Here is a 144179-nt window from a genome sequence, read left to right as displayed (position 1 = left end):
TTTCCTGCTCCTCAGATGTTGCCTGACCTGCTGTGCTTTTCCAGCACCACTCTAATCTAGATTCTTGTTTCCAGCATCTGCAGTCCTTGTTCTTACCTTTCTATTCCCTCGTCATCCTCCTGCAGAAGCACCACGCCAACACCACATCACTGACATCGATAGCCATCTTGAAAGGCTTTGTGTAATCGGGTGTGGCTAATACTGGGGCCGTGCTAACACAGCTTTTAGGCTATCAAATGCATTTTGACAGTCGACTCTTCACTGAAACTTCTTGCCCTTCTTTAACAATTTGGTGCGTGGAGCAACGACACTGCTAAAATTATGCACAAACGTTCAATAAAATCCACTCAATCCCAGGAACTGCTCGAACTTAAACAAATAAACACAAAAAGCACAAATTCCCAGAGACCTCACCCCCTTGCACATAGGGGGCGTTCACGCCCAAAATCATAACCATTCTAGCACCTTTCAGTTAAGGCCACACCCCAACCCAAGCAAGGAAAAATAACATATTATTTACACTCCTACAAGTTAACAATGGATGCCCACCCCTCCCCCTTCTCCTCTCAACACCATACATCTTTACATCAAAGGAGTAACCACCCCTTTCCCAGCAAAACAGAATAATAAACTAGCCTCCAAACAGGTATAATATAAAACATACTGGATTTTACCCCAAAGTAATACCAAGTCTATAAAGGCCAAGACCCCAAAGGAAGAAGAACAGTGTGGGAAATTCCTCAATTACTTTTGTTTTTTGTATCCTGTGGGACCATTTGTCTGTGTCCAATAACATATACCAGGAAGATGACTTGGGCTTTGGCAAATTCACTTTTAGCTAGGTTTGCCACCAAGCCTGGGCAAAAGTGAGGACTGCAGTTGCTGGAGATTAGAGTCAAGAGTAGAGTGGTGCTGGAAAAGCACAGCAGGTCAGGCAGCATCTGAGGAGCAGGTGAGGCAGCATCCTGCCTGAAACATCAATTTTCCTGCTGCTCGAATGCTGCCTGACCTGCTGTGCTTTTCCAGCACCACTCTAATCTTGCCACCAAGCCTGCCTTCCAAAGTCGATTGAACAAGTCCAATAAATGTTGTAAATGTTCCTTCCATGAGTGACGAAAAATAACAGGTCATCAATGTAAACAACACATTGGGGTAATCCAGCAATAACCTTATTAGTCAGTCTCCGAAATGTGGCTAGAGCGTTTTTCATACCGAATGGCATGACTTTGAACTTATATAATCCATTTGCTATTATAAAAGCCAAAATTGCCTTTGCTGTCTCTGACAGAGGGACTTGCCAGTAGTCTCTGAGCAAGTCCAACTTAGAAATGTAAGTTGCTCGTCTCACCTATGGATGCAGTCCTTCATCCATGGAATTGGATATGCATCAGTCTCTGTAATGGTGTTGACTTTGCGATTGTCCACACAAAACTGTTGGGTACCATCTGTCTTTGGCACCATGACTACGGGTGAACTCCAGTCACTGTAACTCATTTCAATTATGCCACCTTAGAACATGCATTCTATCTACTTATGAACCTGTGCCAACTTTAGAGGGTTATGCCTGTAAGGTTGTTGTTTAATCAGAACAGCACCTCCAATAGTAGGGGAGGCTGCAGAAAGTTTAGGACAGTGGTCCAGGAAATGGCTGATGAAATACAATGTGAGCAAATGTGAGGTCTTGTACTTTGGAAAAAAGAATACAGCATGGACTATTTTCATTGTGGTGAGGAAATTCAAAAGCTAAGTACAAAGGATCTGGGAGTGCGTGTCCAGGATTCTCCAAAGGTTAACTGCAGGTTGAGTCTGTGATTAAGAAAGCAAATGTGATGTTATCATTTATGTCAGAAGGGTTGGAAGATAAAAGCAGCGATTTGCTTCTGAGACTTTATAAAGCTCTAGTTAGGCCTATTTAGAATACTGTGTCCACTTTTGGGCCCCACGCCTCAGGAAGGACATTTTGGCACTGGAGCATGTCTAGCAGAGATTCACATGGATGATCCCTGAAATGTTAGACCTAACATACGATGAACGGCTAAGGATCCAGGGATTATATTCACTAGAGTTTAGAAGGTTGAGGGGCGATCCAGTAGACACTTTAAAAAAATAATGCTTGTCTTAGAAAAAGTGGATGCTGGGAAGTTGCTTCCGGTCGGCAGGGAAACTAGGACCCGTGGGCACAGTCTTAGAATTAGAGGGGTCAATTTAGAACGGAAGTGAGAAGACATTTCTTCAGCCAGAGAGTGGTGAGCCTGTGGAATTCATTGCCATGGAGCACAGTTGAGGCCAGGACATTAAATGTCTTTAAGGCAGAGCTTGATCATTACTTGCGAGATCAAGAATGTAAGGGCTATGGGGAGAGTGCGGGTAAGTGGAGTGGAAATGCCCATCATCCATGATTAAATGGTGGAGTGGACTCGATGGGCCGAATGGAATTACTTCTACTCCTCTGTGTTATGATCTTATCTACATCATGCACAATTAGGTTATTACTTCCCAGTTTATTTCTGCATATCTCCTCATGTGATGGGAGCAACTCTTTCAGGTCATTTTGATTTTCTTGTGGAAGGTAACCCAATAATTTATCTCAATTTTTGACAACTTCCTCATTGTCCAATTTGATGTGAGGAATGTCTAATTCAGAATCCTCTGAATTTGGTTCTTCCTTCTGTGGTGTAATCATTAACACCTCCTTTCGCTTTCCTTCACGATCAAAATACCTTTTGAGCATATTCACATGAAAACTCTGTGAGATCTCTTCCTGTCTGGAGTCCCTATCAAGTAGTTCACCTCACTCAATTTCTTCTTGATTTTATAATGTCACAAAGCTGGTTTCTTTTTTTCTAAAAACTGTTCCTTTTCCCAAGGATGCTAAGTCCTTGGTTTTTTTTAAAAAAACTGCTCTAGGTGCTGCTTAGACTGATTTGGTACAGAGCTTAAAAGTTATTGAGAAGCCTTTTTGTTTATATGTAAACAAATGAGACTTCAGACCAAAGTGCTCTTGTTTTAGAAGTGACTTGTTCATGAAAGGGATGTGATCAGCTCTCTAGCTGAGCAGTTCAGTCTGAACTAGTTGGGTATTCAACGTGAGCTGTGTGGAAACAAGCTCTCTCTCTCCTTCTGACCTTCTAACTTCAACCTGTAAGCATCTATTCCATTTATACTGATTTTTAAGAGGGGGGGTGTTACTTATTGGTACTGTTGTGTATATTCGGAACAGGATAATAAAGTTTAGATCAGATAGACTGAGTTCTGCAGGGGATTTTTTAATTCTGTTCTTTGTGTTTCATTGTGTAATCTTGTGAATAAATTTTTGTCTCTTTTAAAACCTGGTAGTCAACCTTGCTAATTTATTCCAGGTAATTTTCACTGTACACTTACCAAAACAAATTGCAAAGTTATGGTCTGGGCTGCCCACTTAAGACTGTCCTGAGTGGAAGCCTGAAGATGGCAGAAGTCTGAACATTCTGCTGTGTTTGACTCTGTACCATGCCCCAGGCAGGGTGGTTTCTAACTACCCCATCCCCATTAGTCACCCCTAAGGAAAGTTGCATCATAGAGCCCCTTTAAATTAGTATTTGGAAGATCTAGAGTTGATATGAAGACATCTAGGGGAAAGGAAGCTAGGGGAGTGCAACAGGCAGGGCACTCCCCTACTATGTCAGGTATACCCTCAGCCGTTACCTCGACTCCAATGACGGCACCTTTGAGTTCAGTGGAGCAACAGAATTTACTAAAGAAGTTTTCAATATGAGGGAGCACTGGATCCAATTACTGCCATGCTGACAAGGCAAGAACAGGAGATACGGGCCTTGGATCAGTGCATAGAGGCGGTGTAGCAGAGGGTCGTACCCTTGGAGGTCACGATGGAGAGCTCCGAGAGACGGGTCCAAACCTTGGAAGGCCGGTTTCGGGCCCTGCAGGAATAAGTAGACGCCTTGATTTTTGAGGTCGGTGAAAAAATCTGCAGATCATGGGTTTACCTAAGTGTGAAGAAGGTAAAAACTTCACTAATTTCCTCGAGAGATGGCTTCTAGGAGTTGTTGGGCCTGGAGATTGAGTCGGACCAGGTGAGCAGAGTGGGCCTACCAGATCGTAATGCGCAGGTTCGTGCCAGCCCAGCATCCATGCCCGATCCTAGTACAATTCCAAGGAAAAGCATTTAATAAAAGAAATAGCCACACAGGCTTCGTGCTATAACAGTTCAAAATAATGTTTTTCGTGACTTTTGGGGGCCATTTAAGAAATGTTTGACGATGTAAAGAAAAGAATTAGATTTAAACATGCAATACTCTCTGAGGTGCACCCGGCAGTGCTACATTTCAGTTATGAGGGTACTGTCCACAACTTTGGCTCAGCGGAAAAAGTAAAAGAATTTTTGAACTCGCTGAAATGATAGACTTTGGCTGAGGAGGAAGGAGGAAAAGATGCATATGGACAATAGCATAATATAACGTTTTTGTGTCTTCTCTCTCTTTGTTCTTCTCCCTTTTGGCATCTCGGGCTTTATTGGCTTGGTATTGCTTTGGGGTAAAATCTGGTATGTTTAATATTATATCTTTTTGGAGGCTATTAGTTGTTTTATTATTCTGTTTTGCTGGGTGAGGGGTAGTTATTCCTTTGATGTAAAGATGTGTGGTGTTGAGAGGAGGAGGGGGAGGGGAGTGGTGGGCGTCCATTGTTAACTTGTAGGAGTGTAAATAATATGTTCTTTTTCCTTGCTTGGGTTGGGGCTTTGTCTTAACTGAAAGTTGTTCGAACGGTTACGATTTTGGGAGTGAATGTCCCCTATGTGCAAGGGGACGAGGTCTCTGGGAATTTGAGCTTTTTGTATTTACTTGTTTAAGTTAGGAGTATAGGTTAGTTTTTAAAATGTAAGTCATTTTGGTAGTGTTAGAACATAGCACGTTACAGTGCAGTACAGGCCCTTCGACCTTCGATGCTATGCCGACCTATGAAACCAATCTGAAGCGCATCTGACCTACACTATCCCATTCTCGTCCGTATGTCTATACAATACCATTTAAATGCCCTTAAAGTTGATGAGTCTGCTACGTGTTGCAGGTAGTGCTTTTCACGCTTCTACTATCCTCTGAATAAAGAAAATACCTCTGACATCTATCCTATATCTATCACCCCTCAATTTAAAGCTATGCCCCTTGTGCTAGCCATCACCATCCAAGGAAAAAGGCTCTCTCTGTCCACCCGATCTAACCCTCTGATTATCCTCTATGTCTCAATTAAGTCACCTCGATTTGATACAGTCTGTTTTTTTCTCTGCCTGTCACACACTGAATGGGCTTCTTCTTGGGGGACTGTAGGTTGCAGTGTGCAGTCATGGCTAGCGATTTGTTCAGGTGGTGCACCTGGAATATAAAAGGAAGTCATTCCCCATTAAAAGTAAAAAGGTGCTCTCAAATCTTAGAAAGGAAAGGGTTGACATCGCACCGTTGCAAGAGAACATTTGACTGATAGGGAACATCTGAAGTTACAGCAGGGGGATACGATAAGATATTCTTTTCCTCCTTTAACTCCAAAAGCAGAGGAGTGGCCATACTAGTACAAAAGAACCTCCCATTTCAGGTGATAAATAGATCAAATCAAGGATGAGTATGGACAGTTCATCATTCTCAGGGTGCTGATACAGGGAGAAGACTATGGCATCCTGAACATTTACTGTTCCCCTCTCAAATTTTTAGTTGATGCAGACTTGAAAGTAATGGCTCTTGGTGTGCACCGTACGATTATAGGAGGAGCCTTTAATTGTCTCGTGGACCGTGGGGTGGACAGGATGCCAAGGGGACTGTCGTGTACACCTCGGCAGTCTAGGCAGTTTGTGAACTTGAGTGGGGAGTTGGGGCTGATTGATTGATGGATGTATGGAGGTGCCTCCACCTGAACGGGAGGGACTTTACCTTTTACTCCAACCTGCAGAAGTGCCACATAAGAATTGATATGTTCTTTGTTCCATCAGTTTGTTTGGACCACGAGAGTTTTTCACCACTCTCTGTAACCATCTTAGATCTTGAATGGCACTGTTGCCATAACAGGTAGTGGTACACCTAGACAGAATGCTCTCGATGGTGCATCTATAATAGTTGGCAAGGGTATTCACCATCATGCCAAATTTCCTCGGCTGCCTGAGGAAGAAGAGACGTCGTTGGGCCTTTGGAACCGTTGCGTCCACATGAAGAGTCCAAGAAAACTTGTTGTGGATGACCACTCCTAGGAGCTCGACACTCTCTACTCGCTCCACCTCTGTGCTGTTGATGTGTAGGAGGGGGCATGAGAAACATCCTGCCGAAAGTCAATAATGAGTTCCTTGGTTTTGCTGACATTGAGAGCTAGGTTGTTCTCAGTGCACCATTTTTCCAGATCTTCTGCCTCCCTCTGTAGTCTGTTTTGTCACCATCTGAGATTCGACCAATTATGGTGCTATCATCAGCAAACTTGTAAATGGCATTAGTCTGGTATTTGGCGACGCAGTCATATGTATATAGTGAGTACAATAGAGGGCTGAGTACAGCCAATGAGGGCTCCAATGTTGAATGTTAGTGATGATGAAATATTGTCCCCAGTCTTCACTCATTGTGGCCTATGGGTCAGGAAACTGAGGATCCAGTTGCAGAGAGTGGAGCTTAGTCCTAAATCACGAAGTTTAGTAATCAGTCTCGAGGAGATAATAGGGTTAAAGGCTGAACTGTAGTCAGCCTATAGGTCAAACTGTAGGTTTCTTACGTAGCTGTTCTTGATGTCAAGATGTTCTAGGAAGGAGTGAAGAGCAAGTGATATTGCATCTGACGTGGATCTGTTGGTCCGACAGGCAAATTGGAGTGGGTCAAGTTTAGTGGGGAGGCTGGAGTTCTGATGAAGGACTTTTGCCCGAAACGTCGATTTTGCTACACTTTGGATGCTGCCTGAACTGCTGTGCTCTTCCAACACATCTGGTTTCCAGCATCTGCAGTCATTGTTTTTACCCTGGAGTTGATTAATGCCATGACCAGCCTTTCAAAGCACTTCAAGACCACCAAAATTAGGGCCATTGGGCGGTAGTCATTGAGACATGCTGCATAAGCTTTCTTAGGCACAGGGATGATGTTGGCCATCTTGAAACAGGCAGACAGTGACCTGCTGCACGGAGAGCTTGAAGATATCCGAGACAACCTCTGTCAGTTGATCTGCACATGCTCTGAGTGCACGGCCTGATACTCCGTCTGGTCCCATAGCTTTCCTTGGATTCACATGAAGGAAAAACTGATCTGACCTTTGATGCAGTGATTGTTGGGATAGATTTGTCAGAACTTGGCAGAATACGTGTTACCTCTCCGCCGAAATTCTGTTCTAAATGAGCATAGGATGATCTGGGAGGGATGTGTCATCATCTGCTATCTTGCACTGTCTCTTTTTAGCACCTGATGTCATTCAGTTCTTGCCATAGTCGCCTGGTGTCTGTCTGAGTCTCTAGTTTGGATCAGTATTGGTCCTTGCCTGTCTTAATGGTTCTGTGAAGGTCATAGTTGGATTCCTTATATTTGACTGTGTCTCCTGATCTGAAGGCCTCACGCCTGGTTTTTAACAGGCTCTGTATGTCCTGATTCATTTCCTGTTGGGGAATACCTGGAGGAGTTGATCCTTTGCCTCCTCCAATCAGCAGTGGACCCATATCCGTGAAGGAGTCTTTTGCTTGAGCTTTTGTCTGTAAGCCGGTAGAAGAAGCACGGCATTGTAGTCAGAATTCCCGAAATGAAGGCGGGGTTGGAGCGGTCAGCATCTTTCAGAGTGATGTGCAGTGGTCTAAAAAGTTCAGGCCTCTGCTGGGGCAGGTAATGTTCTGGTGGTACTTGGGCAACACCTTCCTTAGATTGGCTTGATTGAAGTCACCAGTTACAATAAACAGTGCCTCAGGGTATTCCGTCTCCAGGGTGTTAGTACATGAGCTGAAAATGTGTTGCTGGTCAAAGCACAGCAGGCCAGGCAGCATCTCAGGAATAGAGAATTCGACGTTTCGAGCATAAGCCCTTCATCAGGAATGAGAGAGAGTAGCCAAGCAGGCTAAGATAAAAGGTAGGGAGGAGGGACTTGGGGGAGGGGCGATGGAGGTGGGATAGGTGGAAGGAGGTCAAGGTGAGGGTGATAGGCCGGAGTGGGGTGGGGGCGGAGAGGTCAGGAAGAAGATTGCAGGTTAGGAGGGCGGTGCTGAGTTGAGGGAACCGACTGAGACAAGGTGGGGGGAGGGGAAATGAGGAAACTGGAGAAATCTGAATTCATACCTTGTGGTTGGAGGGTTCCCAGGCGGAAGATGAGGCGCTCCTCCTCCAGCCGTCGTGTTGTTATGTTCTGCCGGTGGAGGAGTCCAAGGACCTGCATGTCTTCGGTGGAGTGGGAGGGAGAGTTAAAGTGTTGAGCCACGGGGTGGTTGGGTTGGTTGGTCCGGGCGTCCCTGAGGTGTTCTCTGAAGCGTTCCGCAACCTGTCTCACCAATATAGAGGAGGCCACATTGGGTGCAGCGGATGCAATAGATGATGTGTGTGGAGGTACAGGTGAACTTGTGGCGGATATGGAAGGATCCCTTGGGGCCTTGGAGGGAAGTGAGTGTGGAGGTGTGGGCGCAAGTTTTACATTTCCTGTGGTTGCAGGGGAAGGTGCCGGGGGTGGAGGTTGGGTTGGTGGGGGGTGTGGATCTGACGAGGGAGTCACGAAGGGAGTGGTCCTTGCGGAACGCTGATAGGGGAGGGGAGGGAAATATATACTGTTAGTACATGAGGGAGACTAATATCTCCCTTATCTTAAAGAAAGGGAAATATACCTAGGATTGCGCATTATAAAAGAGGACCAGACGAGTTTTATCAAGAGCCGCAGCTCCTCCAATTATATCATGGGGGTGTTGAATATAGTGCAAATACATCAGCAGAGAACTATTCTGGGTTTGGTGGTCCCCTTGGATGCAGAAAAGTCTTTTGATCATGTGGAATGGTCGTATCTCTCTGCTGTTCTAGATTGTTTTTGTCTTGGAGGGCCCTTCACTAAGTGAGTGGCAGTGTTATATAAAGACCCCAAACAGCGGTCATTATGAATGGGGTTAAATCGAGCAATTTTGCTGTGGAGATAGGCAGCCAACAGGGATGTCCCCTGTCGCTGTTACTGTTTACCTTGGTACCCTGGCTACCCGAAAAGACCAAGAAATAATGGCACCAAAGGTGTGAGTTGGGGAACACAAAATCACACTCTATGCGAACAATGTCCTTTAGGTTTTGGCTAACCCCGAAAAGTCCATACTCCGGCTAATACTGAAAATTAAATTATTCAATAGCACATGCACCCTTTCACAGATTTAGACCCCTTTACACTCTGCACATACACATATACGTTTATGGGGTGAATTTGTACTTGCAGAGTTGCATTGTACTTTGCTCAAAAATTGCATGAATCCATGTAAGACTCTGTTAACTCATTTTTTCAGATTAGAATTATGGCATTGTGGCACAGACAACAGTACACATGGGGCTAACATCTTCACATGTTATCTGGGCTGACACCAATTGTTACAGTTAATCTGAGAATGTAACTTTTAAAAAAGGTTTTGTGATTTATGTATGAAAGAAGCAAAACTATCATGGTCATCCTAACAGATGAGACACTTTACAAACAATCAAGGTATTTTTACAATGTATAATTTCAGTTACATCACACTGTAAACGTTTGCTCTAAATTCTGTGTCTTACAATTATGTACTCCACAATCACCTGATGAAGGAGCAGCGGTCCGAAAGCTGGTGCTTCCAATTAATCCTTTTGGACTATAACCTGGTGTTGTGTGATTTTTAACTTTGTACACCCCAATCAACACTGGCATCTTCAAATCATTGCTCTATTCCTGAGATGCTGCCTGACCTGCTGTGCTTTGACCAGCAACACATTTGCAGCTTTTAAAGATTCACCTATTACGGAAGTAACACCAATACCTTATCTCCAATGGCAGAATTGTGAATTTGTGATTTCTTATCCGCTTCCTGTTTCATTGTATGCTGTGATACTTTTAAATGTTGTCTAGCCAACTCTCCAGCTCTATTTAATCATTCTTTAGAATTATACACATCGTCCAAATGGATGGTCTCTAAATTCTGAATTGTTAATTTTTCCTTAATCAATTTTACTGGTCCTTACTTCATGCTCAAAACTTAGTTGAAATGGATTAAATTTAGTTGATTCATTTGGTGCATCTCTGATCACAAAAAGCACAAACGGAAATCCTTTATCCCAATCATTTGGATATTTCTGACCATAAGCCCTCAACATGATCTTTAGTGTTTGATACCATCTCTCTAGTGTTTCCTGTGATTCTGGATGGTGCGCAGTAGATTTGAATTGCTTTATTCCAATATTCCTTGAATAGCTTGGATGTAATGGTTGAGCCTTGATCTGACTGGATCTCTATTGGTAGTCTGTACCTAGTAAAAATTTTATTCATTCTTCAACAATCCTTTTAGCTGTCATATTGCAGAATGCGATTGCCTCTGGAAATGTAGCCAATACATCCATTATTGTTCATAAATACTTATTCCCATTTTTTGTTTGAGGTAGGGGACCTATGCAATCTATCAAGACTCTTGTGAAAGGTTCCTCAATTGCTGGAATAGGTATTAAACATGCAGGTTTTATTACTGCCTATGGTTTTACGATTAGCTCACATGTATGACTTCTCTGGCAAAGTTCAACTATATGCTTGTGTAGTCCAGCCCAGTAAAAATGTCTTTGTATTTTAGCCTGTGTTTTCCTCACTCCTAAATGACCTCCAAGTGGTAGTTCATGCGCCAGTCGTAGCATCTTCTTTCTATACCTTACTGACAAAGCAATCTGATGAACTTCTGCCAATTTCTCATTTGTTTGAATGTGTGATGGTCTCCATTTCCTCATTAAGACATCATTGTTAAGTAATAACACACAGGGTTGCATTCACTCTCCTCTGTATATGCCTTTTGCTACAACAGTTTTAAGTACTCATCTTTATGCTGCAACTCAATGAGGTGAGCAGAGTTAAAGAGCATGTTTACCGATTTGCTCCTGTTCTGTCCCACTTATCTGATCAAAAAAGTCTCTGTTAAAGTTATTTCAGCTTAATTATCTGCCTTTTGAGCTTTCCTGCTTCAGTTTGTTGCTGTGTGACCTCGTTAAGATACAATCTGGGAAAACTTGCAAAAAAGACTCCTGCAATGCTTCAGTTGCCTGAGTCTCCCTGGACTTTTCAACTGGGGTAGGCAGCACACCTATCAGTGAATCAGCTATATCATTTGCAAGGAAAAAACTGTATTCCTGAAGCTGAGAGTTTGTCAAGTACTCCTACCACAAATTCACCACTCTTTTTCTGGACACTCTAGCCTCACTTTACATAATTGAGTGCTTTTTGTCTCACTATGGATTCCTATTATTTGTATCTTTTCTTCAGGAGTACATATCTCCTCATCCTTCAGCATCACAAGCTGAGAGGATCTTGTGTCCCTTAATATTGTAACCTCTTTACCTGCTACTCCTGACCTATGTCAACAAACTTTACCTTTGCAGATTTTTTTTAAAGCAGATCTGGCACTTCCTTCTTCGTTGTGGTTCTGCTCGCCGAGCTGGAAGTTTTTGCTGCAAACGTTTCGTTCCCTGGCTAGGGAACATCATCAGTGCTGTTGGAGCCTCGTGTAAAGCGCTGCTTTGATGTTTCTTCCGGTATTTATATTGGATTTATATTCCAATATAAATACCGGAAGAAACATCAAAGCAGCGCTTCACACGAGGCTCCAACAGCACTGATGATGTTCCCTAGCCAGGGAACGAAACGTTTGCAGCAAAAACTTCCAGCTCGGCGAGCAGAACCACAACAACGGACACCCGAGCTAAAAACCTTCAATCAGATTTTAAACTTCCTTCTTCATCAACCCCTGATTCAGCTTTATAGCTTACATTGGGCTTTCTGTTATGCCAACAAAATTTCCAGGATTGTCCTATTTTCCTACATCTAGCTTTCTCCTAGCCCACCAACACTGTGATTTTGTGTGGCTGACCTTATTGCAATGAAAACACCAGAGCTTTTTACCTTCTTTGTCTCCTTCAAGCGTTTCCTTTTTACTCTGTGGTGAGTTATCCTTATGAACTTCACCTTTCCCTTCTACGTGAGGTTTTCTCTTTGCCCCAATTTCTATCACCCATGGACTGAAATTGATTCTGGAAGGAGAAAGTGAGGACTGCAGATGCTGGAGATCAGAGCTGAAAAATGTGTTGCTGGAAAAGCGCAGCAGGTCAGGCGGCATCTTAAGAGAAGGAGAATCGACATTTCGGGCATAAGGCCTTCTTCAAGAATGAGGAAGGTGTGCCAAGCAGGCTAAGATAAAATGTAGGGAGGAGAGACTTGGGGGAGGAGTGTTGGGAATGCAATAGGTGGAAGGAGGTTAAGATGAGGGTGATAGGCCAGAGAGGGGGTGGGGGCAGAGAGGTCGGGAAGAAGATTGCAGGTCAAGAAGTCGGTGCTGAGTCTGAGGGTTGGGACTGAGATAAGGTGGGGGGGGGAGGGGAAATGAGGAAGCTACACTGTAACAACAGATCGCAGCTACACTGGCACCACACCCCACCTTTTCCTCCGCTACATCGATGACTGTATCGGCGCTACCTCGTGCTCCCATAAGGAGGTTGAACAGTTCATCCACTTTACTAACACCTTACACCCCGACCTCAAATTTATCTGGACCGTCTCAGACTCCTCCCTCCCCTTCCTAGACCTCTCCATTTCTATCTCGGGCGACCGACTCAACACGGACATTTACTATAAATCGACCGACTCCCACAGCTATCTCGATTACACCTCCTCCCACCCTGTGCGCTGCAAAAACGCCATCTCATATTCCTAATTCCTTCGCTTCCGGTGCATCTGCTCCCAGGAGGACCAATTCTAATACTGAACAACGCAGATGGCCTCCTTCTTCAAAGACCGCAATTTCCACTCAGATGTGGTTGACGATGCTCTCCACCACATCTCCTCTACTTCCCGCTCCTTTGCCCTTGAACCCCGCCCCTCCAATCGCCACCAGATAGAACCCCACTGGTCCTCATCTACCACCCACCAACCTCCAGATACACCGTATCATCCTTCGTCATTTCCCCCACTTCCAAACAGACCCCACCATCAACGATATATTTCCCTCCCCTCCCCTATCAGAATTCCGGAAAGACCACTCTCTCCGCGACTCCCTTGTCCGGTCTACACCCCCCACCAACCCAACCTCCACTCCCAGCAACTTTCCCTGCAACCGCAAGAAATGCAAAACTTGCACCCACACCTCCCCCCTCACTTCCCTCCAAGGCCCCAAGGGATCCTTCCATATCTGTCACAAATTCATCTGCACCTCCACATACATCATTTACTGCATCTGCTGCACCCAATGTGGCCTCCTCTACATTGGGGAGACAGGCTGTCTACTTGCGGAACGTTTCAGAGAACACCTCTGGGACACCTACACCAACCAACCTAACCGCCCCTTGGCTGAACACTTTAACTCCTCCTCCCACTCCGCCAAGGACATGCAGGTCCTTGGCCTCCTCCATCGTCAGACCATGGCAATACGATGCATGGAGGAAGAGTGCCTCATCTTCTGCCTGCGAACCCTCCAACCACAAGGGATGAATGCAGATTTCTCCAGCTTTCTCAGGGTCAGGGTGGAATGTGTTGGTGAAGATGATGAATTGCTCAACATCCTCGCGGGAGCACGAGGTGGCGCCAATGCAAACATCAATGTAGCGGAGGAAGAGATGGGGAGTGGTGCCAGTGTAATTACGGAAGATCGACTGTTCTAAGTAGCCAACAAAGAGACAGGCGTAGCTGGGGCCCATACGTGTGCCCATGGCTACTTACGGAAGCTCGACTGTTCTACGACCTTAAATTTACCTAGACCATCTCTGACACCTCCCTCCCTTCCTGGATCTCTCCATCTCCATTAATGACGACAGACTTGACACTGACATTTTTTACAAACCCACCAACTCCCACAGCTACCTGGATTACACCTCTTCCCACACTATCTCTTGCAAAAATGCCATCCCGTATTCCCAATTCCTCCGCCTCCGCCGTATCTGCTCCCAGGAGGACCAGTTCCACCATAGAACACACCAGATGGCCTCCTTCTTTAGAGACCGCAATTTCCCTTCCCACTTGGTTAAAGATGCCCTCCGACGCATCTCGTCCACATCCCGCACCTCCGCCCTCAGACCCCACCTCTCCAACCATGACAAGGACAGAACGTTCTTGGTGCTCACCTTCTACCCTACAAACCTTTGCATAAACTAAATCATCTGCCGACATTTCCGCCACCTCCAAAAAGACCCCACCACCAGGGATATATTTCCCTCCCCACCCCTTTCTGCCTTCCGCAAAGACTGTTCCCTCCATGACTACCTGGTCAGGTCCACGCCCCCCTACAACCCACTCTCCCATCCAGGCACTTTCCCCTGCCGCTGCAGGAACTGTAAAACCTGTGCCCACACCTCCTCCCTCACCTCTATCCAAGGTCCTAAAGGAGCCTTCCACATCCATCAAAGTTTTACCCGCACAACCACTAATAGCATTTATTGTATCCGTTGCTCCCGATGCGGTCTCCTCTACATTGGGGAGACTGGGTGCCTCCTAGCAGAGCGCTTTAGGGAACATCTCTGAGACATCCGCACCAATCAACCACACCGCTCCATGGCCCAACATTTCAAGCCCCCCTCCCACTCTGCCGAGGACATGGAGGTCCTGGGCCTCCTTCACCGCCGCTCCCTCACCACCAGACGCCTGGAGGAAGAACGCCTCATCTTCTGCCTCGGCGGCACGGTGGCACAGTGGTTAGCACTGCTGCCTCACAGCGCCTGAGACCCGGGTTCAGTTCCCGACTCAGGCGACTGACTGTGTGGAGTTTGCACGTTCTCCCCGTGTCAGCGTGGGTTTCCTCCGGGTGCTCCGATTTCCTCCCACAGTCCAAAGATGTGCGGGTCAGGTGAATTGGCCATGCTAAATTGCCCGTAGTGTTAGGTAAGGGGTAAATGTAGGGGTATGGGTGGGTTTCGCTTCGGCGGGTCGTTGTGGACTTGTTGGGCCGAAGGGCCTGTTTCCACACTGTAAGTCTCATCTAATCTAATCTAAACACTTCAACCCCAGGGCATCAATGTGGACTTCAACAGCTTCCTCATTTCCCCTTCCCCCACCTCACCCGAGTTCCAAACTTCCAGCTCAGCACTGTCCTCATGACTTGTCCGGACTTGTCCTACCTGACTAACTCCTTTTCCACCTATCCACTCCACCCTCTCCTCCCTGACCTATCACCTTCATCCCCTCCCCCACTCAACCATTGTACTCTATGCTACTCTGTCCCCACCCCCACCCTCCACTAGCTTATCTCTCCACGCTTCAGGCTCACTGCCTTTATTCCTGATGAAGGGCTTTTGCCCGAAATGTCGATTTCACTGCTCCTTGGATGCTGCCTGAACTGCTGTGCTCTTCCAGCACCTCTAATCCAAAATCTGGTTTCCAGCATCTGCAGTCATTGTTTTTACCTGGTCGTTTTTCAGACTGGAGACCTGTGACCAGTGGAGTGCTACAAGGATCCGTGCTGGGCCCTCTTCTTTTTGTCATTTACATAAATGATTTAGATGCAAGCATAAGAGGTACAGTTAGTAAGTTTGCAGATGACACCAAAATTGGAGGTGGAGTGGACAGCGAAGAGGGTTACCTCAGATTACAACAGGATCTTGACCAGATGGGCAAATGGGCTGAGAAGTGGCAGATGGAGTTTAATTCAGATAAATGCGAGGTGCTGGATTTTGCAAAAGCTAATCTTAGCAGGACTTATACAATTAATGGTGGTGTCTTACGGAGTGTTGCTTAACAAAGAGACCTTGGAGTGCAGGTTCATAGCTCCTTGAAAGTGGAGTCGTAGGTCGATAGGATAGTGAAGAAGGCATTTGGTATGCTTTCCTTTATTGGTCAGAGTATTGAGTACAGGAGTTGGGAGGTCATGTTGTGGCTGTTGCTGGACTTTAGGCTCAATCTACCAACTTACTTTCTTCAATGTGTGAGCCCAGTCCTGCGTGCTCTTTAAATAAAGCAATAGGAGAAGATATTCAATTCTTACACTTTTAGTTTTATTCTATCACTAAGTGGTAAAGTATACAGAGCTCTGGGTCTAAACCTTTCTGTCCCTGACAAACTACTAAGTAAGTCAGTTCACAAAGAACAAAGACGTATTCCTGCCCCTGACCCAGTCTTTTATACCATGCAAAACATCATACCATCACTCAAGTGAGATTGTCTTCTAATTGGCTGTTGATCTGACTCCATTCCCCGCCTCCTTGCATTCCCGGATGTCCGATCCCACGTGACCCTCCTTTGTCTTTGAAAAGGAGCACCACGTGGCCTCCTTTTGGGCGCGAAACGGCAAACTCGCACACTTCCAGGGCGCGAAACGGTCGATCACGTGACCTCCCGGCACTCTTCCTGAGCGCGAAACAGGGAGACCACGTGACCACGCCCGTGCCTTGGAGCATCACGTGATCATCCTCTGCGCACGCATCAGAGGACTACATGACCTCCGAACGCCGAGGACACGCCCACTCGCAGTCTAGGATCCATTCTACTGGTAAGCCACATATGTATTTACACTGTACAAGTCATTGGTTCGGCCACTGTTGGAATATTGCGTGCAATTCTGGTCTCCTTCCTATCGGAAGGATGTTGTGAAACTTGAAACGGTTCAGAAAAGATTTACTAGGATATTGCCAGGGTTGGAGGATCTAAGCTATAGGGAGAGGCTGAACAGGCTGGGGCTGTTTTCCTTGGAGCGTCGGAGGCTGAGGGGTGATCTTATAGAGGTTTACAGAATTATGAGGGCCACGGATAGGATAAATAGACAAAGTCTTTTCCCTGGGGTCGGGCAGTCCAGAACTAGAGGGCATAGGTTTAGGTCGAGAGGGGAAAGATATAGAAGAGACCTAAGGGGCAACTTTTTCATGCAGAGGGTGGAATGTGTATGGAATGAGCTGCCAGAGGAAGTGGTGGAGGCTGGTACAATTCCAACATTTAAGAGACATTTGGTTGGGTATATGAATAAGAAAGGTTTGGAGGGATATGGACCAGGTGTTGGCAGGTGGGACTAGATTGGGTTGGGATAGCTGGTCAGCAGGGTTGGACCGAAGTGTCTGTTTCCATTCTGTACATCTCTATGACTCTATAATTTCCTCTGTAAGGGCAGCATAGGTTTGCTTGATTTTTAAAGCTCGTATCCATCTATTGAAATTACTGTGTTTGGTCCTTTCAGATTTAATATAGCTTTCACCAAGGTCCCTCCTTAGATTCCTGAAATGTTGCCTATCGGCTGCTGGTACAAGTTCACATGAACTTAAGATGGCTTTTTCACCTCCTCATACACTCCAGATACCTCCTCTGACAGTAATGCGAAGACCTCACAACCCTACCTACATGTTTTGTTTGCATCAACAAAACCCCCATGGTTATTGGCCACTGCATTTGTTTAGTCACTTTTTCAAATGAATTGGAAAAAGCTTCCAGATCCTTTTCATTAAATTTCGGCAATGCTTGAACATACTTAAACAGTTTCTCACTAGACTTTTGACTACCAGGGGCTTGCTCATCCTCATTCTCCTCCTCACTAAGCCTACCTTGAGCCGTTATCTCCAACCTTTTAAGCTGACTTCCCTTTTTAAGTGTCAATTTTTGAAGTTCAAACAAGCTCTCTTTTTCTATCTCTTCTGCTTCTCGTTTTCCCTCTCTTCTGCTTTTAATCATAACTCAAGCTGTTTCATTTCTGCTGCTCTTTCCTTATGTCTTGCCTCTAACTCAAGCTGCTTCATTTGCAATTGACTTCTCACCATCTCGAGAGATTCTGATGGATTTTCCAGCAAGTTTAAATGCTGAGCTACTGCTGTAATTATCTCTCCTTTCCTCACAGATGGAGGCAGCTCCAATCCCAGATTATGCTGCTAATTCCAGCAGCCTGGTCTTATTCACATTTTGTAAGACCTCCAAAGTCACCACATCCACTTCCTGAAAACTCTTGGCTACTGAAAGAGCCATTGCTATCCCAAGCTATGACTACCCTAACAAACCAATACCCAAAATAAAGACACTAGCACACATTCCTGATGAAGGGCTTTTGCCCGAAACGTCGATTTCGCTGCATTTTGGATGCTGCCTGAACTGCTATGCTCTTCCAGCACCACTAATCCAGAACCTATCACTGGCTGTTTAAACCTTGGGCGAGCCCCCAATCTGTTATGGACGAGGCCAGACCACTCAAAACATTCTTAAGTAGGCAGCTCAGACCATAACTTTACAATTTGTTTTGTAAGTGTACAGTATAAATTACCCGGAGTAAGTTAGCTAGGTTGATTACCAGGTTTTGAAACAGACAAAAATTTATCCACAAAATTACGAAATTATACTATTGTGGATATACACAACAGTCCCAATAAACAAACTCCTTAAACAAGAGGAAGAAATGAAACAAAGGTTTACAGGTCAAAGTTGGGGAAGGGGTTGGTGGGGGGGGGCAGAAGGAGGGAGAGTCAAGTCACCTGGTTCCACACAGCACCATTGCTGAAAACTCCCAACACAAACAAAACTCCAGTTTCTAGGACTGACCACTCCCCTTTCATTATACAAACCACTAAAGTCTCATCTGTTTACGTATAAACAAAAACATCTTTCATCTCTGTACCAAACCAGTCGATTCTGAGTGGTTACGACCTCTCTGAAAAAAAGACAAGAACACGGTATCCTTGAGAAAAGGAATAGCTTTTAGAAAAAAGGACCAGCTTTCTGACAAAACACCCTTCCTACAATGCAGTGACCAGAACTATTCACAATACTCCGAGTGTGGCCGCAACAGAGTTTTGATACAGCAGCAACATGACCTTGTGGCTCCAAAACTCAATCCCTCTCCCAGTAAGACTTAACACACCATATGCCTTTTTAACAATCCTATCAATCTGGGTGGCAACTTTCAGGGATCCATGTACATGGACACTGAGCTCTCTCTGCCAAGAATCCTACCATGAGCCCAGTACTCAACATTCCTGTTGTTCCTTCCAAATGAATCACCTCACACTTCTTCACATTAAACTCCATTTTCCACATCTAGGCCCAGCGCTGCAGCTTATCTAAGTCCTTCTGTAACCTGCAATACCCTTTGGCACTGTCCATAACTCCACTGACCTTAGTGTCAGCCGCAAATTTATGAACTCATCCTGATGTACCCTCATCCAGGTCACTTATAAAAATATCAAACAGCAGTGGCCCCAGAACAGATCCTTGTGGTATTCCACTAATAACTGAACTCCAGGACAAACATTTCCCATCAACCACCACCTTCTGTCTTCTTTCAGCTAGCCAATTTCTGATCCAAACCGCTAAAACACCCTCAATCCCATGCCTCTGTATTTTGTGCAATAGATTTCCATGGGGAACCTTACCAAATGCCTTACTGAAATCCATTTCCAGGAGAAAGTGAGGACTGCAGCTGTTGGAGATCAGAGTTGAGAGTGTGATGCTGGAAAAGCACAGCAGGTTAGGCAGCACCCTTCATCAGGAAGGGCTTATGTCCAAAATGTCAATTCTCCTGCCCCTCGTATCCTTCCTGACCTGCTGTGCTTTTCAAGCACCACACTCTCAACTGAAATCCATATATGCCACATCAACCGCTTAACAATCATCCACTTGTTTGGTCACCTTCTCAAAGAACTCAATAAGGTTAAGGGTCTTTGCGGTTTTGGGTTGGGCCCATCAATTATTACCTCTCCGTGGATATACCCAAAGACATGTTTATGCTGTGCGAATACCCCTTTGTGTTTTGCAGTCACCTCTCTCATAGCCAGATCCTTGGTCATTGTCAGAGGATTGAACCAGAACTCTCCTATTTTGGATGCTGCCTGAACTGCTGTGCTCTTCCAGCACCACTGATCCAGAATCTGGTTTCCAACATCTGCAGTCATTGTTTTTACCTAGAACTCTCCTATTGTTCTAACTCAATTAATATAATGGCCCATTGAGATGATGGGTAGTGTGTTAAATACTACAGATAATTGCCAAATGCAGTCAATCACTAGGTGAAAACTAAAATTACACTTCGTCAGATAATAGATGCCAAGTAGGTAAAAACAATGACTGCAGATGCTGGAAACCAGATTCTGGATTAGTGGTGCTGGAAGAGCACAGCAGATCAGGCAGCATCCGAGGAGCAGTAAAATCGATGTTTCGGGCAAAAGCCCTTCATCAGGAATAGATGCCAAGTATGTGGTTTGAACCTGGGGGAAGTTGATTAATTTTTTTTATTTCAAAAATATACTTTATTCGTAAAATATTCATAAAATAATTTGATACACTGTACATTACGTAATGCCATACATATGTCAACATTTACATACACAGCTCAGAATTATCATTATTTCATACAGGTCTGTGCATTCTTCACTCATATGCCCATATATTGAGCTGAGGCATCAGCAGAGCCCAAATGACTGCATGGGCCCTCTGATCTTTAGGCAGGCAGATGTTAAACGGTGGTCTTTCCCCACCGCACCTTGGCGGCAGCTGCCCCAAGCGTCAGCGCGTCCCTCAATACGTAGTCCTGAACCTTGGAATGTGCCAGTCTGCAACATTCAGTCGGGGTATCAGGGCACTGGCATGTAATACCACTGAATTTAAACTCTATCAGTTCTGTAACGTACCCTTCCTGTACATTGCCATTAAACCCACTTAAAGTAATAGTACCTGTATTTTGCCATGGGACATTATTAAATCTAAAGGTGTTCAGGGCTGTGCAGGAACCTCTGGTCTCGCAAAGGAATTTGACAGGGCAGCCTCCTACCTTGCCATTGACTCGTGGTCTACCTACACTATCCCACTTAGTGTAATAGACCCATATCTGGGGCGAATGCGAATGCCTAATTGGTTGGAAGTGGGGTGTATGGAGGTTGGCTAATGTCCACGTTGCGGACGGAAGGCTGCCGAATTGGGCCCTCTAACGGTAGTTGGTGATTCCCCCATAACCTCTGGGTCCTGTTGTGGTTGGTGGTCCCTATGGCTGTGTGCAGCCACGCATGGGCCCAACTGTCTCGTGCATAGTGCACCCACTGTGATAGCACTATGCTGGCTGCTGTGTATTCCGGCGCTGTGTCACTCTATCTCTCCCATGGCTGCATATGGTGGAACTGGATTTCTCCGGTAAGAGATTGCCTCTCTTCCTTCACTACTCCACACTGGACCCTGGGTTGGAGGTTTGCAAAGGAAACATTTTCCCTTTTTTCTCCACTTTGCTTTTATTCAATTTATGGGCTTCTTCCTCTTATACTTGGGACATTCTCCTCAGAACCCATGCCTCATTGTGGCTTGGCTCTGTGGGACCACAGTTCAGATAGGTAAAAACAAACTGCAGATGCTGGAAACCAGATTCTGGATAAGTGGTGCTGGAAAAGCACAGCAGTTCAGGCAGCATCCGAGGAGCAATAAAATCAATGTTCCGGGCAAAAGCCCTTCATCAGGAATAAAGGCAGAGAGCCTGAAGGGTGGAGAGATAAGCTCGAGGAGGGTGGGGGTGGGGAGAAAGTAGCATAGAGTACAATAGGTGAGTGGGGGAGGGGTTGAAGGTGATAGGTCAAGGAGGAGGGTGGAGTAGATAGGTGGAAAAGAAAATAGGCAGGTAGGACACGTCATGGGGACAGCGCTGAGCTGGAGGTTTGGAACTAGGGTGAGGTGGGGGAAGGGGAAATGAGGAAACTGTTGAAGTCCACATTGATGCCCTGGGGTTGAAGTGTTCCGAGGTGGAAAATGAGGCATTCCTCCTCCAGGCGTCTGGTGGTGAGGAAGCGGCGGTGAAGGAGGCCAGGACCTCCATATCCTTGGCAGAGTGGGAGGGGGAGTTGAAATGTTGGGCCACAGGGCGGTGTGATTGATTGGTGCGGGTGTCCCGGAGATGTTCCGTAAAGCACTCTGCTCGGAGGCGTCCAGTCTCCCCAATGTAGATGAGACCTCATCGGGAGCAATGGATATAATATCCAAGGCCCCAAAGGAGCTTTCCACATTCATCAAAGTTTTACCTGCACATCCACCAATATCATTTATTGTATCCGTTGCTCCCAATGCGGTCTCCTTTACATTGGGGAGACTGGATGCCTCCTAGCAGAGCGCTTTACGGAACATCTCTAGGACACCCGCACCAATCAACTACACCGCCCCATGGCCCAAAATTTCAACTCCCCCTCCCACTCTGCCGAGGACATGGAGGTCCTGGGCCTCCTTCATCGCCGCTCCCTCCCACCAGACGCCTGGAGGAAGAATGCCTCATCTTCTGCCTCAGAACACTTCAACCCCAGGGCATCAATGTGGACTTCAACAGTTTCCTCATTTCCCCTTCCCCCACCTTACCCTAGTTCCAATCTTCCAGCTCAGCACCGTCCCCATGACTTGTCCGGACTTGTCCTACCTGCCTATCTCCTTTTCCACCTATCCACTCCACTCTCCTCCTTGACCTATCACCTTCATCCCCTCCTCCACTCTCCTATTGTACTCTATGCTACTTTCTCCCCACCTCCACCTTCCTCTAGCTTATCTCTCCACGCTTCAGGCTCTCTGCCTTTATTCCTGATGAAGGGCTTTTGCCCGGAACGTTGATTTTACTGCTCCTTGGATGCTGCCTGAATTGCTGTGCTTTTCCAGCACCACTTATCCAGAATCTGGTTTCCAGCACCTGCAGTTTGTTTTTACCTATCTGATTTTTTCCGTGGCATGGTAAACTAAGTCACAGCCCACTTAACTAAGTCAGCCTCGGATAACTGACCCCTGTTCTCGGTCTCCATAAATTCCAGTAAAGTGTCCCCATAGTGACTGGCAAAAGCTGTCAGGAGTTCCCCTTTCTTTTGCCTTCACTTAATCAAACTGTCCACAGGGTCCCCTTTATTATACTGGTCACTGTCAGGATTGGCTTTTTCATGTTGGCAAGGGTTGTGACCCCTACATTTAGGCTTAAACACATTACAATAAGTTTCACCTCCTCTCATCCAGCCCAGGTAAGACTTTCTGCTGCCTGATCTTTTCAAAGAATGTGAAAGGATCAGCTGATGGTTGAAATTCGGGGATCCTTTTCACAATCTCTGCTAACTGTGCTATGGTAAATGGGTGGTGTATGAGACTCGGTGGAGGGGGGTGGGATTTGGGGTCCCTGACCCACCTTTCAGTTGTTATTGGGTTCATTGCAACTGGGGGTGTCCCCAGGAGGACTGAAGGAGTTGACTCCTCTGAAAATCATGTGGTGAATCCCAATCCTGCCATACTACTGAATGTCTTCTCTGAGCTCATGCCAGTCTATCCCTTGTGCTTCTTCTTCTCTAACCTCTCCGTGTGTGCACATATTCCCATGTCTAACTGAGAGCTGTGATTTTAATTTGTCAATTTCCTGCATACACTTGGTATAGTCTCCGACCACTTGCTTCTTCTCTCAGCCAGCCTGGTGTAATACTTTAACTGTAACCTGTAAATCCACACATTTGCTCTTCTATTGGCTTACCGCTTTCTCAGCAGCCTCTTTCACGAACACTGCTGGAATTGCCCCATGTGGAGCAAGTTTGCCTGATTCCTCTCACCTTGAGCTGCATTTTGCAATTTTAATTCTGCAATCTCCTTTCTCCCATTCTCTAGTTCCTTATGGATGGATTTTAACTTCTGCTTTATCCCTAAAAAGTGCCCTTAGCAGCACATTATCGATGTAACTTCCTCATGTTTGTGACCTGCTTTTTTTGAGTTTTTTTGAAGATCTGCCCTAGGGATCCTGAAAATGTGTTGCTGGTTAATGCACAGCAGGTCAGGCAGCATCCAAGGAACAGGAAATTCGACGTTTCGGCCCGAAACGTCGAATTTCCTGTTCCTTGGATGCTGCCTGACCTGCTGTGCTTTAACCAGCAAAACATTTTCAGCTCTGATCTCTAGCATCTGCAGACCTCACTTTTTACCCTAGTGATCCTGGTCCTGGTTTAGCATGACAACAAAATTCTGCCCAAATGGGCCATTTTTTCTTATTGATATACTGTCTCGGTTTTGTTTCCCATACTGGACAATCCTTTGCTCTGGTTCCTTTCTCTGCCATTTCAATTTAACAAAAAAGATTTAGTTGGTGGACTGGACTGGGGGTGTTATTTTCCTGGTCGTAATCCCATCAGGTGTCTGCCGACTTTTCAGTATTTTACCTGACCTAACCCAAACATACATGGAAACAGTCATTTGCTAGACTAGATGAAAACCCCGCAACACCCAGTTCTACCCCTTACCCAAAATTCACAAACCTGACTGCCCCGATTGACATATTGACTCAGCCTGCTCCTGTCCCACTGCACTTATCACCTCATACCTTCCTGAGCCTCTTTGGTCCAGGAACTCCCCACGTACGTTCAGGACACCACCCACGCCCTCCATCTCCTCCATGGCTTTCGGTTCCCTGGCCCCCAATGCATCACCTGCACCATGGACATCCAGTCCCTGTACATGTCCATCTGCCATGACGAAGGCCTCCAAGCCCTCAGTTTCTTCGTCTCCCTCCAACCCAACCAGTATCCCTCCATTGACATTCTCATTCAATTAACTGAAGTGGTCCTCACCCTCAACAATTTCTCCTTCAAATCCTCCCGCTTCCTTGAGACCAAAGGGGGAGCCATGGGCACCGCATAAGCCCCAGCTACGCCTGCCACTTCGTCGGGTACATTGAACAGTCCGCCTTCTGGAGTTACACTGGCACTAATCCCCACCTGTTCCTCTGCTACATTAATGACTATACTGGCACCATCTCATGCTCCCACGAGGAGGTTGAACAGTTCATCAACTTCACAAATATCTTCCACCCTGATCCCAAGTTCACCTGGACCATGTCAGACCTCCCTCCCCTTCCTGGACCTCTCCACCTCCATTTCGATCAATTGACTCAACATTACTTCAAGACCACCAACCCCCAACAGCTACCTTGACTACACAATCTCCCCGCCCCCCACTCTCCACCCCCCCCCCACCCACACACAAAAGCTATCCCTTATTCCCAATTCCTCTGCCACATCTGCTCCCAGGAACAATTTCACTCCAGAACATCCCAGATGGCCTTCAAGGATCGCAATTTCCCCTCCCATCTGGTCAACAAAACCCTCCAGCACATCTGTCACTTCCCACGCCTCCACCCCTCCAACCATAACAAGGATAGAACCTCACTGGTCCTCATCTTCCACCCCACCAGTCTCCAGATAAAACGTATCATCCTCCGACATTTCCGCCACTACAGTCAGACCCCACCACCAGAGATATATTTCTCTCTCCACCCCACCAACATTCTGCAGAGAAAATTCCCTCTGTGATACCCACGTTATGTCCATACTCCTCACCAACCCACCTTTCACTCGTGTCACCTTCCCTTGCAAGAGATGTACATCGGATACAGTAAATGATATTAGTGGATGTGCGGGTAAAACTTTGATGGATGTGGAAGGCTCCTTTGGGGCCTTGGATGGAGGTGAAGGAGGAGGTGTGGGCGCAGGTTTTGCAATTTCTGCGGTAGCAAGGGATGGCGCCAGGAAGGGAGGGTGAGTTGTTGGGGGGTGTGGCCTGACCAGGTAGTCACGGAGGGAACGGTCTTTGTGAAAAGCGGCAATGGGTGGGGAGGGAAATATATCCCTGGTGGTGGGGTCCGTTTGGAGGTGGCGGAAATATCGTCGGATGATGTGGTTTATGCAAAGGTTGGTAGGGTGGAAGATGAGCACCAGGGTGGTTCTGTCCTTGTTAAATTTGGAAGGGTTTGAGGGCGAAGGAACGAGATGTGGATGAGATGAAGGGCATCTTTAACCACGTGGGAAGGGAAATTGCAGTCTCTAAAGAAGGGTCGACCAGGATGATCAGCCTTGTGGATCTTGGGAAGGAGGTAGAATCAGGCAGTGCGGCGTTCCTGGACTATGAGGTTGGAAGCTGTGGGTGGGAGATTTCCTGAGATGGTAAGGTTCTGTATGGTCTGGGAGATGACAATATGTACTTGCAATTACTGTTGAATGTGGATTCCCTGAAGTATGCTACAATTAATACACATAAGAGTTTGTACCAATATATGAGAGTGCCATTTGGGGCAGTTTTCAGTGGATGATGGAGAATATTTTACAAGGTCTACCCCAAGTTACCATTTATCTTGATGATATGCTAATAACTAGAAAGACCAATAAAGAACATTTAGTGTACTTGGACAGAGTCCTTTGACAGTTGTTCCAGGGATGGGATGCTGTTCCAGGTAGCTAAATGCCTTTAGAAAGCAAAAATGTGTGCTTAACATACTCCAAGTGACTTACTTGGGCTCAAGACCAGGTGACAAGACCGGGTGACACCCATTGTAAAGTAAAGTGAGAGAGATCAAAGATGCTCCAGCTCCCATCTCAGTATCTGAGTTTCGGTCTTTCATGGGGTTAGTGAACTATTATAGCCTCCCTCCTGGTAGCTTTGCATCAACTCCTTAAAAAATGGTCAGCCTTGGAAATGTCTGCAGAGCAAGCCATAGCCTTTAGGGAAGTAAATAAACAGCTGTCATCCTCTGAGGTGTTAGCACATATGTTCTCAAATGAGATCTGGTGCGATCTTTCATTTGGTATCAGGTTAGTTTGAAGTGACTGAATGGAGAGGAAAGCCCAACAGCATATGCATTCAGGACTTTGGCTAATGTGGACCATAAATGCACCCAAATATAGAAGGAAGGTTTGGCGGTCATATTTGAAGTCAGAATTTTCCATCAATACCTTTATGCATGTAAATTTGTAATTACAGAGCACAAACCCCTGCTAGGTCTTCTTCAAGAGAACAAGGCAGTGCTACCCATAACTTCAGACCGAATTCAGTGCTGGGTTATACTAAGGGCATATAATTACAAATAGGAACAGTGTCCAGGAGGCCAGGCGGGCAGTTACACCAGTGGAACAGTGTGTAATAGTTTTAAATTTTCTGGACACATTCCCGTTTACGACTGACAATATCAGACTTTGAACGCAGCAAGATCTGGTCCTGACAATACTAAAACAGCTGGTGGTAATGGGGAAAGCCAAAGGAATGTCACAACCAGAATTAAAACCTCTCTGGACAAGGCGAGACAAGATGTCTGTAGAAGACCTCAAATTATTGGGGAGAGCAAGAATGATTGTGCCGAACAAGATTGCCACCAGATACTGGCTGATTTCCACCAGGGCCATCCACAGATCACTCCTACAGTCTGGATTAGAGAGGTGCTGGAAAAGCACAGCAGGTTAGGCAGCATCCAAGGACTTGGGAAATCAACGTTTCAGGCAAATGCCCTTTGTGAGAAACAAAGCTCATGTATCAATAAATTTCAGTTCGAGTCAAATTCTGAAGCAGGGAATTTTATTGAAACATACTTGTAAGACGGGTGGCTAATGAGTAGGCACACCGATCCAAAATTACCCCACAATTTATACAGCTTAATTGAGTCTCTCTTGGTACTTCTCCATTAACCTCAATGGCTGAGCATATTATGTGTCAAACCTATCACTATTCCTTATTGTGTTCTGCCCTGCCTAGCTGTGATCCACCCTTGTTTACTTCTACCCCTACTCCAAACTGGGCAACCCTTACTCTTATTTACCTTATCCCTTATTTGCAGCTAACTTGGCTCGTTTTAGTGCCGACAAGGGGACAATATGCCGAGTTGGCATAACTCAATGTTCATTCACTCCGTTTATATTTGTTTGTAACATATTCCATTGTTTGCAGGCACGCTTTAGCTAACTCAGCTCTTGGCTGAAGCAATTATACGATTGTGTAAGTTAGTTCATTTATCTTGCAGAAGCAATTATGTATTCTCTTATGCATGTTTTAGCTAACTCAGCCTTTGGCGAAAGCCCTTTGTTGATTTTTCTGCTCCTCGGATACTGCCTGACCGGCTGTGCTTTTCCAGTACCACTGTAATTTAAACTCTGATTTCCAGCATCTGCAGTCCTCACTTTTGCCTAGGTAAAACTCTCTTGCCAAGCGCACCTTTTGATACTATCCAGTTAGATTTTATAGATTTACGTAGATGCCATTTTTATAAGTATTGCTTAGTGATAATCGATGCATTTAGTAAATGGATTAAAGATTTTCCCTGTACTGACTGCAAAGCAACAACTATCTATAAGGTTCTGTTGAGGGAAATCATACCCAGATTTGGAATACCAATAATAAAGGTCTCTTCTGATGATGGCTCCCACTTCTGTGTAGAGCTAAACAAGGCACTATGTAAGAGTTTGAATATGAATCAGAGATTCCATTGTGCCAAGCAGTGGGAATTGTAGGAAGAACCAATGGTATTTTAAAAGGTCAGCTAACCAAGTTGGTAGAAGAAACAGGCCTTAATTGGCTGCAAGTACTTCCAATTGCCCTTTTTAAAATGAGAATCATGACACAGAAAAACACGGGATTCTCGGCAGCTGAACTGAGGATTCACTGGTCTGCGCCATTAACTGCCCAACACCATGTTGATGTGCATGATATGGCAGAAGAGCTCACAGGTACTTGATTAAGCTAACCAAAGCATTGCAGTCATCATCAACAGGTCAAAGACTTTTTGTCATTTACATAAATGATTTGGATGCGAGCATAAGAGGTATAGTTAGTCAGTTTGCAGATGACACCAAAATTGGAGGTGTAGTGGACAACGAAGAGGGTTACCTCAGATTACAATAGGATCTTGACCAGATGGGCCAATGGGCTGAAAAGTGGCAGATGGAGTTTAATTCAGATAAATGCGAGGTGCTGCATTTTGGAAAAGCAAATCTTAGTAGGACTTATACACTTAATGATAAGGTCCTAGGGAGTGTTGCTGAACAAAGAGACCTTGGAGTGCAGGTTCATAGCTCCTTGAAAGTGGAGTCGCAGGTAGATAGGATAGTGAAGAAGACGTTTGGTATGCTTTCCATTATCGGTCAGAGTATTGAGTACAGGAGTTGGGAGGTCATGTTGCGGCTGTACAGGACATTGGTTAGGCCACTGTTGGGATATTGCGTGCAATTCTGATCTCCTTCCTAACGGAAAGATGTTGTGAAACTTGACAGGGTTATTAGAACCTCGTTGGTTTAACTTATGGTATCAGTGTCATGTTTTAACGGTGATGCCATTGGTAGATAAAGGGGATGACTAAAATTAAACTACCTGTAAGAGGTTTTTTACATAGAACATAGAAAAGTACAACAGAGAACAGGCCATTTGACCCACGATGTTGTGCTGAGGATTAATCCTAATGTAAAATAAAAACCTACACACCCCTCAATTTGCTGCTATCCATGTGCATGGCCTGCAGTCACTTAAATGTCCCTAATGACTCTGCTTCCACCACCACGGCTGGCACCGCATTCCATGCATTCACAACTCACTGCATAAAGAACCTTTCTCTAACATCCTCTCTATACCTTTCTCCTAATATCTTAAAACTATGACCCCTTGTGCCAGTCAATCCTGCCTTGGGTAAAGTCTCTGACTACAGACTCTATCCATGCCTCTCATTTTTTTTAAAATTCCAGATTATCAAATAGTACAATCTCCATTATGAATCAAGAGAGGCTTACAGGTTGAGTCCACAAGGGGTTTCCTGGGCCATCTCAAATCTGTACTTCAACAGCCCCTTGACATTCAATGATGTTACCATCACTGAATTCCTCACTATCAATATCCTGGGGGTTATCATTGACCAGAAACTCAGCTGGACTTGCCACATAAACAGAGTGGCTATAAGAAAAAGTCAGAGGCTAGGAATATTACAGCAAGTAATTTACCCCCATTTTCCTTATATGTCACCTCCAAATTGGTGAGCATCTTTCCCGAAATTTCATTTATTTTGGAAATCTTCCCAAGATCACTTATTCCCTCGTTCAACCCTTCTTCCCGAATGCTCTTTAGGGGCATTTGTGTGGCCAAAACTGTTTCAATCAACCTTTGGGTTAGCGCTCGTGCACAAGGATTTTTTAGATTAGATTACTTACAGTGTGGAAACAGGCCCTTCAACCCAACAAGTCCACACCGATCCGCTGAAGCGCAACCCACCCAGATCCATTCCCTAACAACCACGGGCAATTTAGCATAGCCAATTCACCTAACCTGCACATATTTGGATTGTGGGAGGAAACTGGAGCACCCGGAGGAAACCCACGCAGACACAGGGAAGAATGTGCAAACTTTGGGCAGTCAGTCGCCTGCGGCAGGAATTGAACCCAGGTCTTAACCACTATGAGGCAACAATGCTAACCACTGTGCCACCGTGCTGCCCACCATGTATGATACAGCAGCCTATTGTGGTTAGTACTCCCACCACTATGATCAAGGAGGTAAGGACTGAAACCACCACACCCTTCCACTTTCCAAACCACAATTCTAGCCACCCAGTGAGTGATGTGTTGACTCCTGAGTTATCGGCTAGTTCTTCCACTAGTGTTGTTAGACCTTGCAGGGCCAGAGTAATAGACCCATCTGGGGCTGTGTTATTTGGAATAAAGGTACAACAGCTCCCTCCTGGCATCAAACACACACACACACACTTTTTCTGCTAGGATCATATCCAAGGCCATTCTATTCTCCCAGGCCACTCTGCTGGTTGCATCAAATTGTTCAGCTATGCCTTTTATTGCATCTCTAGTGTAATTGATGAACCTTTGCTGATTATAGAAAATATAATTTATCTAGTCCACATTTTTGCTGATCGTTACCCACCAAAAGAGGGCCGATTCAAAACCAGCTGTGATCTGGTTATGAGCCTTGAACTTCTATAGAGTCTAGATATATCCGAGCATCAAACGAAGTATCCAGTAGTGATCTCTTATTTTGCCCCCCTTTCTTTAGTATCTCTTTCTTTCCAAATGCCAGGGTGAACAGAATTGCCAATTGCACAATGCACACATGCCCCTCCAATCTGGAGGTAGGGTTGGTCTCAATATTTTCCCCCCACAGTACCACCACAGATCCACTCGGGGAATCCTTAATGCTGAGTAGTTCCCTCCCTTTTCCGTCAAGTATTCAACTCTCCCAGATATCTGGACCGATTTATTCCTCTCCTGTTTACACATGATGTGTGATCTCTGACTACGGCAGAAAACGTGTGGGCATCTTTAAACCGTCCTTCTTTAAAGGAGGGAACATTAATAGAAGGGGCATACAATCTTTATTACTCCATGCAGACTCATCCAGATACAGATCTATCATGTATGTCATGCCCTTCCTGTCTCGCCGGAAAGAGGACTACTTGGGCCATTGGTCTCCCAGAAGCGCAGGCATAACAATTGCTTTTATTCAAACTTTTCACAGTGTACTTTACCCATTCAACCCAGGCATTTGTATCCCCATATCCTGTTTCTACTTCAATGATCTGCTTTAAGTCCTTTACCTTGACAATTTTTATCACCTTATGATCAGAGTAAGGAGCTTTACTATTTCTTTCTCCCACTTGGGTTCTGTCTTTCACGTGTATTTTTAAACAACATCCCAGGAAATCCTTCCCATCTGCTTTCATCTCTATTCCGAATGTCTGGTTTAATTGGAACTGATAGGTTTCTCCCCCCAAAACCGTTTAATACCATGAGGTTTTCTTTATTGTTAAATATATTGGGTTACACTCTTTATCAAGAGCTGGTCAGATGTGTACTGTAACAAGTGGATTGATCAAGGGATCACCTTTGAAGTATTACTGCCTCTAGCTTTCTTTACATTCTTTATCTCAAAGATATCCCTTACACTTCTCTCTCCAGGACATTATCCTCCCGTCAGTCCTACCCCATGCCCCCCTTTTGGGACCTTTGTCATAGAACCTAAGATGTATCTCTGAGTTACTGTATTGCCTCTGATTTCTTACATCACCACAATCCACTAGGCTGCAGGCATCTGGTTCTATGACTTGTGGATTTGTACTTTCTGGAACTGTTATCACTAGTAAGACGACCACACCATGGCCTGACAAAATCCTGGGACTAAAAGAGCTAATATAATGTACCTAAACGTTCTTCCCATTCTACAATGGTGTTGAAGCACTGAGAGACTTAGCATACAATACTGCAGAAATTATCCCACGCTCGCGCTGCTACTGTATAATCAGTTATTTAAAGTCTTTTTAGCTTAAGTTTAAATTGTTCTTTTGTCAATTCGGTTGTCCAGACTTCTCTCTCAACTGGAGATTCCACTGGCCCTTTAATCCGGGTGTAGTGAGTCCAGCCTTTCTCTGCTGTTCTTATCGCTGTTCAGTAGTTAAGAGTGCCTTGGACGGCCCCTCCCAGTCTGGTTGCAATTTGGTCTCAGTCCATGATTTGACTAGGACCCAATCCCCTGGTTGGATCAGATGGACGGTGAATTCAAGGGGTGGAGTCTGTGCCAACAAGCATTGTTTCCTGAGGAAAGCAAAGAGGAGGACAAGGCCAGTATATACTTCTTTAAGAACAGATCTTTAGTTTCCAGGGTTGGCAGTTCCCCTTTCATTCCCAGATAAAGCAGGCCAAACAATATCTCATAAGGGGACAGCCCCATATCTTTCCTTGGGGCCATTCGCATTCGCAAAAGGGCTATAGGTAAACACTTAGTCCAGGGGAGTCTGGTTTCTACTACTAATTTAGATAACTGCTTCTTGAGTATCTGGTTCATTCTCTCAACCTTTCCTGATGAAGGTGGATGCCAAGGGGTGTGGAACTCCCAGGAGATTCCTAACCCCTTCATCACTCCCTGGAGTACCTGGAAGTAAAATGAGTTCCCTGATCCGGATCTATGCATTCCACTATCCCATACCTGTGGATTATGTGTTCAAGTATTATCTTGGACTCCCCATTTGCCGTGGCAGTGGCTAAAGGGTACGCCTCCACCCATTCAGATAGGTGATCAACCATTACCAGCATATACCTCAGTCTTCCCACTCGGGGTAATTCGGTATAATCTACCTGAATGCTCTGAAATGGTCTTAGCCCAGGTTCTCTCCCTCCTGGGACTTGTTTCCTTAACACCTTCTTGTTGTTTTTTTTACATGTTATGCATCCCTCACATACCTGTTTGGCTATCGTATATATCCCTTTGCATCTATATTTCCTTAAAACTAAATCAAACATCACTTGCACTCCCCAGTGACTCCCCTGATGTAAGACAGCCATAATTTCTTGCGTCATCATTTTATCAACATTTCCCTCCCATTGGGTAACATCCAGTGCCCACTCGCTGTCTTTGCAGCTCCTACATCTTTTAGTTCCTTTTCCTCCTTTGCAGCAAACAATGGGGCACCTTGAAGATCTGGAATTGTAGGTATTAGGGAGTATATTACTGCTTCTTGTGGATCTAGGGCTGCTTCTTTAGCTACCTCATCGACCAGTTCATTTCCTCTTACCTCCGGTTCATTCCCCTTCTGATGTCCGTTTATATGAACTACCGTTTTTTCTCTTGGGAGTAACAGGGATTCCAGCACTTATTTTATCAACTAGGTCGTTTCCTCTGCTATTTATTAGTCGTCTTTCTTGCCACATTTTTTTGAAGGTGTATACCAAATCAAACGCATGTTTGGAGTCTGTGTACACCGTTCCTTCCTTGTCTTCTGATGCTCTGAGAGCTTTCTAGGGCATAGAGTTCACAAATTTGGTCTGACCAGCCGTTAGGCAGTCTTTCAGCCTCGATAATGCTTCCCTCTATTCCATCTACTACAGCATATCCATTGTGCCTTTTACCTTCAATCACCCAGGAGGACCCGTCGATAAACAACCGAACTCCCGCATGCAACGGGATGTCCCTTAAGTCCATCCGCCCTTTAGTCTGATATTCAATAATGTAAAGGTAGTCGTGTTCTGGATTGCTGAGGGCCATCCCCTCTCCCCACCACAGAAATGCAGCTGGATTTAAGCAACTATCAATGACTAACATAAGGTCATTCTGCTCTATTAAGATTTGCCTCATAGTTCAAGATCCTAATCTGTGAACCATCATCCCGCTTTCTGATTTAATATGGTCCGTACCTGGTGTGGGGTGCTGACTATTAAGTCAGGCAGCATCCAAGAAACAGGAAATTCGACGCTTCGGGCATAAGCCCTTCATCAGGAAACATTCCTGATGAAGGGCTTATGCCCGAAGTGTTGAATTTCCTGTTCCTTGGATGCTGCCTGACCTGCTGCGCTTTAACCAGCAACACATTTTCAGCTCTGATCTCCAGCATCTGCAGACCTCACTTCTTCCTCCTTGCTGACTATTAAGGTTCTCCTAAAAGTAAGTTTCCGACTCTACCAATAAGGCTGTTGCTGCCACTGCCTGCACACACTCCGGCCAGCCACTTGAGACTGTTTCTAATAATTTAGACAAGTAGACAACTGGCTGCTTCATCCCCCCCATCACTGGGTTAGGACCCCTAGAGCTACTCCCCTGTCTACCGTGACAAACAAATGGACGGGCTTGTCTAGGGAAGGTAATGCAAGAACAAGGGCATGGATTAGGTTCCTCTTTAGTTCTTCAACTAATTCCCTCTCTTCATCTGTCCAATTCAATAATTTAGGTTCCTCCTCCAATAGTTTCAAATATAATTTCTTTGTTTTCTGTGTCTATCTTTGAGTCTATCCATATCTACAGTACCCCGTTAATCCCAGGAATTTTCGTAACTCCCTTTTGGTTTTAGGCAGCGGCATTCCCACAATTCCTTCAATTCTTTCTGGGCTTATTTTTCGTTTTCCTTCACTGATTAGGTGTTCCAAATATTTGACTTCCTTCTGTACGTACTGTAATTTATTCTTGGAGACCCTCAATCCTTGTTGTCCTAGAAAGTTTAGTAATTCATTTGTGGCTTCTATTGCTTCGTCCCTTTTTTCACCTGTTACCAGAAGATCATCTACATATTGTAACAGATTAGTTCCTTTTGGGCTATTAAACTTCTCCAAGACTTGTTCCAAACCTGACCAAAGAAATTCGAGGATTCAGTAAATCCCTCTTGGAGTACCGTCCATCTGTACTGCTGTTTTTGCCCTGTTTTTGGATCTTCCCACTCGAAGACAAACATATTCCTACTCCACTCTGCCAGTGGACATGCCCAGAAGGCATCCTTTAGATCCATTACACTGAACCATTTATGGTCATGGGGAATCTTACTCTGTAGTGTATAGGGATTATGGACCACAGGATGGTGGGCTTTTACTATTTGATGCAATGCCTTTAGGTCTTGTACTAGGCAATAACTACCTTCAGATTTCTTTACTGACAGGATAGGGGTATTGTAAGGGGACATACAGGGCTCTAGTAATCCATCCTTAATCAATCCCTCAATTATCGGCTGCAGTCCCCTGCATCCCTCTATTGAATTCAGATATTGTCTTTCACAAACCACATCTCCCTCTCTCTTTACACTGATCTCCAAAGGAGGTATTTGTAACTCCCTGCGATTCCCTTCCCGTGCCCACACTGTGGGTTCTATTTCCCTCTCCTCTTCCTCGGTCAGGACGGCCATTTGTATTACTAATCTCCGGTCCCATACTCCAATTTCCAGTCCCAAGAGTATGATTAAATCCTTCCCCAATAAGTTACTTCCAATATCAGGAACATATAACAGTTTGCTTTCGACTATCTCTTCCCCATTTTCGACGATCATAGGTTCAAAAGCCGGGACTGTAAATCCCTCCCCTTTTATTCCAGAAACAGTTAACATTCGTTTTGAGATTTCCTCACCCTTGGACTTAAAATTTAATGATGGTCTTGCTGCCCTTGTATCGACTAGGAAAACTTTGTCCTCCTTGTAAGGTTCCACCTTTAAATTTATCAAGGGTTCCTGGTGGATCCCCAGGGGCAGGAACCCCTGACACCCCTATTCTTCATCAAGGTTCATAAATGGTACTGCCTTTGCTTCCTTTTTCAGATCTAGACACTCTCTCTTAAAGTGACCTGTCTTTCCACAGTAATAACATCCTGCCTGTGGGGATTTCCACTTTGATCCTTGTTCCTGTCCATCAGACCCCTCAACATCTCCTCCCCGATCTCTTCTCCTCCCTTTATTTTCGACATGCTTCCCGTCATCATTCCGGTTTCCTTCACCTTTTAGTTTTGTCCTTTTCTTTCTGACCTCATCAACCATGGGTATCATTATTTTTGCCTTTTGTTTCTGTTTCTCTTCCTCTCTTCTCACGAACACTTTCTGAGCTTCCTGCAACAACTCCTCTAGAGGCTTCTCGCTCCATCCCTCTATGTTTTGATTCTTTATCTGAATGTCTGGCCATGATTTAGTAAGGAAATGTACCCTCAGTAGTCCTTCAGCTACTGACCCTTCTGGGTCCATACCAGAATACTTTCAAATAGAATCTTAATCTCTGGAAAAAGGCCAAGGGGGGTTAATCCTTTCCCTAGCATACGTCAAAAGCCTGCACCAGATTTTGTGACTTTGGCACCGCTTTGCTGATTCCCTTTATTACTAAGTCTTTGAATTCTTTCATGTTTTCTCTATGATCTTCGTTTTGATTATGCCACCCAGGATCTCTGAGGGGGAATTTTGCTTCACCTTCTCTGGCTTGCCCGTCCCCAACTCAATGTTCCCTTTCCCAGACTTTAAGCGTGGCTTCTCTAATGAGCCCTCTTTCTTCTCCAGTAAGTAAAATACTTAATATGGACATTCACTCCGCCCAAGCATATAGGCTGGGACCCAGGAATTGATCGATCTGTTTGGACAGTCCCACCGGATCCTCTATGAGGACCCCCATTTCCTTTTTAAAGGTCCATACCTCCCCACTCATTAAAGGAACACTTACAAACCCGATTTCCTTATCCCCCATTGGAACTTCATGGAGGGAATATTGGAACTGCCTTGCAGATCTTTGTGCATCTTGCCCTTCTGTTTTTCCTTCTGTTTGCGGGTAAACAGTCCCTGTCATTCTAGCTTCCCCCGGCACGGGCTCTGTCGCCAACTCTCCCCTTGTCTTCTCCCCTACTTGCTGGTTCGTTATATGATGGAGGTAAGTTATCTAATACTTCCCACAGAGGCGGCACTGTGGGAGAGTCTTTTTTCTCTCTTTTAACTAAATATATATCTTCCTGAGCCCTCCCCTTTCAGCATGAAGCATATTCTGATTCTTCCTGACTGAAAGGCTGTTTCCCATTGACTTATAAATTTCAATATTTACAAACCCAGTCTTCATCCGACCCTTACTTAGGCCAGAAGACGGCGGGATGAAGAATGGATTCATACAAAGCAACAATATTCAATCATCTTTTTTTAAAACCTTTTTCCCTTGTACAAGTATTATTTTCCAATTTCACAACATCCTTCCCAACGGACTTTCTGAAGGTATGTTGTCAGGGACCCCACCTCCATTTCCATTTTCTTTTTCCCCAGAGGCTATTTCCTTACCCTCGGCACAGTCCATATTGAGTTCCTTCGTTAGTCCTTTATTAAGTACTAGAACTCCATCCCAGCCACCAAGGCAGTAGTTAAAAGTCAATTTTCCTGCCTTGGTCCGTGCACGGAGTTGCCTGGCTCGATGTCTCCCTGTGCCTACTTAAATTCCTTATTTCACAAACTTTTCGCCTGGTTCAGATACTCTAATCGGATCTTGATCGGTCAACTAGAAGGAGGAAACCCACCGCCGAGGAACACGGGACCATTCTAAAAGGAACGGGACGCATCTTCCCAGACATCGACGGTGCTTACTCCGCTGGTGATGATGGACATTCTGGATGAGCCCCCAAATTGTGAGAAACAAAGCTCACATATCAATAAATTTCAGTCAGAGTCAAATTCTGAAGCAGCGAATTTTATTGAAACATACTTGCAAGATGGGTGGCTAATGAGTAGGCACACCAATCCAAAATTACCCCACAATTTATACAGTTTAATTGGGTCTCTCTCGGAACTTCCCCGTTTACCTCATTAGCCGAGAATATTACATGTCAAACCTATCACTATTCCTTATTGTGTTCTGCCCCTGCCTAGCTGTGGTCCGCCCTTGTTTACTTCTCCCCCTACTCCAAGCCAGGTGACCCTTATTCTTATTTACCTTATCCCCTATTTGCAGCTAACTTGGCTCGTTTTAGTGCCGACAAGGGGACAATATGCCGAGTTGGCTTAACTCAATGTTCATTCACTCCTTATCTATTTGTCTGTAACATATTCCATTGTTTGCAGGCACGCTGTAGTTAACTCAGCTCTTGGCTGAAATAATTATATAATTGTGTAAGTTAGTTCATTTATCTTGCAGAAGCAATTATGTATTCCCTTATGCATGTTTTAGCTAACTCAGCCTTTGGCTGAAACAATTATACAATGGTGTCGGTTAGTTCATCACCTTGCATAAGCAATTATGGTTGCAGAAGTAAAACTGTTTTACCTATATCCCACACCTTCATCAGGAATAGAGGCAGGAAGCCTGCGGGGTGGAGAGATAAATGAGAGGGGGATGTGGGTGAGGAGAAAGTAGCATTGAGTACAATAGTTGGATGGGGGTAGGGATGGAGGTGATAGGTCAGAGAGGAGGGTAGGGGAAGGTAGCAAAGAGTACAATGATGAATGGGGGTGCGATGAAGGTGATAGGTCAGAGAGGAGGGTGGAGTGGATAGGTGGAAAAGGTCCTACCTGCCTATCTTCCTTTCCACCTATCCACTCCACCCTCCTCTCTGACCTATCACCTTCATCCCCACCCCCATTCACCCATTGTACTCTTTGCTACCTTCCCCCATCCTCTTCCCTGAGCTATCACCTTCATTCCCACCCCCATTCACCCATTGTACTCTGCTACCTTCTCCCAACCCCAACCCCTCTTTCATTTATATCTCCACCCTGCAGGCTTCCTGCCTCTATTCCTGATGAAGGGCTTTTGTCCGAAATGTCGATTTTCCTGCTCCTTGGATGCTGTGCTTTTCCAGCACCACTCTAATCCAGACTCGGGTTCCCAGCATCTGCAATCCTCGTTTTTATCTACCTGATCACTTCTACAGTCCTTGAACTATCCATCGGGTGGGAAAAAAATATCCAGCAGAGTTAGGTGTCTGCTGGGAAGACGGGTTCCTGTAAAAAAAAGTGCCAGTCTAAATTAAGTAGGAGATGTCATAAGATCACATGCTTTGCACAGCTCGTATGTCTGATACCATTATTTTTTGAATTGGCTTTTTAGCAAGGAGGGCAAACGTTTGACCATAAAATGGATTCCCGACAGATTGTGTTAGAATGTCTTCAGTGTTAGGTTTAAAATAATTTTAAGCTGGGAGCAGACTCCTGCTTTTTATCTTAAGCACTGAATCATTCTGTACCTGAGGCTGAAAGGATACTGCAATGTTGTATTGAAAATGATTCAGTTTTCTCAAATTAGACATGCCTTCTTTTCAAGGTTGTGATTCAAATTCAAATAAGACATAAGGTCTGATTAGTTAGAATTGACAGTGGGGCAGTGATGGTCTTCAAAAACAGCAAGTAAGTTAAAGCTTCATCAATATTACCTTTTAGAGAGTTTGCATTTCATAACGAGTAATGAAATCATAAAATCTCAAAATGCAATTAAATTCAATCCATAGCAAGTAAGCCCAAAGGGTTAATTTTCTACTGGCGACAGTGGTCTCTGCACTAAAATGTTTCTCTCTCTCTCTCTCTCTCTCTCTCTCTCTCTCTCCTGTCCTTTTGAAATCTCAAATCAGGGACTTGGAACAGAAAAGATGTTTTTTTCCCTCTGTGTCTGCCTAGCTTGCAAAGAGTAATAAGAATCCATTGTAATTGATACGACCTAACTGTCAATTACAAGGTTTTTGATGATACCAAGTTTCAATTCAAGGTCAGAATCAAACACTGTTGTTAATTTCACAAGCAAACAGCCGTGAATATCCTTTTTACTCAGATTCACTGATGTTAAGGCAAATGTTCTTAATTATCTTAGGGCATCCTATGATGAGAATAGATGCTTTTATCTTCTGCATAATTTGGGTTATGCTTTTTTTTCTGAGCCTCCCTGTCTGTCTATTTTCCAGTGTGAAGCAAATGTGTTCTACAATTCAACTTTAACGTTTTAGTCTAAATGTTTAAGGGCAAGGTTTATGGCTACTGACTTTCTCAGGATGGTGGTTAGATTGTCTTTCATTGGTAATAAACATTGCCGGACATTTGAATGGTGCAGATGTTACTTGCCACATGTCAGCCCAATTCTGGATTTTGTCCAGAAATTGTTGCATTTGGACATAGACTGCTTCAGTATCTGCGGATTAACAATTGGTGCTGATCATTGTCGAATCACTGGTGAGCCATATGATGGAGGGAAGCTATTTTGTTCGTGTTTGAAGCAAGGTTGTAATGAGGTCATGAGATGAATGGACCTGGCGGAACCCAAACTGGGTGTCGCTGAGCAAGTTATTGCTGAACAGGTACTGCACAATCAGTGACACATTCCATCATAGATCTTCAGTACGATTGCCGGAATGTTGTCAGGGCCTATAGCCTTTGCAGTATCCAGTGTCTTCAACATTTCTGGATATCATGTGGAGTGAATCAAGTTTGGTTGAAGAGATATCTGTGATGCTGGGTACCACTGGAGTAGGCCAAGATGAATTTTCCACTTGGCACTTCTGACTGAAGATTACTGTGAATTCTTCAGCCTTATCTTTTGCACTGAAGTTCTGTCCTCTTCTGTCATGGAGAATGGGGATATTTGTGGAGCATCATCCTCCAGTGAGTTGTTTAAGTGTCCAACACCATTAGTGACTGAATGTGGAAGAATTGTAGAGCTTACATCTGATCTAGGAGAAAGTGAGGATTGCAAATGCTGAAGATCACAGTCGAGAGTATGGTGCTGGAAAAGTACAACAACTCAGGCAGCATCCAAGGAGCAGGAAAATCAATGTCTCGGGCATAAGCCTCATCCCTGATTTACCAGCACCACACTCTCAACTTAGATCTGATCTGTTGGATGTGGGATCACTTAGTTAGAATATCGAATAATACAGCACAGAACAGGCCCTTCAGCCCACGATGTTGTGCCGAGCATTTGTCCTAGCTTAAGCACCTATCCATGTACCTATCCAATTGCCGCCTAAAGGTAATCAATGATTCTGACTCTGCCACTCCCACAGGCAGCGCATTCCATGCCCCACCACTCTCTGGGTAAAGAACCTACCCTGACATCCCCCCTATACCTTCCACTCTTCACCTTAAATTTATGTCCCCTTGTAACACTCTGTTGTACCCGGGGAAAAAGTCTCTGTCTACTCTATCTATTCCCCTGATCATCTTATAAACCTCTATCGAGTCACCCCTCATCCTTCGCCGTTCCAATAAGAAAAGGCCTAGCACTCTCAACCTTTCCTCGTACGGCCTATTCTCCATTCCAGGCAACATCCTGGTAAATCTCCTCTGCACCCTCTCCAAAGCTTCCATATCTTTCCTAAAGTGAAGTGACCAGAACTGCACACAGTACTCCAAATATGGCCTTACCAAGGTCCTGTAAAGTTACAGCATCACCTCACGACTCTTAAATTCAATCTCTCTGCTAATGAACGCGAATACACCATAGGCCTTTTTACAAGCTTTATCCACCCGAGTGGCAACTTTCAAAGAGCTATGAACATAGACCCCAAGATCCCTCTGCTCCTCCACCTGACTAAGAACCCGACTGTTAACCCTGTATTCCGCATTCTTATTTGTCCTTCCAAAATGGACAATCTCACACTTGACAGGGTTGAATTTCATCTGCCACTCCTCAGCCCAGCTCTGCATCATATCTAAGTCCCTTTGCAGCTGACAACAGCCCTCCTCACTATCCACAACTCCACCTATCTTTGTATCATCTGCAAATTTACCGATCCACTCTTCGACTCCCTCTTCCAAGTCATTAATAAAAATTACGAACAGCAGAGCACCCAGAACTGATCTTTGCGGAACTCCACTTGTAACTGGGCTCCAGGCTGAATATTTACCATCTACCACCACTCTCTGACTTCGACCGGTCAGCCAGTTCTCTATCCAACTGGCCAAATTTCCCACTATCCCATGCCTCCTGACTTTCCGCATAAGCCTACCATGGGGAACCTTATCAAATGCCTTACTAAAATCCATGTGCACTCCATCCACTGCTCTACCCTCATCCACATGCTTGGTCACCTCCTCAAAGAATTCAATGAGACTTGCAAGGCAAGACGTACCCTTCACAAATCCATGCTGGCTGTCCCTAATCAAGCAGTGTCTTTCCAGATACTCATAAATCCTATCCCTCAGTACCCTTTCCATTACTTTGCCGACCACCGAAGTAAGGCTAACTGGCCTGTAATTCTCGGGGTTATCCCTATTCTCTTTTTTGAACAGGGGCACAATATTCGCCACTCTCCAGTCCCCTGGTACCATCCTAGTTGACAGTGAAGACGCAAAGATCATTGCCAACGGCTCTGCAATTTCCTCTCTTGCTTCCCACATAATCCTAGGACATATCCCGTCAGGCCCGGGGGACTTGTCTATCCTCAAGTTTTTCAAAATTCCCAACACATCTTCCTTCCTAACAAGTATCTCCTCTAGCTTACCAGTCCATTTCATACTCTCCTCTTCAACAATACGGTCCCTCTCATTTGTAAATATTGAAGAAAAGTACTCATTCAAGACCTGTCCTATCTCTTCCAACTCAATACACAGTCTCCCACTACTGTCCTTGATTGGACCTACCCTCATTCTCGTCATTCTCATGTTTCTCACCATAGGCATAAAAGGCCTTGGGGTTATCCTTGATCCTACCCGCCAAAGATTTTTCATGCCCTCTCTTAGCTCTCCTAATCCCTTTCTTCAGCTCCCTCCTGACTATCCTGTATCCCTCTAACTCTCTGTCTGAACCTTGTTACCTCAACCTTATGTAAGCCTCCTTATTCCTCTTTACTAGACATTCAACCTCCCTCGTCAACCAAGGTTCCCTCACATGACCATCTCTTTCCTGCTTGACAGGTACATACATATCAAGGACACGTCGTATCTGTTCCTTGAAAACATTCCACATTTCAATGACATCCTTCCCTGACAGCCTATGTTCCCAACTTATGCTCCTCAGATCCTGTCTTGAAGCATCGTATTTACCCTTCCCCCAATTGTAAAATCTACCCTGTTGCACGCACCTATATCTCTCCATAACCAAGGTGAAAGTCACAGAATTGTGGTCACCATTACCAAAATGCTCACCCACTAACAAGCCCATCACTTGTCCCGGTTCGTTACCGATTACCAAATCCAAAATGGCCTCCCCTCTGGTCGGACATTCTACATACTGAGTTAGAAAAGCTTCCTGGACACACTGCACAAACACCGCCCCGTCCAATCTCCTTGATCTAAAGAGCTTCCAATCAATATTTGGGAAGTTGAAGTCGCCCATGACTACTACCCTGTGGCTTCTGCACCTTTCCAAAATCTGTTTCCCAATCTGTTTCTCCACATCTCTGCTGCTATTGGGGGGCCTATAGTAAACACCCAACAACGTGACTGCTCCTTTCCTATTCCTGACTTCAGCCCATACTACGTCCAACGGCAGATCCCCCTCAAACTGCCTTTCTGCAGCCGTTATACTATTTCTAATTAGCAATGCCACCCCCCCTCCTTTTTTACCACCCTCCCTAATCTTACTGAAGCATCTGTAACCAAGAACCTCCAACAACCATTCCTGTCCCTCTTCTACCAACATTTCCATGATGGCCACAACATCGTAGTCCCAAGTACCAATCCACGCCTTAAGTTCACCCACCTTATTTCTGATATTTCTTGCGTTGAAGTATACACACTTGAACCCATCTCTGTGTCCGGAAGTATTCCCTGTTGCTGCTACCTTCTCCACAGCCTCCCTACATTCTTGGACATCCTGGAAAACAGCTAACCTACTTGCTGGACTACAGGTCCGGATGCCATCCCCCTACCAAATTAGTTTAAACACCCCCGAAGAGTGCTAGCAAATCTACCTCCCAGGATATTGGTGCCCTTCTGGTTCAGGTGCAACCCGTCCTGTTTGTACAGGTCCCACCTTCCCCAGAATGCAGTCCAATTGTCCAAATACCTGAAGCCCTCCCTCCTACACCATCCTTGCAGCCACGTGTTCAACTGCACTCTCTCCCTATTCCTTGCCTCACTGTCACGTGGCACCGGCAATAACCCAGAGATGACGACTCTGTCCGTCCTAGCTTTTAGCTTCCAGCCTAACTCTCTGAGCCCCTGCTGCAAATGTGTTGCTGGTCAAAGCACAGCAGGCCAGGCAGCATCTCAGGAATTGCTTTGACCAGCAACACATTTGCAGCTGTGATCTCCAGCATCTGCAGACCTCATTTTTTACTCTCTGAGCCCCTGAATGACCTCGCCACCCCTCTTCCTACCTATGACATTGGTGCCAATGTGCACCACGACTTCTGGCTGCACACCCTCCCCTTTAAGGATTCTGAAGACACGGTCCGAGACGTCTCGGACCCTAGCACCCGGGCGGCAACAAACCATCCAAGAGTCTCGCCCATGTCCACAGAACCGCCTGTCTGTCCCTCTAACTATAGAGTCTCCTATAACTAGCGCTCTCCTCCTCTCCGCCTTTCCCTTCTGAGCCTCAGAGCCAGACCTCGTGCCAGAGACCCGGTTACTGCAGCTTACCCCTGATAGGCTGTCCCCCTCAACAGTAACAAAAGCGGAATACTTATTGTTGAGGGGAATGATCACAGGGGATCCCTGCACTTCCTGCTTCCTCCCCTTCCCACCTCTAACTGTTACCCAGCTCCCTCTGTTCTCTGGCGTAACTACGTCCCTGTAGCTTCTATCTATCACCCTCTCAGCCTCTCGAATAATTCTCAGTTCATCCAACTCCAGCTCTACTTCTGTGATGAGCTGGAGCTGGCTGCACTTCCTGCAGATGAAGTCGGCAGGAGCATCCATGGTCACCCCTACCTAAAACATCCTGCAGGAGGAACTTTCCATTGCCTGCGCTGCCATAACTCTACATTTAGTCTCCAAAACAAGAACACTAAGTAGCTTACGTTTTTTTTTAGGTTAGAGGAGGAAGGAGGGTGGGTGACACTACACGTGTAGTGTCTCGGGTTCCTTTTCCACTCAAATATCAATCACTTACCTTCCCGACCGGCTTTGCGCTCCGACTTCATTTCCGCCCAGCTCTCGCCGTTCTCTGCTGTGAAAAGTCCATTGGCGTCGAGGTAAGTTCTTAAATATCAATCACTTACCTTCCCGACTGGTTTTGCGCTCCGACTTCACTTCCACCCAGCTACCGCCGCTCTCTGCTGCGATAAAAGCTGCCCACCTAACAATAGTTCTATTACTTGCTATTTATTGTTAACAGAATCCCAGAAAAGCTTGCCTCACCTTGTAACCTGTTAAAATGTGAGTGACAGAGAACTCCCAAATTCTACCATTTAAAGTAAAATGATAATTTACTTGCTTAACTCTAATATTGAACCCTAAACAACAACTATTCACAAATCTTGGCCCCTTTTCTTCATTACTTATTGTCTGACCTTAACTCTATAAAAAAATGTGCTGTTCCAATAATACTTACTGAACATTACATTAACTTAATCTCACGGTCTCACAGTCTTCCGCTGCTGATCTTCCTGGATCGTCATTTTTTTCTTTTTTTCTGCAAATATGTTTACATGAAAAGATATCTTTGATAGAGAGTATTTTTAGATTTCTTTGAAGGCTAGATGTTAGGTGGGCAGTTTGCTCTCCGGCTCTATGGCAGTTTCTTGACTGATCGATGGCTGTTGTTATCTGACCAATTTTCAAAATGCCCGTGTTATTTATACTCCACACAACACGTCAAATTCTTATAATTTGATTATTTCCAGGTGTCAAAACAAGAAAATTCAAATTCCATTGGGTTTTTGTATTCTGGGCATAATTTAAACTGATTGGTTAAATTTGAATTGTTGTCAAAACAGTAACCAAAACTCAGGTATCCAATGAACAGCTAATTGTTTCATGTATCTATTCCTGTCTCCCAGTCTTGCCGTTCAGGCTGCTGAGCCTGCACTATTAATTTACTTCAAAATTCAGAAAACATTTTCTATTTTCCAGTGAACATAAATGCTTTTGACTTCATAAATTATGCTGTTGAGATACAAGTGGTAGATGCAAACTTCACCAGGTTGATACCTCATCTTCAGGTATGCTTGGTGCTGCTCCTGGCATGCCATCTTGCACTATTCATAGTTGATTTCCTGACTTGATGGTAATGGTTGAGTGGGGGACATGCCGGTCCATGAGGTTACAGGTTGTGCTGGACTACAATTCTGCTGCTCTTGATGGCCCACAGGATGCCCAGTTGAGTAGCTAGATGTGTTCGAAGTCTGTCTCATTTTGCATGGTGTTAGTGCAACACAATGTGCTGGGGGATAGTCCCAAATGTAAAAGCAGGACTTGGTTTTTACAATGACTTTATAATGGTCACTGATACCGATACTGTCATTCTGCAGCCGGGAAATTCATAAGATTGGACTCTCCATCTCCATCAATGATGACTGACTCAACACTGACATTTTTTACGAACCCACTGATTCCTACAGCTACCTGGACTACACCTCCTCCCACCCTACTTCCTGCAAAAATGCTACCGTGTTCAAAGTTTGTGTGAAGATTTGTAGCTCGGGTGCTTGTTGTCGTGGTTCTGTTCACCGAGCTGGAAGTTTTTGTTGCAAACGTTTCGTCCCCTGGCTAGGAGACATCATCAGTGCTGTGGAGCCTCCTGCGAAGCGCTTCTTTGATGTTTCTTCCGGCATTTATAGTGGTCTGTCCTTGCCGCTTCCGGGTGTCAGTTTCAGCTGTCCGCTGTAGTGATTGGTATATTGGGTCCAGGTCGATGTGTCTGTTGATGGAATTTGTGGATGAATGCCATGCCTCTAGGAATTCCCTGGCTGTTCTCTGTCTGGCTTGCCCTATGATAGTAGTGTTTTCCCAGTCGAATTCATGTTGCTTGTTGTCTGAGTGTGTGGCTACTAGGGATAGCTGGTCGTGTCGTTTCGTGGCTAGTTGGTGTTCATGTATGCGGATTGTTAGCGGTCTTCCTGTTTGTCCTATATAGTGTTTTGTGCAGTCCTTGCATGGTATTTTATAAACTACATTAGTTTTGCTCATGTTGGGTATTGGCTCCTTAGTTCTAGTAAGTTGTTGTCTGAGCGTGGCTGTTGGTTTGTGTGCCGTTATGAGTCCTAGGGGTCGCAGTAGTCTGGCTGTCAGTTCTGAAACGCTCCTGATGTATGGTAGTGTGGCTAGTCCTTTTGGTTGTGGCATGTCCTCGTTCCATGGTCTATCTGTTAGGCATCTGTTGATAAAGTTGCGCGGGTATCCGTTTTTGGCGAATACCTTGTATAGGTGTTCCTCTTCCTCTTTTCGCAGTTCTGGTGTACTGCAGTGTGTTGTAGCTCTTTTGAATAGTGTCCTGATGCAGCTTCGTTTGTGTGTGTTGGGGTGGTTACTTTCATAGTTTAGGACTTGGTCTGTGTGTGTTGTTTTCCTGTGTACCCTTGTGGTGAATTCTCCATTCGGTGTTCTCTGTACTATCACGTCTAGGAATGGGAGTTGGCTATCCTTTTCTACTTCTCTCGTGAATCGGATGCCTGTGAGTGTGGCGTTGATGATCCAGTGTGTTTTTTCTATTTCTGTGTTTTTGATGATTACGAAAGTGTCATCGACATATCTGACCCAGAGTTTGGGTTGAATTTGTGGTAGGGCTGTTTGTTCTAACCTTTGCATAACTGCCTCTGCTATGAGTCCCGAGATTGGTGATCCCATGGGTGTTCCGTTGATTTGTTCGTATATCTGATTGTTGAATGTAAAGTGTGTAGTGAGGCATAAGTCCAGTAGTTTAAGTATGCCGTCTTTGTTGATAGGTTCCACCTCCTGTTTTCTGTTATGTATGTCCAGTAGGTTGGCTATTGTTTCTCTGGCTAGGGTTTTGTCAATCGAAGTGAACAGTGCTGTCACGTTGAATGAGATCATGGTTTCTTCTTTGTCTGTGTGTGTATTCCTGATGGCGTCCAAGAATTCCTGTGTTGATTGTATGGAGTGTTTGGATCCGCTGACCAGGTGTTTCAGTTTCTGTTGTAGTTCTTTGGCCAGTTTGTATGCTGGTGTCCCTGGTAGTGATACGTGACAGCACTGTTCACTTCGATTGACAAAACCCTAGCCAGAGAAACAATAGCCAACCTACTGGACATACATAACAGAAAACAGGAGGCGGAACCTATCAACAAAGACGGCATACTTAAACTACTGGACTTATGCCTCACTACACACTTTACATTCAACAATCAGATATACGAACAAATCAACGGAACATCCATGGGATCACCAATCTCGGGACTCATAGCAGAGGCAGTTATGCAAAGGTTAGAACAAACAGCCCTACCACAAATTCAACCCAAACTCTGGGTCAGATATGTCGATGACACTTTCGTAATCATCAAAAACACAGAAATAGAAAAAACACACCGGATCATCAACGCCACACTCACAGGCATCCGATTCACGAGAGAAGTAGAAAAGGATAGCCAACTCCCATTCCTAGACGTGATAGTACAGAGAACACCGAAAGGAGAATTCACCACAAGGGTACACAGGAAAACAACACACACAGACCAAGTCCTAAACTATGAAAGTAACCACCCCAACACACACAAATGAAGCTGCATCAGGACACTATTCAAAAGAGCTACAACACACTGCAGTACACCAGAACTGCGAAAAGAGGAAGAGGAACACCTATACAAGGTATTCGCCAAAAACGGATACACGCGCAACTTTATCAACAGATGCCTAAGAGATAGACCATGGAACGAGGACATGCCACAACCAAAAGGACTAGCCACACTACCATACATCAGGAGTGTTTCAGAACTGACAGCCAGACTACTGCGACCCCTAGGACTCATAACGGCACACAAACCAACAGCCACGCTCAGACAACAACTTACTAGAACTAAGGAGCCAATACCCAACATGAGCAAAACTAATGTAGTTTATAAAATACCATGCAAGGACTGCACAAAACACTATATAGGACAAACAGGAAGACCGCTAACAATCCGCATACATGAACACCAACTAGCCACGAAACGACACGACCAGCTATCCCTAGTAGCCACACACTCAGACAACAAGCAACATGAATTCGACTGGGAAAACACTACTATCATAGGGCAAGCCAGACAGAGAACAGCCAGGGAATTCCTAGAGGCATGGCATTCATCCACAAATTCCATCAACAGACACATCGACCTGGACCCAATATACCAATCACTACAGCGGACAGCTGAAACTGACACCCGGAAGCGGCAAGGACAGACCACTATAAATGCCGGAAGAAACATCAAAGAAGCGCTTCGCAGGAGGCTCCACAGCACTGATGATGTCTCCTAGCCAGGGGATGAAACGTTTGCAACAAAAACTTCCAGCTCGGCGAACAGAACCACGACAACATGCTACCCTGTATTCCCAATTCCTCTGCCTCCACTGCACCTGCTCCCAAGAGGACCAGTTCCACCACAGAACACACCAGATGGCTTCCTTCTTTAAAGTCTGAAATTTCCCCTCCCACATGGTTGAAGATGCCCTCAAACGCACCTCATCCATGCCCCTCACCTCTACCCTCAAACCCCACCCCTCCAACTGCAACATGGACAGAACACCCCTGGTCCTCACCTTCCAACCCGCCAACTTCTTTATACATCATATCATCCACTGACATTTCCGCCACCTACAAATGGACCCCACCACCAACAATATATTTCCCTCCCCACCCCTATCCACTTTCCTCAAAGACCGTTCCTTCCACAACTACCTGGTCTAGTCCATGCTCCCTAACAACCTACCCTACCCTCCTGCCATCTTCCCCTGCCACCACATCTCCCCCTTTCACCTCTGTCCAAGGCCCCACAGGAGCCTTCCACATCCATCAAAGTTTCACCTGCACTTCCACACGTCATTTATTGTATCCTTTGCTCCTGATGCAGTTTCCTCTACATTGGGGAGACTATACAAGTTCTCACCTTCACTCTTGCCATCCTCACTGCTTCCCCCAAGTGTTCATTAACATGGAGGAATACTGATGCATTAGCCAAGGGATGACGGTAGACGCTAATCAGCATAATGTTTCCTTGTCCTTATTTAACTTGAAGCCATAAGACTTCATGAGATCCAGAGTTAATGTTGAGGACTGCAAAGCAATTCCCTTCCAACTGCATTGCACTGTGGTGCCCCCTCTGCTGGGTCTGCCCTGCCAGTGGGACAGGACACATCCTGGTGATGGTGATGTTTGGGATATTGTGTGGAAGGTATGATTCTGTGAATAATACCATGTCAGGTTATTGCTTAACCAGTTTGTGAGACAGCTTTCCCAGTTTTGGTACTGGCTCCCAGATGTTAGTGAGGGGGACTTTCTAAGGTCGATAGGAGCTATTTTTGCTGATGTCATTTCCTTCGTTGATGTCAAATGGTCTGTCCAGTTTCATTCTGTTTTTTTCAGTTTCAGTGACTGATACAACTGAATGGCTTGCCATGCCATTTAGAGGGCACTTGAGAAACAATATCATTATTGTTGTTCTGGGATCATATGTAGGCCAGACCAGGTAAGCATGGCAGTTTCCGTTCCTAAAGGACATTAATAAATCAGATGGGCTTTTCCAACATTTGATAATAGACTTATGGTCATCAGTAGATTCCTAACGCCGGATTTGAACCTGGGTTCTGAGAACATTTGCTGAGATTCTGGATTATAAGGCTGTCACCTCCTGCTATTGAGATGTTTTATTAAGTTTTCAGCATCCCTCTTTCATAATGTTGTACTTGCTTGTTAAAATGTTATGTTAAAACATAGTTAACATGTAAAATTCAGTAACTCAGAGAAAGTGAGGACTGCGAAGTTGGAGAGTCGGATTCAAGAAGTGTGGCACTTGAAAAGCATAGCAGGTCAGGCAGCATCCAAGGTGCAGGAGAGTTGACGTTTTGGGTATAAGCCCTTCAGGAAAGTAGAAGAAGAAAGGGGTCTGTGAGATAAATGGGAGAGTGCGATGGGGCTCGGGTGAAGGTAGGTGGGAAGGTGATAGGTAGATACAGGTGGGGAGTGATGGTGATAATTCAATGGGAGGGTGGAATGGATAGGTGGGAAGGAGTTTAGATCGGTCAAGAGGGCAGTGCCACGTTGAAGGGCTGGATCTGGGATGAGGTGGGGGGAGGGGCGATGAGTAAACTGGTGAAATTGGCATTGATGCTGGGTGGCTGGAGGGTCCTGAGGCAAAAGAAGAGACATTTTTCCTCCAGTTAGAGGGTGGATCTAATGGTGGAGGAGGCCCAGACTTTGCATGTCCTTGGAGGACTAAGTGGGGAGTTGAAGTGGTTGGCTGCAGGGTGATGGGGTTGTTGAGTTCATGTGTTCTGGAGGTATTCCCTGAACCACTCCTCAAATTGGTGTCTTGTCTTCCTGATCTAGAGGAAATCTCATAGAGAGCAATGTATGCAATAGATGGTGGAAAATCTCTGCCGAATTTGAAATGATCCTTTAGGTCCTTGGACAGAGGTGGGGTGGGGGAGGGGTGTGGAGGGGGGGGTGGTGTTGTGGGTGCATGTTTTAAACCTTGTGCAGCAGCAAGGGAAGGTGCTGGTGTGGAGGGTGGGTTGGTGGGGGGCGTGGACTTAGCAGAGGGAATGGCCTCTGCAGAACACTGATGGGTGTGGAGTCTCACTGTAGGTGCGGAACCGGTGAAGGATAATGTGCTGTATCCAGATATTAGTCAGGTGGAAGGTGATGACCAGGGTTTCTGTCCTTGTTGCTGTTGGAGAGGTGGGATTTAAGGGCGGAGGTATGCTGGAGGGCATTGTTGAGTATGGAAGGGAAATTGTAATCCTGGAAAGAGGAGGCCATCTGGGATGTCTTTGAGTGGAATTGTGCCTCCTGAGAGCAGCTACGGCGGAGGAAGAGGAATTGGGAGTGAAAAATTGCATTTATACGGGGTGGGGGAAGGAGGGGTAGTCCATCCAGGTGGCTGTGGGAGTCGGTGAGGTTGAAATAGATGTCCATGTTGAGTCAGTCTCCAGAGAACTTAAGTTCAGTGTTGATCACAACTCCAAGGTTCCCCCTATCCTCGGTGTTTCCCAGCATCTTGTTACTCATTGCTTTGCTCTGTGTCTAGTTTGTCCTTTCCAAATGCACGATCTCAGACTTTCTCCACATGAAATTTTAATACCCACTCCTGACCAATTCATTTATCACATCTTGCCCTTCATCCAATATCAAACACGCAAATAACTTTTGCATCATATCCAAATTTCTAAATGGTGCCCCCTATATTTTGGTCCAAATCATTGACATCCACCATGAAGAGCAAAGGGACCTCATATTGAACTCTCTGGAAACATGTTTCCAATCTCCATCAACCATCACCCATTACTTTATTAAATATATATGTTCATGCGATATGGACGTTGCTGACTCAGCCAACATTTATTGACCAACTTTAACTGCTCTTGACTAGGTGATGATAAACTGCTTTCTTGAGTCTGTGTAGACGTTTGAAAACTGTTGTTAAGATACAGTGAACATCAAATGTGCATTTATCAACGGTCCTTATTACCTCCTCAAATATTCAAGTGTTAGACTAATGTTTCGGCGCAACATCGAGGGCCGAAGGGCCTGTACTGTGCTGTATCTTTCTATGTTCTAATGTGCACATTCCACAAAAAATGTCTATTCTGACCTGATCAATCTGAATTTTTTTGAATGACTGTTCATCTTCTCCATCAAATATCTCTGGCGGTAATTTTCCACCACTGAGTGGAATAAGAAGGAATAGAGGGATACGGATCCTGTAAGTGAAACCAGTTTTAATATGGAAGAACAAAATGTGTTGACCAAGCTTGAAGGGCCAAAAGGCCTTTTCCTGTACTGCATTGTTCTTTGCTCTTCTTTGAGATTAGGCCGGTGACGTGTAATAACTGAAACTAACTGATGTTTCCTTCTCAAATAACAGTCCAACATTAGCAGGTTCCAGATTTTCAGCATTCTCATTCCTTTGTTCTTATGTGTCACTTTTCTTTCAACAGGTTACAAATTGGTCCAGGAAAACCTTTTCAAAAAAGATTTAAAAGGTTACAAGTTTGTAACCCCGTATGTTTTATCAGGGAAACAGAAACGCAGTATAACTATACTTTCACAGGTAATTAATCTGACATTGACAGTACGATTGCATCAATTCAATTTAACCTGCTGCCCCATCCCGATCTATTGCAGTGTTCCAGATTATTCCAGCGAGAAATTCTGATTGGCGTTCTATTACATCAACTCCCCACGTAGAAATCATGTCCCATTTCCAGTTGATCCACTTTGTACTGGTAGGGGAGAAAAGTGGACAGGAATTACACAGAAAAGAGACACAAGCTTAGCAGGATCACTTAAAATTTATGCTGCTTTCAAACTGATTCTATTTTCGCTGTTTCAATCTGTGTGTCGGGGAGAGTGTTAAATAAGTATTTCACATCTGTCTTTACTTGGGTGAAGGAGGATGCAAGTAAAAACTTAACAAAGATGGATTGTGAGGTTATTGAGTAGATTTTTGTCATGTGCATAAATGATTTGGATGCGAGCATAAGAGGTACAGTTAGTAAGTTTGCAGATGACACCAACATTGGAGGTGTAGTGGACAGCGAAGAAGGTTACCTCAGATTACATTGGGATCTTGATCAGATGGGCCAATGGGCTGAGAAGTGGCAGATGGAGTTTAATTCAGATAATTACGAGGTGCTGCATTTTGGGAAAGTAAATCTTGGCAGGGCTTATACACTTAATGGTAAGGTCCTAGGGAGTGTTGCTGAACAAAGAGATCTTGGAGTGCAGGGTCACAGCTCCTTGAAAGTGGAGTCGCAGGTAGATAGGATAGTGAAGAAGGCATTTGGTCTGCTTTCCTTTATTGGTCAGAGTATTGAGTACAGGGGTTGGGAGGTCATGTTGTGACTGTACAGGACATTGGTTAGGCCACTGTTGGAATATAGCATGCAATTCTGGTCTCCTTCCTATTGGAAAGATGTTGTGAAACTTGAAAGGGTTCAGAAAAGATTTACAAGGGTGTTGCCAGGATTGGAGGTTTGAGCTATAAGGAGAGCCTGAACAGGCTGGGGCTGTTTTCCCTGGAGCGTTAGTGGCTGAGAGGTGACCTTCTAGAGGTTTACAAAATCGTGAGAGGCATGGATAGGATAAATAGACAAAGTCTTTTCCCTGGAGTGGAGGAGTCCAAAACTAGAGGGCATAGGTTTAGAGTGAGAGGGGGAGGATATAAAAGACACCTAAGGTCAACTTTTCCAGGCATAGGGTGGTACATGTATGGAATGAGCTGCCAGAGGAAGTGGTGAAGGCTGGGACAATTGCGACATTTAAAAGGCATTTCCATGTGTATATGAATAGGAAGGATTGGAGGGACATGGGCCGGATGCTGGCAGGTGGGACTAGACGAGGTTGGGATATCTGGTCAGCATGGATGAGTTGGACCGATGGGTCTGTTTCCATGCTGTACATCTCTATGACTCTATGACATAGTGAGTGAGTGGTTATTGGAAGTTTTGGTGGGTTTAAAGGTGGACAAGTCCCCAGGTCCAGATGAGTTGTATGCTAAGTTGCAGTGGGAGATGAGGAAGGAAATTACAGGGACCCAGACCCAAGTGCCTATATTGTCTCTGGCCACAGGGCATTGCCAGAGGACTGCAGGACAGCTGATGTTCCACTTTACAAGAAGCATGGTAGAGATGGACCAAGGAATTATAGACCAGTGAGTCTGAAATCAGCGGTAGGGAAACTAGCAGAGAGGTAAGGTTTGATCAGGGAAAGTTAGCATGGCTTTGTCAGACGAAAGTCACAGCTAAAAAATCTGATGAAATTTTGTGAGCAAGTGACCAGATGTATAGTTGAGGGGAAAGCAACATAGATTTCAGCAAGGCTTTTGACAAGGTCCCATGTGGGAAACTGATAAAGAAGTTAAAAGCACACTGGATCCCACCTGTCAAACTTCCTTCCCACCGATCCGCTCCTCTGTCTTCTCTGACCTATCACCTTTACCCCCACCTTCATCCACCTATTGCACTCTTAGCTACCTTGTCCCCAGCCCCACCCCCCTCTCATTTCTCTCTCCCCAAGGCTCCCAACCTCATTCCTGATGAAGGGCTCTGACCCGAAACATCGATTCTCCCGCTCTTCGAATGCTGCCTGACTTGCTGTGCTTTTCCAGCAATATACTCTCAACTCTGATCTCACGCATCTGCAGACCTCACTTTCTCCTTGTTGATTTCTTTTTATTAAGTATGTTTCATGTATAAAGATATCTTTGAGAGAGAGGATTTTCTCATTTTTTTGAGTGCAACATGTTAGATGGAAAGTATTCTGCCTGGAGGTCAGTGTTGAATGGGGTCCCGCAGGGCTCTGTTCTTGGGCTTCTACTCTTTGTAGTTTTTATAAATGATTTGGATGAGGAGGTTGAGGGGTGGATTAGTAAATTTGCAGATGACACAAAGGTTGGAGGTGTCGTCAATAGTATAGAGGGCTACTGCAGGCTGCAGCGTGACATAGACAAGATACAGAGCTGGGCTGAGAAATGGCAGGTGCAGTTCAACCTGGATAAATGCGAAGTGATGCATTTTGGAAGATTGAACTCGAATGCTGAATATAGGATTAAGGACAGCATTCTTGGCCGTGTGGAGGAACAGAGGGATCTGGGTGTGCCAGTACATAGCTCCCTCAAAGTTGCCACCCAAGTGGATAGGTTTGTTAAAAAAGCATATGACGTTTTGGCTTTCATTGACCGGGGGATCGAGTTTAAGAGCTGTGAGGTTTTGCTGCATCTCTACAAGTCCCCGGTGAGACCACACTTGGAATATTGTGTCTAGTTCTGGTCGCCCTATTATAGGAAAGATACAGAGGCTTTGGAGAGGATGCAAAGAAGGTTTACCAGGATGCTGCCTGGACTGGAGGGCTTGCCTTATGAAGAAAGGTTGAATAAGCTAGGACTTTTCTCTCTGGAGAGAAGGAGAAAGAGAGGAGATCTGATCGAGGTGTACAAAATAATGAGAGGAATAGACAGAGTCAATAGCCAGAGACTTTTTCCCAGGGCAGGATTGACTGGTATGAGAAGTCATGGTTTGAAGATATTAGGAGGAAAGTATGAAGGAGACGTCAGAGGTAGGTTCTTTACGCAGAGAATGCATGGAATGCGTTGCTAGCTGTGGTGGTAGAAGCAGAGTCATTGGGGACATTTAAGCAACGGCTGGACATGCACATGGATAGCAGTGAGTTGAGAGGTGTGTAGGTTAAGTTACTATATTTTACATTAGGATTAAATCTTGGCACAGCATCGTGGGCCAAAGAGCCTGTTCTGTGCTGTACTTTTCTATGTCCTATGTTCTCTTCATGAGTTTCTCTCTCTATGGCAGTTGCTCTCTGACCAATTTTCAAAATGTTTGCATTCATTTATTTCCATCCCCAAAATCAGATTGGCTCAATGGTTTGGTGTTGACAAACTTGATTGGATTTTCATTATCTGAGGCATATGCAAAATGCATCATTTCGCATTTATCAGCTTGAACTCCATCTGCCATTTCTCAGCCCAGCTCTGCATCCTGTCTGTAGCCCTCTATATGATTGATGACGCCTCCAACTTTTGTTTCACAGCCAAATATTACATATTTTCAATTTTCCAGTGCACTCTGGGACTGTCATCTCGTCATATCACGCAGGTCATTTAATCTCTCAATTCAGAACAGCATTCACTCTCTCTTAATGATCCAGTACACACCTTCAACCTCATAAAGGAGAATGACAAGGGAGAAGGTGCTCAGCCTTTAAAATTGTCAAACTTTGTGATGATGTTACTCCTTTCACAAGGTTATGTTCTTCTTGTCTGTTTTCTGAGGGGTCATAAATGCAGTGTTGCTAAGAGGTCTGGGTTTTAGGGCTAATTTGATTTTATCTAACAGGTACTGCCTCAGTGAAAAGGCTTTCAAGTGAAAAGAAAGCCTCTCCCAGCTCAGTTTTTCTCCGTTTTGGTTTGGTTTGGTTTTAGCAAGCAATCTGTTGTGAAGCTGCTGGACACAAGAGAAAGCAGGTCCATAATGATGCTCCCTCTCTTTGATGTCTCTCCTGTAAGACCCTGTGTTTGATTTTACCTTTTTTGCCAAGTGTTGGGCAAGTATTCGGAATAGCATCATGAAGTTGGGATAATCTGTTGGTTTTTTCGGATAGGTCAAGTTATTCTATATTTTGTGTTTTTTTGTTTTTTTTTGTTTGATAATCTTGCAAATACATTTTGTTTTGTTTAAAACTAAGTGGTTGGGCTAGTTGTGTCCCTCCTGGAATATTCACTTTACACCTGCTTAAAACAAACTAGCAAAGTGCAGGTCCGGTCTACTTTCTTGAAATGTTTTGAGGGGGTCTGGCCTGGTTGAGAATCGATCGGGATTTTTTCTGTAGTTCCAAATTGAGGTTAGAGTTGTGGGACTCAGACTGCGAGTTGCAGGTATTAGTGTCTTTTGTTCTGGGTGTTGATTTCAGTTGTTTAAACAGTGCATGGGATGATAATGGCTCTTTCATTCACCAAGAGGTTCTGGGGATGGAAGAAGTGACTTTAGGGGTTTTACAAAAGGTGATTATCATGCTGGAATTAGCAGACCAGCGAGAGTTGCAACTGCCTTCTTCCATCAGGAAAGGAGAGATAATTACAGCAACAGCTCAGCTTTTAAATTTGCTGGAGATGCCATCAGAACTTTTAGAGATACCAAAGTTCAACTGAAAATGAAGCAACTTGAGCTTGAGGCAAAAGACGAGGAAAGATGAAGCAGCTTGAATTATAATTAAAAGCGGAATAGTGAGGGAAAAGAGAGGGGAAAGGAAAAAAGAGATGGAGTTTGAACTTCAGAAATTGGCACTTAGATAGGAAAGTCAGCTTAAAAGGATGGCGATGAAGGCTGAAGGTAAGCTTTTTGAGGAAGAAAGTGAGGATGAGCAAACCCATGGTAACAAAAGGCCTGGTTCGGATCTGTTTAAATATATTCAAGCATTGCCTGAATTTGATGAGAAGGATGTGGAAGGATGTGAGATGTAGTTCCAGTGCACAGGAGGATGAGAGTAGGGAGGGCATGGACAAGATTTCACTGTAACAGGAATGTGCTGGCAGACAGCAAGCTGGTTTGAAGTGTGTCTATTTCAATGCCAGAAGTATCCGAAGTAAGGTAGGTGAGCTTGCAGCTTGGATATGTACCTGGGACTTCAATGTTGTCTCCATTTCAGAGACATGAATAGAACAGGGTCAGGAATGGATGTTGCAGATTCCAGGGTTTAGAACATTCATTAAGAACAGGCAAGGCGGTAAAAGAGGGGGAGGTGTGGCCTTGTAAGTCAAGGATGGTATAATGGTGGCAGAGAGAACTTTTAACGAGGACACGTCTACTGAGGTAGCGTGGGCTCAGGTTAGAAACAGGAGAGGAGAGGTTGCACTGCTGGGAGTTTTTTACAGGCGTTCACAGAGTTCCAGAGAGGTGGAGGAGAGGATTGGCAAAATTATTCTGGGTAGGAGTGAAAGGAACAGGGTGGTCATTATGGGGGACTTTAACTTCCCCAACATTAACCGGAAATGCTATAACTCTAGTACATCGGATGGATCCATTTTTGCCAATGTGTACAAGTGGGTTTCCTGACACAGTATGTCAAAGGGCCAACAAGAGTGGAGGCCACACTGGATCTGGCGCTTAGTAATGAACCAGGCTAGGTGTTTGATATAGTTGTAGGTGATCAGTTTGGACAGAGTGACTATAATTCAATTACAGTTTGTTTAGCGATGGAAAGGAATAGGTACATGCCACAGGGCAAGAGTTATGAACGGGGCAAGGGCAATTATAATGCAATTCGGCAAGACTTAGAATGCATAGAATGGGGTAACAAAATGCAGGGGATGGGGACAATCGAAATGTGGAGCCGGTTTAAGGAATGGATATTGCGTGTCCTTGATAGGTATGTTCCAGTCAGGCAGGCAGGAAGTGATAAGGTAAGGCAATTGTGATTTTTTTGCAAGCATTGCATCTCTTGTTAAGCGGAAGAAGGAGGCTTATGTGACGATGAGACGAGATGGTTCTGATGAGACGATGAAGAGTTACAGATTGGCTAGGAAGGATTTAAAGAGAGAGTTAAGAAGAACAAAGAAAGAGTATGAACAGTCTTTAGCAGGTAGAATAAAGGAGAATCCTAAAGCTTTCTATAGGTATGTGAGGAATAAAAGGATGACAGAAATGGGAATTTGTGTATGGACCCTGTGGAGATCTGAGAGGTGCTAAACAAATATTTCTCATTGGTTTTCACTCAGAAAGAGGAGAATATTGTAGAGGAGAAGACTGAGATATTAGACTAGAAAGGATCAGTGTTAGGAAGGAAGAGGTGTTATCAATTCTCGAAAGAGTGAAAGTAGACAGGTCTCCTGGACCGGATGAGATTTGCCCGAGAATTCTCTGGGAAGCTAGGCAGAGCCATTGGCTTTGATCTTTGAGTCATCATTGTCTATAGGTTTAGTACCAGAGGAATGGAGGATTGCAATTGTTGTGCCCTTGCTCTATAAGGGCAGTAGAGATGACCAGGTAATTATAGACCAGTGAGCCTTATGTCTGTTGTAGGAAACGTTTTGGAAAGGATTATAAGAGATAGGATTTATAATCATCTAGCAAGCAACAATTTGATTCCAGATGGTCAGCATGGTTTCATCAAAGGCAGGTCATGTCTCACAAACCTCACTGAGTTTTTTGAAAAGGATGAGAATGAGGGTAGGGCAGTTGGCTTCAGTAAAGCCTTTGATAAGGTTCCACATGGTGGTCTGTTGGAGAAAATGCAGAGGTATGGGATTGAGGGTGATTTAGCAGTTTGGATTAGAAACTGGCTTCGTGAAAAAAGACAGTGAGTAGTAGTTGATGGAAATATTCAGCCTGGAGTCTGGTTACTAGTGGTGAGTCACAAGGATCTGTTTTGGGACCATTGCTGTTTTTCATTTTTGTAAATTACTTGGACGCAGGCATAGATGGATGGATTAGTAAATTTGCAGATGGCACCAAAGTCAGTAGAGTAGTGGACAGTTTGGAAGAATGTTACAGATTGCTGGGGGACTTGGATAAACTGCAGAATTAGGCTGAGAGGTGGCAAATGGAGTTCAATGCAGCTAAATGTGAGGTGGTTCACTTTGAGAAGAAGAACAAGAAGGCAGAAAACTTGGTCAATGGAAACATTCTTGATAATGTGGATATGCACAGGTATTTTGGAGCCCATAGATGCCTGAAGATTGCCACCCCGGTTGATAGTGCTGTTAAGAAGGCATACGGTGTATTCGGTTTTATTGGTAAAGGGATTGAATTGTGAAGTTGTAATGTCTTGCTGCAACTGTATAAAACGCTAATGCGTTTGTGTTGTGTACAGTTCTGGTCACCCCATTACAGGAAGGTTGTGGAAACAGTGGAAAAGGTGCAATGGAGATTTACTAAGATGACGCCTGGTCTTATGAGGAAAAGCTAAAAGACTTGGGTCTGTTCTTATTGGAAAGAAGAAGGCCTTAATAGAGACAAACAAGATGGTCAGGGGATTAAATAGGGTGGACAGTGAGAGTCTTTTTCCTAGGATGATGACATCAGCTTGTACGAGGGGGCGTAACTACAAATCGAGGGCAATAGATTTAAGACTGATGTCAGAGGCAGGTTCATTACTCAGAGAGTGATACGGGCGTAGAATGCCCTGCCTACCAATGTAGTTAACTCAACCACATTAGTGAGATTTAAATAATCCTTGGATAAGCACATGGATGATGATGGGATAGTGTAGGGGGATGAGCTTAGATTGGTTCATTTAGATTAGGTCGTCACATCATCGAGGGCCAAAGGACCTGTTCTGTGCTGTATTGTTTTATGTTCTGTGTTCTACGCCTTTTCATCTCTTTTGAAAAGGTGACTAAACAAATACGGTGGCTAATGATAACGTGAGTTTTATTGATCCAAACAAAACTTGTCAGTAGAGATATTCGCATCACTATCAGAAGAGGTATCTGGGCACATGAGGCGGTGAAAAAAGCCATCTTAGGTGCATGTGCGCTTATGCCAAAGCTAACGGACGCCATTTCAGGAATCTAAGGAGGGACCCTTGATTGAGTTTTTTTTGAAGAAGTAACAAAGAGGATTGATGTGTGCAGAGCAGTAGATGTGATCTATATGGACTTCTGTAAGGCGTTCAAAAAGGTTTGCCAAGGAAAACTGTTTAGCAAGGTTAGATCACATGGAATAAAAGGAGGACTAGCCATTTGGATACAGAACTGGCTCAAAGGTAGAAGATAGAGGGTGGTGGTGGAGGGTTGTTTTTCAGACTGGAGGCCTGTGACCAGTGGAGTGCCACAAGGATCGGTGCTGGGTCCTCTATTTTTTTTGTCATTTACAGAAATGATTTGGATGCGAGCATAAGAGGTACAGTTACTATGTTTAGAGATGACACCAAAATTGGAGGTGTAGTGGACAGCGAAGAGGGTTACCTCAGATTACAACAGGATCTTGACCAAATAGGCAAATGAGCTGAGAAGTGGCAGATGGAATTTAATTCAGATAAATTCAAGGTGCTGCATTTTGGGAAAGCAAATCTTAGCAGGACTTATAAAATTAATGGTAAGGTCTTCGGGACCTTGGAGAGTAGGTTCATAGCTCCTTGAAAGTGGAGTCAAAGGTAGATAGGATAGTGAAGAAGGTGTTTGGTATGTTTTCCTTTATCGGTCAGAGTATTGAGTAGAGGAGTTGGGAGGTCATGTTGCAGCTTTACAGGACATTGGTTAGACCATTGTTGGAATATTGCGTGCAATTCTAGTCTCCTTGTGAAACTTGAAAGGGTCCAGAAAAGATTTACAAGGATGTTGCCAGAGTTGGAGGATTTGAGCTACAGGGAGAGGCTGAACAGGCTGGGGCTGTTTTCCCTGGAGCATCAGAGGCTGAGGGGTGACCTTATAGAGGTTTACAAAATTGTGAGGGGCATGGATAGGGTAATTAGACAAAGTCTTTTCCCTGGAGTCAGGGAGTCCTGAACTAGAGGCCATAGGTTTAGGGTGAGAGGGGAAAGATATAGAAGAGACCTAAGGGGCAACTTTTTCACACAGAGGGTGCAGGTATGGAATGAGCTGCCAGAGGAAGTGGTGGAGGCTGGTACAAATGCAACATTTAAGAGGCATTTGGATGGGTATATGAATAGGAAGGGTTTGGAGGGATATGGGCGAGTTGGACCAAAGGGTCTCTTTCCATGCTGTACATCTCTATGACTCTAAACATACTTTGAGTTGGAAGGGATGGAACAAAGTAATTTTGATACGTTGATAAGGACATTAAACATAGAGTAACCCTATGACTCTCTGAAACAAGTATTTTGGAGGCGTTCACATATTCACTTCTTGAAGTAGTGATAACTCGTAGAAGAGTAGAGAGTTAAAACAGCAACGTTAACAGCTGAAGTGGCCAATGATTATGAGTTGGTCCATAAATCAAAGTTGACTTGCAAAATCAATTTCAATCTATGAGGGATAGAAATTGGGGAAAAGAGAAATCCTCAAGTCGAACAGGAAAGTAGATCTCGGTGAAGATCATAAGAATAACTTGCGTTATGAAGGTTTGAGGGATACTGTACCTTTAAGAGAGTTGAAAGCCAGCAAGGACTTAGAGAGGCACAGAGAGTCCAGAACTAGGTAACAATGTAACGTTTGATGAGACAAAAACACATTCAAATGAGGCCAATCAGTTTAAATTATGCCCAATGAAACCAAACTCCAATCAATTTTGATTTGGTATTTTGACAATATTAACACCAATAAATTAGTCTGATGCTTTCAGGTAGAAAACTGGAAAAAAATTGAACAGTTGAGAGGAACTGCCAAAAGACCAACAGATGTAGACTGCTAGTAAGGATACTCTGAGAGGCATCTGTTTGGAGAAGGGGTTAGCACAGAAAACAACATCAATACCGACCTGGAGCACAAATCTACAGAGAAAGATACAAAGAGAAGATTCAAAAGCTGGCTGGTTTTGAAATTTGAATTTTTCCATAAGTCTTAATCAGGAGTTTTATCGGGGCAGTATTGTAGAAGGAAAAGTGAAAGGTAAGTTCAAGAAAGGAGTTGTAAATAGTTGTTGGTTAATTATTCTCTGTTAGTTTAAAAACAAGATAGTTATTTTTTACTTTAAATACTTTAAATACTTTTACTTTACTTTAAATTTAGGGCGGCACGGTGGCACAGTGGTTAGCACTGCTGCCTCACAGCACCAGGGACCTGGGTTCGATTCCCTCCTCAGGCGACTGACTGTGTGGAGTTTGCACGTTCTCCCCGTGTCTGCGTGGGTTTCCTCCGGGTGCTCCGGTTTCCTCCCACAGTCCAAAGATGTGCGGGACAGGTGAATTGGCCATGCTAAATTGCCCGTAGTGTTAGGTAAGGGGTAAATGTAGGGGTATGGGTGGGTTGCGCTTCGGCGGGTCGGTGTGGACTTGTTGGGCCGAAGGGCCTGTTTCCACACTGTAAGTCTAATCTAATCAATAGTGCTGCTGGGATAGTTCTTTGCCTCTGGAATTGGAACAGGTTAGAGCACAGGGTGAACCTTTTCTGGGTTGCTAGTTTAAATTAACAGAGGGGTTTATTCCATGTATTAACACCTCTCACAAAGTAAAAAGGAAATGTTTGAAAGAGAAGTTAAAAAACTCCATTGATTTCACTCCATTAAATGTTGATGGGTTAGGAAGAGGATTGGGAAGCCAGGACAACAGGATAAGCCAGTGAATTTTGTTGGAATGGCAACAGAAAGCATAGTAGAGGGACAAAGCTGCACCAGAATGTCCAACCCGGTCAGAGGTTGGTTAAGGAGGAAGTGCCAGATCTTCTTAAACCATATACTTACAAAGGTAAAGTTTATTCACGTAGGCCAGGAGCAGCAGGTAACGAGGTTACAATATTAGGAGATACAGGATCCTCTCAATCTTTGATGTTGAAAGTTGTGGAGAAATGTACCTCTGAAGAAGTATTGCCTGAAAAGGTACTAGTAATGGGAATTCACAGTGAGACAAAAAGTGCTCGATTGGATAGTGAGAAGTTAGAGTGACCAGTGAAGAGTGGAAAAGTCATGGTAGGAGTACTGGTCAAACTCTCAGCTCCAGGAATACAATTTCTCTTTGCTAATGATAAAGCTGGTTCACAGGTAGGAGTTCTGTCAACTGTGATTGAAATGCCAGTGGAAAGTAGGCGACTGAACTACTGCAGGAGACATATCCTAGGATTTTTCCAGACTGTGTGGTAATTAGTTTGCAAGGTCACCAGTTGAAATAGGACAGATAAAAAAGTTTAGGTGCCAGTGGCAGAGACCCTGTTTGATCAGAATGTTGACACAAACCAGGAAATAGACATCTTTAACTCAGATAAATTAAGATCAAGTTGGAGCAGAAAGATGAAACTTTAAAATGATTGTGCCAAAAGGCATACATGGAACAAGAATCCAAATATATCCCTGAATGTTATTATCTTAAAAATGATGTCTTAATGAGGAAATGGTGGTCATCACATATTCAGAAGTTCATCATGTCGAATTGCCAATGAGTTATAGAATGGAGGTGTTGCAAGTGGAGCATGAACTATGCATAGGAAGTCATTTAGATGTAAGAAAAATCCAAGCTAAAATACAAAGACATTTTTACTGGCCTGGACTGCATAGGCATGCAGTTGAAGTTTGTCAGACACGTCATACATGTCAGGTAATTGGTAAACCACAGGCAGTAATAAAAACCTACACCTTTAATACCTATTACAGAATCAATGAGTCCTGCATTCGAGGAATCTTTTCCAAGATTGATTGATTGATTGATTGTGTAGGATCTCTACCTAAAAGTAAAAGTGGGAATCAGTATTTGCTAACAATAATGGAAGAGTCCACTAGTTATTAGATAGTCATTAGATGTAGACTACCCATAGGGAGACAATCAGACAAAGGGTCAAACTTCACATCGAAATTATTCAAGGATGTTATGGACATCTTAAGAATAAAACAATTCAAATGTACAGGATAACATCCAGAGTCACAGGGAGTGCAAGCAAAATGGCATCAGACATTAAAGAACATGTTGAGGACATCTAGTCAAGACAGTGCAGATGATTATGATAGGGAAATTCTATTTATACTTTTTACGATCAGAGATGCACCAAATGAATCGACCAAATTCAGTCCATTTGAATTAGTTTTTGGGCATGAAGTGAGAGGACTGCTAACATTGATTAATAAGAAATTGGTAAGTCAGTAGTCCAACTATTTGGACGATGTGTCAAATTTTAGGGAACGATGGAATAGAGCGGGGGAATTAGCAAGACAGCATTTAAAAGTATCACAGCATGCAATGAAGCAGGAGGCAGACAAGAAATCAAAACTTCGCAATTTTGCTAGCGGAGATAAAGTATTACTGTTACTTCCAACGATAGGTGAAACTTCAAAAGCACGATTTGGTGGACCTTATTAAGTTGATAGGAAATTGAGTGAGGTGAACTATTTGATCAGGACTCCATATAGAAAGGAATCTCACAGAGTGAGTCATGTGAATATACTCAAAAGGTATTTTGACAGGGAAGAAAAACCAAAGGGACTGCGTTATTGGTTAGAACACAGAGTGAAGAAGCAAGTTCAGAGGATTCTGAATTGGAGAGTTGGACAGAGAAGTAGCAGATGGAGTTCAATCCAGGCAAATGTGAGGTGATGCATTTTAGGAAGTCTAATTCTTGAGCGAATTATACAGTAAATGGAAAGGCCTTGGAAAAAGTTGATGAGCAGAGAGATCTGGGAGTACAGGTCCATTGGCCTGAAGGTTACTGCACAGGTGGATAGAGTGCTCAAGAAGGCATATGGTATGTTTGTCTTCATTGGATGGGGTATTGTGTAGAAGAGCTGGCAGGTCATGATAAAATTGTACAAGACATTGGTTCAGTCGCATTTAGAATACTGTGTACAGTTTTGGTCGCCACATTACCAAAAGGATGTGGCCACTTTGGAAAGGGTGCAGAGAAGGTTTACAAGGATGTTGCCTGGTATGGAAGGTGCTAACTATGAAGAGAGGTTGAGTAGGTTAGGGATTATTTTCATTAGAAAAAAGGAAATTGAGGGGGGACCTGATTGAGGACTACAAAATCATGAGGGGTTCAAAGTTTGTGAAAAGGTTTGTAGCTCAGGTGCTCATTGTGGTTCTGTTCGCTGAGCTGTGAATTTGTGTTGTAGACATTTCGTCCACTGTCTAGGTGACATCCTCAGTGCTTGGGAGCCTCCTGTGAAGCACTTCTGTGATCTTTCCTCCGGCATTTGTAGTGGTTTGAATCTGCCGCTTCCAGTTGTCAGGTCCAGCTGTCCGTTGCAGTGGCCAGTATATTGGGTCCAGGTCGATGTGCTTATTGATTGAATCTGTGGATGAGTGCGATGCCTCTAGGAATTCCCTGGCTGTTCTCTGTTTACCTTGTCCTATAATAGTAGTGTTGGCCCAGTCGAATTCATGTTGCTTGTCATCTGCGTGTGTGGCTACTAAGGATAGCTGGTCATGTCGTTTCGTGATGACAAGCAACATGAATTTGACTGGGACAACACTGGCCAAGCCAAACAGAGAACGGCCAGGGAATTCCTAGATTCAATCAATAAACACATCGACCTGGACCCAATATACCAGCCACTGCAATGGACAGCTGGAACTGACAACCGGAAGCGGCAGATTCAAACCACCACAAATGCCAGAGGAAAGATCACAGAAGCGCTTCAAAGGAGGCTCCCAAGCACTGAGGATGTCACCTAGACAGGGGACGAAACGTCTGCAATACAAATTCCCAGCTCGGCGAACAGAACCACAACATCATGAGGGGTATTGATAGGGTGGATAGAGATAAGCTTTTTCCTAGGGCAAAGGATTCAATAACAAGAAGTCACGCTTTCAAGGTGAGAGTTGAAAAGTTTAAGGGGGATACGTGCAGCAAATACTTTACCCAGAGGGTGGTAGGTTACTGGAACACGTTACCAGCAGAGATAGTGGAGGGAGGCACAGTAGATTCGGTTAAGGAACATCTGGACAGATGCATGACTCGGTGGGGAGCAGAAGGACACATCCTTAGGATTTGGGCAACAGGTTTAGACAGTGGATTTGGATCGGTTCAAGCCGAAGGGCCTGTTCCTGGCCTGTAAATTTTGTTTGTTCATTGTTTCTCTTTGTACAATGGGCTATCCAAAGGTATTTAACAGCCTGAAAGCTGTATTAACCACTGCCCCTGCATTAGCCACACCTAATTATGCAAAGCTGTTCAAGATGGCTCTTGGTGCGAGTGATGTGGCTGTCGGTGCTGTGCTCTTACAAGAAGACGACGCGAAGACAGAAAGATCTATCGGATATTTCTCTAGGACATTTAACATTCATCAGCAGAAGTATTCGATAGTTGAGAAGGAGATTGTGTCTCAGATATATGGAAACACTGAAATGTTGTAATGCCAACACCAACTGCAATCATATTGTCCGACAAATGTGCCCAATAATGCAGAGACCACACAAACCAGATCGGGTGAAGTTGACAGGCTGTTTATTACAAGTGAAGAGAAATTGATTACGCTGACACAGCACTGACAGTCTGTGCAAGTAGATCAGAATTTCTTTTCCTCGAGCTGAGAAAGAAGCCAGTTTTTATAATAATCCTGTACAATGAGGCTGATTAGAAATGGAGAAAATACAATGTTTCTGGAATGTTTCTGGAAATGGAGTAATCTAGTTACAATGATGCTAATCAGGAAACAATTATCGGAGGAATATTCTAATTCTCCACACAAAGCAATATCCTGACATTATCAATGGGTTTGGAGCTTCCATTCCTCTTCACAGGTTGGTGCTAATGTCTCTCTGAAGTGGTGAGATCCTTCCATTGTCCTGTCCTGGGAGTAGTGCTCTTGCTGGTGTCTCTCTATTTGATCTGTTCTTTGTGTGGCTTTTTTATTGCTGGATTATGAAACTGCCCTCAGGGCTTTGAGATATCTGTGGTGCTCTGTCATTGTTAGTGGGAGCTTGAAGTGTATTTCCTTGTCTGTGAGTGCGGTCTAGTTTCGCTTGTCAGCCTGCTTGGTCCCTGCTGATGTATTCTGGGTGTTTTGGTATAGTTTGGCCAATTTTGCTTTTGTGGGCCTATCGGGGATTGCAGGGTGGCAGATCTTTCCCACGCAAATGCACTGATCAGAACCCATTGAGGTTTGTGGGGAAATTTAAGGGCAAAAATGCCAAACTGTTTCGGTAGAGCTTGTTGTTACAGCCATTCAATTTAAAAATTGTGCATGTGGCGGAACGAGAAAATGTTACCTACGCATTGTTGAGACTTGAATGATAAATGGAGGCGTTCAGTGGCAGGAGTAAAATGGATTGAAGCGGAATGTAACTAGCATGTTTGCATGTTTATTGTCAATGTAATATACATGGAGGTTGTACTGTACTAACTATTTAAGATTAACGTGGTTTCAAATGAAGCCATCTTTAGATATTGATGGTTCATTTTTTTAAAGGGGGGAAAATATGATGATGCTGCTCTTTTAACGAGGTCAGGTTGTCTTTTTTGTCCCAAGGGTCATAATCACAGAGTTGCCTAAGGGTCTGGCTTGGATGGGTTTTAGAACCAGTTTGAGTATAGCTAACAGACACTGCCTCAGCATAAGCCTTTCAAATAAAAAGAAACGCTAGTACAACAAAAGAGGAATGGACAGTTCTCCCAGCTCAGCTTTCCTCTGTTTTTGTTTGGTTTGGCTTTAGCAAGCAGTCAGTTATGAAGCTACTGGACCCAAACAAGCAGGTCCAGGCTTTTACTCTGTCTCTGGCATCCCTCGTGTAAGATAGTGTTTAATTTTACCTTTTTTGCCAAGCGGTGTTTATGGGGATTGGTGCAAGTATTTGGAACAGCATCATTAAGTTGAGATAATCTGTTGGGTTTTCAGATAGTTAAGTTATTCTATATACTTTTGTTTGTGTTTCATTCAGGAATCTTGGAAGGAAATTTATTAAAAACTAAGTGGTTGGGCCAGTTGCATTCCTTCTGGAATATCCACAGTACACCTGCTTAAAACAACTAGAAAAGCTAGTTTCTTGAAATGTTTTGAGGGGGTCTGGCCTGGTTCATAATAACTTGATACTAAGTCCAGAAGGCTGTAGAGTTCCCAAGCAGAAAATGAGATGCTGTTCTTCCAACTTGCACTGAGCTTTGCTGGAACACTGCAGCAAGCCGAGACAGAGATATTGTCCAGGAAGCATGGCGGTGTGTTAAAATGGCAGGCAATTAGAAACTTGGGGTTATTTTTGCAGAACATGGGTATTCCACAAAGTAGTCGCCCAGTGTATGTTTCCTCTCCCTGATGTCAAGGGGACCACATTGTGATCAGTGAACACTGTAGGCTGCCTCAGACAGCATCTTTCAAACCCACTACCACTTTCATCTGGAAAGATGCATTGGAACACCACTACCTTTTAAGTTCCTCTCCAAGCCATTTGCCATCCTGACTTGAAAATATACTGCCAATCCTTCACTGTCACTGGGTCAACAGCCTGGAATTCTCTTCCAAATGGCATTATGGGTCAACCCACAGCTGATGGACAGCAGAAGTTCATGAAAGTAGCTCACCACTGCCTTCTCAAGGGCAACTATGAATGGGTAATAAATGCTGGCCACTCAGTGTCCCCCACATCCCACAAAATGAATAAATTTTTAAAAAACCTGAATGAAGTGCAGGAAAGCACTGCTTCTCCTGGAAGGTGTGCTTGGGTTTTGAATACTGAGGAGGGACAAAGTAAACAAACAGGTGTTACACCTTCTACAGTTGCAGGGGAAGGTGCTGTGGGGAGGTGTTGGGAGTGGACCAAGGTGTCCTGGAGGTAATGCCCTGAAGAAGGCTGACAAGGGAGGGAAGGGAAATATGTGCCTGGTATTCATATCCCAGTGGAAGTGGCGGAAATGCTCCTCTGGGTGTGGATGCTGATGGGATGGTAGGTGATAACACAGTTGTAGGAGGGAAGAGAGGTGGTGAGAGCTAAAGATGTGGTCGCTTGGACTCATCTGAAGAACTTATCAGTCAGGTGCTGTTGAATCCCTCGGTTGAGAATGTTACAACACAGCAGTGAACCCTATTGTTAATTAAACCAAACACCCAGGAAAGCTCATCTCGCCTCGTAATCTGTTAAAATATGAGAGACAGAGAACTCCACTATCTAAAGAAAATAATATCAATGTATTCTTTAAGATTAGATTCCCTGCAGTGTGGAAACAGGCTGTTAAGCCCAACAAGTCCACACCTACCCTCTGAAGAGTAACCCACCCAGACCCATTTTCTCTGACTAATGCACCCAACACTATGGATGATGTGAGGCAGCAGTGCTAACCACTGAGCCACTGTGCCACCCACTCAAAATGAACTCTTAAACAACAACTATTCACAATTCTAAGCCCCCCCCCCCACCTTTCTCTTAACTGCTTATTACCTAAGTCCAACTCTACAATTTTTCCAGTAAAACACTTATTAAAGTTATATCAATTTTAATTTCAAAACCACACAGTGGCTGTCGTCTTCAGTGTCTTTCTTCTTCCAGGTGAAGATCTCCCTGGGTGATCTTCTTTCTTTTGGATATGTTTCATTTGGATCCGTGTTGATGGCAGTTGCTCTGTCTCCAATTTTCAAAATGTCTGCACTTTTATATCCCCAACATTGGATTGTCTCATTGGTTCGATGTTGGCAAAACAATAAATTCAATTTTGTTTGGGTTTTAGAATCCTTGAGCATAATTTAAACTGGTCAAATTTGAATTGTCAAAACAGCAACCAACTGAGGTATCCATTTCAAAGCCTGATTTACATATTTTCAATTTTCCAGTACGTTCTGGGACTGCCATCTAGTCATATAACACAGATGCCTGTAAGCTCTTCGTCTAGAACAGCATTCACTCTCTCTTAAAGGTACAGTACACACCTTCAACCTCATAACAAGAAAGAAGATGGACATTTTGGATGTCCCCTTGTCAAAACTGGTATAATCAGAATAGATGAGACAGAGATGGGGAAACTGGGGAAATGAACTAGAGCTTTAAAAGTAAGCAGGATACGAGGATATATAGTCAAGATAACTTGGAGTCAGTAGGCTTATTATGGATAGTGGTAGTCAGCCTATTCCCAGGAAGTAGAAACAGAGATATCAAGGAAATGAATGAAGGAGTCAGAGACAGATCAGGGATGAAAAATGTGTTGCTGGAAAAGTGCAGCAGGTCAGGCAGCATCCAAGGAGCAAGAGAATTGACGTTTCGGGCATAAGCCCTTATTCAGGAATGAGGAGGGTGTGCCAAGCAGGCTAAGATAAAAGGTAGGGAGGAGGGACTTGGGGGAGAGGCGTTGGGAATGCAATGGGTGGAAGGAGGTTATGGTGAGGGTGATAGGCCGGAGAGGGGGTGGGGGCGGACAGGTCAGGAAGAAATTTGCAGGTCAAGAAGGCGGGGCTGAGTCCGAGGGTTGGGACTGAGAGAAGGTGGGGGGAGGGGAAATGAGGAAGCTGGAGAAATCTGCATTCATCCCGTGTGGTTGGAGGGTTCCTAGGCGGAAGATAAGGCGCTCTTCCTCTAGGCGTCGTGTTGCCATGGTCTGGCGATGGAGGAGGCCAAGGACTTGCATGTCCTTGGCGGAGTGGAATGGGGAGTTAAAGTGTTCAGCCACGGGGTGGTTGGGTTGGTTGGTGCGTGTGTCCCAGAGGTGTTCTCTGAAACGTTCCGCAAGTAGGCGGCCTGTCTCCCCAATGTAGAGGAGGTCACATCGGGTGTAGCGGATGCAATAAATGATGTGTGTGGAGGTGCAGGTGAATTTGTGGTGGATATGGAAGGATCTCTTGAGGCCTTGGAAGGAAGTGAGGGAGGAGGTGTGGATGCAAGTTTTGCATTTCTTGCAGTTGCAGGGGAAGGTGCCGGGAGTGGAGGTTGGGTTGGTGGGGGGTGTGGACCTGATGAGGGAGTCGCGGAGGGAGTGGTGTTTCTGGAATTCTGATAGGGGAGGGGAGGGAAATATATCGTTGGTGTGGGGTCTGTTTGGAGGTGGCAGAAATGACGAAGGATGATATCTGGAGGTTGGTGGGGTGGTAGGTGAGGACCAGTGGGGTTCTGTCCTGGTGGCGATTGGAGGAGTGGGGTTTAAGGGTGGAGGAGTGGGAAGTGGAGGAGATGCGGTGGAGAGCATCGTCAACCACGTCTGAGGGGAAATTGCAGTCTTTGAAGAAGGAGGCCATCTGGGTTGTTCGGTATTGGAATTGAACCTCCTAGGAGTAGACGCGGCAGAGGCGAAGGAATTGGGAATATGGGATGGTGTTTTTAGAGGGGCCAGGAGGTGTAATCTAGGTAGCTGTGGGAGTTGGTCCCCTATGTTCCCGGATTAACGTGTTCAACACGCGGCAAGACATCGAACAATTCTTCTGCCACCTTCACCAACGCACCTACTTCTTCAACCAGGATTCTCGCCCACCCTCTGACGACCCCTTCTCCCACCTCCAACACACCCCATCCACCTAGACACCCCGTGCTGGCCTCTTACCCGTCCTTGATCTCTTCATAGCCAACTGCCACTGTGACATTAACCACCTCAACCTGTCCACCCCTCTTACCCACTCCATCCTCTCACCCTCGCAATGCGCAGTCCTCCACTCCAACCCCAACCTCACTACCAAACCGGCAGGCAAGAGAGGTACGGTGGTAGTTTGGCGCACCGATCTTTACATTGCTGAGGCCAAACTGCCCCCTTGACCATGACCCCACCTCCCACCACCAAACCATCATCTCCCAGACCATCCATAACATCATCACCTCAGGGGACCTCCCATCCACCGCCTGCAACCTCATAGTCCCACAAACCCGCACTGCCAGTTTCTACCTCCTGCCCAAAATCCACAAACCTGACTGCCCCGGCCAACCCATTGTCTCAGCCTGCTCCTGCCCCACTGAACTCATCTCTACATACCTCGACACGGTCCTGCCCCCGTTAGTCCAAGAACTCCCCACCTTGGTTCAGGACACCACCCACGCCCTCCACCTCCTCCATGATTTTTGCTTCCCCAGTCCCCAATGCCAAACAGTCCTCCCAGTCCCTATACACCACCATCCCCATCATGAAGGCTTCAAAGCCCTCCGCTTCTTCTTTCCCACCGGCCCAACCAGTACCCTTCCACTGACGCCCTCCTTCGACTAACTGAACTGGTCCTCACTCTGAACAACTTCTTTCCAATCCTCCCACGTCCTCCAAACCAAAGGAATAGCCATGAGCACCCGCATGGGCCCCAGCTATGCCTGCCTCTTTGTCGGATATGTGGAACAGTCCATCTTCTGCAGCTACACTGGCACCACCCCCCACCTTTTCCTCCGCTACATCGATGACTGTATCGGCGCTACCTCGTGCTCCCACGGGGAGGTTGAACAGTTCATCCACTTTACTAACACCTTCCACCCCAACACAAATTTACCTGAACCGTCTCAGAATCCTCCCTCCCCTTCCTAGACCTCTTCTTTTCTATCTCGGGCGACCGACTCAACACGGACATTTACTATAAACTGGCTGACTCCCGTAGCTACCTAGACTACTCCTCCTTCCACCCTGCCCCCTGTAAAAACGCCATCCCATATTCCCAATTCCTTCGCCTCCGCCGCATCTGCTCCCAGGAGGATCAATTCCAATACCGAACAACCCAGATGGCCTCCTTCTTCAAAGACCGCAATTTCCCCACAGATGTGGTTGACAATGCTCTCCACCATATCTCCTCCACTTCCAGCTCCTCTGCCCTTGAACCCCGCCCCTCCAATCGCCACCAGGATAGAACCCCACTGGTCCTCACCTACCACCCCACCAACCTTCGTCATTTCCACCACCTCCAAACAGACCCCACCACCAGGGATATATTTCCCTCCCCTCCCCTATCAGCGTTCTGAAAAGACCACTCCCTCTGTGACTCCCTCGTCAGGTCCACACCCCCCACCAACTCAACCTCCACTCCCGGCACCTTCCCCTGCAACTGCAAGAAATGCAAAACTTGCGCCCACACCTGCCCCATCACTTCCCTTGAAGGCCCCACGGGATCCTTCCATATCCGTCGCAAGTTCACCTGCACCTCCACCCACATCATTTACTGCATCCGATGTGGCCTCCTGTACATTGGGGAGACAGGCTGCTTACTTGCGGAATGTTTCAGAGAACCCTCTGGGACACCCAGACCAACCAACCCAACCCCCTGTAGCTGAACACTTTAACTCCCCCACCCACTCCGCCAAGGACATGTAGGTCCTTGGCCTCCTCCATCGCCAGACCATGGCACCACAGCGTCTGGAGGATGAGTGCCTCATCTTCCGCCTAGGAACCCTCCAACCACACGAGATGAATGCAGATTTCTCCAGCTTCCTCATTTCCCCTCCCCCCACCTTATCTCAGTCCCAACCCTCGGGCTCAGCCCCGCCTTCTTGGCCTGCAATCTTCTTCCCAACCTGCCCGCCCCCACCCCCTCTCCGACCTCACCTGAACCTCCTTCCACCTATCGCATTCCCAACGTCCCTCCCCCAAGTCCCTCCTCCCTACCTTTTATCTTAGCCTGCTTAGCACACCTTCCTCATTCCCAAAGAAGGGCTTATGCCCGAAACGTCGATTCTCCTGTTCCTTGGATGCTGCCTGACCTGCTGCGCTTTTCCAGCAACACATTTTTCAGCTCTGATGTCCAGCATCTGCTGTCCTCACTTTCTCCTAGAGATAGATCAGGTGAAAGTAAGAGTATTGTAGAGATTGGAAGCAAATTCGATTAACTTTTCTAATTCTGGATGAGAGATAGAAGCAGCACCAGTGTGTCATTAATGTATCAGAGGAAAAGTTGTGAACAGGGAACCGAGTAGGACTGGAATCAGTAATGGGAGAAAGTGAGGACTGCGGATGCTGGAGATCAGAGTCAAGCATGCGATGCTGGAAAAGCACAGCTGGTCAGGCAGCATTGGAGGAGAATGAGAATCAACATTTTGAACATAAACCTTTCATCAGGAATGAGGCTTGTGGGCCAAGGGGGCTGAGAGATAAATACAAGGGAGTGAGTCTGGGGGAAGGTAGTTGCAAATGAGGTGAAGGTGGGGGAGAAGATGATTGGTCGGAGAGGAGGGTAGAGCGGAGTGATGTGAAAGGCGATGGACAGGTCAAGAGTGCGGTATTGAGTTGGAGTCTTGGGACTGGGATAATGTTGGGGGAAGGGAAATGAGGAAATTGATGAAATCCATATTAAACCCGTGTGTTTGCAAGGTCTCAAGGTGGAAAATGAGGCGTCATTCTTCCAGGCATCGGGTGGTTTGAGAGTGGTGAAGGAGGAGGCCCACAACCTGCATGCCCTTGACAGAGTGGGAGGGGTGTTGAAGTGTTCAGCCAGGGGCAGTGGGGTTGGTTGGTTACCTCAGAGATATTCTCTGAAACGATCAGCAAGGAGGCATCCTATCTCACAGATGTAGGGGAGACCACATTGGGTGCAACAGATACAGTAGATGACATTGTTGGAGGTACAGGTACATTTCTGTCAGATATGGAAGGATCCTTTGGGGCCTTGGATGGAGTGGGGGACAAAAGTGTGGACATAGGTTTTGCATTTCATGTGGTGTTGGGGCAGGTGCCAGGAGTGGGGTGTGGGCTGGTGAGGGGAGCAGGAGGATGAATCTGACAAGGGAGTCACGGAGGGAATGGTCTCTACAGAATGCTAATAGGAATGGGGTGGGAAATATATCACTAGTGGTAGGTGCACCTCCATCAATATTCGTCTACTGTATCCATTGATCCCAAAGTGGTCTCCTCTACATTGAAGAGACAGGACACCTACTTGCAGAGAGCTTCTGAGAACATCGCTGGGACACCTGCACCAAAAAACCCATGGCTGAACACTTCAACTCCCCTCCCACTTCACCAAGGACATGCAGGTACTGGGCCTTCTCCATTGCCACACCTTAACTACCCGATGCCTGGAGGAAGAGCACCTCAAATTCTGCCTTGGGACCTTGCAACCACACGGAATCAATGTGGATTTCAACATTTACCTCACAGCACCCCCAGTCTACAAGCCTCATTCCTGCTGAAGTGTTATGCTCAAAACATTGATTCTCCTGCTCCTTGGATGCTGGCTGACTGGCTGTGCTTTTCCAGCACCACACCCCTGACTGGAATATGGAATATTTTACATGCTCCACAATGAGATCGGTATAACTAGGGCTCTTGCAGGTAATCATTGCCACAGCTTTAGCCTAAAGAAAGTGAGAAGAGTTAAAGGAGACATTGTTCAGAGTGAGGAAGAGCTCGGTCAGCCAGAGGGAGGTGGTGGATGAGGATGTTTCAGATCTTATTTTGGAAAATGCAGAGGGCCTTGAGACAATCCTGATGGGGAATTGGACATGTAAAGGGTTTGCACATCCATAATGAAGACAAGGCAGCTGGAGCTAAAATAACCATACTAAGATGTGGTGCCCAGATCTGCACATGGTATACCCAAGTTTTGTTTAATACAATATACCGTATAGAAACACAGAATCACAGAACAGAAAGAGTCTTCTAACTTCATCCCTTTCAAATACATAACCAGCTCTCTTTGGAGCCACCTATGCCTCCACTATTCTCTAAGGATGCGCTTTCCAAATCCTAACAATTCTCTGAGTAAAGAAATTTCTCCTCATCTCACTCCTCACTCCTAGCTCTTGGTAACTGTCTTGAAATTGTGACACTAAGTTACTGACATACGAACTAGTGGAAACAGAATACCCTTGTTTACTCTCAGTCTCAATCTGGGCACCCCATAATCTTCTCTGCTTCATGTAGAATTAGCCCAATTTCTGTAATATTTTCTTGTATCTAAAATTCTCGATTCCTGGTATTATTCTTATAAATCTGCTTTGAACTTTCTCCAGGATTTTAACATTCTTCCTTCAATAGGTGCCCAAGACTGAACGCAATACTCAAACCTGATTTACCTGATGAAGGAGCAGCACTCTGAAAGCTAGTACTTCCAAATGTTGGACTGATAGCTTGATGTTGTGTGATTTTTAACTGGTTCAACAAGGAAAACATGCTGTGCAAAGGAGGGTGGAGCTAAGAAATAAGAAAGGGATGGTGATGTTATTGGCGTTGCTCCCAAATAGTCAACCAGAATTCGAGGAACAAATATGCAGGGAGACTGGGAAGACTCGCAAAAGCAATAAGACTGTCATAGTCGAGGATTTTAATTTTCCTAACATAAGAGTGGGGCTGCCAGAGTGTTAAGGGCTTAGATGAGGTGAAATTTGTTAAGCACCTTCAGGAAGGTTTCCTCAAGCAATATGCAGAGGTCCTACTCGGGAAGGGAAAAAACTAAAACCTCTCTTAGGAAATGAGGCAGGATTGTTGGTGGAGGTGACAGTGGGGGAGTACTTGGAACCAGTGACCATAATTCTATAAATTTTAAAATAATTATTCAGAGGGACAAAACTGGTCCACAGGTTCAAGTTCTAAATAGGGGCAAGGTGAATATTGGTGGAATTAGGAGCTTGCAGGGGTTGATTGGAGTAGGACCGCTGGCTAGCGGCCGTTAAAAGTGAGATAGCTAGAGTTCAAGGTCTGTATATTCCTGTGAGGGTGAAGGGCAAGGTCAGCAGGAACAGAGAACCCTGGATGACAAGAGATATTGAGACTCTGACCAGACAAAAGGAGGTATGACTCAGGAACAGACAGCTGGGATCAATGGAATCCATGTAGGTATACAGGGAAAACAGAAGCTTACTGAAGAAGGAAATCAGGAGGGTGAAAAGGGCATGTGATAGCCTTGGCTGAGAAGATTAGGGTGAATCCAAAGAGGTTCTTCAAATATATTAAAGGAAAAAGAATAACTCAAGAGAAAATAGGACCCTTCAAGGAGCAAAGTGAACATGTATGTGTAGAACCACAGGAGATGGACGAGATCCTCAATGAATATTTCTCCTCTCTGTTTACTGTGGAGAAAGACATGAAGACCACGGAACTTGGGGAAATTAGTGGTGATATTTTGGGGACAGTACATATCACAGTTGAGGAGGTGTTTGATGCGTTAGAATGTATGAAGGTGGATAAACTTCTTGGTCCTAACCAGATCGATCCAGGAATCCTGCAAGAGGTGAGAAAAGAAATTGCGGCGCCCTGGCTGATACTTTTGCATCATCGTTAGCCACGGGTGATGACCCAAAAGACTGAAGATTAGCAAATGTTATGTCCTTATTCAACAAGGCCTGCAAAGAAAAGTCCATGAACTAACTGTGATAGGTAGGTTACTTGAGAAGTTCCTGAGATATGATACACAAGCATTTGGAAAGACAGGATTTGATGAGGAATATTCAGCATGGCTTTGTGCATGGGAAATCATGCCTCACATATTTATTAGAATTCTTCGATGAAGTGACCAGGAAGGTTGGCATGGGCAGAGAGGTACATGTAGTCAATATGGATTTCAGTAAGGCCTTTAAAACAGAGAAAATAGAACAGTACAGCACAGTACGTAACCTTCGGCCCTCAGTGTTGTGCTGACCTTTTATCCTACTCTAAAATCAAACTGACCTACATACCCTTCATTTTACTATCATCCGTGTACCTATCCAAAATTTGCTTAAATGTCCTAATGTATTTGATTGTACTACCACTGCTGGCAGTGCATTCTATGCACCCACCACTGTCTGTGTAAAGAACCTATCTTTGACATCTCTGAATCTTCCTCCAATTACAATAATATCATGCCCCCTCATGATAGACATTTCCGCCATGGGAAGAAAGTCTCTGGCTATCCACTCTATCTATGCCTCTCAACATCTTATACATCTCTCTCAAACCACTTCTCATCCTTCTTCACTCCAATGGGAAAAGCCCTAGCTCCCCCAACCTTTTTTCAAAAGACATGCCCTCCAGTACAGGCAGCATCCTGGTAAATCTCTGCACCCTCTTGAAAGCTTCCATATCTTTCTTATAAAAGAAGCCACCAGAACTGAACATAATATTCCAAGTGTGGTCTAACCAGGGCTTTATAGAGGTACAGCATAACATCGTGGCTCTTAAACTCAATCTCCCTGCTAATGAAAGCCAACATACCATAGGCCTTCTTAACACCCCTATCAACTTGGATGGCAACTTTGAGGGATCTATGGACATGGACCCCAAGATCCCTCTGTATCTCTACACTGCCAAGAATCCTGCCTCTAATCTGCATTCAAACTCAACCTTCCAAAACAATCACTTCACACTTTTCTAATTTGAACTCCAGCTGCCACTTATCAGGCCAGTTCTGCATCCTGTCAATGTCCCATTGCAAACTTCAATAGCTCTCGACATTATCCACAACTCCACCAACCTTCATGTCATCGGCAAACTTACTAACCCACCCTTTCACTTCCTCATCAAAATCATTTGTAAAACTCTCAAAGAGCAAAGGACTCAGAAGCCATCCCTGCTCACTGGTCACTGAGTTCCAGGTTGAATACTTTCCATCTACCACCATCCTCTGTCTTCTATGAGCCAGCCAATCCTGTATCCAGACAGACAGATTTCCCTGAATCCCATGCCTCCTTACTTTCTGACTGAGCCTACCATGGAAACCTGATCAAACACTTTGCTAAAATCCATTCATATCCACTGCTCTATCTTTATCAATGCATTTTGTCACATTCTCAAAGAATTCAAAAGGCTTGTGAGGCATGACCTGCCCCTCAAAAAGCCATGACTATCTCTAATCATTCTATGGTTTTCCAAGTAATCATAAATCCTATATTTAAAAATCCTCTCCAATACTTTGGCCACCACAGATCTAAGATTGACTGGGGTGTAATTCCCAGGATTATCCTTATTCTCTTTCTTGAACAAGGGAGTAGCATTTGCCACCCTCTAATCATCCAGCACTATTTCATTTGACAGTGAGGACGCAAAGGTCATCGCCAAAGGTGCAGCGATCTCTTCCCTCACTTACTGTCATAACCTTGGGTATATCCTGTCTGGCCCAGAGGATTTATCTATCCGTATGTTTTTCAAAATTTTAAGCACATCCTCCTTCCTAATATCAACCTGTTCGAGCATATCTGTCTGTTTCACACTGTCCTCAAAAATGTCAAGGTCCCTCTCAGTAGCAAATACCAAAGCAAAGTGTTTATTATTGACCTCCCCTAGTTCCTCTGACTCCAGGCACAAGGACCCTACACTATCCCTGATTGGCCCTACCGTCACTCTGGCCATTCTCTAGATCCTCATATAAGTCTAGAATGCCTTAGGGATTTCTTTAATCATACCCACTAAATCTTTTTCATGTCCCCTTTTAGTCCATTCTTCAGTTCCTTCCTTCTAATCCTCTAGACCCCTGTCTGATTCTTGCATAAGTTTCCATATGGTAGGCTGCTCTGGAAGCTTAGAATGCTTTCAGGATGAGCTGGCAAGTTGGAAACACAAGTGGCTTGATGGTAGGAAGCAGAGGGTAATAGTGGAAGGATGCTCGTTGGACTGGAGGCCTGTGACTTGTGGAGTGCCTCAGAGATTGGTGCTGGGCCCATTGATGTTTGTTATCTCTGATTTGGATGAGAATATGCAAGGCATAATTAGTAAGTTTGCTGATGACACTAAAATAGGCGGGTTCATGGACAATGAGGAAGATTATCAGGAGTTGCAGCAGGACCTTGATTGGCTGTGGGAAAAGTGGGCTGAGAAATGGCAAATGGAATTTCATATAGATAATGCGAGGTCTTGCATTTTGCAAAGTCAATTCAAAGTAGGAGTTTCATGATGAATGGTAGGGTTTTAAGGAGTGTAGTGGAATAGTTCTCTGAAAGTGGAATCACAGGTCGACAGGGTAGTGAAGAAGGCTTTTGGCACACTGGCCTTATCGGTCAGATCGTTGAGTATAAAAATTGGAAAGTAATGCTGCAAAGTTTCTCACCAAAGTTTTATTTAAAGATCTAGGACACTCATCGCCAATGATTAATCGCCATTAGCTTTATCTCAAAAGCATTCACTTTAAATCTGTTAGGACCTGTCGTACCCTAAATTGTTTCAAATCTGTCTAAATCCCTGTCTGGATCTGTCTAAACCTGTCCAAACCTTGGACATGAGCCCCCAAACTGTTACGAAACGGAGGTGAGCTCCTCTGTTAACTCAACCAAACATCCAGAAAAGCTTGCCTTGCCTCGTAATCTGTTATAATGTGAGTGACAGAGAACTCCCATTTTCCAGTATTTAAAGAAAGTAACAAATTTATTTTCTTAATCTAAAAGTGAACATTAAACAAAAAAAGCAATCCACAAATTTATGGGCGGCATGGTGGCACAGTGGTTAGCACTGCTGCCTCACAGCGCCTGTAGACCCGGGTTCATTTCCCGACTCAGGCGACTGACTGTGTGGAGTTTGCACGTTCTCCCCGTGTCTGCGTGGGTTTCCTCCGGGTGCTCCGGTTTCCTCCCACAGTCACAAAGATGTGCGGGTCAGGTGAATTGGCCAAGCTAAATTGCCCCTAGTGTTAGGTAAGGGGTAAATGTAGGGGTATGGGTGGGTTGCGCTTCGGCGGGTCGGTGTGGACTTGTTGGGCCGAAGGGCCTGTTTCCACACTGTAAGTCTAATCTAATCTAAATTTAAGTTCCCTTTTCTCTTATAGGCTTACTATCTGACTCCAATTCTATAAACAATATGCTGTTCCAATGAGACTCTTATTAAAATTGTCTTAGCTTCATCTCAAATCCACTCAGTTTCCATCTTCTTCAGTGTCTTCACCCTTCTGGTTGGTGATTTCCCTGTGCAGCATGGTGGCACAGTGGTTAGCACTGCTGTCTCACAGTGCCAGAGACCTTGGTTCAAATCCTGCCTCAGGCAACTATCTGTGTGAAGTTTGCATATTCTCCCTGTGTCTGTGTGGGCTTCCTCCCGCTGTCCAAAAATGTGCAGGTGAGGTAAATTGGCTATACTAAATTGCCTGTAATGTTGGTGGTGGGTTGCTCTTTGGAGGGTCTGTGGATGTGTTAGGCTGAAGGGCTGTTTCCACACTGTATGGAATCTAATCTAAGTACTAGGCTTTACATAAAAATGGCACATTTTGATAGAGAGGGTTTTATTTTTCCTGATTCCTTTAAAAACACAATGTTTGATGGGCATTTAACTCTCTGGCAGTTTCTCTCTGTCTATGGCAATTGCTCTGTGGCCAATTTTCAATGTTGTGTCTGATTGGTTCAATGCTGATAAAACAATAAATTCAAACTCAATTGAGTTTTAGTATCTGGGGCATAATTTGAACTGATTGGTTAAATTTGAATTATTGTCAAAATAGCAACCAAAACCAAAACTAAAGTATCCATTTCACAGCCAAATGTTACGTATTTTCAATTTTCCAGTACACTTTGGGACATACATACGTTCAACTTCATGACAGAGTGCAGAAGAAATTTACAAAGATGTCGCCAGGACTCAATGGTTTTGAGTTATATTGAGAGGTTGGACAAGCATAGGAAACTGAAAGGGGACCTTATAGAGGTGTATTATATTATGAGAGGCATGGATGGATAAAGTGAATGCACTCAGTCCTTTTTCCCAGGGTTGGGCACTTGCGGACAAGAGGGCATCAGTTTAAGGTTACAAGGGGAAAATAAAAGGGAATCTGAGGGGCAACCTTTTTATACGGAGGCTGGCGAACATATAGAATGAGCTGCCAGTGGAAGTGGTTGAGGTGGGTACATTAACTACAGTTAAAAGGCATTCAGACAAGTACATGGATAGGAAAAGCTGAGAGGGATATGGATCAAGTTCAGGGAAATAGGGTCAGCGTTGATGATCATTTTGGTCAGCAAGGACCAGTTTAGGCTAAGGGGCCTGTCTCCATGCTTTGGAACTCTTTGATTCTATGACTGTAATACCATGAGTGTTAAATACTCTTGGATGGGGATAACAGCAGTTCTCGTGTAAAGGGGTTAAATTGGGGGGAAATGACCTACAACAATATTAAGCAGGAACTGAACAATTTTGATTGGAGGCATTTGTTTGAGGGTTAATCCACATCGGATGTGTGGGAGAGTAGTGAGTTTGAGAAGATTTGTAGCTCAGGTTAAGGTTCTGGATATAGGTTGGCTCGTTGAGCTGGAAGATTCTTTTCCAGGCCTAACAAGGTAACAGCTTCAATGGGTCTCTGTGTGAAGCACTGCTGATGAGTCCTTTCTATTTATATACTTGGGTTGGTGATGTCATTTCTTGTTGTGATGTCATTTCCGGTTATTTTTCTGAGGGGTGGTAGATGGGGGTCTAACTCAATGCGTTTGTTGATAGAGTTCTAGTTGGAATGCCATGCTTCTAGTAATTCTCGTGCATCTCTCTGTTTGGCTTGTCCTCGTATGGATGCGTTGTCCCAGTCGAAGTGGTGTCCTTTCTTATCTGTATGTAAGGATACGAGTGAGAAAGGGTCATGTCACTTTGGGGCTAGTTGATGTTCAGGAACCCTGGTGGCTAGTTTTCTGCCTGTTTTTCCAATGTAGCTTTTGTTACAGTTTTTGCGTGGCATTTTGTAAATGACATTAGATTTCCTTGTCGCCTGTTTAAGGTCTTTCAAGGTCATTAGCTGCTGTAAGGAGTCTGAGTAGTCTGGCAGTCATTTCCGAGATATCTTTGATGTAGGGGAGACTGACTAGAGTTTCTGGATGTGTTCAGCAACAAACCCAAACATGCAGACAAAAAAAATATATTCACAAATCCTAGCCGCGTCCATAAATGGCACTTGACAGCCGCCTGATGAAGGAGCAGCACTCCAAAAGCTAGTGGTTCCAATTAAACCTGTTGGACCATAACCAGGTGTTGTGTGATTTTTAACTATGATTCTAGACAGCATGGTTTTGTGTGGGCAAGGATGTGACTCATTAACTTGATCAAGTTTTTTGTGGAAGTGACGACGATGATTGATGAGGGAAAAATGGTTGATGTTGTTTATACAAACTTGAGTAAAAGCTTTGATAAGGTCCCTCATGGCAGACTGGTACAAAAGGTGAAGTCCCATTGTTTCAAGGGTGAGCTGGCAAAGTGGGTACAGAACTGGCTTAGTCATATGAGGCAGAGGGTAGTGGTGGAAGGATGCTTTTCAGAATGGAGGGCTGTGACTAGTAATGTTCCACAGGGATCAGTGCCGGGACCTCTGCTGTTCATTGTCTACATAAATGATTTGGAGGAAAATGTCACTGGTCTAATTAGTAAGTTTGCGGACAATACAAAGATTGGTGGAATGCAAACAGTGAGGCAAATTGTCAGTGGATACAGCAGGATATGGATCAGTTGGAGACATGAGCAGAAAAATGGCAGACAGAGTTTAATCTGGACAAATGTGAGGTGATGCATTTGGAAGGTTAGGTACAGTGGAAATTATACGAATGGCAGAACCCTTAGGAGTATTGATATGCAGAGGGATCTGGGTGTGCAGGTCCACAGATCACTGAAGGTGGCAGCTCAGGTAGATAAGGGAGTAAAAAAGGCCTATAGCATGCTTGCCTTCATTGGAAGGGGCATTACCTATAAGGATAGGCAAGTTATGCTGCATCTTTATAGAATTTTAGTTAGGCCACACTTGACATATTGTGTACAGTTCTGGTCACCACACCACCAGAAGGATGTGAATGTTTTGGAGAGTTTACAGAAAAAGTTTACCAGAATGTTGCCTAGCATGGGGGAATTTTACCTATGGAGAAAGGTTAGATGGACTGAGTTTGTTTTCACTGGAACACAGGAGGTTGAGCAGCGACCTGATGGAAGTTTTTACATTAGATTAGATTCCATACAGTGTGGAAACAGGCCCTTCCGCCCATCAAGTCCACACCGACCTCCGAAGAGCAACCTTCCCAGAACCATTCTCCAACATTTACTCCTGACTAATGCACCTAATATTACGGGCAATTTAGCACGGCCAATTCACCTGACTTGCACATTTTTGGATTGTGGGAGGAAACCCATGCGGACACAGGGACAATGTGTCCAAAGGATACAGTTTAAAAATAAGGGGTAGGCCACTTCAAACAGAGTTGAGGAGAAAATTCTTCATCCAGAGAGTGGTGGGTGTATGGAATGCTCTGCCCCAGAAGACTGTGGAGGCCAAGTCTCTGGATATTTTCAAGAAGGAGTTAGATAGAGCTCTTAAGGATAGTGGAATCAAGGATTATGGGGATAAGGCAGGAACAGGATACTGATTGAGGATGATCAGCCATGGTGATAATGAATGGTGGTGCAGGTTCAAAGGGCAGAATGGCCTAGTCCTGCACCTACTGTCTATAATGTGCAAACTCCACACAGCCAGTTGCCTGAGGCGGGAATTGAACCCAGATCCCTGGCGCTGTGAAGCAGCCGTGCTATTGTGAATGCTATGGATAGAGTGAAATGTATGAGGCTTTTTCCCAAGGTGGAAGGGTCAGTTACAAGTGGACAGAGGTTCAAGGTGCAAAGGGAGAAGTTTAAAAGTGATGTGCAATGCATGTTTTTCACACAAAGGGTGGTGACTACCTGGAACACGCTGCCAAACGAGATGGTGGAATTCAAGAAACTGGACGAATATATGAATAAGAAGGGAATAGAGGGATTTGGATCCTATAAATAAAGACAGTTTTAGTATGGAAGGGCAAAATGTGTCAGCGCAGGCTTAGAGGGCTGAAAAGCCTCTTACTGTGCTATATTGCTCTTTCATCACAATGCCTTCCACCTCAACCACCTGGAAGAATAGTAATAGATACATGGGAGCTAAAACACTGCACTTTCCATGTATGTTATCTACTTTCCTAACTGGAACTATATCACTGTTCTTCCATTCAGTTAACATTTTGGCACTCTGTTCCACACAACACCATGTTACTGACTATATTTTGTTATGACACAGGGATAGCAAGCCTAGCCAAACCAGCCTCACTATCACTGAACTCATGACACAGTGAAATGAAAATATTTTGTGACCATCAAAATTGCTCAATTGTTCCAATTGATAATTCACAAATAACTGATCTTGAACACCCAGTTTACAACTTATTAAAAAAAAGAAGCTTATTATTAATAATGTAACATTAGCAGAACACAGATGAGCTACAAGGCAAGCTAATTAAATATATCTACAATCTTATTCCAATCTTCTTTGGTCACCAGCTCATGCACTGACAGACACAATTAAGGGATATGTTAAAAAGAATCATAAGTTGCTAGTTTGGTAACTATTTCAGCAGAGAAAACCAACCTTTCATGAAATTTGATAGGTTGTATTACAGGCAGGTAGGCTTGCGTCTTGCTTGAATTCTGAAGTTATGGACACAATGCAAACATTTCCTCCAAATTCAGGGTGGCCTTTGGTACCTAGATGGGCCCCAGACATGCCTTTCTCTTTGTTGGCTATATCAAGCATTCCCTCTTTAGTACCTACACAGGCACTGTGCCCCAACTGATCCGTCATTATCACAATGACTGCATCAGTGAAGCATCCCACACCCAGGCTGAACTGCAGCAGTTCATAAACTTTGCCCAAAACTTCCAGCCCACCCCCAAATTTACTTGATTTATCTTGGACACCTCCCACTCCTTTCTTGATCTCTCCATTTCCATCTCCGGCGACAGTCTGCAGATGGATGTTTGCTCCAAACCCACAGACTGCCATAATATTGGACTGCACCTCCCCCCACCCAGTATCCTGCAAGAACTCCATCCCGTTCTCCCTCCGCCTCCACTGCATCTGCTTGGATAAGGATTCATTCCAATCCCAAGTATCCCACATGTCCACCTATTTTGAACAATGTGAGTTTCCCTCCTGTTATCCAGCTTTCCACTGTACCACCTCCATTCCCTGTTGCACTGCTCTAAACACCTTCAAAAAGAATAAAAGCAGAATCCCTCCTTGTCCTCACCTACCACCCCACCAATCTCTGCATCCTGCGCATCATCCTTAAACACTTCTGCCAACTCCATCTAGACCCCACCACTAACATCTTCTCCTCCTACTTCTCTCTGACTTCCACAAGGACTGTTCCCTTCAAAAGTCCTAGGTTTGCGCCACTCACTCCCCGAACCTTCAGGTACCTTCCCCGCAATCGGAAAAGATGTAAACCATGCCAGAACACCACCTCCATCACCTCCATCCAAGGCCCCAAACCATCCTTCCAAGTGAGACAGAGGTTCACCTGTCTCTTCTCCAACCTAGGTTACTGTATCCGGTGCTCCCAATATGGTCTTCTCAACATCGGGGAGACCGAACGCAAACTTAGGGAATGGTTCACCGAGTATCTCAGCCAGGCCCGCAGGGACTGACCGGACGTCCCAGTCACCGCCCATTTTAATTTCCCTTCCCACTCCCTTTCCGACATGACCATCCTTGGCCTCCTTCATTGCCACAATGAACCTAGCCACAAATTGGAGGAACACCTCATCTTCTACCTGGGCAGCCTATAGCCCGGAGGACTCAACATTGAGTTCTCCAATTTCAAATAACCTCCCTTCCCAACCCCGACTCCCTTTCCACCACCTCCCCTCCCTTTCTCTCCTCTCAGCCACCAACCGGATTCATTCCTCCCATTGACTAAACAGGTCATACCCTCTACCTGTCTTTAGTTATCCTCACTTCATCACCCTGCCCCCGCCACTTTATCTGCAACTCCCCCCACCCCACCCCCAGTCCTGAGGAAGGGTTATACCCAAAACATCGACTTTTCCGCCTCCTGATGTATTCTTCTAGTATTCTTCTAGCCTCCTGCCTGTCTACTTTAGATTGGCCATCCAGCTGCCAGTTGCTGAGTATACTGACATAATTGTACTGGTTTGTCTACAGTATTCGTAAACTGCATTATCTTTCCAGGTCAGTTCATAACAGTAAACAAGGTATTCTCTCTTTTTAAAAAAAAGAAGCTACTGTTCAAAATTTGATTCTTAACTTTAACTCTCAGTTCCAAACCTAAAACGAGAAAAATGAAAAATTGTTTTAAGCCAGTCTGGCAGATTTTCAACATACAGTACAGTGTAAGTGCCGAGTATTAATTATTTTCCAGACAAGCTTGTTGTCAGGTGGAAACTGGTAGTTTTTCTTCAATCCACATGATCTGCTCTTAATCTGAAACAGAGAATGCAGAAATACATACTCAGTTGTCACTGTATTGCAGCATTAGCACAAAAGGGCAATGAGAATGGGAAACAAATATAAGAGCCAGCAATGTCCATGAGAAAAACAGCAAACATTTCTGCCAACTATTTAAGAAAGGTGGTAAAGAAAAGCCAGGGAGTTATACACTGGTGATGCTGATATTCATGGTAGGCAGGTTATTTGAGGGAATCCTGAGGGACAGGATTTACATGTATTTGGAAAGGCAAGGACTATTTGGGGATAATTAACATAGCTTTGTGTGTGGGAAATTGTGATTCACTAACTTTAGTGAGTAGAGTGCAGTCTTTCTTGATTATATGTTTACGGAGGTATGTCTCTTGTTTAAATTTAAAATATAAGCCATAGCTATAAATTTAACCTGGGGCAGTATTTGTAGCGGAATAAGACGGTGTTATTTTCTGGGTCTGTAGATTGTGAAGAAGCGAAAATGGCCTTGATTAGAGTGATATGTGCTTCTTATCAGATGTGGGAGTTTAAAGAGAGTTGAAGGGTTACTGTGGATTATATCTGCCATAAATACTATTGGTTGTGAACCTTATCAGATCGAATGGATTGGTTGGATAGACAGTTAGAAGCAATGAGGAATTTGCAACAGCAACAGTATGTGATGGATGGCAGTTATAGGAAGGGGGGAAAATCCAGGTACCGTCACTAAGATGGGTTAACTCCAGAAAAGGTAAGAGAGGTAGGCAGCTAGTGCAGGAGTCTTTTGTGGCTGTACCCATTTCAAACTGGTATGCTGTTTTGGAAAATGTAGGGGTTGATGGATTCTCAGCAGAACGTAGCACGAACTGCCAAGTTTCTGGTGTTGAGACGGGCTTTAATGCAATGAGAGAACGTCGGGTCTCAAGAGATCAATTGTGTTAGGGAATTCTCTAGTCCGAGGTACAGACAGATGTTTCTGTGACCAGCAGCAAAATATCAGAATGGCGTGTTGCTTCCCGGTGCCAGGATCAAGGATGTCTCAGAGAGGGTGCAGAATATTCTCACGTGGGAGAGGGGCCAGCAAGAGGTCATTACCCACATTGGATCCAATGACATAGGAAGGGAAAAGGTTGAGATTCTGAAGAGAGATTACAGAGTTAGGCAGAAATTTAAAAAGGAGGTCCTCGAGAGGAGTAATATCTGGATTACTCCCAGTGCTACGAGCTGGTGAGGGCAGGAATAGGAGAATAGAGCAGATGAATGCTTGGCTGAGGAGCTGGTGTATGGGAGAAGGATTCACATTTTTAGATCATTGGAATCTTTCTTGGGGTAGAAGTGACCTGTACAAGGGAGATAGTGAGGAAAGAGATCGATCTGAGACTGGTACAGTTGAGAACAGAAGTGAGTCAAACAGCCAGGGCAGGCAGGGACAAGGTAGGACTAATACATTAAACTGCAGTTATTTCAATGCAAGGGGCCTAACAGGGAAAGCATATGAACTCAGGGTATGGTTAGGAACATGGGACTGGGATATCATAGCAATTACAGAAACATGGCTCAGGGATATGCAGGACTGGCAGCTTAATGTTCCAGAATACAGGAAGGATAGAAAGGGAGGCAAGAGAGATGTGGGAGTAGCGTTTTTGATAAGGGATAGCAGTACAGCTGTGCCAAAGGAGGATATTCCTGGAAATATATCCAGGGAAGTTACTTGGATGGAACTGAGAAATAAAAAAAGGATGATCACCTTATTGCGGTTGTGTTATAGACCTCCTAATAGTCAGAGGGAAATTGAGAAACAAACTTGTAAGGAGATTTCAGCTACCTGTAAGGGTGGTTATGGTTGGGGATTTTAACTTTCCAAACATAAATGGGATTGCCATAGTGTTAAGGGTTTAGATGGAGAGGAATTTCTTAAGTGTGTACAAGAAAATTTTCTAATTCAGTATGTGGATGTACCTACTAGAGAAGAAGAGCAAAGAAAATTGACAGCCCAGGAACAGCCGCGTGTATCCCCTTTAAACTTTTCACCTCTCACCTTGAAAGCATGACCTCTCGTTATTGAATCCTTCACCCTGGGAAAAAGCTTGTCTCTATCCACTCTGTCTATACCCTTCACGATTTTGTAAACCTCAATGAGGTCCCCCCCCCCATCTCCTTTTTTCTAGTGAAAATAAACCAAACCTACTCAACCTTTCTTTATAGCTAGCCCCTTCCATATCAGGCAGCATCCTCATAAACCTTCTCAGCACCCTCTCCATAGCGTCCACATCCTTTTGGTAATGGGGCAACCAGAACAGTACACAGTTTTCTAAATGCGGTCGAACCAATGTCTTGTTAACATGACTTGCCAGTTCTTATACTCAATAGCCTGTCCAATGAAGGCAAGCATACTATATCGTGACCACTATCCACCTGTGCAGCAACCTTCAGGGTACAATGGACCTATACTCCTAGATCTCTCTGCCCATCAACTTTTCCCAAGCTCTTCCATTCATTATATAATTCGCTCTAGAATTAGACTTGCCTAAATGCATCACCTCACATTTGTCTGGATTGAAAGCCATCTGCCACTTTCCACCCAGCTCTCCAGTCTATCTATATCCTCCTGTATTCTCTGGCAGTCTCTTATGCTTTCTGCTACTCCACCAATCTTTCTGTCATCTGCAAACTTGCTGATCATACCAACAATGCCCTCTTCTAGATCATTTATGTATATTACAAACTACAGTAGCCCCAATACGGACCCTGTGGAATACCACTGGTCACCTTTCTCCATTTCGAGAAACTCCGTTCGACTACTACTGTCTGTCTCCTGTTGCTCAACCAGTTCTTTATCCACCTAGCTAGAACACCCTGCACACCATGTGACTTCACTTTCTCCATTAGTCTACGATGGGGAACCTTATCAAACGCGTTACTAAAGTCCATGTATATGAATCAACAGCCCTTCCTTCACCTAACAACTTGGTCACTTCCTCGAAGTTGGTAAGGCATGATCTCTCCCACACAAAACCATTTGCCTTTCACTGATAAGCTCATTAATTTCTAAATATAAATAGATCCTATCTCTCAGTACTTCCCCATCACCGACATCAGGCTCACTGGTCTGTAGTTACCCGGAATATCCCTACTTGTACAGGGGGAGATGATCAACCTTCCAGTCCTCCGTCACCTCACCTGTATTTAAGCATGCCACAAAGATATCTGTCAGGGCCCCAGCAATTTCTTCTCTTGCCTCCCTCAGCAACTTGGGATAGATCCCTTCTGGTCCTGGGGATTTGTCCATCTTAATAACCTCTAGCATACCAAACACATCTTCCTACTTATGCCAATGTGATCCAGACTAATCAAACTTCTATCTCTAATCTTAAGATTCATCATGTTCCTCTCCTCAGTGAACACTGATGCAAAGTAATCATTCAGAATATCACCCATTCTCTCAGGTTCGGCACACAGCCTTCCTTCATTATCATTTAGTGGACCAATCCTTTCTCTAGTTACCCACTTGCTTCTTATATAAGAATAAAATGCTTTGGGATTTTCCTTAATTCTGCTTGCTCAAGCTATTTCATGACCCCTTTTAGCCCGCTTGATACTTTGTTTAAGACTTGTCCTACTCTTCCAATATTCCTCCAGGACCCGTTCTGTTTTTAGCTGCCCAGACCTTATGTATGCTTCCCTTTTCCTCTTGGCTATTCGTACAATTTCTCCTGTCATCCACGAATCTTGCCTTCCTATCCTTTGCCTTCAACGGGACATGCCTATCCCGCACTACCGTCAACCTACCTTTGAAAGCCTCCCACATCTCAAATGTGGATTTCCCTTCAACTAGCTGTATCCAATCCACATTTCCCAACTCCTGCCTACTTTTGATGTAATTGGCCTTGACCCAGTTTAATACTCTTCCCTTAGGATCACTCTCTTCTTTATCCATGAGTATTCTAAAACTTACAGAATTGTGGTCACTGTTCCCAAAGAAATCCCCCACCACAACTTCTACCACTTGTCCACATTTCCCAACTCCTACCTAATTTTGATATAGTTGGCCTTGGCCCAGTTTAGTACTCTTCTCTGAGGACCATTCTCTTCTTTATCTACGAGTATTCTAAAACTTACAGAATTGTGGTCACTGTTCCCAAAGAAATCTCCCACTGCAACTTCTACCATTCCCCAGTACCAGGTCCAATATGGCCCCTTCCCTTGTCGGACTACTGACATACTGCTCTAGAAAACTCTCCTGGACGCTTCGTACAAATTCTACTTCATCCAGACCTCTGACGCTAAGCGTATCCCAGTCAATGTTGGAAAAATTTAAATCTCCCATCACCACTGCCCTGTTGCCTCTACATCTATTCATAATCTGTCTATCTATTTGTTCGTGTACCTCACGCTAACTGTTGGGGTGTCTGTAATACGGCACTGACAATGTTACTGCACCCTTCTTATTTCTCAGCTCCACCCATAATGCCTCACTACCCAAGACCACCATAGTGTCCTCCTTTAGCACAGCTGTGATATTGTCCCTGACCAGCAATGCAACTCCTCACCCCCTTTTACTTCCCTCCCTGTCCTGTCTGAAGCGTCTATATCCTGGAACATTTAGTTGCCAATCGTCATGCCCTTCCTTCAACCAAGTCTCTGTGATGGCAATAATGTCATACTCTCAGGCACAACTCCAAGCCCTAAGTTCACATGCCTTACACACTATACTGGTAAAAAATGAGGTCTGCAGATGCTGGAGATCACAGTTGAAAATGTGTTGCTGGTTAAAGCACAGCAGGTCAGGCAGCATCCAAGGAATAGGAAATTCGACGTTTCGGGCATAAGCCCTTCATCAGGAATCCTGATGAAGGGCTTATGCCCGAATCGTCGAATTTCCTATTCCTTGGATGCTGCCTGACCTACTGTGCTTTAACCAGCAACACATTTTCAACTTACACACTATACTCCTTGCATTAAAGTAGAGGCATTTCAGGCCACCAGGTCTTTTGTGCTCACCTGCTGTCTGCCTATTCTTCCCTTTATTAATGTTATCTTCATTCTTTTTACAGTCCCCAGTCTCCACCTTGCTGCCTACTTGTTTTCTCTTCTGGTTCCCAGTCCATTAGTTTAAAACCTCCCCAGCAGCAGGAGCAAACACTCCCTCAAGGACATTGGTTCTCGTCTGGTTCAGATTTATACCATCCCTTTTGTAATGGTCCTACCTTCTCCGGAACCGGTCCCAATGTCCAACCATCTGAACCCCTCCCTCCTACACCATCTCTCAAACCACATGTTCATCCTGCATATTTTTTTTTCATTTCTACACTGGCTAGCATGTGGCACTTGTAATCCCGAGATCACTACCTTTGAGGTCCTCTCCTTTAACTTCTCTCCTAGCTCCCTGAGTTCTTCTTTCAGGATCTCATTTCGTCTTCTACTTATATTGTTGGTGCCTATACACCAAGACAACTGTCTGTTCCCCCTCCCTTTTAGAATGCTCTGCAGCCGATTAGTGACAGCCCTGACCCAAGCACCTGGGAGGCCTCATACCATCTGGAGTCCCGTTTTCAGCAGTGCCCGCCATGATCTTGACAACCACTGCCCTCCCCTGGTGAGCCATCTCCCTCAACAGTATCCTCCTGTTTTGGAGGGAGATGAATGAAGGGAACACCTGCATTACCTTTCTACTTTTTTTCTGTCTTTTGGTCACCCATTCACTGTCTCACTTAGCAATTCTAACCTGCGGTGTGACCAGTTCAGTAAACGCGCTATCCACGACTTCCTCAGCATCGTGGATGCTCCACAGTGAGTCCATCCATAGCTCTGGAGCCGTCATGTGGTCAAACAACAGCTGCAGCTGGACACACATCTTGCAAGTGTAAGAATCAGGAATGTCAGGCACGTTCCTAAGCTCCCACATCAAGCAAAGGCTCACATGCCATTGTAACCTTAGCTTTATATGTACTAACTAAAACCAAACAATGCACTTAAATAAAAGATAAAGTAAGAGAAGAAATAAAAACTTTACCTTACGGTGGCACAGTGGTTAGCACTGCTGCCTCACAGCGCCAGAGACCTGGGTTCAATTCCTGCCTCAGGCCACTCTCTGTGTGGAGTTTCCCTGTGTCTGTGTGGGTTTCCTCCGGATGTTCCAATTTCCTCCCACAATCCAAAAAAAAATGTGCAGCTTAGGTGAATTGGCCATGCTAAATAGCCTGTAGTGTTAGGTGAAGGGGTAAATGTAGGGGAATGGGTCTTGGTGGGTTGCATATCGGTGGGTCGGTATGGACTTGTTGGGCTGAAGGGCTGTTTCCACACTGTAAGTAAGCTAGTCTAAATTGCCCATAGTGTTAGATGTAGGGGAATGGGTCTGGGTGGGTTGCACTTCAACGGGTTGCTGTGAACTTGTTGGGCCAAAGGGCCTGTTTCCACACTGATAGTAATCTAATCTTACAGGGTCTTTTTCTTCCAGTTAGAGGAGGAGCGGGGAGAGGAAGGGCTATACTACCCATTTAGTATCTCTGGCTTAGCCACTGCTCAAATATAAATTAAGCCCTTATCTTCGCTCCTCCTTCTCTCCTCACCGCTCTGGCAAAATGGAGGCCCGATTCCCGAGATAAGTCCCTTTTTATGCGGGAAAACGTACCCTTCCCAGCAGCCCTCACATCACTCCTCTTTCTCCTCTCGCTGCTCTGGCAAAATTGAGGTCTGACACCTGAGGTAAGTCCCTTTTTATGAGGGAATACTTACCCTTCCCGGGAGCACTCGCTTCACTCCTCCTCCTCTGGCAAAATACCTGCCCTGCCTTATCTCCCAAGAGTAGGTGCAAAACTACTCTTGAGAGATAAGACAGGGCAGGTAACTGAAGTGTCAGTAGGGAAGCACTTTGAGGCCAGCAACCATAATTCTATTAGATTTAAAATAGTGATGGAAAAGAATAGACCAGATCAAAAAGTTGAAGTTCTAAATTGGAGAAAGGCCAATTTTGACAGTATTAGGCAAGAATTTTCGAAAGCTGATAGAGAGCAAATGTTCGCAGATAAAGGGACAGCCTTCAGAAATGAAATTATGAGAATCCAGAGAAAGTTTGTTCCTGTTAGGGTGAAGGGAAAGGCTGGTAGGTGTAGGAAATGCTGGATGACTAAAGAAATTGAGGGTTTGGTTAAGAAAAAGAAAGAAGCATATGTCAGATATAGACAGGAGAGATGGAGTGAATACTTCGAAGAGTATAAAGGCAGTAGGAGTATACTTAAGAGGGAAATCAGGAGGGAAAAAAAGGGGACATGAGATAGCTTTGGCAAATAGAATTAAGGAGAATCCAAAGGGTTTTTACAAATACATTAAGGACAAAGGGTAACTAGGAAGAGAATAGGGCAAAGAAGATTACCTTAGATTACAATGGATTTTTGATCAGATGGACCAGTGGACTGAGGAGTGGCAGATGGAGTTTAATTTAGATAAATTCGAGATGCTGCATTTTAGGAAAACCAATCTTAGCAGGACTTATACACTTAATGGTAATGTCCTTTGGAGTGTTGCTGAACAAAGTTCATACCTCCTTGAAAGTAGATGTAAGTAGAATAGTGAAAAAGGCATTTGGTATGCTTTCCTTTATGAGTCAGAGTATTGAGTACAGGAGTTGGGAGGTCATGTTGCGGCTGTGTGGGACGTTGGTTAGGCCACTGTTAGAATATTGTATGCAATTCTGTCTCCTTCCAATCGGAAGGATATTGTGAAACTTGAAAGGGTTCAGAAAAGATTTGCTGTGATGTTGCCAGGGTTGGAGGATTTAAGCTACAGGGAGAGGCTGAACAGGCTGGGGTTGTTTTCCCTGGACTGTCGGAGGCTAAGGGGTGACCTTAGAGAGGTTTACAAAATTATGAGGGGCATGGATAGGATAAATAGACAAAGTCTTTTCCCTGGGGTCGGGGGCACAGTGGTTAGCACTGCTGCCTCACAGCGCCAGAGACCCGGGTTCAATTCCCGCCTCAGGCGACTGACTGTGTGGAGTTTGCACATTTCGCCGTGTCTGCTTGGGTTTTCTCCAGGTGCTTCGGTTTCCTCCTATAGTCCAAAGATGTGTAGGTTAGGTGAATTGGCCATGCTAAATTGCCCATAGTGTTAGGTGTAGGAGTATGGGTGGGTTGTGCTTTGGTGGGTCGGTGTGGACTTGTTGGACCAAAGGGCCTGTTTCCACACTGTAGGTAATCTAAAAAAAACTAGAGAGCATAGGTTTAGGGTGAGGGGGGAAAGATATAAAAGAGACCTAAGGGACAACTTTTTCACGCATAGGGTGGTACATGTATGGAATGCGTTGCCAGAGGAAATGGTGGAGGCTGGTATAATTGCAACATTTAAAAGGCATTTGATTGGGTATTTGAATAGGAAGGGTTTGGGGGGATATGGGCTGGATCCTGACTGGTGGGACTAGATCGTGTTGGGATATCTGGTCAGCATGGCTGGGTTGGACCGAAGGGTCTGTTTCTTTGCTGTACATCTCCATGACTGTATGACTCTATGACTCTGCCCTGTCTACTTGTGACTCCACTTTCAGAGAACCGTGAACCTGAACTCCAAGATCCCTCTGTTCCTGTACACTCCTGAAGCTCTACCATTCACCATGAAACTCCTACCTTGATTTGATTCTCCAAAATGCCAGACCTCACACTTATCTATATTAAACTCCATTTGTCATATCTCAGTCCACTTACCCAGCTGATCAAGGTCATGCTACAAATTCTGACAACCTTCCTTAACATGTTTGTGTCATCAGCAAACTTATTAACCATGCCTTATATATTCTCATCCAAATCATTGATATAGATAACAAACATTAATGGGCCCAACACCGACCCCTGAGGCACTCCACTGGTCACATATTGTGAAATTTGAAAGATGTTGCCAGTGTTGAAGAGTTTGAGCTGCAGGGAGAGGCTGAATGGGCTGGAGCCGTTTTCTCTTGATTTAGGAAAATGTTTATAAAATCATGAGGAGCAGGGAAAGGCTGAACAGATAAGGTATTTTCCCAAGGATAAGGGATCAAAAACTAGAGGGGATAGGTATTAGGTGAGAGGTGAAATATTTAAAAGAAACCTCTGGGGCAATTGTTTCATGCAGAGGATGTTGCGTGCATGGAATGAGCTACCAGAAGAAGTGGTTGAGTCTGGGACAATAACAGCACTTAAGAGGCATCTGGATGTTTATATATGATTAGGAAGGGTTGAGAGGGATGTGGGCCAAATGCTGGCAAATGGGACTAGATTAATTGCAGATATCTGGCTGGTCTGGACGAGTTGGACCAAAGCATCTCTTTTCATGCTAAACAGCTGTATGACAATGTACGCATATCAGATGTACTGCACAAATGATGTGTATTGTGTTGTTTCCTGTGCAGCAGAGTCAACCAGTTAACATCAGCATTTCTGTGGAGTTAGATGGAGCTGAATTAATACTGGATCTAAAAAAAAATACGTGAGTATATCTTGCTTTCTATCAGAAACAATATGTAGCAATTACCCACTTTTTGGTCCTAAATCACTCTGACCAACATGTGGATGTTAGGTGAGAATTGTCCATTAAAATATTAAATGGTTCACAAAAAGGAGATGTTAGCAATTCTGGAAAGTGTAAAAATAGGTAAGTCTCCTGGGCTGGATGAGATTTATTCTTGGATCCTCTGGGAAGCCAGGGAGGAGATTGCTGAGTCTTTCAAGATTAGATTAAAAATCACATAATACCAAGTTATAGTCCAACAGGTGCAAATGTGTTGCTGGTCAAAGCACAGCAGGCCAGGCAGCATCTCAGGAATAGAGAATTCGACGTTTCGAGCATAAGCCCTTCATCAGGAATAAGAGAGAGAGAGCCAAGCAGGCTAAGATAAAAGGTAGGGAGGAGGGACTAGGGGGAGGGGCGATGGAGGTGGGATAGGTGGAAGGAGGTCAAGGTGAGGGTGATAGGCCGGAGTGGGGTGGGGGCGGAGAGGTCAGGAAGAGGATTGCAGGTTAGGAGGGCGGTGCTGAGTTGAGGGAACCGACTGAGACAAGGTGGGGGGAGGGGAAATGAGGAAAGTGGAGAAATCTGAATTCATACCTTGTGGTTGGAGGGTTCCCAGGCGGAAGATGAGGCGCTCCTCCTCCAGCCGTCGTGTTGTTGTGTTCTGCCGGTGGAGGAGTCCAAGGACCTGCATGTCCTCGGTGGAGTGGGAGGGAGAGTTAAAGTGTTGAGCCAATCACCCCGTGGCTCAACACTTTAACTCTCCCTCCCACTCCACTGAGGACATGCAGGTCCTTGGACTCCTCCACCGGCAGAACACAACAACACGACGGCTGGAGGAGGAGCGCCTCATCTTCCGCCTGGGAACCCTCCAACCACAAGGTATGAATTCAGATTTCTCCACTTTCCTCATTTCCCCTCCCCCCACCTTGTCTCAGTCGGTTCCCTCAACTCAGCACCGCCCTCCTAACCTGCAATCCTCTTCCTGACCTCTCCGCCCCCACCCCACTCCGGCCTATCACCCTCACCTTGACCTCCTTCCACCTATCCCACCTCCATCACCCCTCTCCCTAGTCCCTCCTCCCTACCTTTTATCTTAGCCTGCTTGGCTCTCTCTCTCTTATTCCTGATGAAGGGCTTATGCTCGAAACGTCGAATTCTCTATTCCTGAGATGCTGCCTGGCCTGCTGTGCTTTGACCAGCAACACATTTGCAGCTGTGATCTCCAGCGTCTGCAGACCTCATTTTTTACTCGAAGATATAATCCAACAGGTTTAATTGGAAGCACACGAGCTTTCGGAGCGACGCTCCTTCATCAGGTGATTGTGGAGGGCTCGATCGTAACACAGAATTTATAGCAAACATTTGCAGTGTGATGTAACTGAAATTATACATTGAAAAATTGATCGTCAGTCAAGCCTTTCATCTGTTAGAATACAGTGATAGTTTCACTTCTTTCATGTGTAAATCACAAAACCCTTTTTTTAAAGTTGCATTCTCATGTTAGCTGTTAACAATGGTGATAGCTAGACACCATTTTAACAGCTAACCCGAGAATGCAACTTTAAAAAAAAGGGTTGTGATTTACACATGAAAGGCTTGACTGACAATCAATTTTTCAATGTATAATTTCAGTTACATCACACTGCAAATTTTTGCTATAAATTGTGTGTTACGATCGAGCTCTCCACAATCACCTGATGAAGGAGCGTCGCTCCGAAAGCTAGTGTGCTTCCAATTAAACCTGTTGGACTATAACCTAGTGTTGTGTGATTTTTAACTTTGTACACTCCAGTCCAACACTGGCATCTCCAAATCAAGATTAGATTAGATTCTTGACAGTGTGGGAACAGGCCCTTCAGCCCAACAAGTCCACACCGATCCTCCGAAGAGTAACCCACCCAGACCCACTTCCTGACTAATGCACCTAACAGTATGGGCAATCTAACATGACCAATTCACCTGACGTGTAAATGTTTGGATTGTGGGAGGAAACCAGGGCACCCTGAGGGAACCCACGCAGACAATGGGAGATTGTGCAAGCTCCACACAGACAGTCGCCCAAGGCTGGAATCAAACCTGGAACCCTGGTGAGGCAGCAGTGCTAACCACTGAGCCACTTTCTGCCCCTCACTTTGATCTATTGTAGCACTTTTTATATCATACCTACAATGTAGAAACAGGCCCTTCAGCCCAACAAGTCCACGCCAATCCTCCAAAATGTAACCCACCCAGATCCATTCCCCGATATTTACCCCTGACGAATGCACCTAATCTACACATCCCTGAATTCAATGGGCAATTTAGCATAGCCAATTCACCTAACCTGTGTATCTTTGGATTGTGGGAAGAAACCCACGGAGACATGCGGAGAACGTGAAAACTTCGCACAGACAGTTGCCTGCGGCTGTAATCGAGCCCAGGTCTCTGGCACTGTGAGGCAGCATTGCTAACCACTGAGCCACTGTGCTGCCCGCCCTTTATGTTGTCATTATCTACAAGAATAGTGCCAGAAGACTGGAGGATAGCAAATGGTATCCCCTTGTTCAAGAAGGGGAGTAGAGACAACCCAGGTAATTATAGACAACTTACTTCAGTTGTGGGTAAAGTGTTGGGAATAGTTAAAGGAGATAGGATTTATAATCATCTAGAAAAGAAGAGCGTAGAACATAGAAAAATACAGCGCAGTACAGGCCCTTCGGCCCTCGATGTTGCGCCGATCCAAGCTCACCTAACCTACACTAGCCCACTTTCCTCCATATGCCTAGCCAATGCCCGTTTAAATGCCCATAAAGAGGGAGAGTCCACCACTGTTACTGGCAGGGCATTCCATGAACTCATGACCCACTGAGTAAAGAATCTACCCCTAACATCAGTCCTATACCTACCACCCCTTAATTTAAAGCTATGTCCCGTCGTAATATCTGACTCCATACGTGGAAAAAGGTTCTCATGGTCAACCCTATCTAAACCCCTAATCATCTTGTACACCTCTATCAAGTCACCCCTAAACCTTCTTTTCTCCAATGAAAACAGCCCCGAGTGCCTCAGCCTTTCCATGATCTTCCAACCATACCAGGCAACATTCTGGTAAACCTCCTCTGCACCCATTCCAGTGCCTCCACATCCTTCCTATAGTATGGCGACCAAAACTGCACACAATATTCCAGATGCGGCCGCACCAGAGTCTTATACAACTGCAACATGACCTCAGGACTCCGGAACTCAATTCCTCTACTAATAAAAGCCAGTACGCCATATGCCTTCTTCACAGCACTATTTACCTGGGTGGCAACTTTCAGAGATCTGTGTACATGGACACCAAGATCCCTCTGCTCATCCACACTACCAAGAATCTGACCATTAGCCCAGTACTCCATCTTCTTGTTGCTCTTACCAAAGTGAATCACTTCACACTTAGCTACATTGAACTCCATTTGCCACCTTTCTGCCCAGCTCTGCAGCTTATCTATATCCCGCTGTAACCTGCCGCATTCTTCCTCACTGTCAACAACTCCACCAAATTTCGTATCATCCGCAAACTTGCTCACCCAAACTTCTAGCCCCTCCTCCAGGTCATTTATAAAAATGACAAACAGCAATGGTCCCAAAACAGATACTTGCAGAACACCGCTGGTAACTGCACTCCAGGATGAACCTTTACCATCAACTACTACCCTCTGTCTTCTTCCAGCCAGCCAATTCCTAATCCAAACCTCCAACTCACCCTCAATGCCATACCTCCGTATTTTTTGCAGTAGCCTACCATGGGGAACCTTATCAAATGCCTTACTAACATCCATATAAACCACATCTACCACTTTACCCTCGTCCACCTCCTTAGTCACCTTCTCAAAGAATTCAATAAGGTTTGTGAGGCACAATCTGCCCTTCACAAAACCATGCTGACTATCCTTGATCACATTATTCCTATCCAGATGTTCATAAATCCTATATCTTACAATTCTCTCTAAGACTTTGCCCATAACAGAGGTAAGACTCACCAGCCTATAGTTACTAGGGTTATCCCTACTCCCCTTCTTGAACAAGGGAACCACATTTGGGCGGCACGGTGGCACAGTGGTTAGCACTGCTGCCTCACAGCGCCAGGGACCTGGGTTCAATTCCCGCCTCAGGCGACTGACTGTGTGGAGTTTGCATGTTCTCCCTGTGTCTGCATGGGTTTCCTCCGGGTGCTCTGGTTTCCTCCCACAGTCCAAAGATATGTGGGTCAGGTGAATTGGCCATGCTAAATTGCCTGTAGTGTTAGGTAAGGGGTATATGTAGGGGTATGGGTGGGTTGCGCTTCGGCTGGTCGGTGTGGACTTGTTGGGCCGAAGGGCCTGTTTCCACACTGTAAGTAATCTAATTTGCTATCCTCCAGTCTTCTGGCACTATTCCTGTAGACAATGAGGACATAAAAATCAAAGCCAATGGCTTTGCAATCTCCTCCCTTGTGTCCCAGAGAATCCTAGGATAAATGCCTTCAGGCCCTGGGGACTTATCTACATTCACCATTTCCAGAATTTCCAACACCTCTTCCCTACATACCTCAAAGCCATCCATTCTAATTAATTGTGACTCAATATTCACATCGGCACCAATGTCCTGTTCCTGAGTGAATACTGACGAAAAGTATTCATTCAGTGTCTCCCAATTTCTTCAGCTTCCACACGCAGCTTCCCACTGCTATCCTTGACTGGACCTATTCCTACCCTAGTCATCCTTTTATTCCTGTAAGAAGTTGTTTAGGGATAGTCAAGGTGGTTTTGTGAAGGGTAGGTTGTGCTTCACGAACCTTGCTGAATTCTTTGAGATGGTGATTAAACAAGTAGATGAGGATAAAGCAATTGATGTGGTGTATATGAGTTTCAGTAAGGCATTTGATTAGGTTCCCTATGGTAGGCTATTGCATAAAATATAGATGAATGGGATTGTGGGTGGTTTAATGGTTTGGATCAGAAATAGTCTTGCTGAAAGAAGACAGAGGGTGGTGGTTGATGGGTAATATTCATCCTTACACAAGGATCTGTTTAACTACCTGGATGAGGTCATAGAAGGGTGTGTTAGTAAACGAAGGTCAGTAGAGCTGTGGACAGGGCCAAAGGATATTGTGGGTTACAGAGAGACACAAGTAAGGTGCAGAGCTGGGATGAGAGGTGGCAAATGGAGTTTAATGCAGAAAAGTGTGAGGTGATTTACTTTGGAAGGAGCATCAGGAATAAAGAATAATGGGCTAATGATAAGATTCTTGGTAGTGTAGATGAACAGAGAGATCTCGGTATCCATGTACATAGATCCCTGAAAGTTGCCACCAGGCTGATAGGGTTGTTAAAAAGGCATATGGTTTTACTGGTAGAGGGATTATGTTTTGGAACCATAAGGTCATACTGTAGCTGTACAAAACCCTGACAAATCAGCGCTTTGACCAAAGGCAGGCATATGGTGCTAGGCCGCAGATCAGCCATGATCTCATTGAGGCTTGAGGGCTGAATGGCCTCCTACTGATCCTATATTCTTACCCTGTGATGACATGATAGAATAATGTATTCCTGAATCAGACCAAGAACTCTGTGAATGGTAGGTACATTGCATATTGTGGATGTATGTCTCAGAAGCAAGAAAGTGCTCCCTGAGAACTGTGGGTAAAGTGGACTGTGCCTGGATCACCCTCCTCTACTTGCACCATCTGAGTGGTTCAGTGCTCCATCCCTCACTGAACACTTCTTGCCAAGTTGTGGTGCAATGAAGAGAGACGACATCTTTCATAAAATCATCTTAGGCCTTTTGTTCACAGAGCGAGAAACTCCTCTCTCCTCCCTGCCTTAATGAAGCAATAGACCCATCCAGATCCAACAGATCTCAGCAAAACTCCAGCAAGAAAACACAATAGTACCTCCACAAACTACAAAAACAAAATCACCTCACCTGCAAGTTTTCTTTATAAATTCATGGGACATGGGTGTCACTGGCTGGGCCAGCATTTATTGCCCATGCCCTTGAGAAGGTGGGGGTGAACTGCCCTCTTGAACCAATACAGTCCATGTGCTGCAGGTAGATCCACAATGCCCTTGGGGAGGGAATTCCAGGTATTTGACACAGCAACAGTGAAGGACAGGTGATAAATCTCCAAGTCAGGATGGTGAGTGCCTTGGAGGGGAACGCTCAGTTGGTTGTGGAGTCCAGAACTAGAGGGCATAGATTAGATTAGATTAGATTACTTACAGTGTGGAAACAGGCCCTTCAGCCCAACAAGTCCACACCGACCCGCCGAAGCGCAACCCACCCATACCCCTACATATACCCCTTACCTAACACTACGGGCAATTTAGCATGGCCAATTCACCTGACCCGCATATCTTTTGGACTGTGGGAGGAAACCGGAGCACCCGGAGGAAACCCACGCAGACACGGGGAGAATGTGCAAACTCCACACAGTCAGTCGCCTGAGGCAGGAATTGAACCCAGGTCCCTGGCGCTGTGAGGCAGCAGTGCTAACCACTATGCCACCGTGCCGCCCTGAATAGGTTTAGGGTGAGAGGGAAAAGATATAAAAGAGACCTAAGGGGCAACTTTTTCACACAGAAGGTGGTACATGTATGGAATGAGTTGCCAGAGGAAGTGGTGGAGGCTGATACAATTGCAACATTTAAGAGGCATTTGGATGGGTATATGAATCGGAAGGGTTTGGAGGGATATGGGCTGGGTGCTGGCAGGTGGGACTAGATTGGGATGGGATATCTGGTAGGCATGGACAGGTTGGACTGAAGGGTCTGTTTCCATGCTGTACATCTCTATGATTCTAAGTAAGGCATTCAACAACGTTCTCGTGGTAGACTGGTTAGCCAGGCTAGATCACATAAGATAAAGGGATAATTAGACATTTGCATGCAGAACTGGCTCAAAGCTAGAAGACAGAGTGTGGTGGTGAGGGGTTGCCTTTCAGACTAGAGGCCTGTGACCAGTGGTGTGCACGAGGGTCAGTGCTGGTTCTTGGCTTTTTGTAATTTACGTTAATGATTTGGATGTGAACATAGGAGGTATGGTTAGTAAGTTTGCAGATGACATCAAAATTGGAGGTATAATGGATGGCAAAGAAGGTTACATCAGAGTACGATGGGATCTTGATCAGATGGGCAATGGGCCGAGGTATGGCAAATAAAGTTTAATTTAGATAAATGTGAGATGGTGCAGTTTGGAAAGGCTAATCAGGGCAGGACTTATACACTTAATGGTAAGGTCCTAGAGAGTGTTGCTAATCAAAGAGACCCTGGAGTGCATGTCTTTGAAAATGGAGTTGCAGATGGACAGGATAGTGAAGAAGGCATTTGGTATGCTTGCCTTTATTGGTCAGTACTTTGAGTATAGGAGTTGGAAGGTCATGTTACGGCTGTACAGAATGTTGGTTTGGCCACTTTTGGAATACTGTGTGCAATTACGGTCTCTCACTTATTGGAAGGATGGTGTGAAACTTGAAAGGGTTCAGAAAAGATTTACAAGGATGTTGCCAGGGTTGGAAAGTTTGAGCTAAAGAGAGAGTGTGGCAATTTTCCCTAATGGCAGAGGCTGAGGGGTGACATTATAGATGTTTATAAAATCATGAGGGGCATGGATAGACTAAGTAGACAAGGTCTTTTCCCAGGGGTGGGGGAGTCCAAAACTAGAGGACATAAGTTTAACATAAAAGGGGAAAGATTTAAAAGGGACTGAAGGGGCAACTTTTTCACGCACTGGTTGCATCATGTATGAATGAGCAGCCAAAGGAAGTGATGGAGGCTGATGCAATACCAACATTTACAAGGCACCTGGATGCGTACACAAATAGGAAGGGTTTAGAGGGATATGGGCCAAATGCTAGAAAATGGTACTAGATTAATTGAGGATATCTGTTGGGCATGGACGAGTTAGACGATGGGTCTGTTTCTGTGCTGTGTATCTTGATGACTCTACGACTTTATCTGATGCCTTTGTCCTTCTGAATGAAAATGATAGCGGTCTTTGAAAGGTGCTATCTTGGTAGTACTTTTGATAAATGACACTAATCGCTGGGAACTGCTGCTGGAATGATTCATTGAACATACATGTTCCGAATGAGCAGAATCTACATCACATCAGCCTTAACAACTGTTTGATATGAAAATTTTCATCCAGTACAGAACAAGCCCTTGGACCACCAAGTCTGCGACACTAGTCCCACTTCTTCCTGGACCCGACCTATTGAATGTTTTGACACTTAAAGTTCTCATCCAAGTACTTTTTGAAGGTTGTAACACTTTTTGCCTCAACTAAGTAGCTTTTTCCATAAATCTCCTTTCTGCCTTTAACTTTAAAATAACTTGTTAATTGCTCTTAGACTAAAGGGACTAAAGCTGCTTCCAATTCCCCCTGTCCATGCCTGTCTTAATCTTACACTCTTCTCTCAGGTCCCTCCTCAAGCTTCCCTGCTCCAAAGGAAACAACCCAAATTTATCCAGCCTCTCTTCAAAACTTTAACCTTCTTTATCAGTTACCCTCGTGGGACCTTGTCAATGCCTTGCTGAAATCCACTAATCGCATCGACACACTGAATCACCTCCTCAAAATATTCAATCAAATTTGTGAGGCATGACCTGATCCAACCTTGCCCCTCTAAGTGGAGATTCAATTTTTCCTGAGTAATTTTCTCCAATGCGATCTGTTCTGCTATAATGTGGTAGTTGCATTCTCATGTGTTATAGAAAATTGTGCAATAGAAATAACAGGGTCGATGGGAAAAAAACAGAGTTGGGAGGAACCACCAAAAGTATCAGGAAAAATCGCAACAAAAATAGTAATTAGCCGAACACAAATGACAGCATAGTCTCAGTAAATGTCAAAATCATATACTTTAATTAAATAATACAATAAATTTAATACGTTAAGGGATTTCTGAGTTTGCTGAGTTAAAGTACAGGTCATATCAGTCTGCATTCAAGATTCCCTGATTTTATAATCCTTTGAGTGACATTCTGTAGAGAACAACAGAATCCATGAAACTCAACTGCATGGGTCAGGGTTAATAATAAGGATTTCATTCTCTCCACTTGGAAACCAATTGTTGCATCTCACAAAACTGCCACTGAAAAATAATGAAAAAAAGATATTCCAAACAAAGGCTCTGTTGAGGTGAGCCCTGGTCAGCCGTGTAGATCTGGAGGTCACCAGATGCACAGAGAGTGTTTTCTACCAGAGCACGCCAGGTCAGTATCAGGCACACAGACAGAATGGACAAATAGATTCACATCTAAACTTACATCTTTCAGCCTGGCAATCTGAAGCTGTGTTCAGCCATTCTGGCAAACATCTTCAGAATCAGTTCGGCAAAGTCTCAGGATTGTGCACTTACAGCTAAAAACTATTTTGCTGTTGAATCCCCTGATCTGATCAGAAAAATCCATGATTCAAATTGTAACATCCTTCAGGTTCGATAACCCATTCTACCTTGGTCCCATGCTGTAGGTTCTATGATTCTTATTACCTCTAACATCCTGCAGGACCCACATGCCTTTCTACATTTGTACCATCCTTCTGCAATCCTACTCATCTTTGTAACATGTCCCAGATTCTATAACCCTTTCTTTCTCCCCAGAAGTGCACTGGAGGATGGTTGAGGTTACAGAGATAGGGAAAGATATCTGGACTGGAGGATTTTCCAGACATTAAGATGATTCTAATGGCAAAAAGAGGCTTCATTAATTCTGAGGGTTCATGGTGATAAAGCAAGTTACAGAGGGTGTGAGGATTGTAGATATTTGATGGGGTTTCACAGTTTGGAAATGTTGTCTGGACTGGAGGAGGTTACCAAGATAGGGAGGGTTTAAGCAGAAGAAGATGGTGCAAAAATAGGGGAGTTTCAGAAAACTGGAGAGGAGGGAGTATGAAGGAAGTGGCACAAATGGGATGGGTTGTTGGGAGTGGAGGAGGATACAGAAAGAGCAGTGGTCTGATCTTAGAGTCATAGAGATGTACAGCACAGAAACAGACCCTTCATACCAACTTATTCATGCTGCCCAGATGTCCCAAGCTTATCTCGTCCCATCTGCCAGCACTTGGCCCATATCCCTCTAAAGCATTTCTATTCAAATACCCATCCAGATGCCATTAGAATGTTGTAACTGCACCAGCCTCCACCACTTCCTCTGGCAGCTCATTCCATTTACACATCACCCTTTGCGTGAAAACATTGTCCCTCAGGTCCTTTTCATGTCTTTTCCCCCTACCTTAAACCTATGCCCTCTAGCTCTGGAATCACCCACCCCAGGGAAAAGATTTTGTCTATTCTTCCTATCCATGCCCCTCATGATTTATAAACCTCTATAAGATCACCCCTCAACCTCTGAAGCTCCAGGGGAACAGCCCCAGCCTATTCAGTCACTCCCTATTGTTCAAATCCTCCAACCCTGGCAACATCCTTGTAAATCTTTTCTAAACTTTTTCAAGTTTCACAACATCTTTCCAGTAGGAAGGAGACCAGAATTGCGTACAATATTTCAAAAGAACAAACGTCCTGTACAGTCGCAAAATGACCTCTCAACTCCTACACCCAATACTCTCACCAATAAAGGAAAGCACAATCTTATCTACCTGCAATTCTACTTTCAAGAAACTTTCTGGAGCAGTTGTGGGGTTTGGAGGTGGTTTCACAATGAGGGATAGTATAGAGGAACAGGTGTTTACAGAAGTAAACACCGAGACTAGACTTAAGGTAACCGGGGATGGAATTGTGTAATAGCCAAAGAGAGTTTGTGTTTTAAGAAAAAAATTGATCCCCAATTCACCTTTCGTGTTATAGCCAAAATCACATTGACGAAAAGCGCATTACAGGAGAATAACCTGTAGTTTCCCTCCCACTGACGTGAGACTTATTGGTCTGCAGCTCCCTGGAGGGCGGCCTATGTAAAGATGAGGCGTGAAGGTTCGATTGGAGCGATTGAGAGTTATAAGGTAGCCAGGAAGGATCTAAAGAGAGAGCTAAGAGCAGCAAGGAGGGACATGAAAAGTCCTTGGTAGGATTAGGGAAAACCCAATGACTTTCTATAGGTATGTCAGGAATAAAAGAATGACTAGGGTAGGAATAGGCCCAGTCAAGGATAGCAGTGGGAAGTTGCGTGTGGAGGCTGAAGAAATTGGAGAGACACTGAATGAATACTTTTCGTCAGTATTTACTCAGGAACAGGACATTGTTGCCCATGTGAATATTGAGTCACACTTAATTAGAATGTATGGCTTTGAGATATGTAGGGAAGAGGTGTTGGAAATTCTGGAAAGGGTGAATATAGATAAGTCCCCAGGGCCTAAAGGCATTTATCCTAGGATTCTCTGGGAAGCAAGGGAGGAGATTGCAGAGTCATTGACCTTGATTTTTATGTCCTCGTTGTCCACAGGAATAGTGCCAGAAGACTGGAGGATAGCAAATGTGGCTCCCTTATTCAAGAAGGGGAGTAGGGATAACCCTAGTAACTATCGGCCGGTGAGTCTTACCTCTGTTACATAGAACATAGAACATAGAAGGATACAGCGCAGTACAGGCCCTTCGGCCCTCGATGTTGCGCCGACCGAATCCTACCTAACCTATACTAGCCCAATAACTTCCAAATGCCTATCCAATGCCCGCTTAAATGACCATAAAGAAGGAGAGTTCACCACTGATACGGGCAGGGCATTCCATGAACTCACAACCCGCTGTGTGAAGAATCTACCCCTAACATCTGTCCTATACCTACCACCCCTTAATTTAAAGCTATGTCCCCTAGTAACACCTGACTCCATTAGCGGTAAAAGGTTCTTAGTATCTACCCTATCTAAACCCCTAATCATCTTATACACTTCTATCAGATCTCCCCTAAACCTTCTCTTCTCCAATGAGAACAGCCCCAAGTGCCTCAGCCTTTCCTCATAAGATTTTCCTACCATTCCAGGCAACATCCTGGTAAACCTCCTCTGCACTCGTTCTAAAGCTTCCACATCCTTCCTATAGTATGGGGACCAAAACTGCACACAATACTCCAGATGAGGCCTCACCAGAGTCTTATACAACTGCAACATGACCTCAGGACTCCGGAACTCAATTCCTCTGCCAATAAAGCCCAGTACACCATATGCCTTCCTCACAGCACTAAGGGGGAAAAGTCTCAGAGAGAATTGTAAGGGATAGGATTTATGAACATCTGGATAGGAATAATGTGATCAAGGATAGTCAGCATGGTTTTGTGAATGGCAGGTCGTGCCTCACAAACCTTATTGAATTCTTTGAGAAGGTGACTAAGGAGGTGGACGAGGGTAAAGCGGTAGATGTGGTGTATATGGATTTTAGTAAGGCGTTTGATAAGGTTCCCCACGGTAGACTACTGCAAAAAATACAGAGATATGGCATTGAGGGTGAGTTGGAGGTTTGGATTAGGAATTGGCTGGCTGGAAGAAGACAGAGGGTAGTAGTTGATGGTAAAGGTTCATCTTGGAGTGCAGTTACCAGCGGTGTTCCGCAAGGATCTGTTTTGGGACCATTGCTGTTTGTCATTTTTATAAATGACCTGGAGGAGGGGCTAGAAGTTTGGGTGAGCAAGTTTGCGGATGATACGAAAGTCGGTGGGGTTGTTGACAGTGAGGAAGGATGCGGCAGGTTACAGCGGGATATAGATAAGCTGCAGAGCTGGGCGGAAAGTGACAAATGGAGTTCAATGTAGGTAAGTGTGAAGTGATTCACTTTGGTAAGAGCAACAAGAAAATGGAGTACTGGGCTAATATTTGGTAGTGTAGGTGAGCAGAGGGATCTTGGTGTCCATGTACACAGATCTCTGAAAGTTGCCACCCAGGTAAACAGTGCTGTGAAGAAGGCATATGGCGTACTGGCTTTTATTAGTAGAGGAATTGAGTTCCAGAGTCCTGAGGTCATGTTGCAGTTGTATAGGACTCTGGTGCGGCCGTATCTGGAGTATTGTGTGCAGTTTTGGTCGCCATACTATAGGAAGGATATGAAGGCACTGGAACGGGTGCAAAGGAGGTTTACTAGGATGTTGCCTGGTATGGTAGGACGATCGTATGAGGAAAGCTGAGGCACTTGGGGCTGTTTTCATTGGAGAAAAGAAGGTTTAGGGGTGACTTGATAGAGGTGTACAAGATGATTAGGAGTTTAGATAGGGTTGACCATGAGAACCTTTTTTCCACGTATGGAGTCAGCTATTATGAGGGGGCATAGCTTTAAATTAAGGGGTGGTAGGTATAGGACTGATGTTTGGGGTAGATTCTTTACTCAGCGAGATGTGAGTTCATGGAATGCCCTGCCAGTAACAGTGGTGCACTCTCCCTCTTTATGGTCATTTAAACAGGCATTGGATAGGCATATGGAGGAAAGTGGGCTAGTGTAGGTTAGGTGGGCTTGGGTCAGTGCGCTGTATCTTTCTATGTTCTATGTTCTATGGATCAACTCTACTATCCTCTTGTAAAGTGGAACCACATTTGCTGTCTTCCAGTCCTCTGGCACCTCCTTGCAGCAAGGGAAGAATTAAAAATTTGGGTTAGAACCTCTGCAATTTTCTCCCTCATCTCCCTCAGCAGCCTGGGATACAGCTGATCCTTTTGAAAAATGGGGACACATTTTTTTGACTTCATAATTTCATAACCAGTTTTAATGCTCTAGGCCAAAAAATAAATTGAATGAGTTATTGTCCCTAAGACCAGAAGAAATAGAAGTGGAAGTAAGACCATTTGTCCCATCGAGTCCACTCCGCTATTCAATCATGGCTGATGGGCATTTCAACGCCACTTACCTGCACTCTCCCTGCATTCCTTAATTCCTTGCAAGATTTAGAATTTATCAATCTCTGCTTTGAAGACATTTAACTTCCCGGCCTCCACTGCTCTCCGTGGTTATGAATTCCATAGGTCCACAACTCTCTGGCTGAAGAAATGTCTTCCCATTTCCGTTCTAAATTGACCCCCTCTCATTCTAAGGCTGTGCCTACGGGTCCCAATATCTCTGCCTTTTAGAAACAATTTCCCAGCGTCCTCCTTTTCTACGCCTTAAATTATATTGTAAGTTTCTATTAGATGTTCCTTCAATCTTCTAAATTCTCATGAATATAATCCCAGGATCCTCAGCCGTTCATTGTATGTTCGGCCTACCATTCCAGGAATCAACCAGGTGAATCTTCGCTGGACACGGTGTTCCAGTGACAGTATGTCCTTCCTGAGGTATGGGATCCAAAACTGGACACAGTTATCCAGTAGCACATCACTACTTTTACATTCCAACCCTCTTGAGATAAATGACAATATTACATTTGCTTTCTTAACCATGGACTCAACCTGCAAGTCAACCTTTAGAAAATCTTGGACTAGCTCTCTGAGATCCCTTTGTACTTTGGCTTTATGAAGGTTCTCATCATTTAGAAAATAGTCCATGCTTGTGTTCTTTTCTCTGAAGTGCAAAACCTCACATTGAATTTCATCAGCCATTTCTTCGACCATTCTCCTAAGCTATCTAAATCTTTTTGCAGCCTCCCCACCTCCTCAGTACTACCTGCCTGTCCACCTAACTTTGTACCATCGGCAAACTTCACTAGAATGCTCCCAGTCCATTTGTCCAGATCATTAATTTACAAAGTGAACAGCTGTGGCCCCAACACTGAAGCCTGCGGGACACCACTTGTCACTAGCTACCATTCCAAAAAAGAACCTTTTATCCCAACTCTCTGCCTTCTGTCAGACAGCCAATCCTCAATCCATGCCATAGCTCATCTCGAACACCATGGGCCCTCATCTTACTTCGCAGCCTCTCATGAGGCACCTTATCAAAGGCCTTTTGGAAAGGCCACTGGGTTTCCCTGGTCTACCTAATTTGTTACCTCTTCAAAGAATTCTAACAGGTTTATTAGGCACAACCGCCCCTTACTAAATCCATGCTGACTTGTTCTAATTCGACCCTGCACGTGCAAGAATTTAGAAAGCTAATCCTTAATGATGGATTCTAGAATTTTACCTACAACTGAGGTTAGGCTAATCCTTGATCAGATGGACTTTCATTGGCATAGGATAGTGAGTGAAAAGCAGTTATGGCAGCAGGGTCTCTGATGAATGGTCACCAGACTTGAAATGTTAACTCGGTTTTCTTTCCATAGATGCTGCTAGACCTGCTGAGATTCTTTAGCGATTTCTGTTTTTGCTTCAGACTTCTAGCATCTTTGTTTTATTTGAGTGAAAAGCTATTATTTTTTTTTCCACCACTACTTTAGCTTTGATTTTCATGAAGAGACGAGCCTCTGGAGATTGAACAGTCACATCTTTAATAGTTAGATTGTTTATTTTCAGCTTTTGTTTTAGAAAATGGTCCTATTCAATCCAGCAGTACATGACTGAATGATCCCTCAAAAACTAATAGAGGAATCCAGGGTGCTGGTTTAATCACACATTGAGGTTACCTATAACTTGATAAATATGACATACTTTCAACCACATCTTCATGCAGTTTCGACTGGGTAAAATGCCTGTTTCTAGGGGCCAAGTTTTTCCAAATTCCCTTGTGTCCTCCCATAGGAATCTCATCTGCTACTTGCAATATTTCTCTGTGGTAACAGGGTACTCTCATCTTCTGTGCGGGCATGCGTCTCCGCCCCCACGCCGACCTCCATCACCACGCGTAACCCCGCCCCCACGCCGACTTCCGTCACCACGCGTAGCCCGCTCCCACGCCGACTTGCGTCACCACGCGTGACCCTGCCCCCACACCGATCTTCGTCACCACGTCTAACCCCGCCCCCACGCCGATCTCCGTCCCCGCCCCTGCGCCTAACCCCGTCCCCACCCCAGCTCTAGCCCCACAGCCCTGCCGTGTCTTCACCATCCCTACAGACCTCCCCCTCTCTGAGGATGAAAGATCAATCCTCAGCAGAGGCCTCACCTTCATTCCCCTACGCCCTCGGATTAATGAGTTCAACACGCAGCGAGACATTGAACAATTCTTCCGCCGCCTTCGCTTCCATGCCTATTTTTTCAACCAAGACTCTCGCCCACCCTCTGACGACCCCTTCTCCCGCCTCCAACACACCCCATCCACCTGGACACCCCGTGCTGGCCTCTTACCCGCCATCGATCTCTTTATAGCCAACTGCCGCCGCGACATTAACCGACTCAACCTGTCCACCCCTCTTACCGATTCCAACCTCTCACCCTCGGAACGTGCAGCCCTCTAATCCCTCCGCTCCAACCCCAACCTCACCATCAAACTGGCAGACAAGGGAGGCGCGGTAGTAGTTTGGCGCACTGACCTTTATACCGCTGAGGCCAAACGCCAGCTCGCGGACGCCTCCTCCTACTGCCCCCTTGACCATGACCCCACCTCCCACCACCAAACCATCATCTCCCAGACCATCCATAACCTCCTCACCTCAGGGGATCTCCCATCCACCGCCTGCAACCTCATAGTCCCACAACCCCGCACCGCCCGTTTCTACCTCCTGCCCAAAATCCACAAACCTGACTGCCCCGGCCGACCCATTGTCTCAGCCTGCTCCTGCCCCACCGAACTCATCTCCGCATACCTCGACACGATTCTGTCCCCCTTAGTCCAAGAACTCCCCACCTACGTTCGGGACACCACCCACGCCCTCCGTCTCCTCTATGATTTTCACTTTCCCGGTCCCCAACGCCTTATCTTCACGATGGACATCCAGTCCCTGGACACCTCCATTTCCCCATCACGAAGGACTCAAAGCCCTCCGCTTCTTCCTTTCCTGCCGTACCAACCAGTACCCTTCCACCGACACCCTCCTTTGACTGACTGAACTGGTCCTCACCCGGAACAACTTCACTTTCCGATCATCCCACTTCCTCCAAACTAAAGGAGTTGCCATGGGCACCTGCATGGGCCCCAGCTATACCTGTTTCTTCGTAGGATATGTGGAACAGTCCATCTTCCGCAACTACACTGGCACCACCCCCCACCTTTTCCTCCGCTACATCAGTTACTGTATCGGCGCTGCCTCGTGGTCCCACGAGGAGGTTGAACAGTTCATCCACTTTACCAACACCTTCCATCCCGACCTCAAATTCACCTGGACCGTCTCAGACTCCTCCCTCCCCTTCCTAGACCTTTACATTTCTATCTCGGGCGACCGAATCAACACAGATATCTACTATAAACCGACTGACTCCCACAGCTACCTAGACTACACCTCCTCCCACCCTGCCCCCTGTAGAAACGCCATACCATATTCCCAATACCTTCATCTCCGCTGCATCTGCTCCCAGGAGGACCAGTTCCAATACCTTACAGCCCAGATGGCCTCCTTCAAAGACCGCAGATTCCCCCCAGACGTGATCGAAGATGCCCTCCATCGCATTTCCTCCAGTCCCCGCTCCTCCGCCCTTGAGCCCCGCCCCTCCAACCGCCACCAAGACAGAACCCCACTGGTTTTCACCTACCACTCCACCAACCTCTGCATACAGCGTATCATCCATCGTCATTTCCACCACCTCCAAACTTTGCTGTGTTACAGTAACTTTGCTGTTCAATTCCTCTATGAATAAAGAATAGCATCCCATTGGCCTTCGGATTATGTGCTGTAGCTGCACGTGAACCTTTTGTGATTGATGCACCAAAACATCAAAATTTCTATTAACCTCAGAATTCTGCCGTTAGTCTCTATTTAGGTAATACTTGCTTTTATTTTGCTCTCCCTGCTACAAGAAATTGCACATTTTCCCACATTATACTCCATCCTCGAGAGTTTGGTTCACACTGTCAACCTGTTTATATTCATTTTCAACTTCTTCTCAGCATTCTTCTTAAATATCTGGGTGTTGTTTGTGGAATATCGTGACCATGCCTCTCGTTTAACTTCTTGGGGTGAATTGTAAAAGGTTGAGAGCACAGAACAGATTGCAGCAGAATTCAATTTGTCACATTTTACCAAGCAGAAAAAGGCCTATTTTTGCATCCCCTATGTTTTCTTCCAGAGAGGCAATCTTCTATCCATGCAAAGATGTTACCTCTGACACAATGAGCTTAAACTTTCTGATATAAGTATGTAAGAACTTCGGTCAGGAGTAAGCAATTCGGCCCCTTGAGCTTGCTCCATCATTTCGGCTGACCTCATCTTGGTGCCAAATGTTTTTAAACGCTTCCCAATCCTCTGGGTTCCTTCATGACATTGTGTGCCATTTTTGCTTTTTTGCTTCCCTGATGTATCTTGCCATCCACTATCTCTTCAACGGCCCTTTAGAGTACTTCTTCTCCCTTGGGGTTGCCATTCTGTAGTGTCTCCTGAACTACGTCGGGAAACTGCTGTCACTGCTGCTGTATTACCTCCAGACACTTCTCTCACTGCTACAGTATTACCCCCCAGACACTGCTGTCACTGCTGATGTCTTACTCCCAGACACTGCTGTCAATGCTGCTGTATTAACCCCAGACACTGCTGTCAATGCTGCTGTATTAACCCCAGACACTGCTGTCAATGCTGCTGTATTACCCCCAGACACTGCTCTCACAGCTACTGTATTGTCCCCCAAACTCTGCTGTCACTGCTGCTATATTTCCCCCAGACACTGCTGTCACTGCTGCTGTATTACCCCCTGTCACTGCTGCTGTATTACCTCCAGACACTGCTGTCACTCCTGCTGTATTACACCCAGACACTGCTGTTACTGCTGCTGTCTTACCCCCAGAAACTGCTGTCACTGCTACTGTGTTATGCCCAGACACTGCTGTCACTGCTGCTGTATTACCTCCAGACACTGCTGTCACTCCTGCTGTATTACACCCAGACACTGCTGTTACTGCTACTGTCTTACCCCCAGAAACTGCTGTCACTGCTACTGTGTTATGCCCAGACACTGCTGTCACTGCTGCTGTATTACCTCCAGACACTGCTGTCACTCCTGCTGTATTACACCCAGACACTGCTGTTACTGCTACTGTCTTACCCCCAGAAACTGCTGTCACTGCTACTGTGTTATGCCCAGACACTGCTGTCACTGCTGCTGTATTACGTCCGGACACTGGTGTCTCAGCTGCTTATTACCGCCAGACATCGCTGTCACTGCTGCTATATCACCCCAAGCTACTGCTATCACTGCAGCTATATTACCACAGAAACTTCTGTCACTGCTGCTGTATTATCCTCCCGACACTGCTGTCATTTCTGCTATATTACCCCAGACACTGCTGTCACTGCAGCTGAATTACCACCAGACACTGCTGTCACTGCTGCTGTATTACCCCCACTGAGACTGCTGTCACTGCTGCTGTATTACCCCCAGACACTGCTGTCACTGCAGCTGTATTACCCCCACTGAGACTGCTGTCACTGCTGCTGTATTACCCACAGACACTGCTGTCACTGCAGCTGAATTACCCCCAGACACTGCTGTCACTGCAGCTGTATTACCCCCAGACACTGCTCTCACTGCTACGGTATTGCCCCCAAGTCACTGCTGTCACTGCTGATGTATTACCCCCAGACACTGCTGTCACTCCTGCTGTATTACCCCCAGACACTGCTGTCATTGCTGCTGTATTACCCCCAGACACTGCTGTCACTGCTGCTGTATTAACCCCCAGAAACTGCTGCCACTGCTGCTGTATTACCCCCAGACACTGCTCTCACTGCTACGGTATTGCCCCCCAGACACTGCTGTCACTGCTGATGTATTAACCCCCAGAAACTGCTGCCACTGCTGCTGTATTACCCCCAGACACTGCTCTCACTGCTACGGTATTGCCCCCCAGACACTGCTGTCACTGCTGATGTATTACCCCTCTCAGACACTGCTGTCACTGCTGCTGTATTACCCCCAGACACTGCTGTCACTGCAGCTGTATTACCCCCACTGAGACTGCTGTCACTGCTGCTGTATTACCCCCAGACACTGCTGTCACTGCAGCTGAATTACCCCCAGACACTGCTGTCACTGCAGCTGTATTACCCCCAGACACTGCTCTCACTGCTACGGTATTGCCCCCAAGTCACTGCTGTCACTGCTGATGTATTACCCCCAGACACTGCTGTCACTCCTGCTGTATTACCCCCAGACACTGCTGTCATTGCTGCTGTATTACCCCCAGACACTGCTGTCACTGCTGCTGTATTACCCCCACTGAGACTGCTGTCACTGCTGCTGTATTACCCCCAGACACTGCTGTCACTGCAGCTGTATTACCCCCAGACACTGCTCTCACTGCTACGGTATTGCCCCCAAGTCACTGCTGTCACTGCTGCTGTATTACCTCCAGACACTGCTGTCACTCCTGCTGTATTACCCCCAGACACTGCTGTCACTGCTGATGTATTATCCCCCAGACACTGCTGTCAGTGCTTCTGTATTAACCCCAGACACAGCTTTCACTGCAGCTGAATTACCACCACACAGTGCTGTCACTGCTGCTGTATTACCCCCAGACACTGCTCTCACTGCTACGGTATTGCCCCCCCAGACACTGCTGTCACTGCTGCTGTATTACCTCCAGACACTGCTGTCACTCCTGCTATATTACACCCAGACACTGCTGTTACTGCTGCTGTATTACCCCCAGAAACTGCTGTCACTGCTGCTGTGTTCTGCCCAGACACTGCTAGTCACGGCTGCTGTATTACCTCCGGACACTGGTGTCTCAGCTGCTTATTACCGCCAGACACCGCTGTCACTGCTGCTGTATTACCCAAAGACACTGTTGTCAGTGCTTCTGTATTAACCCCAGACACTGCTGTCAATGCTGCTGTATTACCCCCAGACACTGCTGTCACTGCTGCTGTATTACCCCAAGACACTGCTGTCAATGCTGCTGTATTACCCAAAGACACTGCTGTCACTGCTGATGTCTTTCTCCCAGACACTACTGTCACTGCTGGTATATTACCCCCTTAACACTGCTGTCACTGCTGCTTTTTTACACCCAGACACTGCTGTCGCTGCTGCTGTATTACGCAAAGACACTGCTGTCACTGCTGCTGTATTACCCCCAGACACTGCTGTCACTGCTGCTGTATTAACCCCCAGACACTGCTGTCACTGCTGCTGTATTACCCCCAGACACTGCTGTCGCTGCTGCTGTATTACCCCTCAGACACTGCTGTTACTGCTGATGTATTACCCCCCAGACACTGCTGTCACTGCTGCTGTATTAACCCAAAGACACTGCTGTCATTCCTGCTGTATTACACCCAGACACTGCTGTTACTGCTACTGTCTTACCCCCAGAAACTGCTGTCACTGCTACTGTGTTATGCCCAGACACTGCTGTCACGGCTGCTGTATTACGTCCGGACACTGGTGTCTCAGCTGCTTATTACCGCCAGACACCGCTGTCACTGCTGCTATATCACCCCAAGCTACTGCTATCACTGCAGCTATATTACCACAGAAACTTCTGTCACTGCTGCTGTATTATCCTCCCCACACTGCTGTCATTTCTGCTATATTACCCCAGACACTGCTGTCACTGCAGCTGAATTACCACCAGACACTGCTGTCACTGCTGCTGTATTACCCCCACTGAGACTGCTGTCACTGCTGCTGTATTACCCCCAGACACTGCTGTCACTGCTGCTGTATTACCCCCAGACACTGCTGTCACTGCAGCTGTATTACCCCCACTGAGACTGCTGTCACTGCTGCTGTATTACCCCCAGACACTGCTGTCACTGCAGCTGAATTACCCCCAGACACTGCTGTCACTGCTACGGTATTGCCCCCAGGTCACTGCTGTCACTGCTGATGTATTACCCCCAGACACTGCTGTCACTCCTGCTGTATTACCCCCAGACACTGCTGTCATTGCTGCTGTATTACCCCCAGACACTGCTGTCACTGCTGCTGTATTAACCCCCAGAAACTGCTGCCACTGCTGATGTATTACCCCCAGACACTGCTCTCACTGCTACGGTATTGCCCCCCAGACACTGCTGTCACTGCTGATGTATTACCCCCCTCAGACACTGCTGTCAATGCTGATGTATTACCCCCAGACACTGCTGTCACTGCTGATGTATTACCCCTAGGCACTCCTGTCACTACAGCTGTATTATCCCTAGGCACTGCTGTCACTGCAGCTGAATTACCCCCAGACACTGCTGTCACTACTGCTGTATTACCCCCAGACACTGCTGTCACTGCTGATGTATTATCCCCCAGACACTGCTGTCAGTGCTTCTGTATTAACCCCAGACACAGCTTTCACTGCAGCTGAATTACCACCACACAGTGCTGTCACTGCTGCTGTATTACCCCCAGACACTGCTCTCACTGCTACGGTATTGCCCCCCCAGACACTGCTGTCACTGCTGCTGTATTACCTCCAGACACTGCTGTCACTCCTGCTATATTACACCCAGACACTGCTGTTACTGCTGCTGTATTACCCCCAGAAACTGCTGTCACTGCTGCTGTGTTCTGCCCAGACACTGCTAGTCACGGCTGCTGTATTACCTCCGGACACTGGTGTCTCAGCTGCTTATTACCGCCAGACACCGCTGTCACTGCTGCTGTATTACCCAAAGACACTGTTGTCAGTGCTTCTGTATTAACCCCAGACACTGCTGTCAATGCTGCTGTATTACCCCCAGACACTGCTGTCACTGCTGCTGTGTTCTGCCCAGACACTGCTAGTCACGGCTGCTGTATTACCTCCGGACACTGGTGTCTCAGCTGCTTATTACCGCCAGACACCGCTGTCACTGCTGCTGTATTACCCAAAGACACTGTTGTCAGTGCTTCTGTATTAACCCCAGACACTGCTGTCAATGCTGCTGTATTACCCCCAGACACTGCTGTCACTGCTGCTGTATTACCCCCAGACACTGCTGTCAATGCTGCTGTATTACCCAAAGACACTGCTGTCACTGCTGATGTCTTTCTCCCAGACACTACTGTCACCGCTGGTATATTACCCCCTTAACACTGCTGTCACTGCTGCTTTTTTACACCCAGACACTGCTGTCGCTGCTGCTGTATTACGCAAAGACACTGCTGTCACTGCTGCTGTATTACCCCCAGACACTGCTGTCACTGCTGCTGTATTACCCCCAGACACTGCTGTCGCTGCTGCTGTATTACCCCCAGACACTGCTGTCGCTGCTGCTGTATTACCCCCCAGACACTGCTGTTACTGCTGATGTATTACCCCCCAGACACTGCTGTCACTGCTGATGTATTACCCCTAGGCACTCCTGTCACTACAGCTGTATTATCCCTAGGCACTGCTGTCACTGCAGCTGAATTACCCCCAGACACTGCTGTCACTGCTGCTGTATTACCCCCAGACACTGCTGTCACTGCTGATGTATTATCTCCCAGACACTGCTGTCACTGCTGCTGTATTATCTCCCAGACACTGCTGTCACTGCTGCTGTATTAACCCAAAGACACTGCTGTCGCTGTTGCTGTATTAACCCCAGACACTGCTCTCACTGCTACGGTATTGCCCCCCTCAGACACTGCTGATGTCTTTCTCCCAGACACTGCTGTCACTGCTGGTATATTACCCCCTTAACACTGCTGTCACTGCTGTTTTTTTACACCCAGACACTGCTGTCGCTGCTGCTGTATTACGCAAAGACACTGCTGTCACTGCTGCTGTATTACCCCCAGACACTGCTGTCACTGCTGCTGTATTACCCCCAGACACTGCTGTCGCTGCTGCTGTATTACGCAAAGACACTGCTGTCACTGCAGCTGTATTACCCCCCAGACACTGCTGTCAATGCTGCTGTATTACCCCCTTAACACTGCTGTCACTGCTGCTGTATTACCCCCAGACACTGCTGTCGCTGCTGCTGTATTACCCCCAGACACTGCTGTCGCTGCTGCTGTATTACGCAAAGACACTGCTGTCACTGCTGCTGTATTACCCCCAGACACTGCTGTCACTGCTGCTGTATTACCCCCAGACACTGCTGTCGCTGCTGCTGTATTACCCCCCCAGACACTGCTGTTACTGCTGCTGTATTACCCAAAGACACTGCTGTCACTGCTGCTTTTTTACACCCAGACACTGCTGTCGCTGCTGCTGTATTACGCAAAGTCACTGCTGTCACTGCTGCTGTATTACCCCCAGACACTGCTGTCGCTGCTGCTGTATTACCCCCCAGACACTGCTGTTACTGCTGATGTATTACCCCTAGGCACTCCTGTCACTACAGCTGTATTATCCCTAGGCACTGCTGTCACTGCAGCTGAATTACCCCCAGACACTGCTGTCACTGCTGCTGTATTACCCCCAGACACTGCTGTCACTGCTGATGTATTATCTCCCAGACACTGCTGTCACTGCTGCTGTATTACCCCCTAGACACTGCTGTCACTGCTGCTGTATTAACCCAAAGACACTGCTGTCGCTGCTGCTGTATTAACCCCAGACACTGCTGTCATTGCTACGGTATTGCCCCCCCAGACACGGCTGTCATTGCTGATGTCTTTCTCCCAGACTCTGCTGTCACTGCTGGTATATTACCCCTTAACACTGCTGTCACGGCTGCTTTTTTACCCCCAGACACTGCTGTCACTGCTGCTTTTTTACCCCCAGACATACTGTCACTGCTGCTTTTTTACCCCCGACACTGCTGTCACTGCTGTTTTTTTACCCCCAGACACTGCTGTCACTGTTGCTGTATTACCCCAGACACTGCTGTATCTGCTGCTATATTACCCTCAGGCACTACTCCACTGCTGCTCCATTGTCTTCCCTGTTCAAGTCCTCTTCTGATCGACTCTACCTAGCTCTTCCCTCACATCATTCGTGTTACCATTACTGATTGTAACTTACAGAGTACTGACAGGTCTGGATAGAGTCAGTGTGGAAGTTAGATAGGTTTTTGATTAATTGATTTATTGTCAGGTGTACCAAAGTTACAGTGAAAAGTTTTGTTTATGAACAGTCAAGGCAGATCATGGTAAGTAATGATGTACAGATCAGAAAGACTTAGACAAAGGCATACAGGTTACTTTGCACAGCGCATGCACTGGGCGGGAACGAGGTTAGCAAGATCAGCATTATTTGAGGCTCGAGTCTCCATTCATCAGTCTAATAGCAACTGGGAAGAAACTTTTTCATTTCCTGCTGGTGCGTATGTTCACGTTTCTACATCTTCTACCTGACGGAAGAGATTGTAAGCAATCGTTACCAGAGTGTGATGGGTCTTTGATGATGTTGGCAGGCTTTCTATGGCAGAAAGCTGTGTAAGTGGAGTCCATGGATGGGAGGGTGGATTCCTTGATCGTCTGGGCTGTGCACACAACCTTCTGGAGTTTCTTACGGTCCTGGGCAGAGTAGTTGCCGTACCAGGCCATTATACACCCGGACAGTATGCTTTCAATGGTGCATCTGTAGAATTTGGTGAGGTTCCTTATGGACACATTTCCACATTTCCTGAGCTGCCTGAGGAAGAAGAGGCATTGTTGTGCCTCCTTGACTGCTATATCTTCATGGGAAGTCCAAGCCAGATTGTCGGTTATTGTTACTCCATGGAATTTGATGCTCTCCATCCTCTCAACCTCAGTCCTGTTGATCAGTCCCTGCCCGCACTCCGTAACCCTTCAACCTACTACTAGTTAAACCGTCTATCTCCTCCTTAAGTTTACTCAATGTCCCAGCATCCACCAAACTCTGGAGGACTAAATTCCACAAGGTCATGAAGCTTTGAGATGTGATTTTTCCTTATCTGTTTTAAATTGGCTATTCTCATCCTAAAACTATGGCCTCTTGTTCCAGATTGCCCCAGAAGATGAAACATCTTGATGCACTTTAATAGCAAGAAATAATTTACCTTTGTTGTGGGTCAGACCAAACCCCCTCAAAATATTAAGAAGGTAGCCTCAACCCTCGCTTTATCTTATTTGAAAGGTAAATGTAAGGTATTGCATTCCAGATGCAATTCAGTTGATCAGACTACCAGAATTTACGTAAAATATACTTTACTCATCCACTATAACTAACATACAACAAAAGAAACAAGGAATTGGATTTACTTAACTCTACTGGAAAACTTAATACAATCATAAATATAGTAACTATTACTAATTAACTGTTTCAATATTTTAACATTCCATAAACACATCCTTGACAAAACGGCAAATTCAGAAAACAGATTGTCTCACGTTCAACTCTTGTAGCAGCTGAGAGGGAAAAACTAGAGAGTGTAGCAACTGGGAAAGATTCACTGCCTTCCAACTACTGAGACACCCCCACCCACAACTGACAAAAACGAATCTAAAAATGCCTGGTCCTGTGGGCGGGAGCTTGACCATAGCCATACAGGTTGTTTCTGCTGTTCCAGTTGTTATGGACTAGGCCAGACTACTCAAAACATTCTTCAGCAAGCAGCTCCAGACCATAACTTTGCAATTTATTTCAGTAAGTATACAGTGAAAATTACCCAAATGAAGATAGCTAGGTTGAATACGAGATTTTAAAACAGACAAAAATGTATCCACAAAATTACACAATGAAACACAAAGAACAGAATAAAGAACCCCGACAAAACTAACCTATCCGACTTGACTTAATTATGCTGTTCCGAATATGCACAACAATCTCAATAAGCAAACTCCCTTTAAAAACCAGTATAAATGGAACATATGCTTGCAGGTTGAAGTTGAAGGGCAGAAAAGAGAGAACATTTTCACACAGCTCCCTATTGAACTCCTCAGCCAGTTCAAGACTGAACTAAAACTGCTCAGCTCAGCTAAAGAGCTGACCACCCCCCATTGCTTTATATTAGTCACTTCTGAAACATGACCACTTTGGCATGAAGTCTCATCTGTTTACACATAAACAAAAGGCCTCTCAAAATCCTTTTTTTATCTCTGTACCAAACCAGACCAGATTACCCCTCTGAAAAGAAATCAAGGACAGAGTCCCCTTGAGCCAAGGAACAGCTTTTATAAAAAAAAGTGACTAGCTTTGTGACACAGCTTTTTAAAAAATACCCATGTCTTCACTAGTTATTTAACTTGTCATCGACTGCTCAACACCTGTCCTCCTAATCTCTCTTTTTCTTAAAAAAAGGGACCAAATAGCCTCTTAATGTCATTATCATGACTTTTGCATATATTTGTGAGAGGGTGCCATTAGATTTAGCATCATTATGGAAAAGGAGAATGTCAGAACATGAATAGAACTTTTGAACTGGGGTAAGATAAATTTTACCGAGCTGAGAGGTGACCTGTGTAGTTCGACTGGTTATAGCTACTTGGTGGCCAATCGGTGACATATCAATGGGAGGCATTCATAAATGAAATTCTATGGGCTCAGTGCAGACATTTTCTGACAAAGAAAAAGGTAATACGACAAAATCTAGAGCTCCTGATTACCCAGTTACATACCAGTCAGACCCCAAAGAAATTCCGGTTTGATACATCAGAAGTATTATTTGTTGTTTACATTGACAGTGATAATCAGTCACTGAAAATATTCACAAGAGGCTGCCAGTGTACTTTTAACTATCGAACACAAGAAAAGTGCACATTCCGTTGCACTGCATAAGATCTATTTGAAAAGGTCTTCTTATGAATCACATAAAGAAAGATTCAATTGCCGCAGCAACCTTGCCTTTTAAACAAATTCAAAATGTTTACAGAATTTAAACTTAACATTCTGCCATGATGGGATTCAAACCCACATCCTCAACACCAGATTCTGGATTACTAATCCAGTGTAATTCCTGTGATGCAATCCTGCCTCCAATTCCATGAATTAGTCTGGAATTGAAATCTAGTCGAAGTTTCATGCTACTGTTATTATCATTAATTATTGTAAGAATATCTGGTTCATTCATATCCTTAAGGGAAAGGCATCCTTTGCTGTATTTGTCTTTTGGCCTTTGTGACAGTTTAATGGTCAGCATCTCAGCTTCAGTATATCCTTTATGGATAGATCAGTACTGAGGAACTCTGTTCAATCATGCTCTTTTCTCCACAGATATCTCATAACCAAAGGGTTCCAGGTATTTTACTATCTATCAAATAACACTTTGATGAAAGAGACAAACACTGATCTGGTAAGCAATCTCTTGTAAAATGAGACTAGATGGAATTTGATTGAATGTGGTTGAAAAACCATGTCTTTTCATTTTCCTGTATTTTTGATTGTGAACTGAGATGGGAAACCAATGAATATGGAAAGGATTGCTGCATTTTTGAAAAGCAAGTGACCTGACCCACTTTGTAAGTGGTGTTTATACAGCTACTGCTTCAAACAGTGGGCGGGGGTGTGGGTGAGGGGGGTGGTGTCTATAAATAGGCTTGAGCATGAAGATGTGTACAAGAGGGATTTGGTCATGTACTCCCAGTCGTGAAGTAGGGTTACACTCAAAATGTTGACGCCTGATGCTGCCTGGCTTGTTGTGATCTTTCAGCCTCCTGTGTATTTCGGATTCCAGTATCTGCAGGTCTTTTGTCTCCCTCCATTCAATCGTGGATAATAGAACATAGAAAAATACAGCACAGTGCAGGCCCTTCGGCCCTTGATGTTGCGCCGACCGAAGCCTACCTAACCTACACTAGCCCAATAACCTCCATATGCTTATCCAATGCCCGCTTAAATGACCATAAAGAGGGAGAGTCCATCACTGCTACTGGCAGGGCATTCCATGAACTCACAACCCGCTGAGTAAAGAATCTACCCCTAACATCTGTCATAGAACATAGAACATAGAAGGATACAGCGCAGTACAGGCCCTTCGGCCCTCGATGTTGCGCCGACCGAATCCTACCTAACCTATACTAGCCCAATAACTTCCAAATGCCTATCCAATGCCCGCTTAAATGACCATAAAGAAGGAGAGTTCACCACTGATACGGGCAGGGCATTCCATGAACTCACAACCCGCTGTGTGAAGAATCTACCCCTAACATCTGTCCTATACCTACCACCCCTTAATTTAAAGCTATGTCCCCTAGTAACACCTGACTCCATTAGCGGTAAAAGGTTCTTAGTATCTACCCTATCTAAACCCCTAATCATCTTATACACTTCTATCAGATCTCCCCTAAACCTTCTCTTCTCCAATGAGAACAGCCCCAAGTGCCTCAGCCTTTCCTCATAAGATTTTCCTACCATTCCAGGCAACATCCTGGTAAACCTCCTCTGCACTCGTTCTAAAGCTTCCACATCCTTCCTATAGTATGGCGACCAAAACTGCACACAATACTCCAGATGAGGCCGCACCAGAGTCTTATACAACTGCAACATGACCTCAGGACTCCGGAACTCAATTCCTCTGCCAATAAAGCCCAGTACACCATATGCCTTCCTCACAGCACTATTTACCTGGGTGGCAACTTTCAGAGATCTGTGTACATGGACACCAAGATCCCTCTGCTCATCCACACTACCAAGTAGCCTACCATTAGCCCAGTAATCCATCATCTTGTTATTCCTACCAAAGTGAACGACTTCGCACTTAGCTACATTGAATTCCATTTGCCACATTTCCGCCCAGCTCTGCAACTTATCTATATCCCGCTGTAACCTACCACTTCCTTCCTCACTATCCACAACTCCACCGACTTTTGTGTCATCCGCAAACTTGCTTACCCAGCTTTCAAGTCCTTCCTCTAGATCATTTATAAAGATAACAAAAAGCAATGGTCCCAAAACAGATCCTTGTGGTACACCGCTAGTAACTGCGCTCCAAGATGAACATAATCCATCAACTACTACCCTCTGTCTCCTTCCAGCCAGCCAATTCCTAATCCAAACCTCTAATGTATCCTCAATGCCATACCTCCGAAGTTTTAGCATTAGCCTACCATGGGGAACCTTATCGAACGCCTTACTAAAATCCATATACACAACATCTACTGCTTTACCCTCATCCACTTCCTTGGTCACCTTCTCAAAGAACTCAATAAGGTTTGTGAGGCACGACCTGCCCTTCACAAAACCATGCTGGCTATCCCTGATCACGTTATTCCTACCCAGATGTTCATAAATCTTATCCCTTACCATTCTCTCTAAGACTTTGCCCACCACTGAAGTCAGACTCACTGGCCTATAGTTGCTAGGGCTATCCCTACTCCCTTTCTTGAACAATGGGACCACATTCGCTATCCTCCAGTCCTCTGGTACTATTCCTGTTGACAACGACGACATAAAAATCCAGGCCAATGGCTCTGCTATCTCCTCCCTAGCTTCCCATAGGATCCTGGGGTAAATGCCATCAGGCCCAGGAGACTTATCTATATTCATCCTTTCCAATATTCCCAAAACCTCTTCCCTGCATATTTCCAGGGCATCCATTCTAATTATTTGTGATTCCATATTCACATCAGCAACAGTGTCCTGTTCCTGAGTGAATACTGATGAAAAGTACTGATTTAATGTCTCTCCAATCTCCTCCGCCTCCACACACAACTTCCCACTACTATCCTTGACTGGACCGATACCTACCCTAGTCATCCTTTTATTCTTGACATACCTATAGAAAGCCTTTGGGTTTTCCCTAATCCTACCAGCTAAAGACTTTTCATGTCCCCTTCTCGCTTCTCTTAGCTCCCTCTTTAGCTCCTTCCTGGCTACCTTATAACTCTCAATCGCCCCTACTGAACCTTCACGCCTCATCTTTACATATGCCGCCTTCTTCCCTTTCACAAGGGACTCCAATTCCTTACTAAACCACGGCTGCCTCACAAGGCCCTTTACACCATGCCTGACTGGTACATACCTATCGAGGACACGCAGTAGCTGCTCCTTGAACACTCCCCACATCTCATTAGTGTTCTTCTCTTGAAGCCTGTTTTTCCAATCCACACATCCTAAGTCATGCCTCACTGCATCATAATTTCCCTGCCCCCAGCTATAGCTCTTGCCCTGCGGCACACGATTATCCCTCTCCATCACTAAAGTAAAAGTCACCGAGTTGTGGTCACTGTCCCCGAAGTGCTCACCTACCTCCAAGTCTAACACCTGGCCTGGTTCATTACCTAGAACCAAATCCAATATAGCCTCCCCTCTTGTTGGCCTGTCGACATATTGTGTCAGGAAACCCTCCTGCACACATTGTACAAACACCGACCCATCTAATGAACTCGAGCTATAGCTCTCCCAGTCAATATCTGGGAAGTTAAAGTCCCCCATAACAACCACCCTGCTACCTTCACTCTTTTCCTGAATCATCCTCGCAATATTATCCTCTACTTCTCTAGGACTATTAGGAGGCCTGTAGAAAACACCTAACAGGGTGACCTCACCTTTCCTATTTCTAACCTCAGCCCAAACTACCTCAGGTGGCAAGTCCTCTTCCATCGTCCATTCCACTGCTGTGATACTGTCTTTGACAAGTAATGCCACGCCTCCCCCTTTTTTACCCCCATGTCTGATCCTACTAAAACATTTGAACCCTGGAACGTGCAACAGCCATTCTTGTCCCTGTTCTACCCACATCTCTGTAATGGCCACAACATCGAAGTCCCAGGTACCAACCCACGCTGCAAGTTCACCTACCTTATTCCTTATACTTCTGGCATTGAAGTATACACACTTCAATCCACCGTTCTGGTTACAGGCACCCTCCTTCGAGATCGCTGCATTATTCCTAACCTCCCTACACTCAAGGTCCTGTACCCTAAAGCTACAGTCCTGGTTCCCATGCCCCCGCGGAGTTAGTTTAAACCCTCCCAAAGAGCACTAGCAAACCTCCCCCCAAGGATACTGGTGCCCCTCAGGTTCAAGTGTAGACCATCCTTTTTATAGAGGTCCCACCTTCCCCAGAAAGGACCCCAGTTATCCAGAAACCGGAATCCCTCCCTCCTGCACCATCCCTGTAGCCACGCATTTAACTGCTCTCTCTCCCTGTTCCTCGACTCTCTATCACGTGGCACGGGTAACAAACCAGAGACTACAACTCTGTTTGTTCTAACTCTGAGCTTCCAACCTAGCTCCCTGAAAGCCTGCCTTACATCCTCACCCTTCTTCCTACCTATATCGTTGGTGCCAACGTGGACCACGATCTGGGGCTGCTCCCCCTCCCCCTTAAGGACCCGGAAAACACGATCAGCGACATCACGTACCCTTGCACCTGGGAGGCAACATACCAAACGTGAGTCCCTGTCGCCCCCACAAAACCGTCTGTCTGTACCCCTCACTATCGAGTCCCCAAGAACAATTGCTCTACCTTTCTCCACCCTACCCTTCTGAGCAACGGGGCCAGGCTCCGTGCCAGAGGCCTGAACCTCGTTGCTTACCCCTGGTAAGTCATCCCCCCCACAAGTATCCAAAACGGTATACTTGTTCTTGAGGGGAATGACCGCAGGGGGTCCCTGCACTGGCTTCCTCCTCCCACTCCCCCTCACTGTCACCCATCTATCTTGAACTTTCGGAGTAACTACTTGCCTATAGCTCCGATCTATGACCTCCTCTGCCTCCCGAATGATCCGCAGTTCATCCAACTCCAGCTCCAGTTCCCTAACACGGGTTTGGAGGAGCCTACGCGTTTAAATAAGGGGAGAGAAAAAAAAACCTTACCCAGGTAACCTAGCGCGCCTTCCGGGTCTGCTACCGCTTTTTTAAAGGAAAACTTTAAATTTTTAACTATTAAATAAACGACCAAACTTACCCACCAGCCGTCGCGAAGTCTTCCGAGAGACTGAGGCCTACAACTCGGAGCCCGCGTTTAAATAAGGGGAGAGAAAAAAAAAACCTTACCCAGGTAACCTAGCGCGCCTTCCGGGTCTGCTACCGCTTTTTTAAAGGAAAACTTTAAATTTTTAACTATTAAATAAACGACCAAACTTACCCACCAGCCATCGCGAAGTCTTCCGAGAGACTGTCCTATAGCAACCTCCCCTTAATTTAAAGCTGTGTCCCCTAGCAACAGCTGACTCCATTAGTGGAAAAAGGTTCTCACTGTCAACCCTATCTAAACCCTTAATCATCTTGTACACCTCTATCAAATCTCCCCTAAACCTTCCTTTCTCCAATGAGAACAGCCCCAAGTGCCTCAGCCTTTCCTCATACGATCTTCCTACCATGCCAGGCAACATCCTGGTAAACCTCCTCTGCACCTGTTCCAATGCCTCCACATCCTTCCTATAGTATGGCGACCAAAACTGCACACAATACTCCAGATGAGGCTGCACCAGAGTTTTATACAACTGCAACATGACCTCAGGACTGCGGAACTCAATTCCTCGACCAATAAAGCCCAGTACGTCATATGCCTTCTTCACAGCATTATTTACCTGGGTGGCAACTTTCAGAGATCTGTGTACATGGACACCAAGATCCCTTTGCTCATCCACACTACCAAGTAGCCTACCATTAGCCCAGTAATCCATTTTCTTGTTACTCCTACCAAAGTGAATGACTTCACACTTAGCCACATTGAACTCAATTTGCCACCTTTCTGGCCATCTCTGCAACTTATCTATATCCCACTGTAACCTGCCACATCCTTCTTCGCTGTCCACAATTCCACCGACTTTCGTATCATCCACAAACTTGCTCACCCAGACTTCAAGCCCCTCCTCCAGGTCACTTATAAAAATGACAAACAGCAATGGTCCCAAAACAGATCCTTATGGAACACCGCTAGTAACTGCACTCCAAGATGAACCTATACCATCAACTGCTACCTTCTGTCTCCTTCCAGCCAGCCAATTCCTAATCCAAACCTCTAATGCACCCTCAATGCCGTACCTCCATAATTTTTGCAGTAGCCTACCATGGGGTACCTTATCGAACGCCTTGCTAAAATCCATATACACTACATCTACTGCTTTACCCTCGTCCACTTCCTTGGTCACCTTCTCAAAGAACTCAATAAGGTTTGTGAGGCATGACCTGCCCATTACAAAACCATGCTGACTATCCTTGATCACATTATTCCTATCCAGATGTTCATAAATCCTATCCTTTACAATTCTCTCTAAGACTTTGCCCACAACAGAAGTGAGACTCACCGGCCTATAGTTACTAGGGCTATCGCTACTCCCCTTCTTGAACAAGGGGACCACATTCGCTATCCTCCAGTCTTCTGGCACTATTCCTGTAGACAACGACGACATAAAAATCAAGGCCAATGGCTCCGCTATCTCCTCCCTAGCTTCCCAGAAGATCCTAGGATAAATGCCATCAGGCCCAGGGGACTTATCTATTTTCACCCTTTCCAGTATTCCCCAGACCTCTTCTCTACATACCTCAAAGCCATCCATTCTAATCACTTGTGACTCAATATTCACATCAGCAATAATGTCCTGTTCCTAGGTGAATACTGACGAAAAGTATTGATTTAGTGTCTCTCCAATCTCCTCCGCCCCCACGCACAACTTCCCACTACTATCCTTGACTGGACCGATACCTACCCTAGTCATCCTTTTATTCCTGACATACCTGTAGAAAGCCTTTGGGTTTTCCCTAATCCTACCAACTAAGGACTTTTCATGTCCCCTTCTCGCTGCTCTTAGCTCTCTCTTTAGATCCTTCCTAGCTACCTTATAACTCTCAATCGCCCCAACAGAACCTTCATGCCTCATCTTTATATAGGCCACCCTCTTCCCTTTCTCAAGGGATTCCAATTCCTTATTAAACCATGGCTCCCTCACAAGACCCTTTCCTCCCTGCCTGACTGGTACATACTTATCAAGGACACCCATTAGCTGTTCCTTGAACAAGCTCCACATATCATTTGTGTCCTTCCCTTGAAGCCTATTTTTCCAATCCACGCATCCTAAGTCATGCCTCACCACATCATAATTTCCCTTCCCCCAGTTATAACTCCTGCCCTGCAGTGCACACTTATCCCTCTCCATCACTAGAGTAAAAGTCACCAAGTTGTGGTCACTGTCCCCGAAGTGCTCACCTACCTCCAAGTCTAACACCTGGCCTGGTTCAACCTAGAACCAAATCCAGTATGGCCTCACCTCTTATTGTGTCAGGAAACCCACCTGCACACATTGGACAAACACTGACCCATCTAACGAACTCGAACTATAGCTTTCCCAGTCAATATCTGGGAAGTTAAAGTCCCCCATAACAACCACCCTACTACTTTCACTCTTTTCCTGAATCATCCTCGCAATACTTTCCTCTACGTCTCTCGGGCTGTTAGGAGGCCTGTAGAAAACTACTAACAGGGTGACCTCACCTTTCCTATTTCTAACCTCAGTCCAAACTACCTCAGATGGCAAGACTTCCTCCATCATCCTTTCCACTGCTGTAATTCTATCCTTGACAAGCAATGCCACACCTCCCCCTCTTTTACCCCCACCTCTGACCCTACTAAAACATTTAAACCCTAGAACCTGCAACAGCCATTCCAGTCCCTGTTCTATCCACGTCTCTGTAATGGCCACAACACCGAAGTCCCAGGTACCAACCCACGCTGCAAGTTCACCTACCTTATTTCTTATACTTCTGGCATTGAAGTATACACACTTCAAGCCACCTTCCTGTTTACAGGCACCCTCCTTCGAGATCGATGCCATGTTCCTAACCTCCCTACACTCAAGGTCCTGTACCCTAAAGCTACAGTCCAGGTTCCCATGCCCCTGCAGAGTTAGTTTAAACCCTCCCAAAGAGCACTAGTAAACCTCCCCCCAAGGATACTGTGCCCCTCAGGTTCAGGTGTAGACCATCCTGTTTATAGAGGTCCCACCTTCCCCAGAAAGAACCCCAGTTATCCAGATACTGGAATCCTTCCCTCCTGCACCATCCCTGTAGCCACGCATTTAACTCTTCTCTCTCCCTATTCCTCGATTCTCTGTCACGTGGCATGGGTAACAAACCAGAGATAACAACTCTGTTCGTTCTAGCTCTGAGCTTCCAACCTAGCTCCCTGAAAGCCTGCCTAACATCCTCACCCCTCTTCCTACCTATGTCGTTGGTGCCAATGTGGACCACGACCTGGGGCTGCTCCCCCTCCCGCTTAAGGACCCGGAAAACACGATCAGAGACATCACGTACCCTTGCACCTGGGAGGCAACATACCAATCGTGAGTCTCTGTTGCCCCCACAAAACCGCCTATCTGTGCCCCTCACTATTGAGTCCCCAATAACTATCTCTCTACCTTTCTCCGCCCTTCCCTTCTGAGCAACAGGGACAGGCTCCGTGCCAGAGGCCTGAAACTCGTTGCTTACTCCTGGTAAGTCACCCCCCCCCACCCGCACGTGTCCAAAACGGTATACTTGTTCTTGAGGGGAACGACCGCAGGGGGTCCCTGCACTGGCTGCTTCCTCCCACTCCCCCTCACTGTCACCCATCTCTCTATAACTTTCGGAGTAACTGCTTCCCTAAAGCTCTGTTCTATGACCCCCTCTGCCTCCCGAATGATCCGCAGTTCATCCAACTCCAGCTCCAGTTCCCTAACACGGTCTTGGAGGAGCTGGAGATGGGTGCACTTCCTGCAAGTGTATTCAGCAGGGACGCTAATGGCTTCCCTCACCTCAAACATCTTGCAAGAGGAACATTGCACTGCCTTCACTGCCATCCCTCTAAAAGGTAAACTTTAAAAAGAAAACTAGATCTAAAGAAACAAACAAGCAAAATGCAGCACTTACCTGCTTACCACAACGGGTCTTATTATTAGGTTAGACGAGGAGGGTGGGTGGGAGGCTCTACCTCTGTGGTGCCTCGGGTTCCTCGCCTGCGCGCTTATATAGAAAAAAAAACCTTCCAAGGTAACCTGGCGCTACACCAGCTTCCGGGTCCGCTAGTTTCTTAGAAAAAAATACTTTAAATTTTAACCGTTAAAAAAAACTAACTGGGCTATACCGTGACTTCAAAAAAAAACACCGCCAGACAGCCCTTACCTGCTCCGCCGAGAGAGCAGGTAATGAGCTTTTTAACCCCATTTTCCTGCCTTTTTCCCCATCCTCTTAGCAATGAAGAACTTATCTATCTCTGTTTTAAATATACTCAATGACCCAGCCTACACAGTCTTCTGTGGCTTCTCTGGTTGAAGAAGTTCCTCCTTATCTCCATTCTAAAGGGGATTTTCTTTACTCTAAAGCTGTGCCGTTGGGTCCTAGTCTCTCCTGCCAATGGGTTCATTTTCCCAATGTCCACACTGTCCAGGCTATTCAGTATCCTGAAACTTTCAATCAGATTCCCCCTCATCCTTCTAAACTCCATTGAGTATAGTCCCAGAGTCCTCAAGTGTTCCTCATATGTTAGGCCTTTCATTCCTGGGATCATTCTTCTGAATCTCATCTGGACTTGATCCCGTGCCAACACATCTTTGCTGAGGTATGGGGCTTATAATTGCTCACAATACTTGAAATGTGCTCTGACCAGAGCCTTCTAATGTTTTAGAAGTATATCCCTGCTTTTATATCCTAGTCCTGTCAAGATGAATGAGAATTTGCATTTCTCTTCTTAACTACTGACTCAACCTGCACGTTTACCTAAAAAGAAACTTGGACTAGGACTCACAAGTCCCTTTGCACTTCAGATCTCTGAATTTTCTCCCTTTTCAGAAAATAGTCTATTTTTCTGTTCTTCCTGCCAAAGCATACTCAATGTTCTCAATTCTTTCATCCAAATCATTTATGTACAAAGTAAAAAGTTGTGGTCTCAGCATTGATCTGTGTGAAATACCACTAGTCACCTGCTAGTATCATGAGAAAGACCCTTTTATCCCCACACTCTGTCTCCTGACAGACAGCCAAGCTTCTTTCCATTCTAGTATCTGGCCTCTAAGACCATGGGTCCTAACCTTACTCCTATGTAGCACCTTATCAAAAGCCTTCTTGAAGTCCAGGTAGATAACATCCATTGGCTCTCCTTGGTCTAAGAAGCTCGATACCTCTTCAAAGAATTCAAGCAGATTTGTCAGGCTTGACCTCCCTTTGATGAAACCTTGCTGACTTTGCCTTATTTTACCATACACTTCCAAGTATTCAGAAATCTCATCCTTCACAATGGATTCCAAAATCTTACCAATGAGTGAGGTAAGGCTAATCAGCCTATCATTTCTCATCTTTTGCCTTGCTCCATTCTGAAATGGGGGGGGTTACATTAGCAATTTTCCAGTCCTCTGGGACCCTCCCTGACTCCAGTAATACTTGAAAGATCACTACTAACGCCTCCACTATCTCTTCAGTTATCTCCTTCAAAAGTCTAAAATGTAGCCCATCTGGTCCAAGCGATTTATCCACGTTCAGACCTTTCAGTTTTTATAGCACCTTCTCCTTGGTGATGGCCACTGTACTCATCTCTGACTGCCCCACCCATATGAACCAAAACACCGACTCCCTTGAATTGTTGGGGTATTACTCATGCCTTCTACCGTAAAGACTGACTCAGCTTCTCAGCCATTTCTTTGTTTCCCATAATCCCGTCTCCAGCATCATTTTCCAGTGGCCCAATCTCCACTTTTGCTTTTCTATTGCCCTCGACATATCGAAAGAAACTCTTGCAATCTTTCCGAATATTACTGGCCAGCTTATCCTCATATTTAATCGTCTCTCTCTTTGTTTCTTTCTGTGTTGCCCTCTGTTGGTGTTTGTAGGTTTGCCAGTCCTCTGGCTTACTACTACCCAATGCCTCATTGAATTGAATTGAATTGAATTGAATTTATTGTCACGTGTACCAAGGCACAGTGAAAAGTTTTGTCTTGTGATAAGTACAACCAGATCACATAGTTAAGTAGCATAGACAAGTAAATAATAGGTAAACAGCGGCAAAAACAAAAATACGGGTGCAGGCAAATGTTAAGAGTTTGTGAATCCATTCAGTATTCTAACAACAATAGGGTAGAAACTGTTTCAAAACTGGCCGGTGTGTGTTCAGGCTTTTGAATCTTTTCCCCCATGGTAGAGATTGTAGAAAAACATTGCCAGGGTGGGATGGATCATTGAGAATGCTGGCGGCCTTTCCTTGACAGCGGGCCTGGTAAATGGGTTCTATAGATGGGAGATTGTCTGGGCTGAGTTCACCACTCTGTGTTCACCACATTTCTGCTTTCTCTTTTGCTCTTATGTTGTCCCTGACTTCAGCCAGCAGCCACGATTGCCTCATCGTCTCTTTCTTATGCTTTTTTTTCCCAGAGATAAATTTTTGCTGTGTTTCCTGAAATATCCTCAGAAACTCTTGCCATTGCTGTTCCACTGTCTTTCCTGCTAGGCTTCTATCTCAGTCATTTCTACCCAGCTCCTCCCTGCTGTTGGGGAGGTTTTAAACTAATGTGGCAGGGAACTGGGACCAGAAAAGGAAACAAGCAGGCAGTGAGGTGGAGACAGGAGACTAAGAATTATGAAGATAGCATTAATAAAAGGAAGAGTAGGCAGAGAGCAGGTGAGCGCAAAAGAACTAGTGACCTGAAATGCATCTACTTTAATATAAGGTGTTTAGTGTGTATGACAGATGAACTTAGGGCTTAGATTGGTGCCTGAGAGTATGACATTATTGCCATCACAGAGACTTGGTTGAAGGGAGGGTATAACGATTGGCAACTAAATGTTCCAGGATATAGACACTTCAGACAGGACAGGGAGGGAAGTAAAAGAGGGGGTGGAGTTGCATTGCTGGTCAGGGACGATATCACGGCTGTGCTAAAGGAGGACACCATGGCGGTCTTGGGTAGTGAGGCATTATGGGTGGAGCTGAGAAATAAGAAGGATGCAGTAACATTGTTGGGGCTGTATTACAGGCCTCCCAACAGTGAGCATGAGGTAAAACAGATTATGAATAATGTAGAGGCAATAGGGTAGTGGTGATGGGAGATTTAAATTTTCCCAACATTGACTGGGATACACTTAGCGTCAGAGGTCTGGATGGAGTAGAATTTGTATGAAGTGTCCAGGAGAGTTTTCTAGAGCAGTATGTCAATCGTCCGACAAGGGAAGGGGCCATATTGGAGCTGGTACTGGGGAACAAGCCAGAACAAGTGTTAGAAATTGCGGTGGGGGATTTCTTTGGAAATAGTGACCACAATTCTGTAAGTTTTAGAATACTCGTAGATAAAGAAGAGAGTGGTCCTAAGGGAAGAGTACAAAACTGGATCAAGGCCAATTATATCAAAATTAGGCAGGAGTTGGGAAATGTGGATTGGACACAGCTATTTGAAGGGAAGTCCACATTTGAGATGTGGGAGGCTTTCAAAGATAGGTTAACAGTAGTGCCGGATAAGAAGGGCAAGATTCATGAACCGTGGATGACAGGAGAAATTGTCCAGGTAAAAACAATGACTGCAGATGCTGGAAACCAGATTCTGGATTAGTGGTGCTGGAAGAGCACAGCAGTTAAGGCAGCATCCGAGGAGCAGGAAAATTGACTTTTTGGGCAAAAGCCCTTCATCAGGAATAAAGGCAGAGAGCCTGAAGTGTGAAGAGATAAGCTAGAGGAGGGTGGGAGTGGGGGGAAAATAGCATAGAGTACAATGGGTGAGTGCGGGAGGGGATGAAGATGATAGGTCAGGGAGGAGAGGGTGATAAATGGAGTGGATAGATGGAAAAGAAGATAGGCAGGTAGAACAAGTCATGGGGACAGTGCTGAGCTGGCAAGTTTGTTTCAGGACATCGTTGAAGAGCTTCAGGGCAGAGGAAATGACCTGGGAGTTGCAGTGGGAGAGGGACTCCCTGAGATTCTTGTAAGAGAGAAGAGGAAAACTTCTTCAAGGCAGGCATCCTTGCAAGAGGATTCGCAGTAGGGTTAAAATTAACAAGGTAAAAACAATGACTGCAGAAGCTGGAAACCAGATTCTGGATTAGTGGTACAGTGCAGGCCGACTAGCCAAGAGGAAAAGGGAAGCATACATAAGGTCGAGACAGCGAAGAAGAGAACGGGCCCTGGAGGAATATCGGAAGAGTAGGGCAAGTCTTAAACAAGGAATCAAGTGGGCTAAAAGGAATCATGAAATAGCTTGAGCAAGCAGAATTAAGGAAAATCCCAAAGCATTTTATTCTTATATAAGAAGCAAGCATGTAACTAGAGAAATAATTGGTCCACTAAAAGATAATGAAAGAAGGCTGTGTGCCGAACCTGAGAGAATTGGTGATATTCTGAATGATTACTTTGCATCAGTGTTCACTGAGGAGAGGACCATGATGAATCTTGAGATTAGAGGTAGAAGTTTGATTAATCTGAATCATGTTGGCATAAGTAGGAAGATGTGTTGGGTATGCCAGAGGTTATTAAGGTGAACAAATCCCCAGGACTGGATAGGATCTGAGGGAGGCAAGAGAGGAAATTGCTGGGGCCCTGACAGATATTTTTGTGGCATCCTTAAATACAGGTGAGGTGCCGGAGGACTAGAAGGTTGCTCATGTTGTCCCCCTGTACAAGAAGGGCAGTAGGGATATTCCGGGTAGCTACAGACCAGTGAGCCTGACGTCCTTGATGGGGAAGTTGCTGGAGAGGGCCCAGAGAGACAGGATCTACTTATATTTCGAAAAGAATGAGCTTCTCAGTGATAGGCAACATGGTTTTGCGTGGGGGAGATTGTGCCTTACCAACTTAATAGAGTTGTTTGAGGAAGTGACTAAGTTGTTAGATGAAGGAAGGGCTATTGATGTCATATACATGGACTTTAGTAAGGCATTTGATAAGGTTCCCCATTGCTATCTAATGGAGAAAGTGAAGTCACATGGTGTGCAGGGTGTTCTAGCAGGTGGATAAAGAACTGGTTGAGTAACAGGAGACAGACAGTAGTAGTTAAAGGGAGTTTCTTGAAATGGAGAAAGGTGACCAGTGGTGTTCCACAGGGGTCAGTGTTGGGGCCACTATTGTTTGTAATATACATAAATGATCTAGAAGAGAGCACTGTTGGTATGATCAGCAAGTTTCCAGATGATACAAAGATTGGTGGAGTAGCAGAAAGCATAAGGGACTGTCAGAGAATACAGGAGAATTTAGATAGACTGGAGAGTTGGGCGTAAAAATGGCAGATGGCTTTTAATCCAGACAAATGTGAGGTGATGCATTTTGGCAAGTCTAATTCTAGAGCGAATTATACAATGAATGGAAGAGCCTTGGGAAAAGTTGATGGGCAAAGAGATCTGGGAGTGCAGGTCCATTGTACCCTGAAGGTTGCTGCACAGGTAGATAGAGTGGTTGCCTTCATTGCTTGCCTTCATTGGACAGGGTATTGAGTATAAGAGCTGGCAAGTCATGTTAAAATTGTACAAGACATTGTTTTGGCCACATTTAGAATACAGTGTACAGTTCTGGTCGCCACATTACCAAAAGGATGTAGACACTTTGGAGAGGGTGCTGAGAAGGTTATGAGGATGTTGCCTGATATGGAAGGTGCTAGCTATAAAGAGAGGTTGAGTAAATTAGGTTTATTTTCACTGGGAAAAAGGAGATTGAAGGGGGACCTGATTGAGGTTTACAAAATCATGAAGGGCATAGACAGTGTGGATAGTTACAAGCTTTTTCCCAGGGTGAAGGATTCAATAACGAGATGTCATGCTTTCAAGGTGAGAGGTGGAAAATTTGAGGGGGATACTCTCGGCAAGTACTTCACATAGAGGAAGGGGCGTTTGGAACACATTGCCAGCCGAGGTGGTAGAGGCAGGCTCGGTAGATTCATTTAAGATGCGTCTGGACAGATGCATGAGTAGGTGGGAAGCAGAGGGATACAAATGCTTAAGAATTGGCTGACAGGTTTAGACAGTGCATTTGGATCAGCTCAGGCTTGGAGGGCTGAAGGGCCTGTTCCTGGGCTGTAAATTTTCTTTGTTCTTTGTTCTTCATGCTCCGTAGTTGCCTTTCTTCAACTGCAACATCGTTAAGTCTGATTCCACTTTCTCCCTCTCCATGTTATGGTCACTGCCTCCTCGGGATTCTTTCACCTTAAGCTCCCTTATCAAATATGTCATATTGCACAACAGTAAATTCAGAATTGCTTGTTCCCTCGTGGGCTCCACCACAAGTTGTTCCAAAAAGCCACTCATAGACATTCCACAAATTCCTTTCCTTGTGATACACAACCAATCTTGTTTTCCCAATCCTCCTGCAGATTGAAATCCCCCATAGTAACTGTCACCTTATCGTTCTGACACACGTTTTCTAACTCTTGGTGGATCTTATACCCTAAATCCTGACTACTGTTTGGTGGCTTGTAGATAACTCCCATTATGGTTTTCTTACCTTTGCAATTCCTTAACTCTATCCACATCTATCATCTGACCCTCGTTCATTTCTTGCTGTTGATTTAATTTCAATTTTTACTCATAAGGCAACCCCACCCCCTCTGCTCATCAGACTGTCTTTTTGATAGGATGTATATCATGGGGTATTTAGCTCCCAGTCCTGATCCCCTTGCAGCCATGCCCACCACATCATACTTGCCAATTTTGATTTGCGCCACAAGCTCATTAACCTTATTTTGTATACTGTGCACATTCAGTTACAACACATTCAGTCCTGTATTGACCGTCTCTCTTCTGATTGTTATTTGTTTATCTGGTGTGTTTGGAGTTTGATTCCTAACCCTTTCCAAAGACTCTGTCTTGTTTTGTGTGGTGGAGACTTTAATAACCTCTCCTGAGTTCTCCTTTCTTTTCATTTTTTTCATGTGATCAAGGTGTACAAAATAATGAGAGGAATAGATTGAGCCAATAACCAGAGATTTTTTCCCAGGGGCCAGGACAGGATTGACTGGTATGAGAAGTCATAGTTTGAAGATATGAGGAGGAAGGTATAAAGGGGATATCAGAGGTAGGTTCTTTACGCAGAGAGTTGTGAGTGCATGGAATACGTTGCCAGCTGAGCTGATGGAAGCGAAGTCATTGGGGACATTTAAGCGACTGCTAGACATGCACATGGATAGCGGTGAGTTGAGGGGTGCGTAGGTTAAGTCACTATATTTTACATTCGGATTAAGTCTCGGTACAATATCGTGGGCCTAAGGGCCTGAGCATACGATGCTCCCAGGAGGACCAGTTCCAATACCGTACAACCCAGATGGCCTCCTTCTTCAAAGACCGCAAGTTCCCCCTAGACGTGATCGATGATGCCCTCCACCGCATGTCCTCCACTTCCCACTCCTCTGCCCTTGAGCCCCGCCCCTCCAACCGCCACCAGGACAGAACCCCACTGATTCTCACCTACCACCCCACCAACCTCCATATACAGCGTATCATCCGCCGTTATTTCCGCCACCTCCAAACGGACTCCACCACCAGGGATATATTTCCCTCCCCTCCCCTATCAGCGTTCTGAAAAGACCACTCCCTCCGTGACTCCCTCGTCAGGTCCACTCCCCCCACCAACCCAACCTCCACTCCCGGCACCTTCCCCTGCAACCACAAGAAATGCAAAACTTGCGCCCACACCTCCTCCCTTACTTCTCTCCAAGGCCCCAAGGGATCCTTCCATATCCGCCACAAATTCACCTGCACCTCCACACACATCATCTATTGCATCTGCTGCACCCGATGTGGCCTCCTCTATATTGGGGAGACAGGCCGCCTACTTGAGGAACGTTTCAGAGAACACCTCTGGGACACCCAGACCAATCAACCCAACCACCCCTTGGCTCAACACTTTAATTCACCCTCCCACTCCACCAAGGACATGCAGGTCCTTGGACTCCTCCATCGCCAGACCATAACAACACGACGGTTGGAGGAAGAGTGCCTCATCTTCCACCTAGGAACCTCCAACCACAAAGGATAAACTCAGATTTCTCCAGTTTCCTCATTTCCCCTCCCCCCACCCTGTCTCAGTCAAATTCCTCGAACTCAGCACCGCCTTCCTAACCTGCAGTCTTCTTCCTGACCTCTCCGCCCCCACCCCACTCCGGCCTATCACCCTCACCTTGACCTCCTTCCACCTATCGCATCTCCAATGCCCCTCCCCCAAGTCCCTCCTCCCAACCTTTTATCTTAGCCCGTTCAAAATGTAGAGTCCACTCCAGTCTGCAGAATGCATTGTCAGAGATAGAGTCCACAACCAAAGGCAGAGTCCACTCCTGAGGGCAGCAAATACACACCCCATAACACACCACACAGGTGTTCAGGCTCCATAGACGCCGGTTTTATCCACAGAAAACCAGGCCCGGTCACAGGAACATAGTTGCATTGTGAAGATGCAGTGTACATTGTGAAGGTGCAGTTCACTCACAGGGGTTTGATCCTCTCCCAAAGGCAGGGCTCACTCCCGAACTCCAGATCGCAGCAAATGCTCACCTCCCAGCACACACAAGGAGTTGTGAATGCATGGAATGCGTTGCCAGCTGTGGTGGTGGAAGCAGAGTCATTGGGGACATTTAAGCAACTGCTGGTCGTGCACATGGATAGCAGTGAGTTAAGGAGGGTGTAGCTTAAGTTACTATATTTAACATTAGGATTAAATCTTGGCACAACATCATGGGCCAAAGGGCCTGTTCTGTGCTGTACTTTTCTATGTTCTATATTTTTCAATTCAGTTGAATCCACCCCCTCTGATGTTACCCTACAGCTTTGCTTCCCATTGGTCATTGGAGTTTTACCCTTACCTTCCCCCCAACTTTCTAGTTTAAAGTCCTGTTGATCACCCTATTTACCTTTCTCGCTAGAACACTGGTCCCAGCTCGGTTCAGGTAGAACCCGTCCCAACAGTACAGATCCCTCCTTTTCCAATACTGATGCCAGTGCCCATGAGAAGGAATCCCTCTTTCCCACCCCACTCTTTTAGTCACTTGTTTACATCCCTTATTCTCGTGTCCCTGTGCCAATTTGCGCGTGGCTTGGGCAGTAATCAGATATTACCCTTGAGGATCTATTCTTTAATTTGATTCCTCATTCCTGATAATCCTTAGAAAGGTCCACTTTCCTGGTCTTGCCTATGTTCTAGTTTTGCTGTGCTGGCCAGTGCCTCAGGAAGGAACAAATAAATGCCATCTGCTGATGCCCCTGATGAAGGTGTGCATGCAGTTGGTGCCTGTGGAACATGCTCTGAGATGATCTTTGCTCATCTGCAACACGCAAGTCTGAAGCAGCTTAATGTTTCTCATTTTCGTTCTGGATTGGAATATTAGTCAATGTTTTGTCCCTGTTGTCTCTCTATAAGACCCAGTGTTCTTGTTACATCTGTTCCGTAATGTTAATGGCATTTAACATATGGAAAAATTCCTGAGAGTTTTGTTTGGGACGCGATGAAATGAGAAGGGATTGATACTGAGATCTGACCATCTTCTTACAGTACCAGTGTTACTATCAGGGATCTGTGAGAAGATTCCCTGGATCCCAGGTCTCTGCAAGCACCTGCTCAGGACTCAGGTAAACTGACAGATACGTGTCTGCATTTTACTCATGACCGTGAAACTTAAGCTAAAATAGTCAATGATTTTAACCTGTGACCTATTTGTTCAGTTGGGAAAAGGTTGTAAGTGAAATAAAATGTTTTTATTCCAACAGGGGGAAAAAAGGTGTTGCTGACTGTATAACTATGCCACCTGTTTTATGACCAAGTTAAAAATGAGACAACACCAGGTTTTAATCCAAGATTATTTGGAGCCTTCGGAGTGCTGCCCGTTCATTAGGTAGTTAGGTACATGATGAAGGAGCAGTGCTCTGAAAGCTTATACCTCCAAATAAGCTTGAACTATAGCCTGATGTTGTGTGAATTTTAACTTTGAGAAAGTGAGGACTGAAGACACTGGAGATCAGAGTCGAGAGTGTGGTGCTGGAGCCGGA

This window comes from Hemiscyllium ocellatum, chromosome 1, assembly GCF_020745735.1.
Source record: "Hemiscyllium ocellatum isolate sHemOce1 chromosome 1, sHemOce1.pat.X.cur, whole genome shotgun sequence".
Classification (NCBI taxonomy): domain Eukaryota; kingdom Metazoa; phylum Chordata; class Chondrichthyes; order Orectolobiformes; family Hemiscylliidae; genus Hemiscyllium; species Hemiscyllium ocellatum.
This window is presented reverse-complemented; position numbering follows the sequence as displayed.